General features: G+C 39.9%; 2 protein-coding genes across 12 annotated transcripts in view; both read left to right on the top strand.

Annotated features, from left to right (window-relative positions):
* Positions 1 to 19,461: 19,461 nt before the first annotated feature.
* On the top strand, positions 19,462 to 110,618 carry KDM7A (lysine demethylase 7A). Of its 8 annotated transcripts, XM_062589679.1 has the most exons (23): positions 19,462 to 19,602; positions 45,889 to 45,974; positions 50,903 to 51,020; positions 51,924 to 52,084; positions 53,337 to 53,478; positions 53,760 to 53,946; positions 54,680 to 54,842; positions 59,112 to 59,199; positions 59,938 to 60,044; positions 63,559 to 63,650; positions 68,625 to 68,714; positions 69,620 to 69,829; positions 71,335 to 71,459; positions 72,037 to 72,194; positions 73,986 to 74,083; positions 76,518 to 76,666; positions 76,820 to 77,032; positions 78,663 to 78,744; positions 79,907 to 80,183; positions 80,951 to 81,404; positions 88,152 to 88,195; positions 90,595 to 90,665; positions 95,909 to 96,423. In XM_062589679.1, exons 1-20 carry the CDS (start codon positions 19,487 to 19,489, stop codon positions 81,043 to 81,045), a joined length of 2,757 nt encoding a protein of 918 aa, XP_062445663.1. In that variant the 5' UTR covers positions 19,462 to 19,486; the 3' UTR covers positions 81,046 to 81,404; positions 88,152 to 88,195; positions 90,595 to 90,665; positions 95,909 to 96,423. The 8 variants fall into 8 exon arrangements, with proteins under 8 accessions (XP_062445663.1, XP_062445653.1, XP_062445644.1 ...); XM_062589669.1 differs by lacking the exons at positions 90,595 to 90,665; positions 95,909 to 96,423 and adding an exon at positions 110,566 to 110,618; XM_062589660.1 differs by lacking the exon at positions 90,595 to 90,665.
* A 2,140-nt stretch (positions 110,619 to 112,758) lies between these two features.
* Positions 112,759 to 124,298, top strand: part of LOC134137185 (cystine/glutamate transporter-like) — a 17,298-nt gene continuing 5,758 nt past the window's right edge. For 3 of the 4 annotated variants that reach the window (XM_062569865.1, XM_062569892.1, XM_062569884.1), the window contains exons 1-9: positions 112,759 to 113,213; positions 116,308 to 116,434; positions 117,221 to 117,336; positions 118,121 to 118,246; positions 120,572 to 120,671; positions 120,761 to 120,805; positions 120,982 to 121,105; positions 121,420 to 121,523; positions 123,420 to 123,516. In XM_062569865.1, the coding sequence (XP_062425849.1) occupies positions 113,018 to 113,213; positions 116,308 to 116,434; positions 117,221 to 117,336; positions 118,121 to 118,246; positions 120,572 to 120,671; positions 120,761 to 120,805; positions 120,982 to 121,105; positions 121,420 to 121,523; positions 123,420 to 123,516 (1,035 nt within the window). In that variant the 5' untranslated portion in view covers positions 112,759 to 113,017. Of the gene's footprint in view, positions 113,214 to 115,679; positions 115,726 to 116,307; positions 116,435 to 117,220; positions 117,337 to 118,120; positions 118,247 to 120,571; positions 120,672 to 120,760; positions 120,806 to 120,981; positions 121,106 to 121,419; positions 121,524 to 123,419; positions 123,517 to 124,298 lie in introns of all 4 variants that reach the window. The other variant, XM_062569875.1, reaches the window with a different exon arrangement.

Here is a 124,298-nt window from a genome sequence, read left to right as displayed (position 1 = left end):
CCAGGGCCATCATGAGATCTTACCAACTCTGCCTCCGTTGTTAGATGAATTTATTCATGCTCAGTCAACTTCCTCCTTACCTTTCATAAATTTTCCAAGCAGGTTAAGGGGTGGATTGAGACTCTCATGTGCTTTTAGATACCGCTAAAATGTGTATAAAATGAAATACTCGCATGCCTTTTTGCTTGCTGGCACTTAGCTATCTGTTCAGTAGCACTTCTACATTTCAGAGCCATCTGTGGGCTCAACCCAGTGTTCCTGGTGCCCACTGAGGAGGTAGGTACCTGGTGAGGATGACACCATCACCTGCATCTGATCTAGCTTTTTGTAGCAGGTAAATCTTGGCTGAATGCAGGAACAGTGGCTGAGGCCAAGCCACAGATATCCTGCTGAAAGCAAGGCAGCAACTTGTATCACTCATTGCCTCTGTAGGCAAAATGTCTGCAGGACTTCAAAGACCTGGTAGTTTCAACTGGTTTGGAAATACCAAAAGAAGGACTGGGACTGTGGAAATGTCCATTGGAGACTAGTTTTTTTTGTCTATCACCTCCTGGTCTTGTGTGAACCAGTGAAGGAAACTTCAGGGCTTATCTTTGCACAGGTCTTCTGGCCATTTTCTGTATAGCTGTTCCTGGCCTTCCTTTAAACAGTGGCAGGCCACCTGTGATGCTGCTCGTTTAGCAGTCAGGGGTGGAGAACTTACGCTGATGTCTTCTCCGCAAACCAAAAATTGAGCAGGAAAGGAAAAAGACCAGTTCCTAGCAACAAGCAAGTTTAGCTAGCAATAAAACTGCAATAAAATTATCTGCAGTTGGTAAACAACCCTGCACATCCTGATCCAACACATGTCCTTGGAATATTATAAATTATTTGACTTTTGTGCCTCAAGCTCTTAGTGAAGATGGTAGCCCTCTCTGTGAGGTACTAGATTTGTATGCATGTGTGTGTGAGAATACCTTCCCTAAAGAGGTTAGTGTCCAAATACACAAGACAGATGGGGAGAAAAGAAGGGTTATGGGTCCCATTTCATTGATAGGGAGTAAATCAGTTACAGGACAGATTTTTTTTTAATAATATTTAGAAACATGGTGATGTAAAGAGGTGCCTTCTGGGTTTTCCTGAGGAGCTGGTTGCTGGGAAACTTCTGAGAACTGTCATATGGCCCTCAGTGCATCTCTAAGTGCTTATGTGACCTTGATAATTCAATCCTCAAAACTTGCCCTACTTGAGAAAGTTTCTGACTCCAAAGTAATCTTTTAACCATGACAGATGACTTCATTTCCTATAAGGTGAGATTTTAGATCAGCAATATATTGGATCAGATTTGAGTGTTTCAAACAGATGACTTTGTCAGTGCAACTGGTCAGTACTTTGCTTTTTCTTCCTCTCTTGCAGCTCTGATTTCTGTAATGATGTAACAGCTTGTGAATGTTAATGAATTTATCACTGTTCTTGCTGCTGAGGGGGGGGAGAAGTATTTTTCTTTCTTTACAGGTAGATAGTATGGCATGGAAGAAATTAAGTTTTCTAATAAAGTCACAGAACAAAGCGTTGGCACCATATTAGCATTAACTCAGATCACCAGTGTCCTGCCTCTCCTCCTGCAAAACAGCAAAACCACTGCCATGTTCTTGGGAGCACAGATCTGGCTAAGCTGTAAATCAGTGTTCCCTTCTCCTATCCTGTTCCTAATTCCCACATATGGGATCAGCCCTCTGCTACAGCAAATCACCTGATTTATGGGAGCCATGAACTGCAAAGCAGAAAGAAATAAAAATACTAAACACTTAAATTTTTAAAAGGCCAACAGTGCATTGAAATCTGAGTGATAATTTGCTCATAAAAAAATATTATGCCTCAAATCATAATCTGAGGCTGCAGATGGAGACTGAGATCTGCTATGAGTCACTCCCTGTCAGGCTGTAAAAAGAAGTTAATGTGACAAGAAACATCAGATAGTGGTGGGGATTAAGCTTAGGTATCTTGCTATCTGTCACCTTCCACGCTTGGGAGGTCATGGAGAGAAGTGCTGATGATCCATAGAGAAAATATTGTCCTCTGCTGGAGGGATGGTATGCTCAAGGAGAGATTGGAGGTGAGTGGGAAGAGAGGAGGGAAAAATCCACCAGCAGCAGTCAAACAATTAAGATTTATTGTCCACCTGAAGGTGTCCAAACTGTCGAACTGAAGGCAGTTCCCCTTGGGCTAAGCCAGGGCTTTGACACAATTTAATTGGAATATTGTCAGCTCTCTTTCAGCCTGGCCAAGCCAAACACTTGTAGATGGTGCTTGGACAGCAGTTGCGCTTAATAACCATTGCTGAGTACTGATTGTGCAAGCTGGTCCTTGAATTTCCAGCCCTCAAATGACGCAGCACCTGTACGAGCTGACATGCAATAGGTATGTGCATGGATTACACCTGAAGTGGTGTCAGTGTTTGATTTCCTTGAGTGGTCTGCCAGCTGCCCGGGCAGGGGCTGGTCTGGGCAGATAAAATTCCTTTCTGGTTAAGCTTCCTGCTGCAGATAGTGCTTTTGCCTATTTACCTACTGGGCTCACGCCGACACCTGTCACTCCATGGCTAAAAGCAATGTCCACCCTCCGTTCAGGCAAGGATGTGGTGGTCGGCTCCCTGCCTGGTGACGCAGCTCATCTACACGCAGCCACCTCAGCAGCAGGGACGGCGGCTGCAGCTGACCCTCTTCTGCTCCTCGTGTTCAATAGTGGCGTTATTTCTGTCGTGGGTGATGCACGCCGGAGCGCTCCTTGCAAGGTGTTTGCTCTGTAAGGCGACTGGCACTGGTTACAGCTGGCAGTGCTGCAGGGGATGCCGTTCAGCTACTGCTCCCCTCAGTCTAGGGTTAAAAACAGCACAAATATTTTCAGTAAATAACAGTAGTTAAGCAGCAAATTTCCTGTTCTAACTGCTTTCAGTCACGAGCAAAGGCCAGATATGCTGCTGACATTAGTTTGTTGAATTTCAGTAAGACTTTACCATGTTACCATGTTCAGAGCAGCATTTTCTTGTAAGGGATAAAGGATTTAAGGACGAGGTCAGTGCAGCCATATTTTTTCCTGTCTGATCTTATCCACCTTACCCTATCAAAACCACCTATTAGTCTGTTGCCATCTCAAATTAATCTTGTTATCACATTCTTGGGTTGCAGGGGGGGCAGAAAGGTTGTCAGGAATTACTTTTTTTCTTCTTCTCTTCTGTTCTTTCCTTACACCTTGGAGGGAGGCTTCTAGCTGGGAGGCTGCTGGTGGCTGTCTTGCATCTTGAAGAGTACAAAACTGGGTTCCCTTTTTCAAGTCTTCTCCCTACAAGAAACTTTTTTTTTTTTTTTTTTAATTGCTTCTTTAGATGCACATCCTGAATGTGGTGATGTTGAAGCAGATCAGGGCCATTTACTGAAAGGAGAACTGAAATGAAATTATGATGTCTGAAGTTTTTTGTCTCCTCCATAAATAATCTAAATAAATAGATTTTCCAGGAACTCCTAACTCTGTTCTGCTTCCAGAACTTAGAATGTTTTGTGCAATCTGCTCTTCCAACGCTATTCCAGCTACACCCTCACTGGTGTTGAATTATCACCTGCCTCGGTCTGCCAGCTATCCTCCTCCTAACGTGACCTGCTATGCAGTTTACCTTGTCTGCAAGGGCAGCACACAGCTAATGCACACACCCGTGGCACGCACTGCAACCGCCAGGTCCTTTTCAGCAGGGTGCCTACCCAGTTGGCTTGTTCCCAGCCTACTCTTATGTCTCAGGGGTTATCAGATGTGAAGATTTGCCCCTCTTGCTGGAGAGGTTCTTGTTGGCCCAATACTCAAGTTTCTCGGGGTTGTTCTGGACTAAAGCGCCATCGTTCAGTGTTGATCACTCTCCCCACATTTGCTGCAATCATCTTCTGTCTTCCATGGTTTATTTAAAAGGGTTTTAAATAGTATCCTTTGAGAACTATTAAGTTCAGCCTACCTGTGCCTTAAAAGCTTGCTGGAGATTTCAGTAGACGTGTTAACTGAAGAGGCACAGTGCTGCATTTTAACAAGGACGTTATTAATTAAAATAAGGAGGTGTTAACAACAAATCCAAAGTTTAAGCAACCCGACTGAAAAGGGAATCTGACATATTTAACTTTTCCTGTGAAGCTGCTACTTCAGCAGTTTCCCAGTTGCTGGGCAAGACAGCATCCATGCTCCTAGACCAGGAGACAGTCCTGCCCTCCTCCTTTGGCAAGCTGGAGAGTTTCAGTCTTTATCAACCACAAAGAAGCAAGGGCATGAAACTAGTTTAACTTCCCCTGAGAAAAATTGCCTTTACAATGTAGATTAATCCAGCCAGAAGAGTGTTCCCTTCCCTCAAGCCCTTCACAGTATTAAACGTTGTAGGAGAAATCTCACCTGGATAGAAGGCTTACAGGCTATTTCTTCTTCAGGTAGAACAAGCGTGTTTTTTTTATCTTGGAGAAATCAAAACTTTCAAAGCCTCTCACTGCACCTATTTTTTCCTCAGTGTTTCCTGCAATGTTTAACAGCATCCTCTTTGCCTATTTCCCAGAGACTGAGTTCCTCTTTGTGGTAAAGGTTGCTTCTTCCTTACTCCTAAGCCACTGAGAAGCAAAGGCCTCATTAGTATGTCTCTGTAGGGAAAACAAATTAACGTAATGGACAAAATGCATCATCTCTTCTGGTCAGTGACTGCAGAAGTGGGACTTAGTTCCTTGCTTTGAATTGTATTTCTCCTGTAAATGTGAGAAAGGAGGAGTGCTTGGTCCCACCAGACATGAAGTACAGTTGGAAGTATGGTCAACTTTTAAATGATCTCATTAATAATATACATAACAAATACAGCTCTGAACTTTATTCCCCCAGACCTGTTGTTTGATTAAGAAGCCATTTATATGTCCTTGTAGGTTTGGAAATAGGCATTGATATCATCCTAATGCCCATTAATATCTGATGTTAAGTAGGGCTAAAATAGTGCCCCTTTATGGGTCAAAGTAACCAGTGAAACACATTTGGCTCTTTTGAATGAGCCTGCTTGCAAGCCTGTCGGAAAGCTGTCACTAGCATAGGCCATTTGGCTGATCAGCAGGTAGGTAGGTAGGTAGTTATAATTGCTATGTAACCCCTTCTGGCCATGAAACTCAATCATTGCAGTGGCTGTATGTTGGGACAAGTAGTCCCAGGTCGGGTAGGAATCACCGCATGTGACCCACTCAGCGATTCTTTTGCTTTGATTTTCTTTCTTTCTTGTGTTGTTCTCCCTAGTGATATCTTTCAAATCCTGCTTCTCTCCCAGTTTTGATCAGAGGTTACGCTCTGGTGTTGCTCTTTGCTGTGGTTAGTAAGAGGCCGATGGAGTGCCAGGTCCCACAGGCTCATGACGCAGGCCGGAGGCAATGCTGTCCTAGCACTGTTTTTCTTTATGGTCTCTGTTGTCAGATAGAGAGAGGAGAATAAGAATATAACAGTAGTCTGTCTTGCCTTATGCTAAATGTAATTAACTTGGATGCTTTCAAATTCCTTCTTAAATCTGTTCTTCCGTCTCTGAACTATTCAAACAGTGCACATTACATAGCTGGGCAATTAAAAAGAGTTTCAGAAAAAGTTATGTTCCCCATATTTAATACCTTTCACCTGAGTAACTCTGTCTTACAAAATATTACTAATTAAGTCTCATGATAATCCTGCTAATTGTTCTGTTAAAGCAGTAGGCATTCCTGTTTCGGTAGTTCTGCTGAGATTTATAGTCTCTTGAAAGCTTAGAGCTTGGCATGGTGATATATGCTTGTCGGTGGTTTGGTCTAATAGCTTGTGATTCACTCTTCAGCCACAAAAGAGGTGGCCTTTTTCTCTCCTTTCCCCTTTGCTTATCTTGCAACTCCCCTGCTGCATACACCTGCTGCCTTGAATGAGGTGGGTTTCCGGCCCAACGTGGGGCAGTCCAGGTCTCTGCCTCCCAGGCAGGACTGTCTGTCTGTGCTCTCCCTCCGAAGGAAATGCTCCCCGGGAGGAGTGCTGAGCACAGTAGGCAGACAGTGAATAGAAAATCCACCCTGGGATCTCTGAGTTTCTTTAGAGGGTAGTGTTAACTGGCCCTTTGTGGGCTTAGTGGCCTGCTAAGGGACTGCCTGCAGAGAGAGAGAGAAGCAGGATCCTGGCGTGTGTCCGTCCCATGCGCCTGGGGGAAACGGCCCTGTTGCTCTCATATGAAGTTATGGTGCCTTACTGATGGTGTTACCCACCCCCTGCTTGTCTGGTGGCAAATCAATTAATTTTCCAGCTGACATAGTTTTTTCAACACCTCTCCCTAAATCAGGGCCCCAGAGGCATAACTTAGCTTAGGGCCACTTCCAGCTGCAGGGGAAACACTTAAAACGTACCGTTTGTGAGCTGACAAACCCAATCATCTCCCTGGAAACCAAACCAAACTGCCTTCTAGATGGAGAACTTTCTGCTGAACTGTGACCTGTTTTGAGTGCAAAGCTGTTTTGTGGGAGAAGAGAAGGAGGCATCGCTGTGGCAGCTGTGGAGGCCGGGCAGAGCGTGGTAAAGAAACACAGCATCTTGCAGCCCTGATACACAACTGTGCCAAGAAGTCAGCTGGGCAGATAGGATAGGCGGATGCTTGCTTCAGATGTTGCTCCTGTTTCCAGAAAACCTGTGTGTCAAGTCATGATTAAGACATTGCTCTAGAAGAGTAACTAAATACATGCCAAAGTTTGACCACGTGAGTGTTCGTAAGTTAAAATCCGACCAGAGGGCTTTGTGGGAACTGAAGACAGCCTCAGGAAGGTTTCCCGCTTTTCAGTAGGACGCACCTTATCATACAACATCCCAGTGTTAACCAGCTCCTCTGAGTTCAGGCAGCCCCTCTGCCTCCGCTGCCAGAGCTGCTCTTGCAGTTTCTGTAGCTCAGGGAGGTGTTGAGGACGGGCACTGAGGTGAGGAGCCAGGAGGTCAGCTGCCAACCCTGTGTAGCTCTGGGCAAGCATCATTCCCCTTTGTCTGGCTTTTTATGTACTAAGATGCAGGCTCTTGCTTTATCTAGCCTCACAAAGTCCCATCCCAGTGCCCCTGGGAGTGACTGTACTGCTGCTATCACTGCCAGATGTTACTGGGAAGCTCCTGTTCACTCAGTTCAGTAGAAGCTTTGGTTATAATGCATGGCTATAATGCATAGTTAAAAGCTCTGCTGAAGTTTCACTGTGAAAGGCAAAATGCACATGAAGGAAGTGATGCTGTTTAGGTATCCCAGCTTCTTGTCCTGCCTTCATTTTTTTCTAAGCAGGAATTTTGAAGTTGTTGTTTTTCTGTGTGAAAATTTATTTCTGAGTATAGCTGGTTTGGAGACCTCCTTACTGATAGCTGCGGGAGCTTTTTTGCCACAGTTATTCAGAATTTATTTTAAATATTGCTAATGTAAGGAAAGGAAGAGAAACTAAACTTTGGATAGAACCTTCCTCTTTCACGTGCAACCCTTAGTATCAAAACCTGTTTTTTTCCAGGCAAAAACTGAGAAGTGGCCTCCTCAGCTGTATGTAAGCATCTCGCTTCCTACCAGCCCTGTCCCCGATACGTGCCCTTCAGGATGGCTCCTTTAGCAGCTCCACACAGGAGGTGTGTGCTCAGTTCCTGGTGCACATTCCCACGTGGCTCCTCGGGCCAGGTGCTCTCAGGGATGAAGAGCCCTGTCATGGCAGCAGGAACAGGCGTGTGCTCGGGGCTCCCCCAGGGGTAGCAAAGCCCCTCAAGAGTGAATTTCTCCCTCATGTTTGGATGCTATCCTTCTTTCTTCACATATGTCCGTTGGCTTTCTTGCCCAAAAGAGACCCACCTAGCAGTTATTTTCATGTGTCACCAAGTTGGCTCCTGCTAGCAGTCCCCATGGGGAATGTAAGACAGCCAAAGATGGGCAAGGCAGGGCAGAAGCCTGTGTGAGCCAGTGTGCTGCGTCTGGGTCGCTGCAGTGAGCCCACGGGCAGGGCGTACTGCGGTTCCTCGGCTGATGGCACAGGTCCCACGTCCCAGCGGTGCTATGCCTATGACAGCTGTGCACTGAAAAGTACCTCTCGTCTCTCCGCTGTAACCTGGGCGTGATGGGGTAGCTGTGCTCTCTGCATGTGGGAACTGGCTTTCCTCTTCTTTTATTTTCCCTGGTCCCTCTAAAATGAGCTTACTGTGGCTGGAGAGCTGCCTGGCTCACTGCAGCCGGGGGATGCCCTCTCAGGGTAGCTTGTAATTGCAGCTCTGCCCCAAGACGGGAAATCTGGGTCCAGTTCTGCTACAGCCTTGGCCAAATCACTGGGGGGCGCATGTAATGCTGCAGCCGCAGATGTGACTCGTGCGGGGAGGCTGCAGCCGACGACAGACAAAGCAATGCAGGTTTGGCAGAGGTTTCTGTGCTGGCTTTCTGACCAGGAGCGATGCTGGGGGCGTGCTGGGCTCTTAGCACACACCAGATGCTGTTACCAGATGTGCCTGACTAGCTGGTCCCCAATGTTGTTGCCACCTTGGCAGGGCCAGGGCTGCTCTCCTCAGCAGGAAAAGGCCATCAGTCCTCACTGCGCAAAGTTGCTGCAGGGACAAATTGCTGATGGGAGCCCGATGGGCCCAAGAGTGGGGCTGCTGAGTGTCCTGTAGACACAGATAAACCACCCCCAGGATACACGAGGATGGCTGCCTCGACTCCCAGCTCTGGGACCGGGGCTGAGGTGCCCAGGGATGCGCCCAGGGATGCGCTCGGGAATGTGTTTGGGGATGCACCCAGGGATGAGCCAAGGGGTGTGCTGCGTGGTGCCATGAGCCCACCTTTTCTGCAGGCTGCAAAGAGCGTGAGCCCTTGCACTGAACAGACACCTACAGCTTGGGTGATGGGAGAGGAAGGGCAGCGGACGGAGGCTTTCCGAGCGTGAGGGCTTCCTCTAACAAAGCCGCATCTGTCCTGCTCCCAATATTTCTGTTTGTGCAGTTTGGGCCCGGCGCAGCGGAGAAACACAAAAGGCTCCGAACAATAGGGCAGGAGGGGGCACTCCTCACACCCATGTCGGCAAGTGAGTTGGCTTTGTTCCTGGCGGCTGCCTGCCTCCTTTTCGGGGGGCAGTGGCTGCGGTCCTGCGCCGCCGTCCTTTGTTCCTGCGCTGCCTGACAGGGGTGAGACAGGCAGGTGAGCAGCGCGCGAGGCAGGGGGCTGGCGACGTGCTGCGGCGGATGCATATTAATAGATTTTCCAGCCTGTCACTGGGTGTTTGACTTGATTCATGAGACTCCTCAGCCTTTGGGGCTGCGGATCTGGCGGGGAGAGAGACAGAGGAAGAAGTGCCATTGTCTGCGAGGGCCGGGGCCCGCCACCGCCTCCCCCAGCCGCCGAGGCGCTCTGCACCCCTGCCCCGGGCCCGATCTCCCTTCCTGCCCCGGGGTGTCCGTGTTTCCAGGGCAATGCCGGCGGGGGAGGTTGGGGGGGGGTGGGAGGGAGCCTGCGAATCCCCGCACACCACACGCGCCGCACGTTCCCCGGCAGGCCCGCGTCTTCCCTGCTGCATTATGCTGCGAAGGGCAGCAGCTAGGCGGGAGGCTTTGCAAACATGAGGTCTCAAAGTGCAATAGCAATCGTACTCCAGCCGCAACGGACTGTGTGCAAGCCGTGTTCCTTGCGCAAGTGAAAATGTTTCAACCCTGTGCTTTAGTGGCATGGAGAAATGAAATACAGAAAAGCCTTTAGGTCCTGTATTTTTCCTTTTTTTTTTTTTTTTTTTTTTTTTTTTTTTTTTTTTAATTAATGGCAATTGTAGATCTTACAGTAGATTTTATGATTGGCTGCAATTTTTGAACAAAATAAATACCCAGCTAGCGGACAGAGACTAACCATCCAGAAATCAGCCTCTGTCTTGAGAAACTGATTCTGCTATAGAATTTGATAATGCTTATAAGGAGAGGATGAATATGATAATACCCAGAAAGGAAAACAAACAGTCTGGAGCATACTTCATCATGATGACAAAGCCCCTGATTGTACATGCTGTGGTGCAAATAGGATTGTTTGCATATTCGTCCGACTCTGTCTTCTCTCTTCCCCATCCCCAAACACCAGTGGTGCCCAGGCTCCTCGGGGAGCTGTTTGAGCTGGGGGAACAAATGGGCAGGGGGGAGGGGGAGCCGAAGGAGCACGTGGGAAAAGGGATGAGAGCAGAGTGGGTGCTGCACCCAGGCTTGGAAATGAAAACGAGCTAGCTGTTAGAATAAAGCTTTTGGGGTAGGATTTAGCTGAGTAAGTGCAGAAATTTACAGCTGAGCTAGTCAGACCACTTTGCCCTTATACTCCTAGAGTGCAGCTCATCCCATCATCCTGAAGTAGACAACTAAAACAAATCCAAATTGCATTCCTGAGTGAAGTAAACGTCCTGGGTTAGATCCTTGCACTTAGCTTTCAAGGAATGAAACAGAGCTGAAGGGAAAAAGGAGTATTTATTCCCAGTGGGGAAGCAGAGGAAGGCTGAAATTAAAGCTTTTCTCCAGTGGCAGCACTCTGCAAACGGCAAACCACACCTCCGAGTTTCCTGTGAATCTACGGGAAATGCTGCCCCATTGACAAACAAATCCAGAGACGTCAAAGTATATTTACTCTGCTGCTGAGGTGCTGCTCCCGATCTCCGTGCAGGTGCACGCACAGCCCTCGTCTGTTCCCCAGCCATGCGGAAAATTGGTTTTAAAGCAGAGCTTGTGTACGCCTCTACTCAGCTGAAGCCTGAGAAGCTAAGGTTAGAGTCACCCTCAGATGACTGGCTGCAGGTGAGATGAGTTTCCTGAACGAAATGTTTTACATGGTGACATATCCAGAAGCCTTAGGAAGAGCCTTCTGAGAAAGCTTACTTGTAGGTCTCTCTTTTTTCTTCTTATAATAAGAGTCAGCCTGTTACAGCATTTTGATGCAGCTACTTCTTAGCCTTTTGCTTCATCACACATGACATTCCTGAAGAATAAAGCAAGTGATGAGAAATTTGGTTTAGGAAACTTGCATTTACTTCACTGCTCAATATCTCTTCCTCTGCTGCCCTCAGAGCACATTCTGCCTTCAGTTCTCCTGTAAACTTGTCTCTACTTATTACACTCGGCACATAAAGCACAACCGGGTGTTTTTTGCTCTGATTAAAATCATGCTGTGTAAAAGAAAACACAAATTAGCTATGGCCTTTGGATTCCTGACAAGTTTCCAGGGTTGCTTTCGGCACCACTGAGGTTGTGTAACTCCGTGTTCTGCATGTGGTGACGTCTCCCTCTCCGTCACAGCTGGGGCAGCTGAGGCAGATCCCTGTTCAGCTGTTAATGCTTCAATCAACTTTTATCATTAAGGGAGGAAGAGATGATTTCATCAGCTGAAGTGAATGCACGAACTTGCTGTTTCTTGCTAGGATGAAATGTTTGATATGAGGAGGGGTACAAGGAGGATGATTTTCTTGGTAATTCCTGTCAAAGCTTGGTGTCTGTATAAGTACCACTTGGTCAAGTCTATGATGAGTGACTGCAAACTTAGGGAGTCCCACAGCTCTGGTGCAGGGAAAGCGGATATTTCAGTACAGGACTAACTTAGCGTCTTTGTGAACAGTTGCTTAAGTTTGCCAGTTCTTTTACGTAACGCAGTACAGGATGCTTGCCTACCTCCTGCAAGGATTCAAGAAAGTCTTGTACGATGTTGCATCATTTCAATACTCATAACCTAAGGAGGAGATCTGGGGGTGCAGCTATCGTGTTCAGTTTTCAACAGAAATGCTTAAGTCTCTGCAACTTCCTCCTATGACACGAAACCAAACACTGTCAAGATTCACAAGCGAATGAGTTGAAAGTGACATTGCTGCTTTGAAACCGAGTGTAGGCATGATGTGGGCGAATGTTCCCTGCACTGGGTGTTTTCTAAAGGTCTCTGAAGCATGAGGCATGCCTGAATGACTTGTGTTTTCTTTAAATGATGAGTGGGTGAATCTTGAATCCTTTTTTTTACTTGCTTTTATTTTTGTTAGATGTGTGTGGGCTGACAACATGACTCAGTATTTTCTCGGCAGATGCAAAGATCATATTGCCAATTCTGGATGTATTTCCGGCAGTTTCACACAGAGAACTGGAACGCTTTTTATTTCAGAGCTTTGGTTTTTGGCAGTCTTAAACCTCTTGATGTAAAAATAAATAATAAAAAAATGCTCTTGCAAAATGCACAAAAACACACTGAAAAATGACAGAAGATGGGGAAACCACACCTACCCACACACACTTTCCTGATGATTTATCGGATTATTTTTTTGTTATTCTGAAAATGTCAGTTAATGTCTGATTCCTTTTCTGGTTATTCCTAATCTTGACTGCTGCTAGGTCAACCCTTTGTCTGCTGAGTGTGTCATCCCCACTGTTTGTTTAACCAGTGCTCTCCAGCTGTGCCCTGCCAGGTGAGAGCCGCTGAAATCTGAGGGATGCGAGTTCTCCCCTGCTCCCAGGAGGGAATTAGGCATATATGCGTGTATCTTTACATGTCTCAGTAAATGCAGCCAATACCCAGAAGTGGCAAAGAAGCCCCAGGAAATTTCCCCAGTCCCTACCCTTCTCGTTTCTGGCAACTCCTTTACCCCACTTCTTTATCCCCCCTGGAAAGTTCTCTCTTTTGTATGACATGAAGAGAGTATGCCATGTGCTTTGGGAGATGTGTGAGACTAGACACGGACAGTGGATGTTTTTATTTTGCAACGCTGACTGCTCTTTTCTCCCCATCCCCTCTTCTCTGCAGTTGTGGAGTGGAGTGTTGGAGGTTAGGTCCTGGATAGCAACAGACTGCTTGCTAAGACTAGGGTTATGATTAGTCTTACCCAACCTTATCTCTAATCATAGCCCAAGTCCCAAAGCCACCAATAAATCATTTTTCACTGCTGATACCAGCTCTTAGCACACCACGAGCTTTGCTGAAGCGCGAATGGCTAGAGAGTAAGACTTGTGCTAGAAGGATGTCGTAGGGCCAGAGTTGTCTTTCTTTCCTGGACAATGGGGTCCAAGTACTTCTTCAGAAAGGGTAAAATGAAGGGATTCCTATGCTCAGGTGAGGGGGGAACTAAGTGCTTCTGTGCAGGGGTGCTTGAAGGCCAGGAGCTGGGAGCAGAAACAGCTCCAGTAGGAGCAACGATTTCTTGAACTTTATGGTCACAGGATCTTCAAGTTAAAACTAGGGTTGGGATTTAGACAATCATATGGTAAGGCTGCAGCCTCGTCAACAGATTAGGAAGGAGCCATTAAATGTGTTGGGGGAAAAACGGTAGGGCTTGGGAAAAGTGAAGACTTGAGGGGCTGGGCTCACTGCTCAGTCTTACGGAGTTTAGAAGAATAGGGTGAGGACAGATGTTGGCATGGACTAATCTATGGTTAGTCCTAGAGTGTGCTGGGTCAGCCAGTGTAAGATTTGGGATGGCGAGGGTTGAGGAGCTCTGCAGGATATTTCACAGGGCTTGGGGTGAAACATGAGCTTCTGCTAGCACTGGGAATGGCTTGAAAACAGTTTGGTAAGACCTAGGGTCACTGAACTAGGGTTAGAGTTCATTTCAAGCCTGGGTTAGGGTTTGAGGCAGCATAGCTGAACAGAATGGATGTTTGCTGTGTTTGGCAGGTGTAGGAGGAAGGTTTGATCCTGAGAGGAGTTAATGATCATTGTCTTATGACCAAAGTCAATATTAGAATTGGGCATAGGGTTAAGATTCAGGAAAAGAAGGGATGAGAAGCTAATCAAATAGAGGAACCTGCATACAGCTTTGTACTATGGGAAAGACCAATGTTAAGTGGCAGTGTTGGATTTTGGTCTGATGGGATTCTCAGGAACTCTTAATGATTAAGTTATTAGGGATAGTCTGGGTTAGTTTCACAGAACTGAAAAGATTTTTTTTGTCTACCCAAAAAGACAACAGAGCTGGGATGAGTGCTGATGATAGCATGGGAATATGGCTTCAGGACAGTGTTATGCCATGGTTAAAGATAGGGTTAGGGCATGTTTTTGCACAGTTTTTGCTTGGCTTTTACTGAGGAGCTAGGTATTTTGATGAAATCCACAAGGCCGACAAAACAGGGATGAAGGCAGATGCCTGCTTATGTCAAGTTACTGTTTGGGTGGAGGTGGTTAGTCTCTGATCACTGTAAGTGAAGGTTAGGGTTCAGGAAAGGAGTAGTTGAGGAGCTAGACATGGACCTGTAATCAAACCTCAAGCGGCTGTAGGGAAGGGTCTACTTTGTGCCTTATGTCAGAAAATTGAACTTTGAATAGAGTTAGAGCAAACCTAGAATAGGGCTTTTGCAATCAAGAGTTATAGATGAAAAGGATCACTAATGTGACCTATACCTAGCACCAAGGCCCAAACCCTACTACAATCCTAACTCTATACTGGCCTGTACAACAGTGAGCCATACTGTTGGTCAAGACTAACAGCTAATTATAAGCCATTTGCACAAGCATGCACAAGCATGTATTGCTGTGTTAGATTTAAATAGGACTGTATGATCTTCTTGTCATTCTAGTTCCTCAGTGTCAAGCCCTAAGCCCTATCCCTGACATCTTCTGTAGCCTCCATTCCTCAAACATGACAATGATTCACCCAAAACTTCAGGCCAAGTGCATCCATCATCCTCCAGACCAAATGAAAAGCTTCTTGATCTTGTTTAGCACAACTCTCTTTGAAATCCTGACCTAAAATAACAAGAACCGGTACCAGCCCTCATCCTATCTCTGCAATCCTCATGCTATTCAAGAATAACTGCAGACCTGTAGCCCTTTCCATCCCAAAGACTGATTGCAGCCTTAACCATAAACTATTATCCAACACTTCTCCCAGCATAACCCAAAGCCTTCTGCCTCCCTAGTAGCAGCATTCACACTTGCCCAATGGTCTTTGCAGGTTCCAGAAGGAAGTCAGGCTCATTAGTCCTTGATGTCCTGGTTGCTACCCTAACCCTAACGCCGATGCCAGCTTAATAGACATAATGCTCTCTGTGTACAGGCCTGTCCTTTTGTGTGACAGTCTTTCACTCTTGTCAGCACCAGTCCTCATGACTGCATCTCTAAGGTCTTTGCTGGAGTCCGGGCAGGGGCTGGGGGCAGCCAAGGAGCAATGCTAGGTATTGAGGTTAAAAGTTGTGCTTGTAAATGGCTGTGCTAGTCAGGGCAGGGCAAGACTTGGTGGAGTTTGGGGTAGAATGATTTTGGGGGGCATGGCTAGAAGGATGAATGGTTTACTCAGGCTCTTGAGGGGATGGGTGCAAGCTCTAGTGTAGGGGAAGTGGCAGTGTCCATGCAGAAGTGAGATACCAGGAAAGCACAATATTACAGAAGAGAAACAGCAGGTTAGGGATGATTTAAAAAGCCAGAGAATGGCTGATGGAATCCATGACACCATTCCTTTTATTTTTAAAGAAGCCTCATTGCTCCTACCTGCTTACATATCCCTCCCTCACACTGGTTCTTCATCGTTGTTCCCACCTCTTGTCCTTCTGCCTCCCGGATCTCCTCAGCTGCTTACTCCTATAGAGCTATTTCTTCAGTCTCCCCTGGTCTCACGGTGCTGCTGCCTCTCCTGCTTGGTGGTCAGTAGTCCAGAGGCCAAGCTACAAACCCAGCACTGCTCATTACAAGGTGCTCTGCATCCCACATCTCATGTTGGCATGCCTTGCTGGGTTGCTGCAAATAATGAATGAGTTTCTGAAGTGTTCTTGGGATTGGGCTCTAAAAAAGGTCATATGTGCTTGTTTCATTTATTTATTTATGCTCAAGGTTGATTTCAGTTTTGTTGTAAACAAAAAAAAGTTTAAAGTTCTCAGTTTTGTTTCTAAACTGCATTTGATGAGACTGTAATATGAATGATGTCCCAGTTTCTGGGAAGTATACTTATTAAAAGCAATTTAGTAATTCGCTTACAGTGTGTAGTCTTTTCATTTTCTGAGCTTTTGCTGTGTTAAGTTCAAGTGAAATAACTAGTGTAGTTATACTCAGGAAGAATGCTTAGCAAGAAAAGAGCTGACAGGACAGATCAGGTGAAGATTGAGATGTGGCTGTTTTATCCCACTTTTTTTACAACAGATAAAGTTCCCCACCTGTTTACAGAATGCCAATAGCAGATTTAATCATTTATACCTTGTTCAAATTTAAACATTAACAGTAAAAGGTTGCTGTTTGTGGTAATAAACAGTGTGTTTATTGAACAGTGATCTTTCCTTGGTATGGTTAAGGTTGTAACTTCTTTCTTTCTTTAAAAAATAAGTTTGTTGCAATAATAAAGGCTGGAAAAGGGAAGGTCCCTGCAGAATGCAATCACTCTGCTTCCTCATTCTTCACACTCTTATTTGGCCAATTCTTTTCCACGCCAGCTGAAAACTTCCTCAACAAGTCAAGTAATACTGGACTGATTCTGAACAAAACTAGGTCTCTCCCTGAAATAATTGTTGCACAATCTCACCCCCCATCTCTTATGGGAATACCCAACAGCGTGCTTGACCAAGATGATTAAGAGGTTTGGTGTTTGCAGAGACCTCTTGAAATACAATGTCTGTTTATTTTTATGGCCACTTTGGATAAAGTTACCACTGCAGCTGGTAACTGCAACTTCAGGATAAAACTGACCATGTGACAACCCAGCAAACAGCAGACTACAGAGGAAGAAATTGTTCATTTTCAGACTTCTACATGATTATATATACTGATGTTTTATTGCATGAACACAAATAACAACTTTAACTTAAAGCTGAACAGTTGTCTATAGAAATACCTGCAATCATTTCTGCAAGAGCTTGCAGGCCCTACCATTAATATGCAACTAGCTTGATAAGCTTTTCAATCAGATTAATAAAGGAAAATACATTTATGATGGCAACTTCATAGCTTGATTATATTAATTCTGTGAATTCTGAACCTTCATTTGTTACTTCACTGGTATTTTTACCCCTCTTAAGCTTAATATTAGCTGTTAGAGGAGTAATGTGTCTATGGCTGCATTCTGAGTTGCTGAAATACTGGGACATGTTAGAAGGGAAGAGTAACAAAACAACCTTTAACAACATCCTGAAGGACAGAATTGCATGTACTTTCTAAATGGGCCAACCTTTGGGTCTGAGAATCAGATGTTTCTTGAAGATGTCCTGTACATTCCTTATATTCCTCCACTTCACTGTTCATTCAGTCGCAGAGTCTATGTATTTATTTGTCTTACATTTCTTTGCTGTCCAGTTTGCCACTAAATCTTTAGTGTTGCTGTCTTATGTAAATGTTGACATTAGTTAGCTTCATAGTAACAGCCTGGAAATGAAACATTTACTTCTGAGCCAAACAAATGTACAGTATATGTTTTTTTATGTGGCTACTGGTGGTTAATGACAAATTATCATGCTGTATGCATGGTTAGTCTATCACAGTTACTCTTACAGTAGCATGCACTTGAACATATTTATTGTTTCACTTTTAAATTTGCATAGCTAGTATGGAAGACAAGACTCCCCATTCCCTAATACACCATAATCCATTGGTCTTTGAAGTTCTGCGTGCCAGCAGGAAAACAAAAATATTTTAAATTCTGCTTCTCTATTCTCTATATGATGTATCCGTGTTATTTTTGTGTCCTCCAATAAAGGATGATTACACTGAAGGGAACAGCATGGACATCATACAGAGAGGTTCACAAGAATCAAACCCATTACAAAACCCAATTCAACAGCATGAAAATGCTAGCCCGCCTAGACTTTGTAAAATCTAAAGTGTCTCTGCCTCAAGATCCCTTCAGGGAAAAGTGAATGTTGTATGCCCACTGTAGCTCCATATGGCATTTGTTTTGTGTTCTAGTGATTTAGGACAAACTCTCTCCAAAACATGTAATAAGTAATACTACTTCTTTGACTTTCTGTGACACTTGGTTGACTCTTCTGCTGCTTTTATTGAACCTACTTGAGAAGAAATAAGTTCCTGCCTATGGAGAAGACCGCCTTGATCGGGCAGGCTTGTGCTGGTCCAATGAGCAGCAGATACCGGCAGGACCCCACTGTTGCCACCAGCCGTAGAGATGAGGGCTGAGCTTGCAGCCTAAGACCAGGTGAGGCAGGACAAGGGAAGGCACTCATGCCCTTGGGACACCTGCTCTGGTGAAGCTCTGCCAGCTTCTCAGTGGTCCCAGTCCTACCAGCAGCAGAGGGGTCATGGGGGGGGGAACCCACGCAAATGTTTGCGCCTTCTCCTTCAGCCCTGCTCGCCTTGTCCTTCACCTTCAGGAGCAGGCGCTCCTCACGACAGGCTCATTTCTGTGAGATGTCCTGGTTTTAGAGCCTCCCGAAGGCACTCTGGCTGCCTGGACTGAGCACTACAAACCTTGGCTTCATACTGTCTGACGTAATACACAGAGATTAAACACATTTCCATCTGCTTTTTTTTTTTTTTTTAATCACGCTTATCAGCCCAATCCTCCAACATGAGCCCCTTCCGCCGCGACCTTAGATTTTCGGTGTGGAATTAACACCGCACAACTTGGTTAGCACCGATCCTCCGCTGCGCGAAAGCACCGTTGGCCCTAGCTGCCGAGCAGAGCGGGGTGCCAGGGCCGAACAAGCCAAACCGCGCGGCCAGCCCACTGCCCCGCGCACACCGCCCGCCCGCGACCGTTGCTGCGCGGCCGTTTCACGCCGCCTCCCCCCACACCCCCCCCCCCCCCCCCAAAAAAAAAAAAACAAAAAAAAAAACGGCAGCGGCCGGGCCGGGCCGGGCCGCCCGCGCCTGCGCGGCCCGCGGCGGCCTGACAACAAAGTCGGGGCCTTCGGGCGGCTTCGGCGCTTCTCGGCCACTTCCGCCGCGGCGGTTACATAAGAGGGAGCCGGCGCGCGCCGCGGCCCGCGCTCTTTCTCTTCGTGTCCTCGCGGCACCCTGTCCCTCCCCCTCCCCGCGTGACGCTTCTGGGGAGGGGGCTGGGGGAGCAGGGCGAGCGCGTGCCTCCTCGCGCCCCGCCCTCCGAGGAATGGGGGGGTGGAAGGGGGGGAAGAGGGAGGGAGGGGCCGGCGGCGGCACGTGCGCTCCCCTCCGCGCGCGTCCAATGGGAGCCCGCTGCTCCCCGCCCCCGCTCGGTTCGGGCTGCTCGGAAAGAAGGACGGGGCGGGGCGAGGGGCGCACGCGCAGTGGGCGCGGGCGCCGTGAGGGGCGGGGCGGGGCGGAGCGGAGGGAAAGGGAGGTGGGGGTTCGTCCCCCTCCCGCTGCCTCGGCGGGGGCCGGGTGACGCACGTGCGCGCGCCTCCGCGCGCTGTTGTTCGCTCGCTCCCTCGCCGCCTGCCGGTCCCGCCCTCGCTCGCGGTGGCCGGCGGGCGGGCGGGAGCGCGCGCGGGGCTGGCACGCGCGCTGTTGTTATTGGTGCCGCGGCGGCGGCGGCGGCAGAGGGAGGGGACGGGGGAGGGGAGGGAGCCAGCGAGCGAGCGAGCGGCTCAGTCAGGGAGTTCTTTAAAGATGGCCGGAGCGGCGGCGGCGGCCGCGACTCCCGTGTACTGCGTGTGCCGGGAGCCCTACGACGTGAGCCGCTTCATGATCGAGTGCGACATCTGCAAGGACTGGTTCCACGGCAGGTGGGCGCCGGGGGCGGCCGGGCGGCGCGGCGCGGCGCAGCGGGGGACAAAACCGTCGGGCCGGGCGGCGGCAGTTAACCGTCCCCCCCGGCCGTTACCGGGGGGACAATGGCCGCGCGGCGGCTCGGAGCGGCGCCGGGCGCGGGGGGGGGGGGCTGTCGGCGCCGGCTCCCCCGCGCGGCGGTGGCAGCGGCTGGTGGGGCCGGACCCGCTCCCGGTCCCAGTCCCGGCAGCGCTGCCGATCCTGGACGCACGGGTCGTTGTCCGTGAGCGGGTGACGGGGCCGGGCGAGGAGGGCAGCGCGGTGTGTGTGTGTGCGCGGGGAGGGGGGGGGGTAGGAGGGGGGAGTGGGAAAGACCGGTTACGAAAGAGCAACAGATGTGGGGCTCCCGGGCCCCACAACCGGAAAGTTGAGCCGGTTTCGGGGCGGGGGTGCCCCGTTCCTCCGCGGGGGGCTCCGCTCGAGGAGTGCGCCGGGCTGCCGGGACGGACCCCCTTCCTCCCCCCTCCCCCCCCCCCCCCCCGGTTCCCGGCGGCTCGCCGTGCCGTGTGTTCGGGCCGGGGGGCGGAGAGGGGCCGCTCCGGCCCTCCCCGCTCTTTGACGTTTGTGGCGGCCGCCGCCGACTCGCGTGTGTTTTGTGAGACGAGCGTGTGAATAATAAAGGCCCGGCGGCCGGCTCCTGGCTGCGGGCGGCAGCGGGGGGAGAAGGCGGCGGCGGGGACCACGGGCATTTAAACAAAGGAGCAAGTTGGGGGCTCGGCGGCTCCCCCGGCGCGGCTGCGGGCTCGGCGCTGCCGTGGCCGTTACGCGCGGAGCCCCCGCGCCGCGGTGTTCACCGCGGGGCTGGCGGCGGCTGTAGGAAGTGCGTTTTGATTGACAGCAGGACATTTAAATACCCCCCCCCTCCCGTGTAACAAAAACAGCCTCCCGACGTCGCCGGCCAGGCAGCGGCGTCGCCCCCTGCCGGTGCGGGCCGGGAGGGCGGCGGAGCCGGCCGGGCCGGTGCGGGCCGGACCGGGCCGCCGCCGGGCCCCGAAGTTGTGCGGAGAGCAGGAGGTTTTAACCACCCCCCCCTCCCCCCCCCCGGTGCCGGCGGTCGCTTAACAAAGCGGCGGACTTGGCGTTGTGTGAGCGGCTGTCGCTTCGTAAACAGGCAGCAGCGGGCTGAGCGGATCCGCCTGCTCCTCTTTCATCTCTTGACTCACCCCTCCGAGCTGGCAGCGGCGGGGGCTGCGAGATCTTTGTGTGCTTTCCCATGGCAAAGGGGAAAATGCTGGCTGGAAGCAGGGTTCATTCGAAGGTGTTACTTAACAGTAATCACTGCATGCTGATGCCTCGACGCGGTGCTTCAGGATGAAAGGAACGCTTCCAGCGTTCGGGACGGGGACTTGTGCATTTGCTGAGCTGAAATCTTGCCCTTTGCATAGGGGTTTCCCCCCCAACTCAGAACACAGTATAATAGAAGCTATGAGAAGGACTTTATAAACTGTACAAAATGACAAAACACAATTGTTATACTTCAAAAACCCAAACTGTTCAACTAGGTTATTATTCCCCTTGTCAGTACTGTTGTTGAAGCTAGAAGTGCAGCAGCATTTTTGGATTAGAGTTGCTTGATACAAGTTGACAGAAGTCACTTCTTGCAGTAGAGGTGTAGGTATCGTCAGAAGATCTTTACAGGGTCACAGGTTATCTCTCTTGCAAGTATTTTTCTGTAGGAGACTGTTGGTCTTTCAGTCTGTCTTGGCAATTACTCAGTTTGCATGCAGACATGACTTAAATGCCGGTGTTGCATGCTATTATTACTGGGGTACAATGATCTGATGTCTAAAACTTTTAACAGGGAAGTATTGACCAGTTGATGTGGAGGTGGGGCCACCTCTTTCTAAAGTCTTCATGTACCTAAAGATCAAGAGTGATTCCCATGCTTGTGTACTCTGTCATGCAATTGGTAGAAAAGTTGTGCTAACACTGAACTGCTAGATAATCTGAAACCTGAAGTATGGAAGGAAGTAAGCCAGGAGGAGCTGGCAACAGCCACGTTGCTATGTTGCTCTGGGATTTAGTTGCATGCTCAGCCCTGTCCTGTTATTAAGGGACAGGACTGTGGGAGACTGTTGTCCTCTCTCAGCTGTGGTCTACTCTGGGAGCTCCTTTTCCTTTGGTTTATGAGTTCCTGAAGACACTATTAAGTAGTTTGAGAGGAAGAAAATAAGTAATCTGGGATCATTAAGTTTTTTGTGAACTGCTTAGTATCATACTGCCATGATTTTCCTACCTGTGGGATGGGACTGATATGACACTTACATTCAGAAGCAGAAAACCATGCGTGCCCAAGGCGCTAGCCCTAGTGTGATAGTGCGTACTGTTGGACTATGGACTCTTTGCTCCCTTCCTGTGTGTAGTCAAGAGTGCCTTAGTAATGTGCAGAAGGTAGGACAAAGTCTATTCTCTGCCATATTTTTGCTAGTCCTTCTGAATTCCATAGGATGTTTCTCCTAGGTACTCTTCTTGCATTGTCTGTCTTACAGTGACTGGATTTTGGCTTGCTGTTATCAATATGTTATCAAATATGCATTTTATTGCTTGTGGAAAATATTTGTATAAAAGCAAATATTTTGATGTGCCTTACAAGGTTGAGAACCTACATTCTCATTTTTTTGTTATTCTACGAGTGGGCCTAACACCTGGCCAGTCTTGTGTAGTTACCTTTTGCTGAAGAAAAGAAAATTAAGTGACATGTATTCTGTCTTAGGCTTCATCACTGCTTAAAATGGTTTACAAGACTAGAGAGGCTACAAAAACTTAAACATGACAAACTGTCAAATGTTTGCATTGGGCATATTCATTTATATTTTAAACAATTTCCATATTTTCCTGCTCATTTTATCTTCTCTAAATGAAAATTTCACATTAAGCTGCTTCCCCTTTCTGGTTTCTCTAACATATACTCTAGCTAGAATGCAGAAGAAAAACACCTTTGTTTCTGCTATTTTGAAGTGTTCAGTATTTTCTTAAATTTTTACACCTGTAGTTCTTTACACCTGTGTAAATTCTTGAATTTGACTTCAAATGATTTTATACATATATAATCTCAATCATAGCATGATCTTCACATTCTGTCCCTCTTTCCCTTTACTTCTTGATTGCTACCACAAGTATTAGGTTAACTACATCCTAGCTTCTTTTCTCATGCTTGTTTGTTATCTTCATGTATGTAACTTCATGTACAGAATATCTTCTTTTTTAAAAAACTGAATTTGCAGTCAACTCTGTTCTTAGAATATGTACTTGTGGAGTTTGCAGAAATTCTTTCATCAGCATTTAAGTTTTTGACTATTTTTTTCCTACTTAATTCCAGTACTCAACTGGATTTGTGTTTTGCATAGATGCACAAATAAACTTAAGTGTATAATTCATTTTTTTGTCTGCATGATGTTATGTTTTCTGTAACACTGTAGAGAGAAACTATTGTAGAGTTAACTTTTTTAGGATGCTCACTTTTTAAAACTGAAGCAAAACTACACTGTTTATAGAGGAGCATAGAAAATAAGTCAGAGTTAAAAATGTGGATGCCCCTGTAAGGTTCTGTATTTAACACTTTTTCAGTTGACTTTGTTTATCAGCTAACCTTATACAGTGAACTTCTAGCATGTCTCAATGGAAAATAGAGCAACAAATAGAACAGCAAATGTGTGACTGTCAGTTTTTGTAGTCTTACTCCCAAAACAGCGTTTGCCTTTTAAAATGTGTTAACCTTTTTAATGTCTTTTTTTTTTAATACAAAACCAAGTTTTTGAAATGAAGGAAATTTTTAATCTCAAAAGCCAGTGGGGAGAAGGGAGGAGGAACATCCTTTCTGTTCAAAGTTAATAATTCTTCCTAAAATTTCATGATAATGTCAACTTTCCCCCCTTTTCTCCCTTCCTGTGAAAGGAAAAGAAAGAAAGAAAGAAAACAGCCCATCCATCTCTGCTTAGCTGTAATTGCAGTTACATTTTTGCTATTTTGTGTAAATGAAATCTAAACTGAGAAGTCATAGCCTCTATCTATGTAAAATGCTCTTGTTTACAGAAATCTGTATTTCAATTGAGCAGGATAAAGGATAATAAAGAAATTTGTATGCATTAATCAGTATGTAGTGTACACATATGCATACTTTTGTTGTAGAACAAACCAAATTGCTGAAATTGATAGCTCTCCATGTCAGGTTTGTTTCTTGAATCTGTGTAACCCTCTTGAAAGAGTTAACTTTTTTTTTTCCTGTCCTAGAGTAGTTCATTTATTCTCTCTCTCTGTTTTTAACAGCATTGACGTTACTACCAAATGTTTATTAACTTCATTTGAAAAGATATGTGGCTCACGTACCTTTTGAGGATGATTATTTAAATTGCACTTGCCTTGAGACTTACTATACTTTTCTCAAATGGAAAAATAGATAAACAACAATAAAATTTTAGCTAAGTTAATGTAGAATATAGGTTTTCTGATATTATATAGATGAGTGTGTCATCTTTATAGATGAGAGTGTCTTATCCTTTTTCTTTTCTCTGAAGAAACAGAATTTCTCAACCACTCCTTAATTTGTTCTCAGTTTCAAAATCAGGGCTGACACCTGCACCAAGTATCCTAACCCACTGGTTTGTACTCTGAAGGCAGACTTTCTCCTCCTGGTTAAGTCAAGAGGGCATTATGCTTGCTATAGTGACTACTTTTCCTGAATTTGCTCTTTGTTTTGGCGCTTTATACATGTTCTACATGACTGGCTGTGCCAACCCTTTGCTGCTGAAAGAAACTGTCCCACTCCTGGCTGCATGCTCCTGTAATTTCTCTTTTACTGGTTTAGTGCTTGTCTGGTTGTTTGATGAGTCAACTCTGCTTAGAAAAAGGACTGAAAACATTCTTTTGCCAAGTGTTTTGTTGGGTTATAGAGCTATGCAGCCGCACCGAGTACTAGGATGAACCCCAGACTGTTGACCTGTTGGTCAGGGTTGTGTTGCTGGAAGAGGAACAGATGATGGTGGGAGTCTCTCAATCTTCCTCCTTAGTGCCTCTTTGGGGATCAGTGGCTCACCCTGTTACGTGAAACTTCTTTTGCATCTCTGTCACCAGTTGCAATTCTGCCTTGAATCTGATATGCTAGAGTTAGACCTAGCTGCTCTTCTGTTGGGGTCAATAGCAAGTAAGGCATGTTCAGTGCTGCTGCAGTATTGCAACTCCTGAACACCGTCTGTCTGTAGAGGAGGTTGAAGCTCCTGAGTCTTCCTTAAAAGGGCTTAGAGGACAAGGCAGGTAATGTTTGTGTCAGGAAACATGGAGGGTGCAAAGACATGGTTATAAATGCCTTTTGGTGCAGGCCTTCTGTTTACAGAAAATAAACTCCTTGTAATTATAAAGCAAACTTAAATGTGTTCAGGAGCCTAAAATTGAATCAACAAATTGTTGTCTCGTCAGTAGAGCTTTGATCGTGGTACCAGGGGCTCTTGAAACAGCTTTCTGGCTTTTATGATATATAAACCTTAGATTCTTCCTAAGGAAACTGAGTGTATGTTAGGGAAATATTTTAGATGGGGGAAGGGAAGAGTAAATTTGTTAACCTTATTTTCTTTGATTTAGTCTCGTTTTCTCGGAGGTAAGACAAAGGCCTCATCTTCAGTCCAATAAGCTGTATTTCCTCTGCCAGAGAGTTAAGTGATTTCCAGGGACTTCAGCTCTTCTAACAGTACAAAAGCTGAAATGTTTCAGTTAAAGTGAGAAGAATCTGTAGTAATAATAAAGATGCTAGACTAGCACTTGTGTAATTGGATATCTGTTTCAAATCCTTTTATATTCTTCATTTGAGTAAGCCATTTTTTCCTCTCAGTTCTCATCTGTGAAGTGGGAAGATATTAATATATATTAAAGTAGATGTATTGTACTGCAATAAGCACTATAGAATAGTAAGCATTTAGGCTCCTTTAATTTTTGAAATTGTACAGTAACATGTGGAATTATATGCCTGAGTTTGGTTTTTTTCTTTCCAGTGTTCTTGCAAAGCTGGCTGCTTTGAAAAATGTATGCATTTGAAAGTTAACACTTTTTTTTTTCTTTAGATCTCTATGTTGGTGTAGCTTGTATTTAGTGTTTTTGAATAAAACAGTAGATATTTTAAATTATGCATTCTGGCATAATAATTAGCACAAGAAAAATGTAAAGTGTCACCTGATAAAGATCTGTAAGAGAACTGAGATGCATAATTGAACTTTCTTAATTATAACCTTGACGAGATTCTAGTGAGCTTCTGAACATTTGTTACAACACTAATAGTTCTAATTTCTAAAGTACAGATTAATTATTGCCTATTACATGTTACTTAAAGATGCAAGGATTCAGAATTGGTGCTTTAAACACTACTTTTAATATTCTGTAATGTTGTAGTTTCTCTGTATCAATCTTACTGCTATTACTGGTTTCTCTTTTTTTCAGCCATTCTTGATCATGTAATTGATCATGTGAATGAAGACACTAAGTGTTCAAATGTGTAGTTTACCTGGCTAATAGTGATTTTTCTTTTTTTATTAGCCAGTAGAAAAAATTAGTGAATTTATATTCCAAGATGTCATCTGTTAGTGCTTATATAACACACTGCGTTTGCTTTCTTTTTCCTTTCTTTAATGTATGCTTAATCTGACTAAAAAATAGAATGTTGGTTTAAAAGGCTCTGTGACTGCTTTGTTTTATATCTACAAACTACAGAAGTAAGGGAAGTCTGGGTAGGATGCTGCTTGGTAAACTGGTTTTTACATATGCTGTGCACTCCAGCACCTAAAAGATGTGAAATAAATTCCATTTTCTTTAAACTTACCTTGGTCTGTTGATTGTTTATTATGCTGAGTTCTCTTAGGGCAACACAATGACAGTAAAATGGATTAAGCCTTACAGTAGAATATCGTTTTGTTAACTGCCAGTGGGCAAAATCACATTAATTTTGTTTTCAATCTTCATTTGTTGTTTTTAGCTTTTTGTGAATGGTTATCATACTCATTAGCCATTTTCATATGCTCAGTTCAGTTTTCTGTTCACTTTTATGTCATCTTTCCAAAGCAAAGATCAAGTAATACAATGTTTTGATTCTGTTTTACATGGCAGTTTGCACAAAGTAAAATACCATTCTCTCAAAACATTTCTGATCAATCTGAAAAGATTTTCACAGGTAGAATGTATATGCTTTAAAAACAGAAAAATATTTAAGTTTTACAAGTTGTCTCATTGCTGAAATATGAGAATTCAATAAACAACATTGCCAGTGCTTTACTGGTAACATAGGAGAGAGATCTTAGTAAAATATGTAGCTTTTAAAATAGCTAGTCTATTTCTGATTTGTCAGTCCTTTCTAATATACTGTAACATTAGCTCACCAATGCATAGAAATAACAGTCTTGTGGAGTACGAATAGTCTTCAGATGTCTGCTCTATGGTGGTAATGGGGATTTATGTGGTTAGTTATGTCCTTTCAGGTCAATTCTGCTCTTGAATGGAATTAATATTTAATACTATTTTCTCCATTACTTCAGCATTAACTAAAAAAGACTTTAAAATTGGTCTTTCTTTTTGAAAATGTTGAGTTCATTGCTGCTTAGGCAGGCATAAATGTTGATATTTTCCACAAAAGCAAGAAAGCTTTCCTAAAATTCTCTCACCTCATTCTGTCTTAAAAGCCAACTGGAAGGATTATAACTGTTCTAAATTTTTAATACATTGTGGTATGAAATCTATTTATTTTCAATGTCAGCTGAGAGTTTCAAACGTAGCTGGCCTGGCAAATTCATTTCATTTAATTATGTTTGTTTCATTTACATTAATGCTTTATTCACTTAAAGGCTCTTAAAGCAATATTCAGGAAAGTGAGTGCAAGGAAAGGTGATAGTTTGAAAGATTAAATCTTTGATTTCGAGGACATAGGAATGATGTGATGTATATCGTTCTTGCCAGTTACCAGGCAATATTTGCTGAATGAACTGGCACCTTCCTTTTGGGATTTTGATGTTCTAGGGCCTATAAACAAACACCAAATTGGGTAATTGAAAAACAACCAAAGAAATTGCTATGTCTAATTACCCAATAATGTTTGTAAAACTTCCGGTTGGCTTGCCCCAGGAGTAGATTTCTAGTTTAGTTCCAATAACAAAGATGTTCAGATCTCTTCACTAGAGGATTTCATCATGCTGTTGACTTGCAAAACCCAGTGTCAAGAGCAAGCGGAAGTGAAAGATGGTGCTGCAGAACTTATGTACAGCTTTCAGCTATACTAATCAACAGATCTGTGAACAGTGGAGTGTAGTACATGGGCTCTAGAAATAGTGTCAGAAGCAGGGTAGCCACACTGATGTAACATTGTGCCCAGGCAAATGTTCCCAGGCCACCTCTCATGATGATATTTTCCCTTTCTATTTCATGATGGTGTGCTGCGTTGACATGCCACAGCATCAAGGCCAGGTATGCTGTCCTAGGCATTTGTTGGTGCTATATTGCTTACAGTAAGATGTGACTAAAACTGTATTACCACAAATAGTGTGTATGTGTAGTTTGTTACATCTCAAGTTCAGTTCTCACTGCAGTATTTGTCTGCACTGACAACACATCAACAGGATGCAAATGTGAGCAGCACTTGCTGCCTCTGATGATATGCTGTCCTATGTGAGTAGCTAGGACCTATCGGAACATCATTTTGAATCTTTTAGCATTGTGGTAAAACGTGCTGCTCTGATATATTCTAAGGAATGTAGGAGAAATTTGAATGTTGTTTTTATTCTTACTAAGAAAGAATTAGGCAACTGTTTATATTGAGTGGTTTTCATATGTGTCCTCGCTACAAAGTGAGTGTCTTAGCTGAGTAGAAAGCAGTGCCTTAGCTGTAGCTTACACTTCCAGCGTGGTTAACTGGAAGTGGCTTCAAGCATTGTGGCTTGAAGCATCATGAAGTTCTGATAAGAAAGAGTTAGGTATGAACTAGAGTGAATAGTGGCATCTAAGTAGATTAGAATTTTTCTGAAATGAAGACATAGCGTTTGGAAAAGTACTTAAGAGTTATCTCATGCTGTTACAGCTTATTAGCAAGTCTAAATTCTAATTTTGTCGTTGGTGTCTCCACCAGTGTCGAAAAATGAAAAAAGTATTGTGCATGCCATTTGCTGGCCTTTATTTGAGTGCGGCAATAACTTTATTGGCTGATCAAAAAAACCTCTAAAACCCTCTATAGAAGAATGAAACTTTTTATTTCTAGTTTATTCTGATACTGGATACTGAATAAACTTACTACTATGAGAGACTGAAGTCTTGTGTATTGATGAAAGAAAGTATCACTACTCTTGGTGACAATGCTTGACTTCTTAGTCTCCAGTGATACTACCCACTGGTCAGAAAGGTAGATACATGCCTTGTATACAGGTGCTCTTTCCACAAAAACTGTTTTTTTTTTTTTCATGAAGAGCTAGATCTAAGCTAACTCCACAATCTTGTTTATTGCATGTTAGTACTCTTGTGCCATCTCTTCTCTAGCCTGTGAACATCAGTGGATGTATCTGACTTGATTAGCTGTGAAGTTTGAGTCCTGCTGAATGTAAAGTAAATCTTTAGCTTTTGTAGGCTAGCAGTGTATCTAATTCCATTTTGTCTTTGATGCTGCACACAGTCTTAAACAGTGATGTATGTGGGGTAAGGAGGCAGAATTATGAAAAAGTAGTAAAAATTGGGGAAATAAAGTTTTAGCCTTTTGATGTGTTTGGATGATCAGTGAAGTGATTCTGAACAAACATCTTTTTTGTCTGGACTAAAATCATGTGGAATAGGTGCATTGTATTTGTACTATGTATCTTAAGAGTGAATTGTAATGAGTTTCTTGCTAGTCTCTGCAGATGTATGATGAGAAAAGAAGTGGACAGATCCCTGCAGTACTTGATGTCCATTCCCAGTACAAACTACATGGAAAATTCCCACAGTCACTTGCAGATTATATAGTAGCTTGAAGCAGGGAAGCCTGCATCTGCAGTCTTTTATGCCATGCCAGTACAGCATTAGTAAAATACAATGTGTGTTTTATAACACATGATATTAGTAACTTTTTTTGAATACTTCATTTTCTGCGGTATTTTTCTAATGACTGATTGGGAACTTGGAGACAGAAGTAAGAGGCTAAATAGGCAAGTGTATTTTATATTGTGGATTGCTGGTTAATGCAGCCTATTAAAATTCTATTTGTTTACTGATGATGCCAATCTGAAAAGGTTGGACTCTCTCCATTGTGAATATATGCCTCACTCTGAGCCTCTAGGAAATTCGGCAACTTTCTAGGATGTTTGTGCAACATGGTACTTTGGATTAAGGTTTTTATTGAGGAAACTTTCTCTATTTTATAGGCCTGCCAAATGTTGTGTCTACCTTAGTAAAAACACATATTTGGAGGAACTGTAAATCTTTAAATGATGATTGTTGACAATTCTTACTGATTATATGCTAGAAAGCTAGGAGTAAAATAAATGCTTCCTTTTCAGAACTGTATTCCAGACACAAGGAAACCAGTATTGGAACAGGTGTTCAGGTGAAAAATCAGACCTGAGACTAGGAATTTTTTTCTGTTTTCATCGGGTATCTACAAAGGGAGTAAGCAACATAGAGGAAGAGGAAACAGTTTTACAAGTGAAGAGCTGGATGGAGAGAAGATAGTGTGATCTGGAGACAATGCAGAAGGAAATGGATAGTAGAGTGAAGGATACTTGGAGAATGTTAACTTTCACTACAAGAGTTTGAAGTTTTGAATTTGAATTTTGCTGTCCATAAAAAGAGGCTCTCTGCTAAAATGTCTGTGCCATGAACAATCACTCTCAGTCAAGTGTGGAAGATTCATCTTCTAAAGTAGCTAGAAGGCTTGTTGATGCTGATACAGATCCACGATTCATACTTAATTTGATGGAAACCGGTTTATAGTGTGCAGAAAATAACTCATACATTATATGAGTTATACTCATACAATAACTCTACATTAATTTAAAAATGTAGCTTTCTATAAAAATATATATTTTTCTCTAAATGGAATCTAACTTGAATCAATTCATCATGTCCAATTTTAATTCTTTTTTTTCTGTTTCTAAATATACAATTTTAGTATACAACTTGGTCTTGTGTGTACAGTGTGAATTGCTAAAAGTAAAAACTTCTTTTTTGTGCTTTTTTTGAAAGTTAACTCTAGATATGTTTAAATTGATATAGTACTAATTATATTGTTGTAAGGTTGGGGAATTGTCAGTTTTCAAATAGCTTGATTTATTTTTTCTAAGCATTTTTAATTGTATCTGGCTTCATAGCCTGTGCTGTGTAATACAAACTGATAAATAAACTTTTCTTCCATAATTGAAGTGTAAGATAATGGCTTAGTATTTTGCATTCAGTGAATCAATGAACTCATTAAAGGCTCTTTAGAAATCATTGACCTCTAAAGCTGTATCTAGGAGACACTCGTGGCAGAGGCTTGAGTTTGTTCTCATGTGAAGCATTTACCAGTTTTTGCTGATTTTGGAGAAGCCTTTCTGGAGCTGTTTGATTATATTAGTAGAAGAATTAGAGAAAAAGGAAAACATTACTGCTACCTTCAAACCAGAAAAGTGACAGCAGTTAGGTGTTACTTTTACTTCAAAAGGTAGGCCATCTATGAGTCAGTTTTAGACAAATATAAAACACTTCTTACTAGGTCTGGGAATCGTTAAAGAAATGGATGGTTTTGCCCTATTTTGTTTTTAAAGCAGGTGTGTTCATAGTCAGGGATGGATTCTCCTACTCCTGTCAAGCAATATTAAATAAGAAGGTAAATAAAAAGTGTTAGTATATCTTAGCACCTGCAAAAGTTTGTGCTGTAAGATATGTTTGTTATATGTGTTTATTCACAAATTATACTTGGTTATGTTGCATTCTGTCTGGCCCCGTAATTCTTGGGATCTTTTCTATAGCGTAGAAGACTAAGTGAGGAAGGTGAAGAATGACTTTGCCTAAAAAATAGCCTGGAGATTAGCATTCTCTTGGGACCAACAAGTTTGAGCCTTGCAACCGGAGTGAGTGCTGCTGCCATGTCACTTGAAAAACAAAACAACCTCTCCCCTCCCCACTCCAGGATAAAGCTCCGTTATTTGGTGCCTGATCCTGTGAATATGTGGCAGCTGTGCTTGCCTGTTAGCTTAGATGCCAGGGAATTTGGGTGACTGGCTGAGTGTGCCAGGGAAGTAGAGTAGATGGTATGTTTGGAATTTTTAGGGTCATACAGTGAGGTGCTAGGTAAGCTAGGTACCTCTGTGGTCAGATGCCCTTCAAATAGTTCAGATTTAATTACAGATTTGATTTGAGTTTAGATTCTGAATTTAGGTTGTCTTTAAGGGCCTACATCCCGTATTTGGTTTTTGCCCTAATACCCTTGTATAGACATATCCTTTTCCTCTGTTCTTGCGATATACCCCTCTTCCATTAAGGATTTGAAAGTATTCCTGTTTATGCCAAGGCTAAATCCCATTGTACATGGTATTTTAACTAGCCCAGTTAGTAACAACTGATGCAGAGCAAAAGACCTCTGGTAGTCTTTTATTTGGTTTAAACCAGATTTACATCAGTGTAGTGATAGACCAAGTTAAACCAGAAAAGTTTGGTTTAATGAACGTTTTGATCTAAATGATGCAGTTCTCTCATGTAGACAGAGCCTAAGGCCTGTAATAGGGTATACTTCCATTCTTGAATCATAAAGACGCAATTTCCGTAATTTATATCAACGTTCTCATTTAATCACTGCTTGTAATACTGACACCCAAAATAAAATATTTGGATGTATTGCTCTTCAGCAGATTTTGTCTTCTCTCGTAAAAACATATAGGCAAAATTCGAGCTGTTTCTGCTTGTTATCCTGAAGAATTAATTCTGTATTTTTACAATAACTGAACTGCAGTGTCTCATAATTTTTCTATAAACAGGAACTGTAAGTGTCTGTACTCATTTTCTGGGGATCTTTTGCAGCAGATCTTTTGCTTTCTTACTTCATTTTCCTGTTTACTTTCTTGTTCTAATGTTATCTGTATTTTGCCTGTAATGAAGAAAAAGAAGACTTTTTAAGAACCATACATACATATGCTAGTGATACATAATTAAAAATCTTATCTTCTCGTCCTAAAAGAAATGGAATTGAGTTGCACAGACTATGCATCAAAGATTACCTTTCAAAGTAATTGTGTATAAAATACAGAATAAAATAAATACAAATCTGTTTGCAAAATAATTTGCTCTCTCTAGGTGACTTCAGCTAGTTCACTATATAACAAAGCTGGTCTCAATATCCTGTACCTGAACCATTTAGAGCTTTAGATTAAAAACAACTTACTAAATTGTATCCAGAGTAAAATTAATTGATGAAGATACAGTTAAAACTTAGTGCTGATATAACTCAACCCCCAAACACTTTTCATGTATACACATACCTACTTAGGTTTGTTCTGCACTGTTTGAAATATCTATGTGGTCTGAAAAAACTATACTTCACTAATTCCATCTGAAGAGGATTGAGCAGTTAGAATACTCTAGATAGAATAATGTGCAAAAATAACTTCTCTGAGTTTTGTGGACTAAAGGGATGGATGCACTTTTGGCCAGTGTGCCTCTCTAGACCTCTGCGGACAGCTCAGAATCCAATAAAGATCTCTGAATTATGGGCCATCTCCAGGTCACTGAAGGAGTTTATTCCACTTACTGTTCTGCCAGCCAGTCAGTGTAACGTCTGAAATTTAAACTCATTATCTGTATCTGAGACAGTTTCCCTCTATCATAGCTTAAATAGAGGTTAATGTAATAAACGACTCCATCTGTGTTTGAAATGAGGATGGTGAGCTGGAGATGATGAGCCAATTTGCTCTCTGATTTCTTCAGAAATGGAGCAACTCTGTCTACTTGCTATTGACTACAAGTGTATTGGCTTTATGGAAGTAAGATATTTAAAAATAAGGTATTTTGTAGCTATTGGAACCATGATCTGTTCTTTTATATGATGGTTAGAAGGATGCAGAAATTACTCTGCTCACAAAAATGCTTAGGAGACAATTTCTTAGTAATGTTTGAAAAAGATTGTAGTCTGGAGGGGGAAATTACACAGTTGAGAATCAGAGGATTTTTTTTAAAAAAAGTCAAAGGCATTTTTAATGAGTTGGATTTTGAAGGGAATAGAAGATTTGTACAAGCAGATTTTTTTTTTTACTCAGTAATTTTTTTTTAATATCTGATTTCCAGTACAGCTACACAAATTCTAAATGCTGAATAAAAATTATGAGAGTGTTAAGGCTGCTGAATAGGAGGCTTAGGAGGTCTTTAAAACCAATCTGATTTAGAAATTTCCAAACCAGTTAGGTGAAATATTCCATTCAGTTTCAGGAGCAGGTTAAAGGAGGCTGAATCCAAGCATGATGTTGCTGCTTTCTGAATAAATAGCAGAACAGTGATATAATAACTCAGGGATAAAGGATTTGCAGTAATGGAATCTTAAAATGTTGCTAATAGTGGTTTCTGGTGCTAGAATATGGGGACAAAAAAGGTATTGTCTTCAAATTCTTAGTTGGAAGCTATGTTCTCTGGTTATGCTTGTCATCTTTTCTCATTGAAGGGATATAACAATAAAAAAAAAATCTTTAGCTTCCTAATCAATTCCCTCAGGCTAAGAAAACAGTGAGTTGTGCCACCTGTTCACCTCCAAAACTTTTGTTATCACAGTGCTTGAGAACAAGATGATCTGATCCTGTCTACTGACTGTATTGCTTTGAATGTTGAAAGATTTACAGGCTCTGCATTGCACAAAATAACAAAGTACAGATAGTACTTACCATGCATCATGATCTTTCTAAACAGCTCGTCTTTATTAGGCAACCTGAATAACCTGCTAGTACTCTGGAGGAGGCTGCAATGCAGGCTGTTCACTGATGAGGAGCAGTCAATGCTTCTAACTGTTGAGGGAGAAATAGAACAGCTGAAGATACTTCAAAAAATTCCCAAATGAATCAAAGACTGCTTTTAATGTACAGTATGGATCACTGAAAAGAGTTGGTTGGGCTAACATCTAATATTAGAGATGTCTGTAACTTCAGAGTATGATATTAAATGGTTTTTGTAAGATTTGAGTGTAGGCAGTTCTAGAATTCAAGAACCACTGTGAATGAGTTTTCAGAACCATTTTTGTCTTTTTTAAAAAATTTTGTTTATTTTGTTACTATTTTCTACTCAATCTCTTAAAAAAAGAAAAAAGTCTGAGTGACTGTTCTCCAACAGGCTGCCATCAAGTAGTAGTTCTTTTATTGAGATGGGGTAGATACCTTCACACTTCAGGATGGTCATCATACTTCTCTCAAACTAGGTGGTAGGAATCAGGCTGAAAATTTGTCCTTTTGATCTTTTTTCTGCATTATGGAAAGCCATATTTGTCATTTGGCTTTCAAGTTGTCTGGGTCATATGTTTAATTTTTGATCTGTTGCTCAGTTACTGCGGTTCTTTAGTGAGTTACTGAAAAGATTATTTTGTAGGCAAATGACTTATTGCTAGTAGCATAAAATCGTAACTGTGCTTGGCGCTTGCCTCAGTTACTCTTGTTGCTGGAATTTCATATAGCTAGTCTCAAGGAAATGATAAAACTAAATGTTCCATCAGGAGAAGGAAATAGTATACCTAAGGATGGTCAGACTAAGGCCATCTTGTATGCTCTACTATCCAAAAAAGCTTGGTTTACTTAAGGCATCTAATACCAATAAGTGCATCTCTTGGTCTGTAGCATCGTTTTCTATATTGTGTAGAGTAGATGATTAAATTCTAGACAGTTTTTCAGATGTGAGGAAGGATGTTCCCTGCAATCTGATTGTGCAAGCTACCGGCAATTTATGCTGTCAAAAGTACTGTTAAGTCGGAGTAGCAGATCAGTGAATAAGGAAGGTGAAGTTATACAGTAAGCATGACCTTGCCTAGTGGCTTTCCATTACTGAAGAGAGCAGCCTCGCTTCTTGTTTCTTCCGCTTCAGGTTTTCTGGTTCCACTCCCTCAGAAGAGTTGTCTGACTGTAAACTAATTCAAGAAACAGGCAGAAAAATGGTTAAGTTGCTTTGTGTCAGATAAGCAAAGCAGGTTACCTTGTAACTAGGCCAGTACCAGGGCTATGTAGGGAGCGGGCAGGGGCAATGCTTGGCTAGAAGCTGCGTTGGAAGAGAATGAGTAACCTGCCTCTTCCAGTGGCTTCAAGCTGTTAGATCAATGCAAGCTATATTGTGTCATTTCTTCCTAACGTGTATTTGTAGTTTTGGGCTGAGCCTTGGTTTCTCTTCAAAAGCTGTTGGTGTGATTCAGTTAATTCCTCTCTTCTTTCCTCCTCTTCCAAGGCCCTCTCTCTTTGAAACAGATACCTAATAGGAGTGTTGTGCATACATTGCTGTTAGAAGCTTTGCAGTATAACTAGAACTGAAATTCATGTTGGCTGTGGTCCAGCGAATTGGGACTCCGGTGTTCCTAGAATTATATCCAGTGTTTCATAAATATACATAGAATAATAATTAGTGAGAATCTGTGTACAAGTTGGTGCAGAGGAAGATTAAGGCAAATAAGCTAGGAGTGTGAAAGTTAAGGCAAAGGTGTGCAGACAACTTATAGCATCCCTCTCCCCCGCCCCCACTTAAATTCAGTTGGGAGTGCTTTTATTCAGGGAAGGGGATGGCCTTCGTTTGCTGTACTATGGTTGTCATGGCTGATTTATTCCTGAATAAGTGTACCTGTATGTAGGTTTAATGAATCTATGTACTGGCTTCCCCTTTCCATCTTCCTGTTATCTATGTATGTAATAGCCTTGCTACCTGATAGGAAAACTAAGCATTTACAAACTTTATACTATAACCAGAACTAAAATTCTGGTTGTCTATGGAACTGGGATTGCATTATTGCTAGAATTGCTTCATAGCCAATGTTAATCCTTTTTCCTGCATCTGTTGTGGGAAGGAGAATGGCTGTCATTGACTTTAACATGCTAAGAGCAGTTACAGCTCTGCCAAGATGCTGTGCCTAACGTAAGACTGGGGTTATTGTTTCTCCTTCTCTGGTGTGGCTGGCCACGCTGGGGGAAAATGTGAATGGAGGAAGATGGAGGTCTGAACTGCTGCAGAGAATCTTTGAGTTCCTGAGCAGGGTGCTTTGCTCATGCGTGAAAGGTTGCACTGATTACTTGTTTTGAAGTGCTAAAGAAATTTCCTTTAGGTCACATTGATACAGGTTTTTTTTCTTTGCTTCCTATAAACCATATGGCATGATTTCCTTGCTGGTATCATCCTGGTTTATCTCATGTAATCATTTTCACACTGAAATAAGGCCTCAAATAGCACTGCTGCTTTTTAAATTCTGTTTCTCTCTGCTCTGTGACGTGTTTATTTCTGAGGTCTTCTGTGGTTTACTTAAATATTATTTTTCTGAGCAACTTACTTTGCTAAATTCTACACAAAATGGTGTAGGCCCCTTCTGACCTTAATTTCTGTAAAATAATGATTTAGAAAGGACAATGACAAAAATTGTTAATGTTCTTTTAAAATAACTTATAGAGATGCAGAAGAGTAGAAATCCTAGTTTTTATCGGAGGGAGAGAGAAATTGGGTATGCACTTAAGGGGTGATACTAAGTGGAAGGAATACATTAGAAGTACTTTGGTGATGTTAACTCTGCCCCTGTCTTGAAATCGTTATTAGCAAAAGCAGTTGTCTCATAAAACTGCTACATGTAATCTATGATGGCCAATTCTGTTATAAATTAAGCATGACTCTGTCTCTTCTTGACACTCTTATATGGTACTGAAAAGTTTGTTTGCCTTCAGTGTGTGTTCTTTGCATGTTAAACTGTGGATTTCCTGAGCGTGTACGTTTTTTGACTGCTGTTTGAACGGTCATTTTATTTTTTGCTTAAGTTCCTAATAGTTACATAAATTCATTATATATAGATAAAATCAGCTATGTTTTTTTTAACAAACACAGATGCTTAGAAATATAATTGTGCTTATTATACCAAATATTTACTTCTCAATGTATTTATGTAATACGTATAGTCCTGTCTCTCATCTCTCTATTTTAGCAGTTTCAGTAAATTGAAGAAATTCTACTAATAAACCCAATCTTGGAAAAAGCATATGTCCAATCTCAAAAAAATGTATCAATTCATTTTCTGATTACATTAGGATTATAGTATGGAAGAATTAATGTACAAATAATGATTTCAGTTCTCTTTTTGTGAGGTTTTAGGTACCATGATGATTATATTGAATACATGGCTGTATCTGTAAGTGTAGTTAGAAGGTTTTGTTCATCTGTAACTGAAGCTATATTATGTAACTTGATAGCTTTGATCCATTGCTCATTACTCTCCTATTAGGTTTCTATTTCAGAATGCATTCTCTGTAGTGGAGCTTTCTTTGACAGGATATCGCATACTGATTTTATTTATTTTAGCCTCTGTGCTTTGGGTGAATGAAAAGCTCTGTTACTTGAGGGAGACACTATTAGTACTGATTTTCTTTCTCACTGAAAGAATGAGCTTGAGCATTGGCATTAAAAACATCTTTGCAAAGGTAGCGCTAGTATAACTTTTAACTATCATCTACTTGAAATTTTGATTCTGGAGATCTAGAAAGTCTGAGCTTTAGAAGACCCTTTGGAAAGCAAAATAGAGCAAATCTTATAGGATCATGCAAATTTTAATAAGTTAGTATATTTTGAAATATTTTGAGGTTCTATGGATTATTTTTCTGCCTTTGAGGACTTGATTTTTGGATTGTGTGTGTGAATATGTACTAAAACTATGTATACTGTTGGGCCCACATGCATACGTTCTATACAAATCTAACAATGTAATTCTTTACTGGAGAAAATAGGTAATATTGTGAGAGGGAATATTTGTTAGAGATAACCATTACTCTGTTTTTGTTTCTTTTTAAAGTGCATTTATGCAATCTGTTTGAATTCTGTTTTTAGGAATACCTTCTTTAGAAATGTTTTTATTTTGAAAAGTAAATAAATATGGAGAAAACACAAGCTCAAATGTTTACAGAAAAAATACCCAATAAAGAATTTATTTTAACATGTAGCAGTATGCTTCTATAGTCTATAAAAGTTTCTCACTTTTTAAATTATCTCATCACCAAAGTAAATCACTGGATATTGTCATGGGAGTCCTCCCATGATAAGCGGCATAACAATTCTGGAATGGTAAAGATAATAGTAATTTTAAGCTTACAGTGATTTACTTTGGTGATGAGATAATTTAAAAAGTGAGAAACTTTTATAGACTATAAGAGGTGGCTAATGGTTCCTTCCAGTTCCCCATGTTGAATTGTTTGGTCAGTTTTTATTACTGGATGTCAATGCATGCATTTTAAAAAGGAAGAATCCTGTATGTTTGCCTAGCTGGCACTTGAGGTCCAAGTTGGTAAGACTGACCACATTTATTTTAGGTTTTAGACTCTCCTTTGAGTAACTCTATTTTTCAAGCTGCTATTGCTCTACAAAAGTCTGAGAGTAGTATTGTCACTCTATGATTTTATCTTTATTCCTAACCAACTAGTTAGGAATAGTCCCTGAAGAAGTGACTATTGTGACTTCTGACTTCGGAAATGCGTGAGGGCTGTCTGATCAGTTCTGACAGTGACATCTTTAGTACTTCCTTTGTTTTATCCTGCAAATATTTCTTGCTTGGCATCATTTTGACACTTACAAAGAATAGGCTTGAATTAATGACTTAACAAAATTCCTTAAAATCTTCCAAGTTGACTCCTTACCCCATCCTCTTGCTAGGTAAAGATGCTTTTATTTGCATCCTTCTTTCTAGGGATGGAGTAGGAGGAGCTGCTCTTTGTGGATCTTGCAATATTGCTGATTGATTCTGACGATAAAGATTATAGTACTTTGAGTTTTGTTGGCATGCCCAAAAGATACAAAACTGGAAGTAGCAACTACAGACCTTGCTCCTTGTTGTAGGTGAACTGAAAGGTTTGCTAAACACCTTGCCTACTTCTCACAAAGTTATTTGCACAGTGTATTAACAGTATGTTATCATCAACTGTGATGATTTGAAATTTAATAATAAGGTCTGATGAGAAAAGGTACCTGTCAATCCTTTACCTGTAAATATGTGTATTGTCAGCACAGGATTTCTAAATTGAGATCTCTTTCCCATTGTTTAGCAACCATTTTTAGAAAAACAAAATAGCGTACAGATGAAATAAAACAGAATCTTTTCAGATAACATGTTTTGAAATAGCATTTAGTTTTATATTTGATAAACAATTGGATATTATTGTGACTCGCAGCTTTTGGTATGTATGGGGTTTTTTGGCTTTATTTGTTTTAAAGAATCTCTTAAGGTTTCCAAGGCCTATCTAAAAAAGTGAGTTGCATGATGGCTAATTTTTTTTGCTTTGGATTAGTTTGCTGAACTGTCTTGTCATGTGGTCTCCCAATTGCTAAATCTGATAGAAAACCAATGGAAGTCTATCCATGGCCAGACAGTTGGAGGAGAGAGGGCTGGACCTTTCTTTTCAGCAGCAACCTATAGCTACACTAAGTTTAATGTTATGTGAAACTGTACCTTGAGGTAGTTCCATCAATTTTGGGGCAATTAAGTCTTTCCTCTCTACTTTGCTACCTTAAACTTGCATATTGTCTTCCTCATCCATGTTAAGACACAGTAGAGACTCACTGCCATGTATCTTCTCAGCAATTTTATGGAAAACTGGAAATTGAAAAAGAATTTTGGTATCTATCTGTTCTGTCAGAAAATGAACCAAGTTAACAGGAAAAGTCTCTGTAGCCCTAGGAATAGTGTAGACCTCAGTGTACTTAGTAACAGGGAACATACTTCTAATATCTCTAGAATTTCTCTGTGTTCCAGGATTTTTGTTAATCTTTTCCTACTGGATGCCGTGAGATGCGTACATTTTCCTCCATTTGACAGATAAAGCCTGCAGTGTGCCAGATAAAGCCTGCAGGCATGACAGGAAATGGTTGAGAGTGCTGATACAGTGGTGGGGTTGGAGAGGCAGAGAAAGAAGAGTAGAGAAGGAAAAAGAAAATTACCTCACAATATTTAGGGAGAATATAGGGAGAGCTTGAAAAATATAATTCTTTGTAATTTTAAAGCTTGGGTAAAATGTAATATATTCTTCTGAATTACACTTGCTAGCAAGAACCATGAACTTGTGCTTTTTCTGCACAGTGGCACAAGTTAGAGGTTCGGGTCACACTGAAAAACCTAAAGATCTCTGGGCCTGAACTTATTGTGTCCTAAGAAGAAAGTAAGAAAGACACTTGAATCAGGATTTTTTGGCTCAATTTTGAGCCATAAATAAGCTCTTGAAGAAGCAGTAGATGTTCTCATTGTGGCCTATCACATATCCTCTTCTGCTGGGTAAAGTTTATAGACACAAAGTATCATGCCAGTGTTGAGGGATGCAGAAGCTACTGTGGGGAAACAGAAGTTCAGTTATGTAGAAGCAGGAGTCTGTTAGATTGTGTTCCACTTGCAGCTGGAAGATGTGGAGAAAGTGTTTATGGTATTGAAGTAGCAGGAGAAAGGAACGGAAGGCAGAACCAAGAAGAATGGCATCCTGTGTAGAACTCAGCTTCTCAACAAATTTATTCGTATTTTTCACTGTTAGCATGATCCGTCCATTTTCTGCAATCAAGAATTATTTTTATCCCTCAATTTTCAAAAACTTAACTTTCAGTATGTCTAGTATACAAGGAAATAGCTTAGAAATTTCTTGGTAGGAATATTTGGCCAATATGAGATAATCTGGCCCATTTGTGTTTTCAGTTGTGACAATTAATTTGGGGGAAAAGGGAATCCAAACTTTACCCATATCTTAACAACTGTTAACTGATGTAATGCTATGTGTAATCATTGCCTTTTATGTTTGTATTTTTGTATAACCGTAGAGTATATTTACTGTTGCCATGTCCCTGTATGGACATTTTAAAAATAAAAGTCCAAATCAAGAGCGCTTCAAATTTCTTCTTAAATTGAGGATTCTTTCAATTAGACCAGCAGAGAGAGTTAAACAACCTCTACAATGTTGTGGACCTACTTGCTAACATCAGAAGTAGGGAAGGGAATAGCAAGAACTGTTTGAGAGCAAGCTGGTAATAGATTTTGAAGGCGCAGCAGAGTATTTTGTGACTGGCCTGCATCCAGTGCTTAATCCAACAACATTGTGCTGCTGTAGAAGAAAAGAGGTGCCAGATGCCTTGTGGGGGTTACTATATACTGCTGCATAATCTTCAGGGATAATACTTCCTCTCAAGTTTTGGGTGTTTGGGAAACCCATTCTAGCAGACATTCCAGCATAATTGTGAAATAATTGCTAAACCTGTCATACTGAATTATCTGTGCACAAGATAACTGATTTCTAAATGAATAGCAATGCTACAGTAGGGAGCAGGGTCTGTAGGATTTTTTTTTTCCCTACAGAAAAAGCCTTCTTTTTTCTTTGTATAAGAACAGAGTCCATTGGTATCTCTCAGATATGTTAAACATGCCTCTTCTGGTTGTTTTTGATTCAACCTGCTCCTTTTACATAGATCAAAATTGAATAATCCTATGAAAAGTTCAGACTGAAACAAAAATACTCACCTTCTGATCAAACTTCATAGAATCATAGAATCAGTAAGGTTGGAAGGGACCTCTGGAGATCATCTAGTCCAACCTCCCCGCTCAGCAGGGTCACCTAGAGCATGTTAGACAGGGTTGCATCCAGGCGGGCCTTGAAGATCTCCAGAGAAGGAGACTCCACAACCTCTCTGGGCAACCTGTTCCAGTGCTCCATCACTCTCACAGGGAAGAAATCTGGAGAATCTGGAGAACTGATTCCTCCAAGTTGCAGTGACTTAATCACTTGCTGCAGTAGGTGTGTTCATGTGTACAAATATCTTAGCACCTCGCAGTTCTTCTACTGCCTCTTGCTGACCTTGCCTTGATGCTGGTGACCTTAGGGAAGTTACAGACATCTTTCCCAGTTGTAAGTGGACAAATGTTCTTAAGACTTCAGAGGAAGGTATTTTGCAGGAGCTGTGCAGGAAACTTTTTTTTTTTTTTTTTTTTTTTTTTTTAATCTAGTAAAGAGTTTGAAATCTTCATGAAATCTTGAAATAAGAAATTTTATTTTTGGTTTAATACTGAAAAGAAGACTTGGACCACTCAGACTGATTTTTGTGGATTTTTTTTTTTTAATAAAATTTTCTAGCTTGCTACTGCTTTAGAACCATTTTCATTAAAACTGGACCCGTTCAGACCTTCTACCTTCATGATCGGAATTAGAGACATATATTCTGGCATAGTCTCCTACTGTGTATTTATTTATTTATTTATTTATTTTTATTCTGTAATACTGTAAACTTCTTACCATTCCGGAAGATTAGTCTGCTGTTTCCCTTTAGGAGAGGAGTAATCAGAAACTAGGTAATATATACTGAAGACATTTCAATCAAAATGGATGGAGAGGTGAAGAGTAATCATGAAACTTCATTCAGAAGAACATCCACTGGATTGGGAATGTTACTATGTGCAAATATTTTAACACTTTCCAGGCTCTCCGTGACCTCTTAATGATTCTACTTTGATGCTTGAGGTCCAAAGTTACAGTTAGCACGATTACTGTCATGTTCATCTGTTTACACTGTGGAAGGGGTCTTAGGAAAATAACTTGCAACGGCACTGCGTGTGATTGATACTCGTTGTGGCATCCTTCACAGTGCTGCTTCTTGCAAGTGCTCGAACGCCATTTGCCCTTCACATCAGTCGGGTATCTGCTGCTCGATCCACTTGCTGCATCTTCCAGTTAGTGTTTTGCCTTTCCAGTTAGTTCAGAGTTTCGAGCGTAAACGGTAGATTGCAGATGTTTGCTTTCTTCACTGAATGGCCATTCCAGCTATTCTAATACAGTGCTGTTTCTGTACACAAAGCCCCAGTACTTTCATTAAAGACTATGAGGTTAATCAAGTTAGGGAGAGTGTTTAATACTTAACAGAACGTTGTTTTTTTTTTATCTTCAGGCTATCTGTAATGTCTTATAACAGACAATAAGTTAGCATGCATAAAGAGAATACGATAAAGAGTTAATTTTTGAAGCCAGAAGGTCCTATTGCTGTATTTGATATGAAGTTCTTACTGTTAGCAAGGTAATGCATGATCTGATTGGGATGATAATGAATGTGTTAGATGCAAAAGGAAAAAGCAGTAAAGGAAGCAAGTGGAATTTCCACTTAGAGCACTCTGTTTCGTTGAACAAATGTACCAGTTTGAGCAAGACATCATCTGACATAAGTAGCTTTAGCTGTTCAAAAATTAGAAATTTAACTAAAATATTTGGATTCCTAAAGATAGATGTATATCTTGGTATGTGCGCGCATGTGTATATATATACATGCACACATATAGATGCATATGCACATAAATATTTTTATATATATATTTGTGTGTGTATATATATGCCTTCTGGTTTGAGGCTTTTAGAGTGTTAACATTTAAACATTTAGAATTATGAGTCACTCTTCTATAAAAAGAGAACACCAGCAAGAAGAAATAGGACATGCATTTTTAAAGAGCACTTCTGTCTTCATTTCTGTTTAGATGTCAGCTGAATTCGCATGTGATAACAATTCTAGTAGGTAGAGTCTTAAAAACAAATATTGAAAGAATTGTGATGAACTGCATTTGGCAGCAGTGCTTTGTATTTAGACTATAATAGCAAGTATGTAAAAACCTATATGCTTTCTAAACTTGGCATTGTAAACGGGGGGGAAGTAGAAGAACCAGATGAATGTTTACAGAGGATTCAGGATAGTGTACTTGTTACCAATAGTTACATGAGAGATGCTTTTTGGTTTCATATTTGACTTGCTCATTGGTACAGTTTGAATGTAAAACTGTTCAGTATATTGTTTTGGCAGTAAGTATTGCCATTTACTAGAGCACGTCAGTGGCTTTGACACTAGGCTGCTGGGGAAAAGACTTTGTAGCTCAGTTGTTTCAAAGCTTCAGTGTTTGTGCTGTCATTACACTTTTGATATGAAAGCATTACTTGACTGGATCAGTGTTTAGGTTCACACATTATTAGAATGCATTAAACAGAAACACATAATTGTGGTGCAAATATTCAATGCTGTTGTCTTGTTTTCCTATCACAGAAGTGAACAATTTTATAAGCTTTAATGAACCTCTGAGAAGAACTAGAATGTCTATCAGCAATTCAGCACTGTTTTTTTCCTGAAAACTTTGTTCAAAACATAGCTTCTCCAATTAAACTCTAGTGTTTCAATTCTTAAAAAATGTTCTTTTTGTTAGGCAGACTTCTCCAGACATTTTTTTGAACAAACCTTTCTATCACTCTACAGTTTGGTACTGTTGTGTCAGGAAAGGAAGTCACTTGGAAGTCACTGTGACTAACTTCAACTTTTGGCCTTAACATTGTGTTATTCAGATATGCAGCACTTCAGATGTTTTGAAATGACTATTATAAAGATGTTCCACTTAAATCCCACTTTGACAGCTTTATCTGGAAAAAATATGCACCAGGAAAAGATTAAATCTCTCAAATGTTCTTTGAAATATTGGTTACTATTTTAAAACAAAAACAGCTCTCCTGAAGAGTGATTTGTGTGATTGCTTATGTAGCTTATATAGTTACTACTAGTACAGCAAAGATTGCAAGGGGAAAATAAAAGCATTATTTATCTTGAGGTAGAAGTCAGATGTGTACTTTTTACAATATGTAAAAGAAAACATGCATGAGGGGAGAACAGAAGTTTTGTGGTGTCTCCTACCGATTGCCAGCACTTAGACATCAGACATTCTAATTTTTTTCATCTTTGCTTTTATGAAGGGAATTGTTTGAATTGTTTTATGTGCTCCATTTCCTCTAATTGAGATCAAAGCTATTTTGGGAGGTATGGAATGAAGTTATATACTGTGGACTCATTTTTAGAGGAATTTGATTCTTGTTTCCTTTTATAAAAGCTTGTAAATGGCATTATTTGTTCAATGGTAAGCAAATTATTATTCAAAAATTAAGTGATAACCCAGTAGTTGAGTTGGAAGATAATTTGGAATCTGGCTACAGTTTTGCCTGTGTAGACTAAGCAAGTTCAGTAAAGACTTAAGATTTAGTTATTCTTTAGCTTAAAAAGTAAAGCTTGCACTTGTTGTCATTAATGTTTTGAAAATATTATTCCAGCTGTGTTGGGGTAGAGGAGCACCATGCTGTTGACATTGATCTATACCATTGTCCCAACTGTGCAATCCTTCATGGACCTTCTCTAAGTAAGTATGGGATATTCAAATTTTATTTTACACTTACAGTCTGTTTTTGCTCATATACAATTGAGAAATGTTCAAGATGGATTTGATTATTTCGCAGGTACTCATTCTGTGTGACTAACTTTCAGCTTTTTCCTTGATCTAGAGGTGCAGATAAAATCAAATACAAACCACAGCTGCAGATCAGAGAAATTAAAATGCATAGAGCTTGAAGAAAGCAATCTGGTCTTGATTGAGAAAGAATAAAAATTAGGGACTTCTCACTCCCACCCCCCAAAAAAAAGAAGTCTAGTGTTGGCAGTGATGCTTTATCCTCCTACATATACAACATGCTAGAAAAATAATAATGATAAACATTGATGGCTCTCAAAGACTGCATATTTTAATCTTGAACATTATAAAACCTAGGAAGGCCCAAAGAACTTTAAGAAAATGTAAGAGTTAGCTAATTACCTTTCTTGATGAGTATATGCCAAAAAGTCCAGTGAAAGCTGATGTTTCTTTCATTTATGTCCTTGTAACTTATCCAACTCTAGATTCTAGGTTTCTGATCTGTAAATGTATTTCCATTAAGTTTCTTACGCAGTCTTATGAGTTGCCAGAAGACTCTATCAAATGCAGTGGCAAGAGAGACACCCTTCTTCAGTTCTCCTTTTAGTAGGTACATTTGCTATAGAGAGGTGGAATGGAAGGATGGTAACATTGCACTTCTTGGGGAAAAAAATTAACATTTTTTGTCTTTTCGTAACTACTGAAAGGGCACTACTTTATCCAACTTCTAGAATTCCCCCATGACTTCTGTACTCGAAAGGAGACAAGGTAAAGATTCATTTCACCGATCTAACAATGAATTAAGTTTCTAAGTTCAAATCTGAAAAATGTCTTATGCTCCAGGCAACGAGTCGTGGTCTTTTTTTTTTTTTTTTTTTCCTTCTTCCTGGAAGATAAAATAATGATTTATTAGTCATCAGTGACTAAGATCTAGAGTCTTTTCAAAACTGAACTTACCTTACCATTTAAAAATAATATGTTTAAAAAATTCCATCACTGGTTAGTCTTGTGGATTGTGAATGAAGTAATAAAGTATCCCTTATTGGTGTAATATCTTGTATAATATATATATTGTATAATATGTAGGTTATAATTAATACCTTCAAAATTTGCAGCCTTCAGGTTAGGAGCTAAAAGGTAGGATAAATGGTGTTTTACATGCTTGTAGTTTTAGGATTCTGATTGTCTTCATCAGTTAAAAATCTACATGTGATTCTGTAAATCAGAATACAAATATCAGCTACTTCTTTTTCCACTTCTCTGATTGTTCTTTCTGTGAAATAGGAGGTTAGGGCAATGAGTGGAAAGGGAACACATAGGACTTTCAGAATACTAAGAAAAAGACCTTGTAAATCTAAAACTTATTTTTGTCTGCTTGATGTGGCAGAACTGGTATACTTCACCATCCTCGTGATGCCTGTTAATAGCCTTCCTTCTATGAAGAAGCTTTTAGCTTTAGCAGCTTGACAGTGAGATAAGTGTAATTTTTGTACTGGAAGTCTTTTTGAAGACAAGAATCTGTGGTAAAAATTATCCTTATTGCTTCATGTTGCCTCAGATGAGTAGATCATTTAGATTTAGTAGAAGCTTCAGATGTACCACATATCAGCTCAAGCAGAGGTGATGTATTGAAGTATGTCTTCATCTAGACTTTTATTAGTTTTTCTCAGGTATTCTGTCAGAATTGGCTCTATCATAGTTTGCAGTTAGGGCATCTACTTTCTTAAATGTTGAGATAGACTGATAAGGTGTCAGGTCTTCAAATACTGCAGCAATGCTCCAGAGTGCTTCAGTCTCATAAAATTATGTATATAGATACAGAGAGTGTTTTTTATTTACCACATCGTATCTTTTCTTCTAATGGAGTTTTGAAAGAAACCAATTCATCTGTGTTGCACTTAAGAGGGCAAGTGTATCTGTGATTTCTGCAAACATTTGTGTGTATAATCCCATCTAATCAAACAAGATAGTACAAAGTGGTTTTCTGAAGACATATAAGAAAGATAAATTTCATACTACCAGATAGATAGTTACTTTTCAGCATCCTACAATTTAACAAAGGAAGAGTTCCAATATTTAAAAGAAAACTGCTAGTAAAGATCAAATTAAGTAATAGCAATGTTATCCAACATATTTTTTGTATTTCAGCAAAAGCTAAATCATACTCTTGTGCTGGAAGAGCAGTAGTTTTGCAAGACTTTTATTAAGCAACTGTGTAAGATACCAAATAAGTAATCCCGAGAATCTTAAAAAAGAGTTTTTTTAAAAAAATCATGGTACATTTTGGAGTTCTCTTGGCTTATTCACTTTTTAGTCTTCATATTATATTTCGTTACTTTCAGAGTTATCTCAGTGACTCTTAGGGGTAAAGATGTGCTCTATTTACGTGAAGGCTGTGTGTCTCGTGTTACCACTTGACTCCAGAATCTTAAGAAAGCGCAAAGTATGGTAAATGTTACTAGGGCTGTGGTTGTAGAGTATTACTTCTTTTTTGTCTTTTTTTTTTTTTTTTTACCTTCTCAAATTCTGTTACTAACCTCTCACCACCACTGTTTTTTCTTTTTTGACTGGCAATAATGCCTGTGCTTGATATGAGCTGACAGTATATTGAGATGTTGTACCAAACTTAAGAACAGGTATTCTGTCATTTACTTCCTGTTCACTGTAATATTTTGGTCTTCCCATGCTAACACTGCTCCTGCATTTTTAGTTGCTGGATATCATTTGAAAGACCTCTTACAAGACTCAGGGCCTCATTGTACAGGTACATAGGTTTTGAACCTCATTTAAAGTTTAGCACCCGACATCTGATGCAAACAGACCAGTAGGTGTGCAAAGGCAGGGGATAATATTTGCCTAAGCTAAGAACAGTTACTGACCCAGTGCTTTGAATGTATTTTAAAAATAGCTTTTAGCTTGCTTTTCATCAAAGTTTCTAGCTCACTCTTTTCCTTTTACTAACTCTCTTGTAATTCTGTAGTGTACTTTTGGTGTGTGTATTTTGGATGTTGTCAAAGTGGATTGTGCCTCAGTTTTCAAGAAGAGTGAGTGTAAAAGCTTTCCTTCCACTAGTTTTGAGTGTGTATGTGTGGGTGTTTTTTTTTTTGTTGTTGTTGTGTCTATTTCAATTTACACAGAAATTTGTTTTTAATTTGAGCACAAAGATCCATTCAGTTACATTCTTTCTTGCAACTGTTACTGTAATGGCTTAAGGGATTGTAAAAGCTATGGAAAACAATTTAAAGAGGTACATAAGTGGAAAATAGTTTTCATTACTGTTCTTTAATGTTTTCTTGTTTATGGAAGTATGATGTACCTTAGCATGTGCTAAGTAGAGAAAAAGACTTTTTCTAACTTCTAGTCTTTAAATGTTGTAAAGACAAGTTTTAAAAAGTTAGTTTTGTGCGGTAAAATCTCTTAAACAGCTGTATCATCTTACAATTTTAATGAGCTGTTACAGCAGCAGTGAATTTATGGAAAAACTGCCTTGTTGCAAATTAGTATTAGTCACTAGTTTCTTTTATTAATACTTATGATAGAGAAAATCGCTTTTAAAACTTAATAAAACTTGGCTTCATTATTTATGAAGTTTTACTATTATTTGGGTAGTCGGCTCATTAAACTGGCTCTTCAACACTGATTTCCCTGTTAGCAAATAGCTGTAAATGTCAGTTTATTCTTCTAAATGTCTTCCAAAGGGTACCATTTGCCACTTACATAGGCAATAGCTTATCACTAGGAATATTATCTGTTATTTATAGTGACTGTAAGATTTCAATTATTCCTATATAAGCAACTGCTGTTTCTGGGGAAGCAGCAGTGAAGCTATTTCTTTTTTCTTTTTCTTTTTTTTTTTTCTTTCTTTCTTTCTTTTTTTTTTTTAAACCATAGCTTCATGTTATTGGTAGTGGTGTTTTCAGTATTGCCAGCAATTGTTTGAGTTTGGGTGCATCATGAACAACAAGTAACAATAGCTTTCCTCTCTTTCTTGTATCCTCAGCAGATGTAATTTCTGCTTAATACTAGTTGTTAAATCACAGAGCTAGCCTCAGTAAATCTTGTTGGAGCAGACTTTTAATAGCAAGTCTATTAAATGTAATAGAGCAGAGTCTGGCTTAGTTTTTATTTCTGGGAATAACTGAAACATGACATAAAAATTACTATATGCTTATTATGTTTAATTTCTTTGTGTGGTAAATGGTACACTAGTAAGTTAGCAGAAGGGTAGCAAGTTGAGCACCATTAGAGGTTCTTTCCCAGCTGATGGGATAGCAGTCCTTTTTGCTGAGGCACCTGCTGGGAATGTAACTGGCATTTTCAGCCTCCTGAATGTTTCAGGACAAGAGACACAGGTCTGTTTGTACAGACAGGAGGTGCTACCAAAACAGATGAATGATCAAACTTTTAATTAGAATGTCTAGTTTTTCATTGGCCCTGTAAGTCAAGGGAGATGTTAAAAATTTGGTTTAGCTAATATTGTGCTATCAGTATCAAATTCCCCAAATTGTAATAGAACATTAGTTTATCCTTTGTTCTTCGTTAACGTTTTGTGAAAGTGCCTAGAATTGGGACATTATGTTTGCATGTGTGTATTATACTTGCATAATAAAGATGGTACCTGCCTGAAATAGTTTACCTGCAGAAATGTTATGGGGACATAAACAGTGGATAAAACACAAGTTTATTCGGAACAGAATAAGCTATAGAAGTGCAAAGGATTGCTGCCTGGGCTGCTGAAGATTTCATTTGCTGCAGATAAGTAGAAGGTCACCTGCATAAAGAATAACTTTCGTGGATCTTAGTGATGTGGTTCGCTGATGGAATGACTGCTAATCTGAGCCATCCGATTTAACTAATGTAAAGCCTTCTAAAATACCTAGTGAAGAAGAGGAGGAATTGGCACAGACATGACTACACGGAGTTGGATGATGGTTCCAAACCGGTCCAGGCTGGAACACGAACCTTTGTTAAACAGCTGCGGGCTCGCTCTTTCCCAAGGTACAGAAGCTCACTTAGACATTTCGGTGAAAAAACAGAGAAACTCTTTGGGATGAGTGTGTCTAAGAAGAGCTGGCTTCAACATTTCTCTGCTTCAGAAAATAAAAATCTAGGATGTCTTCCTCTTCCTTTAGAATTTTCTTGTCCTTCTCCCCTACCCTTGGGCACTCCCTGTTTCAGAAGGATACGTTTGCCTTTTTCATGCCACAACTTCCCCTGATCAGTTTTGCACTGAGACATGTTGTCCGTCAGCATTGCTGCAGGGTTGGTGGTTGGAGTTTTTTTGTTTGGGGAATGTGGAGGAGTTCTTTTGGAATGCCTTAACTTAGAGCATTGTCTATTCCTCTTGACCAAGAAAGGAGAGACTGGGAAATAACTCCTCAGTTTCCCTCCAGATAACATAGAATATTGACATGAATTGGTAGTCTGTCCATTTTCACGGACTTTAGAGGTCAGTGGATAGACTTGACTGCAACAGAAATGTTTTTATCCCAGGTGGTGTGTGGTTGGCTTTCTTACTGAAACGTAATGACTTATAACCCCTTCAAGGATTTTTGTTGTTGTTATCAAAAATGTATATTAATGTTTTCTCTAAGAATTCCTTTTCCCCATCTTCTTAAGCTATTGCCTTCAATCGTATAGAACCACTGTGAGTTCCCACGTTATACATGTCAATATATGTTTTCTTAATTATTTAAAATACATTGTTATTGTCTTCTAGTTGAATTGTCCAGTCTAATAACACTGGGTCCATTTTTTTTTTTGGATTCAGATGCATCCATCTCCCCATCCACCCCCTCAAAAACAAACAAACAAAAAATCTCCCAAAAGGTAATGTAATTATTCTTCAGTAATGCTTAGGGGAGAGTTTTTTGCTAACACTTTGTTATTTCTTTCCACCAGTGCTGATGAAGTCATTTTGAAAATGCATGGCAGCCAGTTGACACAAAGATATTTGGAGAAGCATGGGTTTGATGTTCCAATTATGGTTCCTAAATTAGATGGTCTGGGGCTCAGACTTCCGCCGCCAACTTTCTCCGTTTTAGATGTGGAACGCTATGTAGGTAAGGGTCACTGTAGAGTATGTGCAAATGATTTTCTGTCTACAAAGTAAAATAAATATTTGTACAATTATAAGAGCATCAAGTGTGCTAAATATATATTCTGAATTGAATGCTTCTTACCAGAATACTGACAAAGAGTAAAATTAGACTGATTTTGTTTGTGGTAGGTTTGTGACAGGAGTACACCCTTATTTTACAGTTTTCCCACATGTTAATTATGTCACCAGCTGAATGAGGAACACTGATGTGTTTGTTCTGCTACATATTGTAGATCAATAAATTACAATGATTTTCAAGATTGTTCTCTCTGTGTGAATTGTGTGAATCACTCTTAGGATCAGTAAAGGTTGATCATTGGTCCAGATATTTTAAAATGTTCTAGGCTCTGTAAATTGGCACTGCTTAATGAAATTCTTTTTCTGGAAAGTTTCCCACCTCAGCCTTCTTTCACAGGAGAAATAGAGCTTCTCCAGGATCATTTCTTGCTTGTCAGATCTGCAGACAGCCTGTAATCAGTTTAACCTCATGTGAGTGTGCAGCACAGAGATCAAGACTGAGCCAATTGCATCATGAGATTTCCAGTAATGACTGTATACTACAGTTTAGAAGTCTATTTGTATATGGCCTTGTCTATGTTCCTGTGATAACCTAATATAATGAAATGTGCTAAAAGCAGGACATGTGTCCATCAGCATTTTACGATGGCAACAGAACAAAGAAAATGTGTAGTAGATGGAATGTTGTTACCATTATGATGATGATAAACAAGCTAATTCCTGTGTATGATGGCATTCTGCATCAAAGTGTGATCATCATTTTGATATTTCTGAAATGTTAAAACCTATCAATTATGGCACAAGTTTAGGGCAGATTATTAAGAATTACAACCTGTGAGACATAGGATTCATTATTTGTAAAGAATTCTCAGTGGTCTTTGTGTTAAATATTCAAGTGCTTTGACGATGATTATGAGCAAGATGATTGTTAGTTAGTTTAGATTATTAGTTAATTTATTAGTTCTGGTTAACCACTGAAAAAAGGACATACTCCTAAACTTTTTTTTCAGTTCTGTCCTTGGCTGACTGTAGGAGTTAAAATTAGACCTAATAAGAATGATTTATATTTATCTCTGTTTCAAGAGAACGATGTTGATTATAATGGAGTTTTTGCTGAGAAATGGATTAGTAAATGCTGGAAAAAAGTTAAATTTCCCTTAAAAATGGCTGCTTATCTGTCATCCTATTTTTCACAGGTGGTGACAAAGTGATAGATGTAATAGATGTAGCAAGACAAGCAGACAGTAAAATGAAGCTCCATAATTATATTAAATATTTCACAAATCCTGACCGACCAAAAGTATTGAATGTGATCAGCCTGGAATTCTCAGATACAAAGTGAGTGTTGACTTTAATTTCTGCAAAATAGAAAGTTGTTTTTGCTAAGGTGAATGGTATGTTTTAGGAGTATAATATCTGTAGTAAGAAATATAGGAAGCTGCATATTTTGTTGAGTCAGCTACTGCGTTGTAATACAGGTTTAAAAACAATTTTATGAATTTATAAGCAATAACAGTGTATGAAACAAACATTTTAAGTACACCTTTTTAAAGCAACAACTTTATCTTTGTTTTATTTATTTCATCTCTTTATCAATTTATTTATTTATTTATTTTTAGGATGTCTGAATTGGTGGAAGTACCAGATATTGCCAGAAAGCTTTCATGGGTGGAAAACTATTGGCCAGATGATTCTGTCTTCCCTAAGCCTTTTGTTCAGAAGTATTGTTTGATGGGTGTCCAGGACAGCTATACAGATTTTCATATTGATTTTGGAGGAACATCAGTTTGGTACCATGTTCTCTGGGTATGAAAGTTTCTTGATTTCTTTTTTCTTTTATTTTTTTTTCTTTCTTGAGTTTACAAAGCCAATTTCATCAGTGTGCATCTTTCTGCTGTGAGAAGAATGGCATTCAGAGATTCTTACTATTTTGAATGAAATATTACACTTCAGGAGATGAAAATTAATAACTGATTGTTGATGCTGTACTTTTGTGCTCTTATTTTAACATGCCTTTGGTGCCTTCTACACTGTAATTGGTGAACTGATCATTATAATAGCCTGATAGGTGGGATGGTGAGGTTTTAGTATGAGAAAATTAATGCAATGAAAATCAATGACATGTTCAACTTTTTATTCTTATGAATGTCATAAACAGCATAAGAGTTAAAGTAGTTTTCCTTTATGTTTCCTCATTTTGGCATGTTTGCATGTATCTACAAATTCTTTATTGAACCTCGAATTTTTCAACCTTCATTGAAAAGTGATGAGGTGGTTTAGTTTTTGTTTTCCTTTTTTAATCACACACACACACACACACACACACAAACACACACACACAGGTTAGAGTGTAACATTGACTAAGTTTTCGATGGATGACAATTGTGAAATACTGTTATGTTAATGGTTAGGAAATCCCAAAGTTTCCTTGGAAACTTTGTGGAAATACTGAACATTGGCATTTAGACCAATCTATTGCTTTTGTTACTATGCATCCAATAGGAGGTTAATTGATTTGTTTGATATTTTTGATTAATAGGGTGAGAAGATATTCTATTTGATCAAGCCTACTGATGAAAATTTGGCTCTGTATGAGTCTTGGAGTTCATCTGTAACCCAGAGTGAAGTATATTTTGGGGACAAGGTTGACAAATGTTACAAATGTGTTGTGAAGCAAGGACACACTTTATTTGTTCCAACAGGTAAGATTTACCAATGTTCATAGGATTTGGGTGTTTCTATTTAATCCCTAGGAGTTAAGGGTGTCCTAAAAGGGCACATTACATTCAGAATTTTAGAATAGGCTAAAAATTGATATGAGAGAGACCAAATTAAATATTTATACTTGAAAACAAATAATTAGCTCTTTAAAATTGCTGACAGTAATTACAGTTCTTGGGGAAAGGAGTGGGGTTTGTTACATGGACATAAGACAGTAAATAGAAGCTTAAGCTGGTTATCAAGAAGAAGCAGTTCCAATTCATAAAGTTCACACTCTTCACCTTTTGGTATATATCTAGACTGAATTCATCTCTTAATTTTATAATACAGTTTCTTTTATTTTTACTGTTTGAGAATCTTGTGAGAGCTATTAGACAAAATTATTGCAGCTTCTAGCCTAATAAATAATACACATAGATAATAGCACTACATACTGTTTTTATTTTGTAGGCTAGAAGATACAAATTAGAAAAACGTTTTGCATTTTTGTTTTCTGGCATCATACAAAAATTAGTCCATACCACAACTCTGTCAACTGGAAATGTAATCTGTGTTGGAGGCTATGGAGACTCCATAGGCTGAGTTTTAAAAGAATTAGATGAAATTGCAAGTTTGCCAAAACAATAGTGTCCCTAAATAAATTTGAAGAATTTATAATTAAATTCCTATATGTTATTTCCTTCTGTTAACAATAAAATGATTTTTGTAGATGCAGAGTTTCTGAAGCTGCTGTACTGAACTTATGAACTCTACAGCTTCCTTAAAAAAAAAAAAGATGCTGAGGGAGAGAGTCTTTTCTAATTTCTTAAAAAAAAACAAAAAAACAAACAAAAACCCAAGAAAACAACCCCCTCACCCTTCACCTGATAGCATCTGATCAATGATATCACCTCAAGATCATAGGTTGACTGTGCTAGTGAAGTGATTGATTTAAAAGGATAGTTGTAATAACAGTTTTTAAGAAAAGAGAAACACCAAGACCATATAAACTTCTTTCCTATGCTCCTCTTAAAGAAACCCCATAAACCTGGAAATCTTTAATGGATCAAACAATACTTTGGCAATAGAGAAAAGGCCAGTCAGTTTCCTGTATTTTCGTGTATCTAGCCTATTCATAAAGGTACTCTCCTAAGTATTGGATAGTACAGGCTGCTATCTTCCTTTTTTGGGGAAAGGAAGCTTTAAGTACACAAAGTAAAATGATGCATGATCCTGTTTGAAACCTAGCTGTGAAGATTCCTTACTCTGTCCTGGACTTTCTGGACAGTCCACTGCATTTCTGTAGTAGCTCAGTTCTCTACCTGTGAAGTTTACTATTCTAATTCATGACTTTACTGTAAGAAATACTTATTCTGGACAAATACTACATTGTAAAGAGCTGTATTTGTACTTAACATTCTAGAACCCCCAGAACTCTTTAAAACATATGTTTTTGATGAGGCATGACAGTCCTTTTCCATTTATCTAAGTGTAAGGTCCTAAACTATGAAGAAAGAGGGCAAAATATACTCATAGAATGAGGAACTTGAAACAGTTACTGCTTCCCAAATAATCAGCTGATAATTGAAGATGAGTATCATTATTTATATGTATGAGTTGGAGTATGTCGTAAGAACCAGTAAAATATACCAGCTCTTAAAGACAGATGTTTAAGAAATGGGAAATTTTGTAAGACTGATTAAAGGATTTTTAAAAGTACATTCTCAAATGAAAAATATTTCTGTCATTCCTGCTGGCCCTGGTACTACAGGATTTCATAATTGTTATATGGTCTCTGAAATATGTTCAGACAACTCTTGTAGTTTAAAATTAATCTTGCATGTAGATGAACAACAGCTATTGATAGGCTCTGGAGAATCATGCAAGTATGATTCAAGATATCAGTCTTAATGATCAAATTGTTGTGTTAAAAATGTTTTATGTGGTCTACACCAAATTCTCTCTGTTGCATAGATTTTTTTCTAAAGTACATCATAAAAATAGCAACTAGGAATACAAAAAAAAAATGGCATCCCTTAGTTGATACTGCTGTGCCAGAAAAAAACACTTGATGTTGATGAAACCGCAACAAATTTTTTGTTGATTTAGCCAGTATCTTGGGAGATGCATGTATGACAGGCTGAAGTACACCTTCTCCTTGAATAGTCAGAGATATTCATCTATTGTGATGACGTGAAGAGTGGAAAGCTGAAACCGTATTAACAAATGCATCCTCTTATATGAGGCAATCTTCACTTTTCAAAGAACAGTACTAAAACCAAACAATTTATAATGGTACTAAAAAAAAAAACTCCTTGAATTCCATATGCCACTGTGTAATTCAGTTTTTCATATACCATTCTGAGACTTAAGTCCTTCATAGGCTATTTATGAACCATAGAGTACTATGGAACCTTTTCCGAGTTCATTTTAAAGGCAGCTGGATCAAATCCAGTGATTGTCATTTGGGGACCAGATCTCCACGTCCCAGCTACTGGCTCAACCACAAGGGTGCTGGGCAAGAGCAAAATTCAGCACGTATAGAAGACTGAGCAAACTCACGTTGTCTCTGTGAAGAATTTTACTGTTGCCTTCCACAGAAGGACTTTGAATACACAAAGTCACTATGATGTTATTATATATCAAATAAAATTAACATCCTTACCTTTACTGGCAAAGATGTGAATGATGTCAACCAAGGACAGGAGGGCTCTTCTAGAGAGGAATCTCACTATCCTCATGAGGCTAGAAGTGAGCCCAAGGTCAGTGAGCAGTCCCTCATTGCCTTTATACCACTTTCCGTGGGTGCTGATTGGGAAACCTAGGAACTCCACCTCTCCAGCTTTTGTCATGTTCTTCATTAGCTCTTCTAGATGTTGATTTTTTTGGATTTTTTCTGCCACCATGTCACTCAGTGGTGTTGTCCCACTCTCACAGTGCACAGTAACGTCTACTACTTTCACCCGAGGTCCCTTTACTGTTACCAAGTCTGGGTTAGAGCTCATTGGTGTTATTCCTGAAGTGGGGCTCAACTATTACCTCCCACTCAAGTCTCTTGACCTCCTCAGCCAGCAATCCACATAAGATGTTATTTTTTCAAATCTGGGCCTCCTGGACTGCGGGGCAGTAGCTGGTCATAAGAGAACAAGTTTCCCAGGTGGCAGAACAATGTCTGCAACTCTTTAATACCCCTTCTCCCAGTCTGCAGGAGTTGCTACTTAGTTGCTATAATTGCTAGGTTTCAGGTCCTTCTATCTGTGGTACTATGCCAACTGGAACTGGTTGTTCTTAGCTGAATTTAGGGTATGGTTTTGATGGTTATTAGAAATCTATAGTTGCTTGTGATTTGGGCTGAACTTGCATCAAGCTGAAGTCTTTCTGTATTTATGTATGTTGCCTATGCTTGATCAAACTGAAGTAATCAGCGAATGTATGGTCAACTGGTTTTTCATCAAAAAATAATCTGTATACATGTAAAATTAGAAGAAAATCTTGGAAGAGGAACTGCATGTGTGTAGATTTATGCAGTGCAGTTTATTTGTGTTAAATCTACATAGTATAAATTATAAATCCAACCATTCTGAATTAGGAAGCTGATACCATACGCTCTTTTATGTACCTATTTGAAATTCTCCAGTTGTAATCAGCCAGATTGATAGCATAATGTTGGCCATGCAGTTACCATATTGAATTGTGGAGTTTAAGAGGACAGTGTTTCAATTATGTGACAAATTAATATAATCAGAGTGCCTAGTCTGGGTTTTAAATTGGTCATAACTTCACTGGAAATAGAATGGCTATATTTAGAATACTTACTGAAAGTACTTCTGAATTCTTATTTGAGAAACTTAAATAGTGCTAAATGACTCTTTTATATGTTGTGCAAACAATTTAGTTACTGTAAGCAACACGTAAGTATTGAAAGGAATATAATTTTTTACTCATTTTTACTATGTTGTCCTTTCCTGAGTTACTTGTTTTTCTTGATTGGAGGGAAAACTTCAGGAAATATTTTGCTTGAAAAATCAGTGTTTTTTTTTTCTTTTTTTTTTTCCAAGTTAAAAATGTCTCAAAGATCTTTATCTGCTTTAACTGCTTTAGAAAACTGCAGTTGCACTAGATTTCAGAAACATTTTCTAATCTTCATTTTGTTAAAACTGAGATTGTTGGCTCCTGGTGTAGAATACAAATTTGTATTTGCTCTTTTGTTTCCAGGTACAAAATCTTGTTATGCGTGCATATATATTAAGTTTCAGAATTTATTGTTTCAGGCTGGATTCATGCTGTGCTCACATCTCAGGATTGTATGGCTTTTGGAGGAAACTTTTTGCACAACCTCAACATTGGCATGCAGCTCAGGTTAATCTCAGCTTTCACTATGTCTTTTCCTCCATAAATAGGATATTCTTTCAATAGATACTTTTCTTCATGCTCTTAGTGGGCCAAATGGATACAGGCTCTGGAAACAGGCAACAGTGGCATTTTTAGTTAGACTGTGTCAAGCACATACTATTATTTTACTTCTGCAAAGTTTATTTCAAAAACAAAATGAAGGGTACTCATAAATTTAACTAAATCAAAACAAAGCAAAGAAAACAAAACAAAACAAAAGTCTTTGGAGTTTAGTATAAGTGAGTAAACCAAAACTGAGCAAGCCCAGGTGTGCAAAACTGAGTTGAAAAGAGCATCCTTGAGTCAGCATTGCTCTAAGGGCAGCTGTATTACTTTTTGTCTAAGATGTGGAGCTGTCTTCTAAACATATTGTTTTTATTTATTACAGTGGAATCCTGATAAAATTCCATCTGTTAAAAGATCACACATTGGGTTTGTGTCCTAGTTTTATGAAGTCCAACTTTATTCTTAGAAGTGCAGCAGTCAAACTTGATAAGGTCAGAGCCTGGATGAGACCAGAGTTCAATCTTGTCCAAATGTGGTCTTGTTGGGATTTAATTACGTGGTATTGAATTGTTTTGTTTATCATGGCCATGCTTATTTTACTTTATTTTGAACATTGTATCAATTTCAATAATTATGTAGTTGAATTATGAATAAGATTATTGGAAATATTCATGTAATACAATGTTTCTATTTATTCAGGTGTTATGAAATGGAGAAGAGGCTAAAAACCCCGGATCTTTTCAAATTTCCTTTCTTTGAAGCCATCTGTTGGTTTGTGGCCAAAAATTTACTGGAAACTTTGAAAGGTAATTCTTACCTTGTTTTCAGAGATACTTGTGTATGTGCTTTTTTTTTTTTTTTTTTCTTCTCCCCTTCTCCCATTGACAATGTCATAAAGAAAAGTTTATTATTAATTTGTGAACAGAAGAAAGTTTCTAAGGTGGAAAACCAAATTTTAGTTCCTTTTTCTGAAGTCACATTATTTCTTAACCAGATCAGCTGATTTTAGTACATGCTGCTGTGTTACAGTTCTAGATCCAGCAGTTCTTGTTCTTTAGTAAATAAGCTTTCTGAAAATAACTTTGGGGATTAAAAGGCTTATAGTGGAACCAGAGCTGTGCAAAAGTGATGTGCATGTGTGATGTGCATAACTAACATTTGGTAGCACACTAGTGGGAACTTCGAATATTTTATTTTATTTTATTTTATTTTTTTACTATTTCTGCATCTGTACTGATGGTGTATCTGGTCATATTCTAGATTATCAAGACAGAATATCTAAGATCCTGGCACAGTGCAGTTATGCTTCCAGGCAAACAAGATTAATTTCCTGTTACTTGAAAAGGCCTTGTTAAGCCAGATTTGAAGTTGTTATTTCACGGGCATCCATCTTTTGGTCAGGCTTCTCCCGCATCTTTTAAGGTCTTTGAGTACCCTTAGCCTTTCTGTCCTCATCAAACAACTCCCTTTGGATGATCCCACTGATTTATGTCTGAGTTTCTTCTTGGTGGCTTCCCAGTTCAGTGTGGAGATTTCCTTGCTCTTCAGCAATTTTCTTTGACCTTTTCAGTCAAACGACCAATTGCCTTGCCTTTTCTTGTCAAGGGAACCACATCTATGAGGGCCTTTGGAGGAAAGATGGATCAATTCCTTTATTGCTGTTAGCAGCATTAAATCAGTATTTCTCAGTATGCATCTCCACCGCTGCTTTGCCTTGACAGTTTCCAAATGTTTCCAAACTTCCTCATGTAGTCTTCCAATTCCTGTATCTGTACCTGTGCATAGTAGAGCCTGTGAGATTGTTCTTCTCTGACTTCACCTTCTTTTCCTCAAGTATCTTACCCTCTACCTGCTCTGATTACTCTTATTAATAAAAGTCACATTACAAATGATATATTTGAAAAGAGAGAAGTCAGTCTTCAGAGGAGGCTGGTGACTTCTGCTTCTACTTTGAAAGAGATCAGAGAATCATAGAATTGGTAAGGTTGGAAGGGACCTCTGGAGATCACCTAGTCCAGCCTCCCCGCTCAGCAGGGTCACCTAGAGCATGTTAGACAGGGTTGCCTCCAGGTGGGCCTTGAAGATCTCCAGAGAAGGAGACTCCACAACCTCTCTGGGCAACCTGTTCCAGTGCTCCGTCACTCTCTCAGTGAAGAAATTCCCCCTCATGTTCAGGTGGAACTTCCTGTGCTTCCATTTCTGCCCATTGCTTGTTGTCCTGTCACCTGGGACAACTGAAAAGAGTTTGTCCCTGTCCCCTTGACACCCTCCCTTCGGGTACTTGTACACATTGCTAAGATCCCCCCTCAGTCTTCTCTTCCCCAGGCTGAAGAGGCCCAGCTCTCGCAGCCGTTCCTCATAGGGCAGGAGCTCCAGCCCTCTGATCTTATTCTCAGGTAACCTTTTTCCAGTGTGAAGATAATTAGCGATCAAAATGATCTATTCTACTTTCGGCAAGTTGAGGCATTGAACAACTCTGTTCCTTAAAACAGCATTTAAAGCTTCTATGTTCTGTATGAGCAGTGGGATTTAGGTTTCTAAGTAATCTAACTAACTACACTGCCAAGTTTTTTTCTGCTTTTATTACATGGATCCTGTGCTTGAGTAAGTGTAGACCAGAAGACCATAAATCAGTGTTTTGTTTCTTAGGGGAGGCATATGAAGCATTTCTTGGGTTATTTTTGATTTATGACTTAGTAGATGTTTTGCTGCAGAACACAGTTTACAATCTGTAAACCCAGTATTAAAAGTCAAAATTGAAGCTTCTACAGGTAGAGTGATGATTTTGTTGGGCTTCAAGCTTTGGCATCAAGACTCCTGTGGATAAGGTGTTTACTAGTCTGAATCCTGTGTTTTATAAATAAGAGATTATTATCAGTTTAGTTGTGAGAGATAATGGTGACAACCAACTTGTAATACTTTCAGCAAGTGGTTGCTAGCAGTAATTTATGTGAAATTCAGATCAGTAAGCAAAATTAGTGTGTTGTATCTTTGGTTTTTTTTGTTCTTTTTTTTTAAAATGAAATGATACCATAGGGTTCTAACTTCTTGATTTGGGCTTTTCATTGGCAAGAAGTGCTTGTGGCAATATTAGGAGTGTTGTGGCGTTTGCCTAAATGGTGTTTTTCCATAATTTTGGGGACTTCAAAACAGGTGTTTATTCATGTCTACAAAGTACACGTTATTTGTGTTACACTTATGTGATGTAGTCTTTTGAATTACATTAAAAAAAAAAAATCAGTCTGTGGTGTTGCACTGTATTCTCAAAATTTTACCAACGGAGTCAGCAAGTGGGCAGAAAGGCTTCTGCTGCAACTCAAAGGCCCTTTTGTTCCTTCTTGCACCTTTTGAGAAGTAGGGACCGTCTTGGAGGGAAGAACAGCTGTTTAGCACCAGAAATATCTTTTCCTGCAAGTGAACTAATATACTGTCCATCAGAATAGAGAATTACATGTGTATTCTTTCAGGGGAATAAAAAGAGCCAAATAGTTCTAGGACTGATCTATTCCATATTGACAAATTGAAGTGCTTGTCAGGAGACTGGGAAGAGGCTGAAATTTGCTTTTGACACTCTCTAGAGAATTTGTTTCTTCTCTTTTCCATAATAATGAAAAGAGAAAATTGAAGAGGAACTGCAACTACTTGGGAGCGCAAGGTTCCCTAAGAAAGAGAGGAGTTTCCTTAGCAGAGTGTTTTTTTTTTTTTTTTTTTTTTTCTTTTTCTTTCTTTTTCCCTACTTTTGTTTTGGAGGGGAAAACTATGTAAGCTGCATGAGGGAGAGCTGTGATATTTGGAGGGGTGACAGAAAATGTTCAGGAAGTGTAAGTGTGCTAGTATGAAACATTTATGTATGGGAATAGGCAGTATGAATTCTAATGTAGAGACACAGCTCATCTCGCATCACTCGTCCTCTTTGACTAAAATATTTCTGAATGAAACAAAGGTGATTGTTCCTTCAAATATGTTCTCTCTTGTTCTGCTTTGTAAATGTATTTTATTTATTTTACTTGTTTTTATCTGTTTTATTCTAACTGTACTATATCACTAATTTGCATAGTAGGAAGCTAAACTCTCAAGATTTTATAAAAGATTATTTTAAGTTTTTTTTTTTTTTTTTTTTTTTTTTTTTTTTTTTTTGATGGGGTATGCATATGGATATAGGATACAATGTTAATTTACTTGTACAATTTTTCCTTTTTTTTTCCAGGTGGCTGCATAATGGCAACTTTATTGCCTAAATGGTAGATATTGTTGCTCTACAGCTACTGTTGCTCTTACCATTACATTGTATTTCTAAATTGGTATCTGTATCTTTTTTAGAACTGAGAGAAGATGGTTTTCAGCCTCCAAGTTACTTAGTGCAAGGAGTGAAGGCTTTACTTACTGCTTTAAAATTATGGATGAAAAAAGAAGTAAGTATAAGTGATTTTGTTCATTAATTCAATGACTTCTGTTTTGTTTTAGAAGTAAATTTAAGATTATTTTCATCTGTTAATACTGGAATATTCAGTGAAGGTTATGTGCTGTTGATCTGGAGAAGAATCATCATGATGGTTTTATATTGCATGATTCTAATTAAGTTTTTAGACCAATTAACAAGATTTGGTATTTTAACTGATAGAAATAGAATCTTGCTTTACCTCAACATGTGGGAATCATAGAATTGGTAAGGTTGGAAGGGACCTCTGGAGATCACCTAGTCCAGCCTCCCCGCTCAGCAGGGTCACCTAGAGCATGTTAGACAGGGTTGCCTCCAGGTGGGCCTTGAAGATCTCCAGAGAAGGAGACTCCACAACCTCTCTGGGCAACCTGTTCCAGTGCTCCGTCACTCTCTCCATGAAGAAATTCCCCCTCACGTTCAGGTGGAACTTCCTGTGCTTCCATTTCTGCCCATTGCCTGTTGTCCTGTCACCCAGGACAACTGAAAAGAGTTTGTCCCTGTCCCCTTGACACCCTCCCTTCGGGTACTTGTACACATTGCTAAGATCCCCCCTCAGTCTTCTCTTCCCCAGGCTGAAGAGGCCCAGCTCTCGCAGCCGTTCCTCATAGGGCAGGTGTTCGAGCCCTCTGATCATCCTCGTAGCCCTGTGCTGGACTCTCTCCAGTAGCTCCATGTCTCTCTTGTACTGGGGAGCCCAGAACTGGACACAGTACTCGAGATGAGGCCTCCCCAGGGCTGAGTAGAGGGGCAGGATCACCTCCCTCGACCTGCTGGCAACACTCTTCCGAGGATACCATTGGCCTTCTTGGCCACAAGGACACATTGCTGGCTCATAGTCAGTTTGTCATCTACCAGCACTCCGAGGTCCTTCTCTGCAGAGCTGCTCTCCAGCAGGTCAGCCCCCAGCTTGTACTGGTCCCCCATTTATTTTTCCCTAGGTGCAGGACTCTGCACTTGCCCTTGTTGAACCTCATGAGGTGATGGGTATACTAGTGAGTAAATCAGTTCCTTCCTTTTTTCCCTTTTCTCTTTTGCCTGCCTAACAAATCAGCTCTGTTTATACAGTCAATTAATCGTTGTCTGAAGCAACGAGGACATGCAATGGCCTGATATATAGGATTTTCTGTTAATGTCAGTGCTTTAAGGACCACAGTTCAGGTAACTCTGTGTCACTGAAGAGTCAGTTTAGATCCACAGAAGGCTAGTAACTTCATCTGGATGTTGGCCTTGCTGAACATTGGCTGACTCTTATAAAATCATTAGTGTGTTGTCTACTCTGGGTTTTCTGGTGCTGTGCTCTCCAGGAAAGCTTATTTGTTTTGGCACAGCACTGGGCCTGGCCTGGTTCCATGTGTTCTCTCATGTGCTGGAGCCTGAGCTAATAAGCCCTCTTGAAACCTGTGCTTCTGGGAAGTGCCATTCAGAGACAGAGTCAGGATGGTTCTGACTGAGCGTATTAATTCCAGTTTGTTGCTGCCATACTGACTCAAATTGGATTTTGGAGAGTTTTTTGTGTTTCTGCCCACAAATTCTGCTTGTAGGAGAACTTATATCACAGCAGGCTATCATACTCACACAATGCTGCAGCTCATGTAGTAAGCTTCCTGGATCTTGGATCATGGCGTACAAATGGAGAGGTGGTTACTCTGTGTGGAATTGGCTTGGGTCCAGCCTGCAAGGAATTACTGTTCCCAGGTGAACCTTTGCTTGCCCTTTGTAAAACTTGCGAGGTTGTTCTCTGTGTCTTGAGGATGTCCACGCTGTTCTGGACCAAAGCTAGCTATCTACAGGATGCTGTGCTTAAGCATCAAACCACATGTGAATCCAAGCTATCTCTGCATACATGGCATGAATAGTCAATAGACCAAGTAATCTGACTGCTGATAATTGGGATCAAATGTGACCTGTATAAATCCTTACTTTTAACTGAAGTTACATTGGAATTCCTCTTTTTTGAATAGATTGCCCTAGTATCTGTGTACTGTCTAGTAGTTCATTAAGTAGTTTGATTAATACTTTGTCTAGAATGTGATGTGTTTCCTACTTGTCTGCGGAAAAAAAATAATCAGAGATTCTGCTTTCTGAGTACTTATTAATGAGACTAATGAGTATTCTCAAACCATTCCCAAACTGAGTACTGACACTTGAATTGTGAGGAAATTGCACTGTATCTGTCAACTATTCAGAATGTTCTCTGCTGTTCACCAAATATTATGTTTCATAGCTTGTATTCATCTTTTCCAGCTACTGCTTCATAAGGGAGCTGATATTTTCTTTGCAGTAGGCCATGTGAGTGAAAGGGTTGCAGTTGTATACAGTAAGAGCTTTGTACTTTGCTGTGTGATCTGCTTCTGCTGGGTATTTTGGACAGAAATTTCTGATTCTGAAAAAAAATGACAAATGAATATACCACAAATGAGAAGCCTACTTGTGAAGTTTCACATTCCTATCATGTAGTACATACTTTCAAGACATATGTGAATCATTTTAGTGAATTGCTTTAACTGCTTGCTGGAGAATTTTTATCTTGTTTTCAGCAAGACAGCAGTGTCTTCATTTCTACAGTGTTTAAAAACTGCCAGGAGTTACAAGAGGCTGAGAATAGGGAAGATCAGTGCTACTACAATTATTCTAGTTTTTATGTCTTGAGTTGAATTCAATTTGTGCAAGGTTTTTATTGGTATGCGTGCCCTCTGATTACTTTGGTGCAGATCACTTGGCTGCGGGTTAGTTGATACATACAGTCAAGATGACGATGTATCCAGACTTCTGAGCTCTTAGGTTTAGCTCTGGCTTCCTTCCATCTTGTATAAGCAACAGATTTCAGATTCTGTTTTCTAGATGTTTGGCCCATGTACCAATGGGACTATTTTTGGCAACTATTATGTGTTTTGTTTTGTTTGTTTGTTTGTTTTAAAAGAAAGAAAGAAACTTTGCAAGGAGGGGAAAGGTGTTTGATTTTTTTTTTCTTTTTTCTTTTTTTTTTTTTTTGTTTGGTGTTTTTATGTATCAGTATACTTAATTACGATGCTAGTTTCCAAAGATAAATGTATTCATTTGCCTTCTAGAAAAGTTCCTTTTTCTATCTGTATCTGTTGATTTAAGGTAGGATTCTTGTTTCATAAAACTTGTGGGATTTTTGGCTAGAGTATCATCTGCGCTATATGAAAAGAACTTTTTTTAAAAAAACTGTAGACTTGCATTATATGGGACATGTGACCAGTGTTTTTGAGTGCTCATTTTCCTTGGTTTTAGTTTTATGTCATCTTGGCTTCTCAGGGCAGGATCTGTGTTCCCTCTTTTGAAGATTTACCAGATATCATGGATTTGTCTGTATATATGAAAGACGACGCAGATACTTTAAGGGATGCATGTATTGTAGGGCCCTCCATTTTCAACATTTAGAAAACATTTTCTTGATGTTCTCAAGTGAATCATAGTTTTTCCCATTATTCTCTTTATCTGCTATTTTACGACTGACATATTTCAAACATTTTACTGCTACTATTTTCAGTACAAGAGAACTGCTGAGTCCCCAAAGCTGCTTGCTGCTCCTCCAAGAGGCAGTATGCAGGGGCAACTCAAACAGATTATTTAATAGTGATTATTAGCATTTTTCAGAAATGTCATCTCTAGATACTCATATTTCATGGCCATCCTTTCCCTCTGTCAAACTGCTTGTTTATATATAAATTTAAATTTGTTGGTGTATCAAAATTGCATGGATAGATTTTTTTTCACAATTACTCTGCCACAGATTAGTCAGGAAAGCTTTGGTATAAACAGATGCCTTTTATATTGGCAAAAAAGTCAGATTACCGGTATAACTTACTTTGCTTATAAGAATTATTGTAAATGATACAGGCAAAATAATTTATTTCTTCTGATCTAAACTGTATTTGCATTAGGAAGGTGTGTCTGTGTTTTGAAACCAGAAAAACTTTCCAGTCATGATTTTGGGGGATCACATCAGTGTCACTTCACCTTGAAGTCCTCATGGACAGGAAAGCTTTGGGGAGAGTGAAGATATAAAAAGGACTGGGTGGTCCTAAGATGACCAGTAACTTACTGGAAAAAATATGCAGTTTAGTGCTACAGGCACTACTTTCCCAAGTGTAAATGTGGAGAATTGGTGCATTCAGGAAGTGGACAATGATAAATAATAGCAGCCAATTCAATCTCTCCTGTAGAATTAATGACGCTGAAATGAATATACTATGATTGTATGTCTGGGGTTTTTTGGAGAGAGCTTTAGTTTTAATGACTGAGAGGAAGCTAGGTTCAATGAAATGCACTTTACAGTATCATATTACTTCTAGCAATAATTCTGTGGCTGAACCTCATTTTTGAAATATAGGTAGTTGAAACTTTTATACAGCATTTGTGAGATAATTTTCCATTTAGAAAAGTCAATTAAGGGGATACCAGAATTTACGTCAGTCATTTTGATCTATATGTGAGTGTTGTTTTGTCTGTTCAGTTTTAGCTAAATATCTCTTGGGACAGATTTAAACTATATATACGATTTTTTTCTTTTCTTTTTTCTTTTTTTTTCTACTAGAACTAACTTTAGAGCTTTTGAACCCACTCAGATTGCTAATAAATTTACAAAAATTAATTTGTGCCCTGATACTGTTTCACAGGATTAATGTGAATATACTCCATTATGGCTTCCTGGGTTTTTCATAGTGAATGATGTTGAATCACTTTCTCCAGCCTTTTACCAGATTTTAAGTATTCTAAAAAGGTTATTTAAAAAGTGAAATATATGAGGTAGCTGGCTAGAAATTCATCTATTGGTTACTCATTATTGCTTTTGATTTGATCTGTAGATTAGATTTTTGCCTTAGTGATTTTTTTTTCCTGTGGTTTCATTTATTTCATACTATCTTTGCTTTTATCTGAAAAATGAATCAAGTGTCTTTTCTTCACCCTATGTATGCAGCTTGTAACAGAACATGCCTTTGAAATTCCAGACAACATTAGACCTGGGCATCTTATAAAAGAGCTTTCAAAAGTGATTCGCTCTGTAGAGGTAAGAACAGAGGTAACCCTACTTAAACTTTGCAGAAGAAAAATCTTTGAATCAGAGAGTTCCATAATAATTTTCCTTTTGATTCACCATGTTCACCTTTTTATTTAATACTAATTTTCTAATAGAAAGTTGTAGAGGAAAACTGTTGAGAGTGCCATTTTACCAGTATTTCAGTTGAAGAAAAGGCGTAGCAAGGGTTTTCCTTTTTCTTTTTCTTTTCTTTTTTTTTTTTTTTTTTCCCCCTTGGCCGTTTTTTTCTTTCTTTAAGTGTTTCTTTGAAAAAGATCTTCAATGGTGAGTGATTTATAGGTCAGTATTTTTAAAATTTTCTCATTTAAAACTGCTTAAAATAATTGATGGAAATATGTTTTTGTTAAAAAGTGCTCTCTGTATTGCGTTCTCCTATTCCCTTCTCTGTGAGCTTTGGTCTAATTAATCTCTTGTACTCTTTCTTAGGTATTGTCTGTATTTGTTGTGTAGTCAGTGGATTTTTTTTTCTTCTTCCTACAGTATTTTGATTCTTTATTCCTTAATGAATACTAATTATTAAAAAATTGCCAGATTAAAATGTGAAGAGAGTAGTGCTGAAAAATAAAGAGAATACTGATCTGTTGAGTATTGTATATGTATACCCTGCTCTGCATTCAGGAATTAAACCATAAATGTTAGTGGTAGGTTTTGGTATTAAACACTACTATTATGGGAGAATTTAAAAACCTCAAATGAGAAAGAGGAGCTGTAGAACTAAATCTTGTACATATCCATAGGAATTACATGTTACTTCTCTAAAAGATCTAAGATCTTACTTACATAGTTTTCATTCAATTAGATGAATAGGAAGCATTACTTAAGTATTTGAACTTGTCTGGGTGAGACTACTCTGAAATATATATTTTCAATTAAAGGAGGAAAACAGCAAACCAGTTAAAACTCAGGGAATTCTTGGTGTATGTCCAGCTTCACGGTCAACACATGAAAGTACCTCCCCTCACCATTCCAGACGAAGGGTGAGGAAACTCCGAGACCATGCTACTAAAACTCCTTCTAATCTGGACATCCTGGAACTCCACACAAGGGAGGTCCTGAAAAGACTGGAGATGTCACCATGGGAGGAGGCAAGTACTACATTTCATGGAAGAAAACCATAAAAACAGAGCAGATAAATTTCTAATCTCTATTGGAAGGGAACAACTGTTAAGGTGCATTAAAATATGGGCTGCAACTGTTTGTCATATGAGACATAGGTAGATTTGTCTTCAGTTTCTCGCTTTTGAGTTTACGTGATAGGAATTTCTCCCTTTGTTCCTTGGTAATTTTTCGGGGAGGTTAACTGAACCTTTTGGTTCTGAAAGTCCCCTGAATCCATCACCTACTGCAAGTATAATTTCTCAGTTAGGACTACCTTAGCTATCAAGTGCTACTTTGAGTCAATTCTGTGCAGGAGAGGGAGCTTGCAAAGCACTGATTTTTTTCAGCTTTGAGCCAGACAACTTTTCTGTGTGCTTCTAGGCAGCTGTTTCTTACAGTTCAGTTACTGTAATTTGATTAACTTATCTTTCCCTTCGTGCTTCTAGTGCTTCTATGAGTGTGATTCCCTACCAGTAAGCTTAAGGCTACCCTTGTCCCTGGTTTGAGGCTGGAACTTGGTAGTTATCCTACAATGATATCATGGAGTAAATGAGTGAAATGTACTCTACTAAAAAGTTCTTTTTCTCAGATTTGGTGGGCGTATTGCAAAAAAAAAACCACAACAAAAGTAGGAGAAAGAGTAAGAGAATAGGAATTATTAATGGTTTTCTAAATGAAATGGTGAAAAATGCAGAGTATATTTAGTTGGGAGAGGATGGACTGTTTTATATATAGAAATGCTGATTTGGATCTTCCTGTTTATATTCATAAGACATGAACAAAAGCCGTTCAGTTATTCCCAAAGAGAAGAAGCTGAACTTAAATTTTACCACAAGTAATTAACCTGGAATTCACTGCTACAAGTTGTTTTTAAAATAAAGCATTTAGCCATATTAATGATTGTCATTTGACATAGAAACCCATTGTTTGTGATCAGCATATATTTTTATTTATTTATTTATTTATTATTTTACATATTCCTGGTTGGGCCCATAAGCTTATCACTAATTATTTCAGAATTTAAGCCAAACATAAATTGCTTTGAGCTAAGAAATTTCTGCTTATGGCAGGTTAGTTTCCATTACAAACATTTTGCTGAGTCGGTTCTGGAATACTAATTCCAGGGACCAGATATCGAACTTTAAATTTGCTATACTTATCATCCCAGTGATGCTTTTAACTTGCCTTGCTCTATTGGTATTTATTTCTTTTCAGTACGGTGATAATTCTCCAAAGGCTATCCGGAAGGAATATTACAGAGCTATTTTAGTTGACTTATAGATATTTAAAGAATCTATAGATGATTCAGAGAAGCAGAAGGTGCAGTCTACTCTTTCTTGCATCCAAACATGTCTTGTTTGGCCAGTTTTTGGCTTCAGCTGATTATCAGAAAGATAACCATCCTGGAGCTGAGTTTCAGGTTTTGTGGCATGCAGAAAGCAAATATTGAATTTGTACACATGAATAAGCAACACTGCTTTTACTTCTTTAGGATACAGCAAACTCGAAACTGAACGGGAGATTTAACAAGCCTTTTCAGCCATCTTCTACAGTACCTGAATGGCGAACGAAAGACAATGATCTTCGCCTTCTGCTGTCAAATGGAAGAATAATTAGGTACAAAATGCTGATTGTGGATCATTTGCTCCTAGTCATTATGGACGTGCACACTCTATAATATAATAAAACTGTAATAAATCTATAATAAAACTGTATAATAACACTTCTTTTCTGTTTGTGAAGCTCTCAGTTCCCTTTTACCAATAAGATTCACGTGAGGAATATAGCAGTGGGTTGTGTCTTGTGTCTGCTGTCCCCTAGTGGAGCTACAGTTAGGGAGTGGGAAGGAGGAGATAGATGCATTGTATGTTCCTTTCTCATGGCATTTCATTCAGTTGCTTAATTGGGGTTTTTCTGAAGGGAATGCTTCATACTAGAAATGGTTGCTTTTGAATCCATCTATTTATTAGAATGATTCTCAGTTAGAAACTCTTAATATCAACATACCATCTTTATAGGAGTGATAGTTATACAGAAAGTAAAACAGGGAAGGTGCAATTGTGAGCAGTGATAAGTGTGAGAGAGAGTTACTGTTTTGTCTCCAGAATGTTGCAAATAACAAAGGAAAAGAAAATGTTTGCTTCAGGTTTGTAAGAACAAAATGCTAACATGCTTGATTGTTCTTCTGAGATAGAGATGAGAGACGGCCGTTTACAGATCGAAGTCTTTACACAGCAGATAGTGAAGATGAAGATGACAGGACAAGGTCGAAAAAGACGACTGTTAAGATAGAAGACCAGACCTCAGGATTTGAAAGAGATGGGAATGCAGATGCCCAGAAACCACTGAACAGTAAGCTTGCTCTTGAATTCTGTCAGTTCAGCATTTTGATGGTCTAGAAGAGGATCTAGCTAGTGTGAAGTCTGACTAAAATTTTGCTGAAGTATGAAGAGGATAAACTAACAGATCAGAGAAATAATATTACAAGTTACAATAATACACTTGTCAGTTTGTTTACTGAAGATGCTAATGACTGCTTAGAGCAGAAAATTAAAACTTACCTTTTACATAAATTCCATCTTGAATACTGTTCCAAATAGTTCCATCTAGTAATTTCAGTGCCCAGAATAATTCCATATAAGCAAACAAGTGTAACTTAGCATAAATAAAGCTGCTCACACATATTTTCAACCTTTGCAGTAATCTAGGAAAGAAGCTACATTAGCCCAGAATCTGTGAAACACTTCAATCCCTCATTCCAATACTTTATATTTAAATCCTACATGACTAGGAGATGATCTTTTCTGGTCTTTCCACAGCCTCAAGTCTTTCTGCCAAATGTGAGCTGATTACACATTGTATTAGTAACATACCAATACTGGATGCCTGTTTTCAGTGCCTACTTTTAAGAGTGCTACCTGTGTGCACTGACAAACTGGTTCTTCAGATAGCTTATTCAGCTCCATGTTTAATTATAAAAGTCATTTATCCTTTCACATTAGAGCTCACAAGGACTCGAAGGATACGTATTAGGAAACTGAGGTCAACATATATAAGATAACAAGAGTCCTCTTGAGATTTACAGTTCCTTTGGTTTGTTGCACATCTGTAACAACATTAATGAGTCTGTTGTCAGTCTGGGTAAAATATTTAATTATTTTCCTTAACAAAGCAATTTGTAGTCCCTTTTGACTGTGCTTCCAAAGGTCACAGAGGACAGTATTTTAAAAAATCAGCATGGGAAATGGGTCCCTCTTGCATAGTCATGAACCAACAAGACAAATGGCTTGTTGAGTGAAGGCTAGGCACCCACTATGAGGTGTCTGTCTACTTCAAAAATTAAATCAAATTTTACACTTGAAGATGCAGTCATACGGAGAAACAATAGATTACTTTCAGAATTGTTGTGCTTGTTTGATGTTGTATGAAGTTGAGTGTTGAATGTAAATGTAACAAATATATTTAGAGCTAGAAGTGAATGTTGAAATTATTCTTCCAGAAATTGAACACTCAAGGTTTCACTAACCTTTGTAATTGAATAGTGAGAGTCCTTCTCAATTCTTTATTATAAGTCACTTAAACTTGGCTATGTTACTTGCCTTAACTTGAAGGTTTAAACAGAGGGAGAAAATTTTCTTCTGTAGAGGATTCTGTAAAGAACTACAGATGTGCCTTACATTGTTCTTGCTAGGATTTAGGCCAAGAGGCAATGTCTGTAGAGAAATGCCTTGAAATAGGTGAGTTCAAGCTCAGTAGAACTTTGCATGTCATGCCATGACTCTAGTCCTGAGTAGTGACCTAGTGTTAGGAGAGAGACAAAGATCAAGCATTCTACTCAGATTTTGATAGAGTAAGATACTTGGAATGGATGGGGGGAAGATGATCTAAGGTAATTTTTGGAATTCAAAGTAGCTTAGTCTGATCCTGCAGACAGATTTCTTTTCCTCTGCCTTCGTCCAGTGAGCCACTTTGGAAGTAAACTGGTGAACAGTAGACAACTTACTAGTTTTGAGCAAATTTGACTTGTAGCCAAATCACTGCATTTTTTTTATGCAAGCTGTTAAAAATTAAATATATTTATTATTCTTTGCTTGCAAAATAAATATTAACTATTACATGAATAATTTCTTTTTCTCTCCTCAGTGTTCTTTGAAAGTGTGAAATCAGAACTCAGGAATGGATCCTCAGAGTACTCTGATATTTCTGATTCAGAAGAATCTGAGCCTGATTGCACTACACAGGTAAGGCTAGAAAAAGTCACAAAAGCTAATGAAGTAGAAATTAAATACTATTTTACTGACTGAATTCAAATTTACCTGGTCAAAATTTGTGTTAAAATAACAATAACAAAATATTTAATTCTTGTACAAGTTGCTACCTTAAATTGTCACAAATTAACACTTCTCATCATTTATTTTAGTGTTGAGAAAATTGGCAAGATATGCCCTGTTAGGCAAGTGTTATGATTTTGTTTGTCATTAAGATGTGGTTGGCAAAGGATGAGCCCTGCTCTGGAGCATACAAAGGCTGAAAAAAATTAGGTCCTAGTTGCTTTGTTTATTTCTTCCATAAATAAATCTCATCAATAAAATTAAGAGTATTTGCCGTACAACTACACTTTAGAGCATAGTGAAATGGAAACAATCTCAATGGCCATTAATTTTTTTTTTTAAAAAACTTTAAGTGGCTAGACCATATCCAGGTATCTGAATTTACTTAAATAGTGACCCTAAGTGTGAGGATCTAGATCTTAATGTTTTCTTTACAAGTGAAGACAATATGAATGCTTGTGTGCACATGTGCATGCATGCATGAACACACACACACACACACACATGCACATATTTACACACATATATCTTAATACAAGCTTTAGTAATTAGAAATGTGTGTGTATACACACACACACACACACACACACACACATATTTATATATGAAAATACTTTATAAATTTTCTCCCTTGCAAAATTATGCTCTGACCTACTACTTTCAATTTTAGTTGGAGAGCAGTTAGATGCAGGTAGAGGAGAGTAACTAAAAATTCTGTTGTGTGCTGCTGAAAAGCTAATGCCTTCGTCTCTCTTTTGTTTTCAGCCCATTATAAGATTATCTATATTTACAATAAGTCTCTAAATTCCCACTTTTGTTGTGGGAGTCAAGATGTATCCTTAATATTTGTTGTCTCCCATCATTACTGTATTTAAATATTGGAGTAACTGAGAGGAAACTCCTTAACGTGGCTTCTTCTGATTTCCTAAACTGAGTTGTCAGCAACTTTGGCTCAGCATTTGTTGTTGTTTGTTTGTTTTTTTAGAAACAGAATCAATAGTTATTCGACAAGAATGTTTTTCTTCTTATAAGAGTATATAACCAATATTGAATCATTTTGATGTTCAGTGAAATGTTTTGTATAAATGCCATTGATTTTCTTAGTTCCTTCTGTGTTCTACTTTGTAGTTACTAATAGCATCTGATAGAATCATTTTTCTGCAAGCTTAAATCTGTTTTTTGTAAGTATATATCCAGAAAGTATATATCCAGAATGAAGAATTTCACTAGCATCCATCAATCTTTTTTATGTTTTTGTATCTTGCTGAAGATGATCTTAAAAAAATATGAGCTTTCCTACTAACATTCAGTTGTCTTTATAATATACTTGCTCATTTGCTCATTTGCGCAACTTTCCAGGTATCAAAGATGAACTTTGAAAATAAACTTCACCTGCAAGTGATACTCTTATATGTAAATGTTTCTCAGTGATCTGAAACACTGACGTACATTGCACCTATGTTTTGACGATGGGAATGGTGGTGGCAGTATTTTAGGATTATGACTCTCCCATGTTCTCATTTCCCACTTTTAATGTTTTTGTTGAATATCATGTTGAATTTATAACTTGAAGAAATTTATGTTCTTTCTGTACTTGAAAACAGAAAATTAGAGGGAATTACTGAGATGAACATATCTATTGTAGCCCATGCTTCACCGGAAGGCAAGTTGAGCCAGATGTGGTTGTTCCACGTTTGAGGAACTCCTCTCCTACAAACTGTAATCTCAAGGGCAGCAGAAAAGCTCTTCCATTCGTGAAATGAGGGCTTTGCCACTTTAAGAGAGGCAACAGCTGCTGTGTCACTGTCCCTGCTGTTTTGGACTTACCTGAGAGTTTCTGTCACTCATAACTTCAATCAATAGCATCTCTCTTATCTTGCATTTGTGAGAGCAGAAACCAGAAGCTATCACCTGAGAGTAGGATATGTCGTCTTATCTGTAATAGCTATCAATTCTGGGCTGCTGCTTGGAGCCCTACTTCCATATTTTTTCTCCAGTTTGAGCACAGTTGATAAGCAGAATTCATATTCTCATTAAGGAGAATAAAATGATTTGTGTGTGTAACTTAAAATGTGCAGTGTTTTCTGTAATAAAATAGTGGAGGTGGTCGTGCAGGTGCTGTCCATATTGCTGAAGCATACACTTCTCTAAATCAGTGTCACAAGATTTGTATATATAGAATTTCTATTCCTGTATTCAAATTAATTGCATTCTGAATACTATATATATATATATGAAAGTTGGACTTAAAATTTTAGGATTTCTTCTATAGCTTGAATTAAAGTAGCACTCCTATTTTAGGAGCCAAGATGAGCATTTTATTTACTCTTTGCTCTTGTTCCAGCAGAAGGATTCCTCCACAGAGGAGTCAGAAAGCTCAGGTGATGAAGAGAAACAGGAAGTAACATCAAATTTCAAAGAGAAATCCAAGGTTACGAGAGACCTTTGTCAAACTACCCAGAAGCCATCTAGAAATGAAACTCCCAGTAAAAAGTAAGGATATTGGGGGAGTTTGTTTATAAATTGATGTTAGACCTTTCCCCCAAAACATATGTATGGTTCTGCTTTATATGAATGTAAAAATAATTCCTTTGGAGAAATTTTGGATTCTACTTTGAACTGCTTAACACTCTGATATCTTTCTAGGGAATGTCCTACCTCGACAAGTACAGAAGAAGAAGCTATTCAGGGCATGCTTTCTATGGCAGGATTGCACTATACTACATGTTTACCAGGTCACACACAAAGCACAGACTGCACAGATAGAAGACTCTCTCTTCAGGAACACAGAAGCTACCCCAAAAGTAGGCATAAAGACAGGCAGCCATCTCAGAGCCACAAAACAGTAGAATGTGGTAGGTACCTGAATTAATTACACTGCTGTTCTCTGTTGTTGGACAAACTATTCAGAATAAGTAGTTAAAGTTAGGTTTTCACATTTGCAGTCAAGTTTTGAAGTAAATAAGACCAACTGTTTAAAAGTTTTTTTTTTTGTTTTGTTTTGTTTTGGGGCTTTCTTTGCTACAAAAAAATAAATGTAACTTCGGAAAAAAGGGACAAATTTAGCTTGAGAGGTCATCAAGAGCGGTCTCTTAAATATTGCCATTTAAATGTTTTGTGGCATCTTTACAATAGGTTTCAAAGTTATGGCTAGGTTAGAAGTGTAATCTCCTTCAAAAAAGAAGGTTCACAGACTACACAGTTGTAGTTTTTATCGCATGGTTGTTTTAGAAGTTGGTTACATATGAAAAGCCATCAAGCAGGTTTCTATTTCTTGTGTCTTTGGAAGGCACACTTGGCTTTATTTCTGAAATTCCACTATGAATGCAGTCCAGTAAATTGGCGCTTCCATTGGAAGAGCAGGTTGGTAGGTCTATGTCTCACTGGTGTAGCAAACAAAGAGAACTCAAGTCTTGAAGAGGAAAATTCAGAGGTGTTTTTTTTGATCGGGGCATATTGATGTCTGTAGAAAACAGATTCTGTTAAATGCATTTTGGGAATTACAGACAGCGGAACATTGCCACTAATTTCCTCAAGGGGATCAAAATCACTTTGGAACAGAGAGAAAAAGAGTCAGTATGTTTGAAAATTCTTTGTATGAGAATGGAACAAAAGAGAATTATGGCTTGGTTGATGCGCAATAAAATAGATCCTGACCAGGAGATAGAGCATTAATTCAAACAAATAATATGTTGATTTCTTGCGTAAGTAGGTAACAGGAAAGCCTAATGTGACTTCAGGAACTGTATTCAGAAAACCGAAGTTGTATGTCTTTAAAAAACAAACTCGAAAACCAACAACAAGCCCTTGCAGACACATAGTGCCTTTCCATTTTTATAACTTTCTGAAAAAAGTAATAACCAGGATTCTATGTCAAACTCCATGAGTGAAAAAGACGAAGCTCGGTGCTTCATAGCTTAGCAGTATTTTACAAGACTTCTCAGTCCTTAAAAGTTTGAAATCAATTGATGTCCTGGGATACTTTTAAGTTTTACCAGTTAACTATATTTTAAATTTGTTTTCAGTGCAAACAGTTTTATGGTAAGCTTGTCAGTGTAGAGTCATATCTGTTTTCTGTACCTGAATAGCACATCAGCATTTAGAAAGAAAACAGTCAGTAGTAACTGTAAAATAAAGACAATCTCCATCTTTGCATGAACTCCTAATGATACAAAAACATGGTAGAAAAACTGGAAAAGGTAGCAAAGAAGGTAAGCTCTCTTCCATATCATTTCTTTCAAATTTCTCTGATCTTTTTATGGATGTATATATATCTTCAGTTGTGATTATATTGTGATTTTTTTCCCCCACTGTAATCTGTAGAACCAAACAGATCTTAAAAACTTTTATTCAGAGTTGAGGAAATATTTTTCCACTGTATTTTCCTTTTTTTTGGCCTTAATTTTAAGGTTATTCAAAGGTATAATTAACTGATATATTCATAATCCTGATTTCAAAACTTAAGCTTGTTGAACTACTTTTTAGGTAGGTCTGTGAGGGAAGAGGAAAGAGACCTGGGGACTTCAGCATGGGCTAGACAGCTGAATGAATCTTCCAGGATTACCCCTCAGGTAAAGAAGTGATATTTTAAACACATTTTTATAGAGAAAAAGAAAGATCATGAAGATGTAAGCACAGAAAATAAATAGAATGAGCAGGTCTTTTCAGACTAGCACGTAAATTCATACAAGCCAGAAGCTCATCTTACATTCACTTACAGTAGGTAATACCGGTGCTAGTAACTGAAAACTGTATTTCTCTTCTGCTCCTGTCCTTCGTTTTCTCTTCTGCTCCTGCCAAACTCACTTCTGTTGTAGTGCCTAGCATAGAGATGCTCAAGACAATATCTTGAAGAAAAAAAAAATGTAAAAAGAGTGAATTTACATTCAGTCTAACTGTGCTGTTCGTTCATTATTATTCTCAACCAGAGCATCAGGAAGAGCAGAACTTTTTGGTAGTATTTATAGTAAAGATACCTGCCTAGGAAAGTAACACTGCCAAACTTGTATAGCTTTTCAACAGCCTGCCAGTAGGAATATTTTTGCTTTCTGAAGTATAGGTGGAATCCAGCAAAGAATATATAAATGAAAGGTTATTTATCTTCCTCCCTAAACTTTGTGATGTTTTCTGATAAGTGTCTCTAATGTTGTGCATGGTAGAAATTTTAGGAACAATTCAAGTTGCAAAATACCAGTGCTATCTAGCTGTATTTTAATTGCATGCTTTATAGATTTTTCTCTAGGAACACTGAACTGCATGATATTCTTTACAGTTTATAATTCTCAATTTGAATTTGTTCTCTCATCAGCTGAATATTCAAAACAAATTGCCTGTTTATATAGTCAATGGTTATGATATAGCTATTATAGTAGTCAGTTAAATCAAGAGCAATTGCATTTGTTTTGATCACTGCAAACTAATTATGCATATTAGCGTACTGAGTTTCTGTACTTTCTGATTTTAATCTATTTCATGGTCCTTAAGTGTTTATGGAAAAAGTTGTACAGGGGTATTATGTTGTGCTATCTTATTTTAAGATACTATTTTAAGATGCTACTAAGATACTATACTAGCAGAAATGGTGGCATGGTAAAGCAGATGGACACTATTGGAAATATATATATATATGTTTGTTTTGAAAATACAGTAGTATAATTAGAAAAATGACAGTAAAATTTTACCCAGAAGCTCTTAACTTTCACTTTTTTTCCCCCCTTCTCATTTCTATTCCAGGATACAAGTAAAACACAAAAATATGTCAAGAAAGAGAGTATGTCAGAAGCTGGTCATAAGATTCAGGAAAACAGGAATATAGTCTACAACAGTGGCTTGAGTTTTCAGCATGGCAAGTATACTCGAGACTCCAATCTCGTTCAAGGAGAATGCCGGCTGAGTGATGGCAGTCTTAGTCCTGACAGGCCATATGGTGAAACATCCTTGTCTGTACCGCTTCATCCAACCAAGAGGCCAGCATCAAATCCACCCCCTATCAGCAACCAGGCGACAAAAGGTAATGTTCATTTTGATGTTCATTTCTGTTGCCCTCTTGCCAGGAAAGGAGGGAAGCAGGGGGAAGACTAAGAAAAGGAGCTTATAAACATCAAAAATACCCGTTAGATGCAGAAACTGCAGAAAGAACAGACTTGGACCTTGAGGAAAATATAAAGTAGACTTCCTGAAGACACTCAAGGTTTTGGCATGGAATGTGTACAGGAAGGAATAAAAGAGCTAACTGGGTGCAAGCCCAATAGAAACCTTCATAGTTACCGTTGCATCTCTGCAGATATATCTGTTATACGTTATAAAAATGACGAAAACGGACAGAACCACAACTGTATTCTGAAACACTGATCTAGATCAGATTTGTTCCTCTAAATTCAGATTTTAAAGCTGTGACACTGCAAAAATTTTCTGATTACTGTACTATTTGGTTTTGTACTCATATAGCTTATAGGAATAATTTATTTGAGTAAAATTCAGAGTGCTCTGTTTAGGTTCTCCCTCACCCCACCTCCTGCCCTTCCCCAGACTAGAAAACTTGGAAATAATATGATCTCTTTATCTATGATAATGCTGACCAGAGTTTAGGAAGAACAATCCTTGCTTTTCCTAGAATTCCAATTCACTGATTGTTTGCTCTAAAATTGACAAATGAAGAGCATTTCCTGAAAGTGACTGAAGGAAAGTTTTGCTTGCTTCACATTGACCGAACTGGGTATCGTCTTTGTTTCTATAACGACAAAATTCTGTTCTGAGGTACTTGATTTCATTTTTCAGGCAAACGTCCAAAGAAAGGAATGGCAACCGCTAAACAGCGCCTTGGGAAGATCTTGAAGCTGAACCGAAATGGCCATGCACGCTTCTTTGTTTAATGTAGCTGCTACTTCTACTACTGCGGTCTTTCCTACACAGACCAGTATTGAGGTCAACAGAGCCTGGAGCTGCTGTTAATCCTCTGCTTGAAGCAGACTTGCATGTACCATATAAAACACTGCCTGATGAACAAAAAAAAAAAAAAAAAAAAAAAAAAAAAAAAAAAAAAAAAAAAAAAGAAAAAGAAAAAAAAATACCCAATGCTGCATTTTCACTGTGCCACACCTGCTCAGCAATAACCATATGGGAACGGGGAAATCTTCAGAGAGACATGGACTGAGAAAGTCTCTCATCAGGGCTTGAATATCATTTGTTGCTGGTAGTGTCCGACCTAATTCATGAGGGGAAGATGATGAAGGTGGTTTATCAATAATTTATTTCTGATAGATTTTGACAACTTTTAAATTCATTTTAAAAAACCTATTTATTTTGAAGACTTTTTTTGTGGAGGTTATTAATTTAGATTTAAAAATGTGAAAGTTTTTAATTGTTTTGATAATGTATGTTTGGTGCAGTGGAGAGCCACATTAATGGTGATTAGTCTGGACTCCTAATTTGATATTCAGGTTATAGTCTTAAATAGGGATGAGATGCATTATTAATTATTTTTAAATTAAGGCATATGGAATCTTATTTTTTCCTGCTCTTTATAAGCTATTGGCTGGGCTTCTGTTGACTTGTAAGGTTCATATTCTCTGCCAGCTTGTTTATTTTTTGACCTATCCTCTTTTATACAGATTTATTTATTTGATGAATTAGAAGAGACTCTCCTAAAGACAGAATAATCTTCTTATGTCAGTCCAGTAGCTAGCTTGTTTTAAACTGCACCCCTTCCCTTCAAATAGGAGATTATACTTTTACTCCAGGTATGATGTTTGATCTAGCCGTGATGGTTTTCTCCTGTTTTTTCTTTCTTTTTTTTTTTTTTTTTTTCCCTTTTTTTAAATAGGCTCCCTGAAATTGTATTTATACAGATTATTTAAATGCTGGTACAAAGGAGGGAATCTTCATATATCTTATTGGAGGAATGGGGAGATGAGTTAAGATGCATATTTCTTCAGAATAATTATCCTGAAATAACTCTTTAACTCCTTAAGATAGACATTGCAGTCTTAAGATTTGGCATATTACTTAATGTAGCATGGAAAGAGCATTAAAATATTATTATTGTACTTTAAATACATTTTACTGAGGAGTCAGGAAGGCAGGAGAATGTGTGTTGCTTTCAAAGCTGGATGTGACAGCCAATTAAAAGTCTTAAATGGTGCATATATAAGCGTTAAGTAGCTTGCTGGTATCAGAATGATCATTTGTGTCAGACTTCACACAGAGCTGATAGCAAATGCCAATTCTGAATTATTGTAAATAACTTTGATTTAAAATTTGTATTTTTCTGTAATATAAAATTAAATATTTAACTTTGGGGGAATGGGAGTGAAGGTGGAAATGGGAATAGTTTTACTTGATTCTGGAAAAAGGGCATTTTGCAGGGTCCAGCCAAAATGAAAACATTTAATATGCTAGTGTTTTTTTTTTTTTTTTTTTTTTTTTTTAATGCTTGCTAAGAGTAAAATTACTCAGGCTTAGCTATCCATTTCATTGAATTGTTTTGAATTTAAATACCTGTTTTTCCTTCCTCCATATTCTATACTGGAGTTTTCTCTTAGTGTAGTTTAAAAACAAATTCAGTTTGGCTTTCCAGAATATGGTGCAAAGTTATTTTTATCTAGACTAGATTATGAATGCCTTTAGAAATTTATAGAGAAAGTTCTGATGTCAGGTGTTTTTCATTACTGCAGAGTCAAAACTGTTCAGCACTATGCTATCTTGTTTCTAAATTGAGAAATAATCAAAATGCAATGGAACTGCAAATAAGTCAGGTAACTTTCATGGCTTAACTTCCTCCAGAGCTTGAAAATGGTATCTTAGAGTATTCTTTGCAGTCCTGCTTTTACATTTTGTTGACTTGACTTTACAGGAGTGTGTGTGTGATTTTTTTTTTCTTGTCTAATTATGGTTTCACAAAACTAGGACCCCCCTAGTTGGCAGTGGAGATAAGATTACTATATAGCAGAAGATAAGCTAACAGTTTCTATACAGATTCTGAAAGTGGCTATAACTACTTGCTTTTTCTCAGGTGCTATATTTGCCAGTTGGAAATAGTCAAGAGAGAATATTTAAACTGTCTTCTCATATGTATTATCAATATAATTTAAAATTATATGCCCTTATAAATATTCTCTTTGTTTATACTTGAGCAAATTGGTTCATACCTGTCAAGCTTTGAAAACCGTTCTAGCTTTAGCATATAGAGCCATACTGCTTTCTTCTTGCTGGCTGTTTAAGTTTTAAATGAAGAAAATTCCTGGTTAGGGCAGCAAGCAAAATCAGAGGGGGATGAAGAAAGAGCTCTCCTTAAAGGCAGATTTTTGAGGACACTAATCTGAAGTAGAAGTATATGCCAGAATAGAATCTGGAGTAAGGAATTTTGAAATATGAATTATACCTTCTTGCTGTCTATGTGACATATAAAGGTCTCTCTTCTGACAATCTTCATTATTTATCTGTATCTTACTGTTGGAACACAGACTTGGCTGGACCCATATATATTATTTTATCTTTTTTTCTTTCTTTCTTTTACTTTCTTTCTCCTTTTTTTTCAAAGTGGCTCTCCACTGTCGTGAGTTTACGTTATAGTCTCTTCATAGGCTGTCAAGAGGCAGAGGTCCATTACCATTTTCTCCAGATACCTGTGCTTCCACCAGAAGTCTGCTTTTAAAACATTGATGTTCCACCTCAAAAAAGGTTATTTGAAAGAATTTGACATGATAAGCTAGTATTAAAAAAAAAAGAAAAAAAAGAAAAAAAAAAGAAAGAAAAAAGAAAAAAAAAGAAAAGTCTCCTGGTAGCTATGGAGAGGATATGGTGACCTCACTTGATCTGTGTACTTGTATGTAAGAATATTTTTATTGTGTTCTAGATGAAAACACTACTGCACCGATCTTTTTGTAGATGGACTGAACTTTGTGTTGTAGTAGTGGAGAGAGAAAGCCCTATATGTATTTTTTTTTCTTGATGTCACATTTTAGGGATGGAAAAGGGTTATGAGGGAGGGAATAGGGAACACTGAATGGACAACCCAGAGAATTAAGCCTGCTACGGTAACTCATTTTCAAGGAGAATATTTTCAAAAAAATCAACCTGGATTTGACATAAAACTTTAACTTTTTTTTTTTTTTGTTGACAGACAGACAGAACAATAGGAAATGGAGTAGTTAGGAGTTTTACCATTCTCTAAGTTCTCAAGTTAAAAAAAAAAAAAAAAAAAAAAAAAAAAAAAAAAAAAAAAAAGAAAATGAAAAGACCACCTAGATACTCTATCAAAGATTCTTCCAGCAACTTTCCCTTTTCTCCTCCTAGTATACTTGCTAATAAACCCTGGCTACAGGGTAGCCTTTAATGACCTCTGAGGTAGATTACCTATGCAATCTATAATACTCTACATGAATCCATTCTTAAAAACAATTTTGAAAGGGTTAGATGTTTAGAGTTACAACTGTTACTTTCTGATCACATAGAGGTTTGGGGGGTTTTGTTTCTTCTTTTTTGGGGGAGGGAGTAGTTGAAATTCTTGTGTTACCTTTAATGGAGATAAGAGAGCACAGTGTCATGATCACCTTTTAGAGAACTTCAGCTTTCCCTAGGCTTTGCTGTGTGGCATAAGCTATCCTCATTCACAAGACCATGATGTTGTAAATGTTGAAACTTTTTGCGAGAGTTCAGAGTCAGTGCTGAAATGCATCTTGCTAACCCCTGTTTGGTAATCGTGGAGACTAAGAAGAGCTGAAGCCAGAATGAACTGGTACTATAACTGGTGCCCTCTTTAGGCTCCGCATGTCCATGTCTCCCTTTATCGCCCCAGCCCAGATCTAGTGTCTTTTCAGAGCTCATTCACGTAATACTTCCAGACCATTAAAAGCTGTTTGTGGCTGCTGGGATTGAATGAGCCCAGAGCTGCTCTGTTTTACAGAAGAAGTATAAATGGAACCAAGGGCCTTACTGTTTGTGGTTAAACAAGATTAAAAGCTGCAACATCCATTTTTCCAGGAAAAAGAAAAAAGAAAAAAAAAGGAAAAAACCCAAATAATCCAACTTTTGAGAACAAATGAGTGATAAATCATGCAGTGGATAGGAAATATAAGTAGCACTGATAAGGAAATGCATGTTCTTCACATACTGCATTTCTTTTTGGAAAAAGACTTTTTTCTACTTTAATATAAATTAAGCCATAAGAGTTTCATGTTGTGGGAAGGGAATGAAAGGGATCACTTTAAGAGATTATATTGATATGTATTGTCACTTCTGCTGGGAAATGTCTATTGCTGCCAATTCCTTGGCATATCTTTCTTTAAAAAAAAAAAACAAAACATGAAATTTGAAAAAGAGGATAGTTCTTGGCTATATTTGCTAGTTTTGTAGTAATGTTTTGCTGGCCTGTTTGTCTTTTCCTCTCCTTTTTCTACTTGCATAGTCTAATTTCTATCTTTCTTTCTAATGTCTCTGAAAATATTAGCTTGTATGCTCAATAGGGGTCGGTGTATGTGTGTCTTCCTTTTTAAAGAAACGCACTACTGTGTTAAGTATTTGGCTGGGAAATGGGATGCTGCAGCTTTAAGAGCATTTTTTCAATTCATAACAGTATTTCCCATCCTCTTTTGCCTGCAGGCAGGGAAAGTGTATGTACAGTATTTATTTTGTTTCAATTTTACTTTAAATTTGTAAGTTTCTATGAGTAGTTCACATTGATTATTCTAGGGGAGGACAAGTGGCTTTGTTTAAATTTGTATTTGATATTCATAGTTTCCACTTTCTGTACTTTAAAATACTGAAATTAAAATATTGTATTGCTTATGTTTTGATTTTAGCACTCTAAAGTGTTTAATTTTTTCAGACTTCTCATTTGCTTCAGTGTAAATACAGAAAGTTGTATAGAATGTCTTAAGGAGAAAAATGCTTTCCTAGTTCTGATTTCTGTGCCCTTTATTCATTGCTTTTTTTTAAGATGACTTGTTGGAGAAATGTGAGAAGGAATATTCTCATATTCTTTTTATTGCTCAAAGTGCAAATTTCATTTCAATCCAAGTATATTACAAGCAACTAAGTGCATTTTGTGAAGATGTATATATTCTTTTTGAATCCTAATATATAAGGGGAGATGGGGATGTTCTGTGGTTTGTCATATTAGACGTCTAGAGAAATAGATATAAACTGTAAGTAGAGTGTCAAATGTTTTTTTTGTGTTCTTCTTGCTCTTGGTTTTTGTTCAGATTTGCCTCATGCTTCTTCTGACTGACTCATTTCTCAGTTCTTTTTTCCTTAAGTAGTGTGCTGTTCCCAGTAGAAGAGATTTCTTTTGCGTCCTTTTGCTCATTTTGTCTTGCTTGCTTTTATCCTGGGTGGCTTCTCTGCTGGTTTCTCCCACAGCATGTCAGCTTCTGTTCTACAGTCTTCAGTGCTCCCTGTTTTGACTCCATATGACAGTGCAGTATTTCTGAGTGGATGCTCTCCTTGGGGGTAATTGAAGCATTACTGTGTTGTGTTCAGACTTAGTGTAATGCATTTTCTTCTCTGGCAAATAGTGTGCAATGCTACTGAGCTTCAGCGCTACATGTGGACAGATGCTTAGGTTCCAGTGATGGCTGTTTTATGAGAGCCTTGGAGAAATGATGCGGCAATGGAATTGGAAGAACCAGGTGACAGAAGGTGTCTGATTTGAGCATCCTAGCAGCTGCTCAAGTTTTCTTCTTGGGCTGCTCTGAGTTTACAAAGAACTTACTATCAACTATAGTGTTCAGGAGATCTTCTCACAGACCAGGACTCAATTGTGCTAGATGCTTTACAGACACAGAACAAGAATGCTGTCCTTGTCAAACTGTATGCTGCTCAAGTGTAAGATTGAAATAGTTTTAAAAATAACAACAAACTAGTGAGTTCTGTGGCCTAAGGTGTAAAGCATAGTAGTCTTTTAAATTTGATAATAGAAACTTCTGTGCTTTTTCGAAACAGTTTTAGTTTGAGTGGAATAAGAAATCATGGGGAAAAAAATCATAATTTAAGTACAGAAGATAAAGATTAAATATTTTAATGTACATAAATGAGCTCCTGATTGTATTTTGATGTGCCTTTTACAGTTTTTGAATTCATGTGTTAAAACCCATTTTAAATTTGGTTAGCCAGAGATGTGCCAAAGATATGAAGGAACTGTTAGTCTCTCAGAGCAATCACATAAGCATTTATTGCTGTAATTGGTCAAAAACAATGCTGCAACCTAGGCATTTTCATCGGATAGAATGCTTTGAATTTCTCACAATGAACTCACTGTTCATAGTAATGTTTTGAACTTAAAAGTGGTGGACCTATATAAAAACCCATATATTTGCTGTATGTCCTTTAGCCTTTACCAGTTATACTCCAGAGCCTTTCCCTATGACCACTGTATGTGGAGTAGGATGGTACACTGGAAAATCTGTGATAAAGATCTGAAAGTGCTACTTTAAATGCTATTGGATAACCTTCAGCACCTGGATCAGCATTTCTGTATTTTGTGTAATACTGAGTGTCTTTGATTTTCTATTTGGGGAGGATGGTAAAATACCCAAATTGTTCTTTCCTAATGGACAGATGAATTTTGAGGATTTCAAGGCTACTAAATATGCAAAATAGCTGTAAATCTGTAGTCAAGGAATGAGCAAGGTACCCTTCCCAGTATCAGAAGGTTGAAGTGTTTTATTTTTTTATTTTATTTTAAATCAGAAGTTTTCACTGCATTTGACATTGAGTCTCCTCAGTAGAGTGCCTACAGCCTTGGCTTTGTGTACATTTAGTGAAAGTCAACTCTTTCGCTAAAGACTTTGCCATCACCTGCTCAAGTTATGAAGCTATTGTGTTAGCTAATTAGTTTACACATTCAATCAGATCTTTTTTGTTGCTGTTTATCTATAACTTTGGGGTGCTCATGGAAACCAGGCTAGTAGGATGAATATGGGAAAGTGAATCATGCTCAGTGTTGGTTTCTGTAGAAACTTTTTTTTTTTTCTTTTTATAGAAGTGTTTTTCCTGGGAGGCCCTGAATTTATGCTTTTATTACTGGTAAGTAATGTCAGCTGTCTCAAGCCAAAAGTTAATGAGGACTAAAATGGAAAAGCTAGAATGATATTGTTACCTGCTTTGATACTAGCAGACATTTTAACCACATTTGTTTTTACATCAGCCAACAACTAAAATATTCGCCTGCAGTAGAACTGGCTGGTGGTAAGACAATGAGTGAAATCTTTCATTGCCAGAGCTCATAATATTCCACCCTGCAGCAGATTCATAAGTCTATTTAACTTTGTCTAAACTGAGGTCTGATTTCTTTGAAGCCAATTTTATTCAGTCTTTAGAATAAGTACTGCAAACCTGAAGAATTGTATTTGGCTTAGTAGATCTATTTGTCTGTACTGTTCCTACTGTATTTACTTTGGTCTTGGAAAAAATATTCTTCTTTGGAACGTACAAGTCAACTAAAAGTACCGTATACAAAGAGTCTGTTTGTTTGTGATGCTTTGCCTGGAAGTTATTTCTAATAAGAAATAAGTTTTATTTGCTGCAATGAATGCACATGAAGTTCCCGCCCATGGTGAAAGAACACAGATTTATCTGTAAGAAATGTTTGCCATACTCTTTGGTAAGTCATGAAGATACAACTTAGCTTTTTGTTCTGGTAAACCAAAACCCAATAAAACTTTCGTGCCTGCTACTCTAGTGTCCTAAGGTAAGTTCTTTGCTAAGCAAATGTGCTTTAACTAGAGAGCTAGCATTCATTTGAAAAACATACTAAATCATGAGCTTCATTCTTAAATTGTTGATTATTAGTTAATAGTTAAATTAGTTAATTAGTTAAGTTAGTTAAAATTTGCACATTTTTATGACAGATCCCTGAACAGATCAGTTACAGGTCTGCTGAGTCAGGATTTTGCTGTGCCCGACAATTTGCTGCTGTTGTTTTAAATTTTGTCATGAGAATTGTTGACCAGAGCCCTTTCCATGTGGTTAACGTGCTTCTCCTCGAGAGGCAGCCCACTCCTGTGTTCCCAGAGGGCTGTAGTTGTTGCGAAAGGAGAGCGTTCAAAGAGCCTATTTACCATTTAAACTGAATGCCCTAAAAGAGATGTTAGAAAGAACTGGATGGCTCAGATGAGGTTGAGCATTGCAAGCAGTCTGTTCGCTTCTGGGTCTGTTCATATTCAGCCCAGGTCTTTGGTGGGGGAGTCTTAGCTGTGTTGTGGGCTACTGTGAAATGAGTTGATCATATTTCAAAGACTGGTGGACAGATGTGCCTGTCATAAAACTAAGTGCCACAAGTGATGCTAAATTGTCACAGTCTTAGGAGGGAGACCAAGCATTAAATGGGACGTGGCATCTGGATGGTTTCTTTCTCCCGAGGCTTTTTCAGCAGCTCAGAGAGGGGACATTAGTGAGATGCCTTGGGATAAAACAAGAATGTTGTTTAATGTACCTCTTCTGTGGCTAAATAAAGTCATTTTAGGCATTAGTCCTGTTAATCTGTTCTCAATGTTAAGTGAATTTCCCTTGAAGAGGGAGTTCAATTTATACAGAAAGCAGAAAGAAAAGAGAGCTATGTTTTGTATCCCATAGTTACCCTGACCTGAGTGAGGTTTATAGGAGAAGTGATATGTATTAGATCAGATTAGATCCACTTAGAGAGTGGAGAATAAATGTAATTTTCAGCATGCTTGGTACAGGTGTAAGTCATTTCCTTCCTCCACAAACCATACCTTGCTCGTGTCTTCAGTGTGCAGCACTGCTATTACAAGTTGGTAGCTATCGACTATTTTCAGTAATGTCATTGTTGCTGTTAATAACTGACTTTCTTTGAAGTATATTTTAAATAGCATTTTCTGTAGTATTTCTGAGGAGAAAAAGTATAGATTGGATAGACTGAATGCCTAATATCTCTAATGTCTAGGAGGAGTCAGGAATAAGGTGGAATTTCCTGAGATTAATGTGCTTGGTAAATTAAAAAAAAAAAAAACAAAAACAAAACAGCTTCAGAGAGAGGACCATTGACAAGATTAGAGAACTGAGGAAGTCAGAAATGTTTTAGTAGATCACAGAATCTATCTGTGTATTTCTTACAGTAGTCAAATTTTCTTCAGTTATGGCTGGTTCAATACCAATTAAGTATGTATATATTTTTTGTCTTCTGCCCCATGTTTTCCCTTGCTTCCAATTTCCAGGGATTTTAAGCAGAATGTAGAATTTCAGTTACAAAGTTCCCACAGTATTACCATTTTTACCACAACTATGATGAAAGGAATCTCTTCACTAGTCCTTTTACTATTTATCACATTTAATTGACAGCAAAATAGTGCTGTTGTATTTTTTAAAAATAGTATATTTAAATTCTTTTCCACTTTGTTGGGACATTCAGAGTTTTCTAAAACATATTTTTATGCACTGATGCTAACTCACACTGCATTTTACAGTTCATGGTTTGAAGAAAAAACTGAATATTGTTCTGTGGCAGACTTGTAAATCACTGGAAAAGACTCTAAAGGTGGGCAACAATACAAAATTGAAATCTTTGCTTTGTTAAATGTTCTGTGGAGCCTGTACCTCCAGCCATTAGTTGAAGCATTAAAACACGGATTATGATACAACTCAGAGATCTTGACAATACTGTGTGGCTGCTCACATCAAAAGTACATAGTGGTAGAAAACGGAAGGGAAATTGTACATACGTGGTAATTTTTGTTTAATTAGCTATGGAATCTTAGGTTTTTATCATGGTAGACATTAAACAAACACAATTACAGTAGATTTTCATGGAGTTACAGTGAATGGGCTTAATACCTAAAATGTTTAGTCAGACTATCAAGTGATAGAAATGGCTGCAAGTAATAGGGCCAAAACAGGATGGACTTACAGCTAGAAGCAATAATTTTTTTTTTTTTTTTTTTTTTTTTTTTTAACAGAAGACTTATGTTAGATTTGCATGCTCTGGTTGAAACTTTTTCCATCTATAATTCTACCCTTAATTCTTATCTAGTTCCTATAAGCTGATGACCCTGTATACACATAATACACTTATTTAACGAGATCTAATTTTATGCCTCAGTGATACCTCTTTAGCACTGTTCTTTTAAGGTCCTTCAGGTCTTTCTCCCCCCCCTTTCTTTCTTTCTTTCCCCCCCCCCCCCATTTCTTTTTTCTTTTTGATCCCCAGGTAGACTTCCCATGATTCAGAACTCTCAGTTCTGCTCTGGGAAATACAGTTGCATTAGATGCTTCCCAGTCCCACCTAGGATGGGAATGAGGCAGTGTGATCCTCCCTGCTGCCTAGGAGTTGCTTTCTCTGATCGGGAATTCATTTAACTGAATTGTGCTACTATATCCTAACACTTTGTTTTGCTAATGTGATTGAGGGCCTCTGGGGCGCACTGGTAAGGGAGGGAGCAGGAAGGGGTCAGAGCAAATGGCCAGTCAGCAGAGCAAAGTCGCTCTTTAGGAGACAGAAGCAGCAATCTGCAAACATTACTGAGGCGCCTGGAAAAGGCAGTAAGGATTTCTCCTGTTTTGACTCGGAGGTGTGTGTGCTCCCGTGGGGCTGCTCTTTTTGCCTGTTTCCTTTTGTATGCAAACCCTGGCAGGCTTGTGCGGTGAGGAGTGTGGAAGTCACGGGATCCCTGAAAGATAGACATCTCTGCTTTTCTCTGTGTCTGGGGAGGCAGTAGCTGGACTTAAGACCTGAACAGAGGCTACAGTTTTCGTGGAGGAAGGCTCTCATCCAAGCTGTGGCTTCATGCCCTGGAAAACTGAAGGAAGTTGTGCACTGGGGGCTGCCTCCAGGAGGAGGGAGAGGTCCTTTTGTGCTTTCCCAGATCAGTGGCCTCCCAGTTCGTTGCACAGATGCCCAGTTTGAAGAGGTTAAGCATGTTAACTGTGTTTAATAGGGTGGAAAATAATGTGGAGGTAGCGAAGCTGATGTTAGAACCATGTAGGGCTGTCACCTTTCTTATAAATGCAAACTGCAGCCTTACCTTGATCTTGAGCATTCTGAAGGATTAATTAAATCTCCCTTTCCCAAACCAGTCTTTCACTATGCTACTGGTATAACACGAGGCAAACATCTCCATTTTGCAAATTTGGAAAAGCTTTTTTTCTGAATTATTGTCTTTTTTTGCTATATTTCATCCCTTGATTTTTACTTTGTAGGAGATTGAGTGGAGTGGGGTTTTCTCCAGTGTTTCAGTCATCTAGTAATGTAGCGGCTTAGCTTGCAAAGCCAGGTTACCACTGCAGCACTGATTTACCAGTGTTTGAATCACTATAGTAACGTGACCGGAGGAGGTTGAACAGATACATTTCTTTTTCTATAAAAGGTAGGAAATGAAGGCTTGGGCAGGTGAACAACTTCATGTTGAATTTGAACAAATCCTTCTTTCTTCCTTCTCTTGATTAGGTGGCCTTTTTGAAGCAAGTATTCAAGATCTCTGGATCCCTTTACTTGAATATTTTTATATATGCCAGGAAAACTGGACTGGATCTAGGTTCTGGCCAGTTTTGTAAAGATTTTGAATTAGAGGATATTTAGTGATTTGAATCCATTTCAACACTTTGGCATGTTCAGTCTTGTATTTTGTGGCAAGCAAGATTGGTGCAAGTTAAAAAGCATGAGTGTGAAGAATCTTCATGGATGATTTCTATAGATTTTTAATTCTTGCCACTGAAGTCTACAAAATTGTATTGGACGTTTTAGAAAAACGTGTGTATATACATATATATATGTGTATGTATATTTATATGTACACACACGTATGTATGTGTGTGTGTCTATATATACATATATATTTACATATTTTTTCCACTGAACAGTTTGGCTATGTTTTCAATATTGCTACATTTACTATACAAGTACAGTGGTCCTTCTCACTAATGTTATTCTTATATGTAAACTAGGACATCTCTGGTCTTCCATGTCTACATTTTTCAAAGTCTCCAAACCTTTGAGGCCATTTTTTTATGCTACTATTCCTAGCTGGATTTCCTATCTCCTCAAATGGTGTTGATATCTTAACAGCTCCAATTAACAATGTAGTGTTAGCCCAAGGGTTACTGTCTTATGAAAAGCTGATAAAATTCAACAGCCCATCGAGCTCTTAAATCAGCACCTTCAAGATCATCCTCAATAGCTGAGAAATTTAAAAGGCATTAAGTACAAGAGTAAACTTTAGAAAAAGATGCTTTTCTGTCTTGCAGGCATTATAGCAAGGGGCTTACAGAAGATTGTTTTCAAAACTGGGACTTGCATCCCCTAGCACGTAAGGTATCTTACAGGTGTGTAGGGAAAAAAAAAAAAAGTGTGCATGTGTGTTTTTGTGTTACAACTAATTTAACCCATGCTTTTTGCAAAAGAAGTGGGGATTGTCCTCTGAGGCAAATACTGTATACACTAGAACAGAGTCTGACACAGAGTCAGGCTGTACCTCTGATCTCTCATATAATCCACTTCTCTTTTTGTGTAATGGTACCTGAACAATTTCGTTTTTGGAAACCTTAGTGTCTTCCATCTGTGCTTACTGTGCTGAGTAAGAGACAGTGATTACATATTGGCAGCAACGGAAATAAGGAAGGGATGCTGAGGATATTGCAAAAACCCCACATCCTCTAATAGATCATAGATCAGCTATGGAATGATTTGGTGCGAAGTCACTGGAAGGATTTTCTGGACAAAATGTTTCTAAAATTAGCCTTTTCTATGCAAGTTGTATGTTTAGTAGATCTGATGAGATGCTTTGGCTATGTACTGAATGTGGGCTGCATTAATAACAGCTTCTAGTCCACCCTCAAGATAGTTCTTTACGCCCTGTTCTGAAGAAAGTGATTTTATGTCAGTCAAGTTTCTGACAGCAAGGCTCTGCGCAGAGGCAGATCTGACAACAGGTTTTGGTTTCTGCTACCTGGATAGAAAAGTGTGTATTAAACACACCAATTTCAAGTTATAAACAGATTCCAAGATACTCTGGATTTCTATATGCTAAAGGCCATCCTGAAGGGAGTGGAGACCATTGCTAGTGGCTGGCTAAAAATTATGATTTGGGTCAGTCGGTATTATGTTCTTTTCTACCTTTTGCACCATTTACTTGTTTGTCTTTTATAAACATTTTTGGACAGCAGCTGTTGGATAATAGATGCTTGTGCAGAGCCTAACAGACTTGGCTTGGTTAAAGCCTTCAGCCTGGATAAGTTATGCGTTACATTTCTTTTATTTATTTATTTATTTATTTTACCTTTCTGTAATATTTTTATCCACACAATTTGAGTAGAATAGAGTTTGCCATTCTCAGTCTCTGAAAATAGTGAGGAAAACTCTCTTCCTTATTTCCCTCATCCTGCCCTCCAGACTCAGTATGGAGAAGGCAGTCTTCACCAGAGGTAAAATATTTGGAAAGGATGCATTTCTTTGGCTGCAGGTCATTCAGAAGAGGGGAGTCTGCTGTTCTTGCCTTGAAGCTTCAGACAAAAATTCTTCTTTTCTGTTAGGAAGAAATAGAATGACAAGGGAAAAAGTTGTTTCTGTCTTACAAATATATGCAACTGAAATGCTAGATTTCAAGTGGAACTCCTGATTTGGTGGGAAATTCATGTGAGGAAAAAGGATGTGCATATTCTTTTTAGCCATATCTGCAAATATCAAAGAATGAAAGCTTTTACTTCACTCGCAGAATATATATGGCTTATTTTATTTTGCATTTTAAATCTGTTTCTTGAGTATAGAAGAGGAGAAAAGCATTGTCCAGAAGCTGCGTTTATTACTGAGCGACCGGTAAAGCTAATACAATATTAATCACCAGCAGGAGGAGCTCATGATACAGCATGCAATGTTAACTTTCTGCCTTGAAAGTTGTAGGAAATGCAAGAAAGAATGAACTTCAAGTCAAAGCAGCATGGAGGCAGTCATCTCTGTAGAGCTTTGAATGCTGGCACCTGACATACGAATGCGTGAAATAAAGCTACATCTGCAAAAGGCAAAGCCACCCAAAACAAAGGGCACATGGGACAATTTGCTGTGATCCCCATGCTCTGGCAGATTAGAGAGGGTGGTGATACATCATGCTCTGAACAGCCTTGTTTATACAGGGGATCACAGTCTCAAACTTTGCTTCTGAAACCTCTGTGCTCCCCTGGTAAAAAGAAGCCATGAGTGGGATAAGGGCCAGTAGGCAACCTGAAGTGGGGCATGTTCAGGTGATATGGTGCTTTTAAAAATATTGTTAAAGCTTTTACAGGGCTATCAGTAACTCCACTGGCTGTTGCGAATGTTCTCAGCTATCCTTTGACTGCAGAAAAAGATTGTAAGTCAAAGACTAGTAGTTTTTTTATTATTATTATTATTGTGGAAGAGATGTTTCAGTTCGCAAAGGACAGACCTTGTAGCTGCTAAGTTTCCCCTGTTCAGGACAAAGCCACCAGCACTGAAATTGCTGAGGAAAGGATTTTGAAAACTTTCTGCAAAACTCCAGGATGAATGAGAAGAATCCACTGTCTGTCACATCTGTTCTGCTCTACATCTATTTTGGTACTTGTTGAAAAATCTAGTATTTGACATCACCTCAAGACTAACCAGTTCCCGTTTCACTGAGGCGATAGACTACGATCTGTAACCGAGTGACTGTGGGCACCTTTCTTCTTGCTAAAATTAATTAATGCTAACCAGACAGAGTCCTTTTATCATGACCATGTTCTTATCAGACCATCTCCTTTTTATATTCCTTCCTTCCCCACCCGTTGTGGAAGCAGACATCCTGCCCAAGGCATCAGGATCTACAATCTGCCGCTGCTTCTATGGAGCCTCTGGATCTTTGCCAATAGCCCCTTGAGATGGTCCCAGATGTGACTGCTTTTTCTGTGCTACCCTGAAAATATCCGGTAAACACAAAGGGCTGCACTCACCACAGTTACCGCTTCGGAGGCCAGCACTTCCTCTGCTGTCAGGACTGCACAGTGGGAAAGGTTAGTCACGATGTACCCCAGAGTAACCACAACTCAAATGGCAGAGTTGCAATCAAAGGAATATTGCTATAATAGAAGAAAGCCGATCCTTTTTTTGTACCTCTCAGCTGTTCCCATGAACCCAGGAAGATGTGTATGGGATGTCTTTGTCACAGGGTTTTTCTGTTGGAAGATGCACCTACGTGCTGTGTGGAAAGAGATTAGGTTTTGATACTTTTCATTGGGGAAAAATTAGAAACTGTTTTATTTATATGTCAAAGTAACTTGGACTTAAGGAATTGGCTGTTTATTCTGTTTAAAATAAAACTAAAATGCTTTGACTGACTTAAACCATAACACTTTTGATGTTATGATATAGGAGGTTGGGGAAGAGAGGAGGAAAGTGGGAATATCAACTCATAGCACTTTTTGTGATTTGAGTTGTTGTCGCCCTACTTCAGTAAGGAAATCTGATTTGAGAATTTTTAGTTGTTCTGTCTATCAGAAACAAAACATTTTAGTCCTCACTATTACTGTAATTAGTTCAATATGCCCATGAAGAATTGCAGAGTGAAGGTACAGCAAACACATCTTGTTGCAGGGTTTCCTTGTGTTGTCTTGCTGTAACCCTTCCACCCTTTTTACTCTTTTTGTTTTTGTTTTTTTTCCTCCCCTTGTGGTTAGATCTACTTCGCAGCTTCTCTGCCTTGATGCATGCTGCATAATTGCCAGAGTTCCCATGGGCTGAGCGTTGTTATCTCCTCTGTCTTCGTAAGCATTTCTGCATGCAGTAAAATATTCAGAAGAGTTTTAGCCAGCTCATCAATTTTTAGGTTTCTGTTCATTGGAGGAAATGAGGTGAGAATCCAGTGCCATTTCACATGTGAGGCTTTACTTCAGTGTCACAATAAAGAAAAACTTAAAATGTTTCTTCATTGGGATCCATTTTGTATTCTCTCTGCCACTAAAATGAAAAGATTGGAGAAAAGTGAAAAGGAAAGAGGATGAGTCCCCATGAAATCCCCGCAGACCATGCCTCAGCCACTCTGGAAAGCCATGTCTTGTTGAGTTGGGCTGATGAATTGTTACCCTTGAGGGACTGCATTGCTGCTTTAACTTAGGGAAAACTTGTGCCCTGCAACTTGTTTTCCTAACAGATATTAATCTGAGAAAACTGATGTTACGCTTGCCTTTTGGGATTTGCAATGTCTTCTAGAACAAATTAGATAGAGAACCTGAAGTGAATACAGCTTTTCAGGACTGCAACTGGCACTAGGTTATTCCTTGCCAGGTCTCCTCACCAGTCTGCAGACAAATCCACCCAGCTTTTTGAGATCCAGCTCTTGGCTGCCCTCAGGACCATGCAGTGATTTGTGTGTCCTGTCAGGGGCAAGTGGATGAGGCCTTTGTGTTTATTTCCAGAAATTAAGAAGTGTATTCCTATAGCATCTTTTCTGTTTGGTAGCAACTTTTTATAGCAGTGTTAAAGAACCACCTTTTGGAAAAATTAACTCTCAGGGATTTGCATGACAATTCTATTGCCTAAGCACAAGCTTAGGCTTTTCATTTGTTTATTTTAGGTAAACTGAGACAGGTGCTTCTTGGAAGCATCTCTTCATATGGGGCAGGAACACTGCTTCAACAAAGCATGAGGGTTGATATTCGGTCCTTCTTATACAAGATTCCTAAAGCAAAATATCTTAGTCACTAGTGATCTGAGATCCATTTTAAGTGGCATCTTCTGCATTATTTTGTTGTTATTCAGAAATATCCTGACCTTGCAGACATTCAAGAAGGCTTTTCTTAACAGAATACACAGTGTCAGCACTGGCGAGAAACGTATCACTCTCTGTAAGCAAATGTCTTGAAACAAAAGGCCAGAGGTGGCTTGTCAAGAGTCAGTGAACTTGAGTCCAAAGAATGCTGGAAACTTTAGTAGGAGAGGAATATACAAGAACTATATCTGACAGTCCCTGAAACAGTGGAGCTATAATACCTCAATGAGTATGCAGCCAAGAAGGACATAAGTGTAATCATGCCCTTTGCAACCAGAGCAGTAACAGAAAAACAGTTTATAACAACTCCATATGGGTTGAGTTTTTTAATGTCAGAGGAAGACTATGCCTAGCCTGATGTTCTGGATAACATGCTGCGGAATGCCATTAGGTGAGCTCCATAGCCCTCCCCTTTCCTACCATGCTGGCCTACAGCATATCTCCTAAGCAATTGTCCCATCTTGATTTGAAGTCATTTATTGCTGAACATCTCCTGTGTCATCTGGCCGTCTGTCTGATAGCTCATGGCTCTCACTGGTATGGAACTGGTGTGAGGTGTTGACTTTGATCTATACCCCTTGTAACCCTGGATCTGTGTGACTGTAAATGGGTGTAGGTATTGACTGGTGCAAATCCAGATTGAGAAAGGAAACAAGCTAGTTACAGCAATTTTCCATGTAAGTGAGAAGTCATATAATATTGACAACTTTGACTAATTAAAAAATAAGGGGGACAAAAATAAGGATATCTATTGGTTAACTGCTTTACAGAAACTTCTTTCCAGCAACAGAGGGAATAGTTCTAGAAACAAGTGTACATATAAGAAGTGGTGTATTTCAGCATTATGTCATGGAAAAATATATATTTATATAAATGCATATTTTTATAATAAAAATATATATTACAAAAAGGCAGCTGGAGCACCTGGTCTTCAGACTTCCAGTTCCAGGCAGGTGCTCTCCCACTGGTGGTGGTCTGGTCCATGTTTCGGTGTGATACTGTTTGTCATGTTTTCAAAGGAAAAGTAAACTGCAGTGATGGCTGTGGCGGAGAGCCAGGTTTGTGGACAGGTAGGTGAGAGTCCTTTCTCGCTGGTGGGAGGAGTGGGCTGTGAAGGGCTGACCCTATCGCCTGACGAATTTCTCCTCAGCCGTGATCCACTTGTTGGCTCGACTTCATGGAGATCCTGGCTCTGGGCTTGCTGTGGACTGCCCTAGGTGTAGCAGGAAATCTGTCAAAATCCGGCAGGCTCCGAGCAAGCCAAGCTTTTGCTCTGCGTAGACAGGTATCTTGCTGTAACCAAATACTGCGTGGGGTGCTTTGTGTCTCTGCTGTCTTCCTCCTCCCAAATGGTGGAAAGGAGGAGGTATCCCAGGAAAATTTAGAGGTGACTTGCATCTTCGTAGATTTAAAATGCATGTGGACTGTCATGATTGCTGTGCAAGCAGAGCTATTGATTATATTGAATCTCCCTTTCTTCCTTTGTTTTGGAGAATTTAGTACTAAAAGCAAGTACTATTAGTCCAATAATCTGGAAAAGAATAGTCTCTTTATACCCTAGGAAGGGAAAAGCAAACAAACAACAGCTTGGCTCCTTTGTTTTCTTTCCTGTTTAAATAAACATGGTCTAAGGAGCCACTGCTAGGGCATATATGTGTGTGTGTGTATACATACATATACATATATATATATATACACACACATATATATATATATATACATATATATATATATATATATATATTATCCCTACTACCCATTTATTCCTGAGTACTTCTGCCAAGACTTTCAATGAGGAAATCAAGCAGCATGTGGGCAGGAGCCCCTGCCCCGTCTTGAATACGCTTCCCCCACACAACAACAAAGGAGAGAAGTGCTATTGCCCGGTGTCATGGAAGAAATGATGTGCTGACTGTGGAGCAGGAACTCCTGCCTGGATCTCCAGGTCCCATGTTTGACAACCTGACCATTGACAGTTCTTATATCATTTCTAGAAATAGCTCGGGATCAACACCATCAGCCTATATTTGCTTAATGAGATGTAGGGAACAGAGCGAAAGCTAGAAGTGAGGGAGTTTTGCAGGAATCCCTTGGCATTGCCAGAATGCTGGTTCTGGTGGCTGATAGTGATGTTCCAGCTCTGGTGCAGTCATACCCCAAAATATCCTGAGCTGTTTTCTGCAGCCCTTGTGGATTGAAACCACTTAGTTGGAGTCTTCCTGCCTGACAGAGGAGCTACGGTCTTAATACCCCAAAGCCCCTTGCAGCAAGACGTTGTTTTGCTAGATGTCCTCAGCCATCTGTTAACTAGGCAACTTGGGAGCCCTGGGTGTCCAAGGCACGGCCTGTGGCAGGAGCCTGCCGTCGCCGTGGCTTCGCGTCCCAAGCAGAGCATCCTGCCTGCCCAACAGGCCTGTGCAGTTCGGAGTGCCGTGGTTCAGAGGGCACCAGGAAAGCGAAGCCCTCCCTGTGTCCCACCTGCCTTCTCCACGTGCCCCCTCTGCTCCGGCTTGGAGGCGCTGCTGCTGCAGGGCACAACAGATGGCTAGAGGGGGTCTCCGGTGTCCGCTTCCCGGCAGCCTCTGACCTGGCACGCCGGCAGCCGTGCATGGGGCAGGGTTAACAAGCTGAGCGCTCCGTTTGTCGCCCCTTTGAGTAGGGGTCCGAGAGCATCAGCTGGTGCTGCCCGGGGTCAGGCGCAGGAGTGGGGTGACCTCAGCCTGCGCTGCCAGGCCTGATGTGCTGTGCCAGACCCGTCTGCTTCACCAGCAGCTCCTGCCACCAAAAAGAGGTGGAGAGAGGTCATGTATCAAACGGATTTCTGGGTAGCACGGGGTCTCTTTTGTTGGAAAATGCAATTGAATTTGCAGATCACAAAGGAAATGCCTTCTGTCTCATTACTGAGCTGCAATCTGTTCCTGGTGTCCTGCTGCTCTCTCCCTCCTGCTATATTCCTCACCAGGGATTTACTGCTCCTTTTTAATCTGATGTTCTACTCTCTCATTCTCCCATCTTTGCTCCTTTCATTTCCCTTTTCAGAGCTACTGCTCTTACTTTTCTCTCTTATCCTTGCCAGCTGGAGAGAGATACTTCCACTTCACAATAAATGAAAATATAGCCACAAGGCTGACAGGTCTCTCTCTTTTTCACAGTGCTCTTGCAGCTAGGTATTAAAAAAAAAATCAATCAATCAAAAGTTATCTTGGTGAGATGATGACAAATTAAGTCCATAGCCTTAGAAAAGCAGGTGAGGGTTCCAGGTTTTTCAGGAAATATCAGAATGGGGGGAGTTACAGCTATGCTTGTCCTGAGATCTGTGTAAGACAACTCATGTTCAAGCAAAACAAGGAGAGAGAGTGTACATATTTGTATTACAGTAGCGCACAGAGACTTGGCCAAGGTCCGCGCTTTCTCCATGCCTGACAAGTTCTTTGCTGCGGGTTCTTCAGAGCAAGCAGCTGAAGGAAAATGGCCTTGGCTACTTGTTTTTCAGAGAAAGCTGAAAATGGAGCCCCAATTTGTCACATCTTTAATGACAAGGGTATCTTTTCCTCGCAGGTAGAAGCAGTCTGAGAGGAAGGACAGAGACATACCTAATTTGAAAAGCTCCCAGAAAAGCTTGACAATTACATATTTTGGGACATATGCCCTTATACTAATAATCTGAATATTTATGCCCAAGAAGGCCAATGACATGGTATGGCAGGGACATACTGTTTGTGCTAAAGTGCAAATTCTACAACGCTGCTTTGTACTCCGATGTCTTTGGCATGTGCTGTACAACAAGTCCTTTCTCCCTCAGACAGCGATGTGTTTCCTGTGGTTTGTTCTCAGATTCCTATTTTTCAGCTTTTCCTGTCAAGAGGATACAGACCTTCGGTGATGCCATCAGCCTGAAGTGAGCGAGTTGCCCTTGCGGGTCCGCTCAGCCCCCAGCTTGTTAATGTTTATTATGGAGCGTCGGATGCGTGTGCCAGGCATCGTGCAGCTGCAGGGCTCAGAGCCAGCTGTGAGGTCTTGACACGCACCGCAGGATTCCTGATTCAGCAGCAAAATCCCCAAGCTGCCTTCAGCCTCCTGGAAAAACCATCTGCAGCCATCCCGCTTGGGGGAGGAACATCGAGTGCTGGCTGCGTCGGCCAGCTCGCCACGTGTACCGCGGAGCGTACTACCGATGGGACGCCTCCCAGGGGACGGGGCAGCCTGCAAAGCTGCTGGATGAATGTCTGTCTTAAGACTCCCGGGCTCCTCTCTGCTTAAGGTCACAAACAAAGTGTAAAGGTTTCTCTTGCTCTTGCTCCTGCCTTGCTTGCCCTGAAGGCCTGACCCAAAGCCCACTGAAATCTGTGGAAAGACATGGATTTTCATGGATCTTGGCACTGAGGTTGTTGTTCACTTCTGCTCTGTAAGTTGTAGATATGCGATGTCCTGCTAGTACCCTTTCTCGTTAGATTTCTTAGGATAAAACAAACCCAAAATAGAGGAGGAAAAAAGAGAAGAACAAAATCAGCCTTTTCTCTCATCTAAAACAGCAGGAGTTGGCTGGGAAGGGATAAGCTGGAATTACAGGAATTGCCTGAACCCCGTATCCTGTCTGCCTAGTGCTCAGTGGCCACAAAGGCATCTAAAATAAAACCAGTTGAATGCGTCTGAAGTAATCTCATATGACAGTTTTCTACTATTTTCTCTCTGTTGATATGCAGGGTATGCCACCTTCTCTTTCTGGAGATGCTTTACAGAAGTGAGAGGCTAGATGCATTTTTGTGTGTTCAAGCAGCTGAGGTGCACGCACGGCCCATTTGTGTGGCATGGAGTGAAATGCGTTCTTTGGTCTGGAGTGGAAAAATTCTCCCAGCTTTTTGACCCAAACTTATGTTAGAAAGCCTGGGGGAAGTTGAGTCCTTGAAAAGAAGGAGAGGGCAGTTGCTTGACAACCTTGACGATGTCAGGTGAATCCAGTGAGCAGGGCTTACTGTCACCTTCCCTTTCTTTTGTCCCATGGCTTCTCAAGGACTCATCAGTAAAGGTGAAGGCAGGTTAGCTGCTAGGGGAGTTGTGCCTGGAAAGGAAATTGCTGGATGTGTTTTGCACCTTGTATTGGCTGTGGCAAGGTCTGGGGATGAGCTGAGCATCACCACTGGTTGATCGCAGCCAGTCTTAGTGGCCCAAAGGTCCAATTCTGAACAGGTTTGAGGAGTATTTCTAACATCCAGTTAAATCATTCTGGCTGGGCTTGTTTCAGTCTCAAGTTTTGATAAGTGCCAAATCCCAAACCGTGGCTAGAGGCCTTATGTCCCTTAAAACCCATCTTTGCATGATAGGGGATACCTATGGGGCTCACTGTGACAAGGAGTGAAGGCTTGGCTGTGCAGTCACTCCTTTTGGAAGTAATACCACTTTCTGGAAGCAGCTCCTCAGCTGGTGCCGATCACACTCATTCCAGTGGCATGTGGAGACTGTTACATGCTTACATCAATCACAGCATGCCAGTTTATTTCTTTTTAGTTAGCTTAGACATTTTGCAACTTCTTCACAATTCATTGCTGATATTTTTCATAATTATGTTTGAGCAGCTGCCTCAGTCTGGAATTCATACAGATGTCCTCAATTTTGCAATGTTCTCACTCATGCAGGAGAACATTTAAAAGATATTTACTATACTGAGAAGATCTTGCAAGCCAGCCAGCATTGCTGATAGTGCCATAGTCCTTGCCAGAGAAATAATCTTCCTCAAGTAAACAGCCTCCTCTTCTCATCTCTCTTGGGTGAACGGTAGTGTCCCTGCAAAGCCCTTTCTCCTTGTCTCTACATGTCAAATCTTGCTGTTACAGAGCAGCCTTGTATAGGGCAGCTCTGCTTTGAGCATCTGTTTTTTTTTTTTTTTTTTTTTTTTTTAAAAAAAAAAAAAGAAAGGCTGAGACCTCCTCTTCAGTTGTCCTTGCAGGCCTTCCCTGCCCTGAGGCTCAGCAGGCTGCTGTATGCTGTAGGAAAGCCCTGGCTTGCCTCTCAGGAAGTGGGAGCAGATGCTCCTATACCCTGCATGTAGGAGCAGAACTAGAGGGGAGAGGGCCTGGGGATGGAGATGAGCAGAGGTTGGATTTCTTGTTGGGTGCTCAGCAAATACCTCAGCACTGACCCCTGATGCCCTCCCTGCTAGCCTGACTTAAAGGGGACTGTGCCCATCTAGTTCTGCTCTCGCCTGAGCTTCTTCCTGTAGGGTCACTGTTACTGCTTTAGGGAGCCAAAATGAAATTTGAAGAGGCAAAGTTTTTGTGACTTGGCAATCAATGCCTTTCTGAGGAGCCTTTGTGCTGAAGGATCTGTGTAGAGAGCAAAGGGGCTAGTGATATTCTGGTCGATAATGATCTAAGGCATCCATTAGAAGAGATGAATCCAGTTCTTTCTCATTCAGGATGGTGACTCCTTGGTATTGCCTATGAAAAACTCAAATCTTGATGCATCCCCTGGCTACAGCCTAGTCTTCCAATGGAAGGTCATCCCTTCCTTTCTCTCCAAATATACTTAAGCTATGTCTATGCTGAGCCACAATGATAAGGAAAGAAAACATGTGGCTTTTAAGTGCCTGGCCTTAGAGGCTTGCTGGGCTGACCTGGCCTGGTGCTCAGGGCTGTGCACAAAGGAAATGTTCTTCTAAGACTCCCCACAGCTCTCAGATCTGTCTCTCAAGCAGGAGATGCAGTGACCTCTATTTCAACATGAATAATTGTAATTGTAGTTACTGCCCCTCCAGTGATGCAGGTCTTTATTAAACCTGACTAGGGACTGTAACCTCTACTGGCTGCAAGTCCTCCCAGCTGCTGGCATGCTGAGTGAAGTGCTGTTTGCATTTCCTTCTATTCATGCTAAAGTTACCTGCCATGAATGATGCAATCATGCTGACAAGCAGAGATCATAAAGAAGTTCAAAGTCTAGGATGGGGGAAAAAAACCCAAACCCCTCAAACGCAAAATAGAGTTTCCAAGACAGAAACTTGTTGGGGTGGGGGCTGGACAAAACAGCAGAGAAGTGGGCTAGGAAAAGGGCAATGCCCATTTCCCTGCCCCAGGGACAGGCTGCCAAGGTAGAACCTCAGAGTTGGGGGCAATATCCACTCATCACCTTTCACTTGCCTGTAGCTAGCTGGGTTTAAGCCCTCCCAATGCACAGCTGTGTTGAATCCACTGACTTCAAGGAAACCTGAAATTGAGAAATGAGTCTCTGGTGGCTGGATGGGAATGGCAAGGAGCACTGTGAAAGACAAGGTGAGTTTAACTCTGCAGGAAGATGTGAGGCTGAGATCCTGAGGGTCTCTGGAGCAGCAGGTGATTTAATAGTGGGCAACAGCCATAAGTTGTGGCTTGAATTGTTCAGATTGGACATTGGAAAAAAAAATCTCTACTGGGAAGATGGTGCAACACCAGAGAGGTCAGGAAATCTCTGTCTTTGGAGGTTTCCAAGACTTGTCTAGATAAAGCCATTGCCAAACTGATTTAGTGTTTGCCATAGTCCTACTGCCGTGGGAGATGGGACTAGCGGCATCTAAAGGTCCCTTCCAGCCAACACTTCTGTGACTGTCCCTACTTTAAAATTCAATAAACATGGCCTTATATTGACTTAACCTTCCCAGTAAGCATGCTGGTCAGGTTTTGTTGACACATTTGTTCCTAGAATCTTTTTCTCGCTAAGTACTAGTGAAAATGGGAGGTGGCCTATATGCCACCTATATGCTACATATGTATGTAGCATATACATATATATATACATACATATGTAGCTATATGCCTATATGCTACAAAGACAAGTGAGACTAGTTTTTAGTTACTTTTTTGCTTCTGTCCATTAGGCTCTGGTAAAATGGGCACAGGCACCATACTTGCCTCTGCAATGACATAGTACTGAATACCGCCCCGTAGCAAGCCCTTTTGATGCAACTATTAGGATTTTTTTTTCCCCCGCCCTGGGTAAAGACTCCTCTTTGGGATCATGAGCCTAATGGCTCTTCAGCCTCTATTCTTTGTATGTCTTTATGCTTCAGTTACTGCTGCCAGCAAAAAGAGACCACAACTAGTAAAGGCTTAGGGGAATCCAGTGCTGAATGTTCATCCCTCACCTTTTCTAAATCATGAGATTTTCTGTTTCACTGTAGGCACAAAACAGGACCCTTTAGAGACTTCTTCCATATGATAGGTTCGCACTCTGCCCAGGTTGCTCTAAGTCACCCTTTTCCCCCCCCCGACAATTTTCACCCTTAGCCACCCACCCCCCCAGTGTCCCACCAAGATGCTTGTCCCACAGCTGCCAGTAGAGACCTTCACCGTGCCATCCATATCCAGTTGGGCTAGAAAGATCCTGTTCGTGCTTGCAGGGATGAGCATAAATCACATTCCCCTTCTGGCCAGGGGCTTTTTAGCTTTTTACGAGGTGCTTCTCTCTGTTACCCGGGGCTGGCTGTCAGAAACTCCGAATGTGTGTCCCTGTGTTGTCTCATGTGGGATGAGACAGTGCTTCTGGCCAGAGAAAACCCTCCTTGCCTCTCTTCCCTTCATTAGAGATATAGCAAATGGTGAGCAATTAATCTGAAACTTGGCAGAGTAAAATATAAATCCCAATAGCCTTCAAGATTCTGAATAAGAGCCAGAAAGGGTTAACAAAGAAACATATTCCCTCCATCATATTTGTATTTTTGGCTTATATTTTAATAAATGAGTAACAGCTGAACTGTTACTCGTTTACTAATAAATGAGTAACAGCCAAAAGGAGAGCCCCCCCCCCGAAGTATGTTCAAGGCAGAGTATGGACTACACGTGAGTTAAGTTCTGTAGTGGGTGGTTTAATGCAAACACATTGCAGATTAAGTATGAATTAGGCAGCTGCGTAGAAGGTGGTCAGCAAACAAGAGTGAGTGGCTAATGTAGGTGAGAAGGGTTGCTTTTTTAAAAAAATAGTTAAATTTTCTTTTGAATTCCCTTAAGGCAAGGAGAGAAGGAACAAAACCAGGCACTGTGGTTGAGTCTTAGAGGAGCAGGAGGCCTGAGGTGATAAATCACCAGCGTTTCAATGAGATTAAAGGGCAACCTGGTGTAGTATATGAGGCAATCTGGAAAGAGGCCTTTTATTATTACACTCAGCTCTGGAAGAATTCAGTTTCAGATGGTTAAAGTCAGGGTAGACCAGGAACCTCCTCTGGAGGCCCACCATGCAGCAACAGTGTAGCATAGCAGAAACAGGAGGTGCTCCTTTGCACTGAGAAGTTGTTTCCACCTAGTGAAAACTGTGTCTGTAACTGGATAGAATAGTTTACATTGGCAGAGAATTTCCTCGTTGCAAGGAAAGATGGTGGTGAGTGTGACAATTTGAGTGCCCTTGGGCACTGCTTCACTTAGGAAATGTGTCCTGTTCTTGTAGGACAGTTCAAGGAAGATTTGGGATCAGTTTGCTGCTGGAAAGCAAATGCTCCAGCAGTTCTGGAGGCTGATGCTGTTGGCCTAACACTGATGGGAATATTGGCCTTGGTAATCGCCCCCGCTGTAACAGCTCCAAAGATTGACAGCTTCAGAACTAGCTGGTAGTTCAGCATCTGCTACACTGAGATTGGGACACGTATTCCCCAGGAAGTGGGCTGAAGTTGTTAATTTGTTTCTAATGAATCACCAAGCAGTGGCTAGGAAGCAGTATTTTTCACAGCTTTCAGCCAGGGGAAGAGGTTAAAACAAAGACCTAGTCCAAGGAGAAATTTCTCCTGCAAGAGCTGATGATCAGCTCAAGCTGATGGGCTTTAGCACTGCTCATCTCCACATTAAAGGCAGAAACCCTTCAGCTCGTAGTATTGACATAGTGAAACAAATCACTTGGAGCATGGGGATTGCTGCTCTATTACAGGATTTCTTGATTTGAAAGAGTTAAAAAGGATTTTGGTTTGTGGAAGTTTTGGCTGTACTTTGCTACAACATTAGACTTCTCAGTTGGGTCTCTTCTACTAGAAACATTTAATTTATTTTTGTTTGTGTTCTGTCTTATGCAGCTAAGAAAACAGTTTCAAACAGGACAAATTGTCTTGTTCCAGGGAGGAGGTCTGATCTGAAGAGTGAAAACAGCTTGCTGCTTGGAGGATCATCCACAAAAGAACAAGGCTTTAAGGACAGTTCCCTACACTGTGCCCCACGAGATATTAGAGAGCCAAGACCTTAGCCTAAGGAAATTCTACTCTCCTACATAGTTTCCATGCAAAGTGGTTTTCTTCCCAGGACTTAGGATCCCCAGTGCCTGGTCCTCTGGGTGCTGCTCCCTTGTGTTCTTGCGGAACGAGGGGCAAGGGAGCAGCCCCTGGGGTGTTTGGTTCTCCTGTTTGTAAGAAGAGGAATTGTAGTAGTTTATTTCACGGGGATGCTAGTGAGTCTTTCTGGTATTTTTTAACAGCCCGTGCTATAGAGTTAGGTCTATTTTAATCAGATGTGCTTGTCTCCCATATTTATGTTTTGCTTATGTCACTGGCAACACAAAAAGAAGAAATGCTCATAAAAGAGCCAATGTTTCTGCAGATCATTAATGGAAAATGAGTTCTGGCTGCATGTAAGTGTGAATGTGTTGTGGAAATTGAATTAAGATTTAGAAAAGTGACATGATATCGTATGATCTGTACATCTTGTGAAGAAAGAATTGACGCTACTAATCTCAAAATATCACCTACTTGCAATGGCTGCTGTGGCAGCCTGGTTTAATGAAGAATTTTAAACATGTAGGATAAAAATTCAGGTTGCAAGGCTCTCTAAAAACAACAGGAGTTTTGCTGTTTAGAAAACAGACTTAGTTCAGTTCAATTTCTAGCCAAAGATCAGAAGTGTGGAGTCAACATTGTTTTACGCTCTCAATTAAAAGGTCGTCATGTCATCGTGAGGTCCAGACTCACCACATTCATCTGTCTGTTTCCCAGAAAATGTTGGTCTTGGCCAAGGGACAGTTAGAAATGCCTAAATGTGATGATAAAGGTGATCACTGTGACCCAAGCCAAGAACTGTTTTGCTGTCCTCACTTAGATTATTTTTATTAAGAAAGAAATGTGAGGAAATTGCAATCTTTTCCTAGACAAGTAACAAGAATAAATTGGGAAAGTCTGCAGAAAGAGGAGCCATTGAAAGTTATTCTTATATTTATGCTTAAGGTGATCACCCTGGATTTATTGCTAACGTCTCAGGCTGCAAGCTTGAATTTGATTTATTAACTACTGTCCTTTTGGGTTTCTCATCCAGGGCTGTTAACCAACTGCAGAAAGCTGAATAGAAGAGAGCTGCATGTTTTGTCTTTTTAGCCTGTTTCTTGTGTTCATTATAGTTTATAAACAAGTATCTCTCAGGTCTTCTAAATAGATTTTCTGATCGAGTTCTCAGCACAGAGCACCACCAGACTCATTAAAGCTTATTTATTCTACTTTCATGCATGAATAAAAAAGCTCCTATTCACTGCTGACTTTATTTAGTTAGAGCCTATGTCTTGTGGTGAACATTGAATTGGAATGACATTTTTTGGCACAGAAAAAAAAAAAAAAAGTGGGACTGTGGAGAACAGTTTGCCTGCATCTTTTATAATAAGAAAAGGAAAGGGTTAACCTGTTCTTGGCTGTATCATATTGATGAGACCCATACAAAGAAAATACAGCTGTAAACAGTTAGAAATATTTTCTAGTAGCTATTTTTTTTAGTAAATCATTGAAGTAGGACTCTGGAGATATGATTTGTTTCCCAGGGATGCCACCCACTTCCTCCGTGATATTAGGAAGGTCATTAGTTGCGCTGGGTCTCAGTTTCCCAGATGTAAATGATACTTTCTTCCTCCTCTGCTTTTTGCCTACTTAAATTGATAGCTTTTCAGGCAAGTAACATCTCCTGCTCTGCTTGTGTGCCGATCACAGTGAGTTCTGCTATCAGCTGGGTTCTCTAGACACCATTGCAAATAACAAACATGAGCTTCCCTTTATGCTTGTTTGTCGTCTTCATCTCCATCTGTGCTACAGTGCCTGCGAGGTAGGATGAGCGGCTGAAAGAAAATCAGTAGAAATGAAAAACAAGCAAGTAAAAAAAAAAAAAAAAGAAAGAAAAAGAAAAACAGCAGGTGTGAAAAATTGTGAAGTGGCTTTGCTTTGCTCCAGTCCTGCTGGCTCGTGATCTCCTGCAAAGGTACTGCATTTTGGAAGGAGAAGGATTTGAGCCTGTGTTTTGAGTCAAAGGGTGAACAAAACTCGGCTTTGTGTGCTTCCTTTGTGCTAAGCACATTGTGAATATTCTTAAGCATTGCCACAAGGATTAACAACGCCGCATTTTAATGTGCCTTGTGCTGAAGTTTAACTAGACAGCAGCACAAGCAGGAATGGTCTCTCCAGGCGGTGCTCTCTACTAGGTGTTTCTTTGAAGTGCTATTCAATAGCTTTCTTTTACTTTTTATTTATTTATTTATTTTATTTATTTATTTATTTTACTCTCTCCCTCAACAGTTTCTGGAGCAAATCCTGATAAGTTTCATGTTTCTAATATTCACTGTGCTGGGGTACTTTATCTCCAAGTGTTTTTGTATGGCAATAGTATGAAAGAGCATGTGGACAAAAGCATGGAGTTTGGTATTTACTTTGGATCATTAACCTGGTCTATAAATTTGGTTTGATCTTTCTTCCTCCCCCTCCCCTTTTCTGTGTCATTTCAGAGCCCATGAAGAGAAGCTGTCTTTTGCTGCTTCGGGAGTCCGGCAAGAAACGGGAGTCTGATGGATTATAAATACACATGCTCTGTTTAAAAGCCAGCCAAACAGATAAGTGCACTTTTAATTTTCTAGCAATAGTATTGTAGACATATTAATGCACAAAACATCTCTTTCCATTTTCATTTCAATTCTGCGAACCTCTAGTGTTTTACCATCGCTAACGGATGTTCTGTGATTCTCCTTTCCACTGGGAAATACCAGATGATCAGTATTTCACGTGAATTAATTAGCAGCCGAGGGGAATTGTTATTGAGAGCTCAGGAGGCTCCCTGGGGTCTCTCTCTACCCCTCCAGAGTTGCTGTCTCCAGCGATGCTTTGGGACTCCAGATAGCGACAGAGGATCAGGTCTCAAGTATTGCACTGGGCTGATGTGACCCATCAAAGCCAGAGGCATCCACTGCGACTTGTTAGAGGTTTAACAACCAAAGCTGGCTCATTTGGTTGAGAAGATGCTTGTGATGGCTTGGAAAGGTCTCAGAGAAACCAGCTAACGTTGCTGGAAGGAGAGAGGGCTTTATGCATATGCTATTCATATTTGTGTGGAGAAAGGATAAATTCTATTTTTTTCTACTGCTTTCCAAGAAGGGAAAACAACCAGGGGTGTAGGAGGCAAACTGTTAGTCTGAGTTTAGACAGGGCATCTGCCTAAACTCATAGGCATAGCAAAGTGGTATCGTGGGTGAACCCTAAGAGGAAGCGTTCTGTCAAAGCTAAGAACACATTTGTATATTTAGATGGTAAAAATACAAGTTATCGAGAAAATAATTGGCTTCTTAGATGTGCTTCCTTATGTGACCATTACTTGCTTTTGAGCACACCACTACAATTATTAAATAATGTAAGGGATCCAGAATATAGGGTTCTCATGTGCAGTGTAACTTTACAATAGTGTGCTATCAAGGGATTGGGGCAAATGTTTATGATACCTACAATTTACAGCATTAGCATAATGAAAAAAGCACTCAATTTGAACTGCAAATTCATTTTTATAAGTATTACTCCACTAAAATTTAAGTGATATCTTACAAAGAGAACCATAATAAAATAGAGAAAAAGTGACAAACATCATCTTTCAAGCAGAGCACGTGGGCGTTGGAGAGAGATGTGTGGCTGCAGGAGGACAGGACCCAAATTACTGAATCCAGACCAATTTTATTTGCTCTAATAGGGCTAATTAGCACTGTAAAATGTCTACGTTTACCTTGCTGTTAGAATAACTACAGACTTGTAATAGCAAAATTACAGCGTATTAACTGGTATGGATTTGTCTTGTGTACCCAAGCTGGAGAGCTTTTTGGTAAAAGTACCAGGCTAGAATTGAGGGCAACCTGAGTCCACTTCTGTCACAAATTTCTGTAACCTTAAGCATGGACTCTAACCTCTGTCTCTTGTTTTTTTCTGTCAGTAAATGGAGCTCATAATACCGCCCTTCCTTGCAGGGAAGGGACATTGAGTAATGTGGAGAACGAGAGTTAAGATTATGAAGCAGAAGATTACCGCATCATGAGAGAACTAGCTCCAGCTCAATTTATGTGATCCCTAGAGCATCTATACGTCCCTCTCCACTAACATAAGCTCTTTACTCTTGCTGTTGCTATTGAGAAAGGGTTTGTAATAATAGAAGAAATATCTCTGGTATCAGGGATTGTCCTTTGCATGGTAAACAATATTTATTCTTGGCTCTTTACTCTCCTGATGGCAAAAGGGCCTGAGAATATACTAATAAACGCTGATGAAGTTAAGCTCTAGTGAGAAAACTGTAATCAGGGTGTGTCTATTCACCAAGGATGGATAAGAAATAAGAGCAGCTTAAATCATTGGTATACCCCAAATAACAGAGCTCTTAAAAAAGAGGAAAAGAAAAAAGAGGGAGAGAGAGTGACAAAGTCATGTTGAAGTCTGAGATTCTCAAGGTCTTGATTCTTAGGTTTGCAGCTTGAACTCCTAGAGGCTGTTCCCTGCTAGGTCACCAATATCAATGTTCACCCAAGTTAGAGCCCCCCTAAATTAACCCTAACCTGGTCAGTTCCAGTCTGAGCTGCAAACGTATCTTTGGGTGTCAAACCTGCATTTAGAGATCGTGTCCTGAAGTTTGGCACGTAACTGGTAATGCTCTGTGTTCCTTGCCAGGAGAAGGGGAAAAAGGTAGCAGTCCTTCTGAGGAGCTGTGCCAATGTTTGTTTAAACGCAACTGTATTTTGTTTGCTCTGTGTATCCAATGGCTGAGGAGAATAGATTCGGCAGATCTTGACAGGTTTCTGTGAAAAATCTTTTGGAGAAAAAGAAAGACCCCCCACATCCCTACCTCTTCCCTCTTGTTACAGGTGAGCCTTGTGGGCACTTTGGAGACCTTGGCTTCTGACTGTGTGAGCTTCCCCTGGGATTAGAAGAGCCATGGGGAAAGACAAGAAGGAAGAGGAGGCTGTATTTCTGAGGAAAAAGATTACCTTGCTGAGGGCTTTCTCGCTTCTTATCGGCAGCATGGTTGGCAGCGGCATCTTTGTCTCCCCTAAAGGAGTACTGAAAAACTCTGGCAGTGTGGGCTTCTCCCTGACTGTCTGGTTTGCCTGTGGGCTTCTCTCCATGTTTGGTGAGTGGTGAGCTTTTGTCAGCCTTTGCTTAAGCTCCTGGGAGAGGAGGGGAGCCAGCAGATTTTTATGTATGAGAAGCTGGGAGCAGAACAGACCAAAAATTCCTTCTTCCTAATGCAACAGAAACAAAGATTCAAGAAACCGTTGGGGCCATACAAGCCTAAGGGTTTCATTCAGATGATTCCCTTATGGTTTCTGATAAAATCCCAGCGCTCGTGATCTATGAATTTGAAATTACATGCAAATCTGGAGCAAGAAGGGTTAAAATGACTGCAGATCTAGATAGCACGATCTGCTGGGAGAGTCAGGAAAAAATATGGGAATTGACTCTTTATCATGTGGAAGTGCACATGGAGTGGAGACTGGAGCACGTAAACGGTACCTGCTAGAACGAAGGTACCCACAGTGCGAGAAGGACGAGAAATAACGGTCTTAAAATGCCGTAAGGGAAACCCTTCGTGTCAGTAAGGACAGCGAAGCATGACAGCAGATTGCTGCAGGAGCTGCGGAGCCTGTAGCAGTAAGAGGTAGGCGGATATCTGTCAGAAATGGTTTGGATATACCCAAACGTGTCCTGGAGCGAGGAGACTGAGTAGATGAATTTTTTGACACCCTCAGTCCTGCTTTCTCTGCATTACATTTTGCTCCATTTTGTGGCAAATACCATTCAATAACTTTTTTTTTTTCTCTCACTGGAAGGGTGGACTTTGTGATTGTAGTTTCAGTTCCAGTTCTTCTGAAATAACGTAGCTCTTAAAATTGCCATTAATACAACATATGTCTTTCAGTTTCTATTTTACCTTAATTGTGTGAAAGCGCTTTCTCAGAAATGCTCTAGAGATGCTGAATAGCAGAACTACGGGATCTCTCGAAACTTAGGGGAGAAATACGAGTTTATTTCCACGGATGACTTTTAAAGTCCTTCCTCCTTCATAACTTCAAAAAAAAAAAAAAAAAAAAAGAATAGAATAAATAAATAAAGAAAATAAAGGAGATATAAATAAAGGAGATATAGTCCATGAAAAAACACCTTGGTATTATTACTTGTGCATGCAGAAATCAGGACGTTCAGTTGTTAATCTGGCGGAAACTGTAGTTCTTCCTCTCAGCATATACATACCAGTATTTCATATTTTTGGCATATGCTCGTAAATGTAGGCCTCATTTACTGTACATGTGGGATGCAGCCTATGTGTGGTTGGTTGGAGCATGATGCTTTTCGCCTAAGGGAAAAAACATAGAACATGAGCACAGTGTTTCTTTTAGCTGAGGAGAGCCATAAATGATAAAGCATGTGCTGGTCGTAGAGCCAAGCCTCCGCACTTGGAAAGGTTTCTCTCTCCATTACATCCTTGATAGCGCCTTCTGGCAGGGCCTTGGGAGTCTCTTTGTCAAGTTATTGTATTTTGTAACTGAATTTGTTGATTTGTCCTTCCCTTTTATCAGCTTGAAAACCTTCCCCGATCATTTTTCTGACACTTTTTGTGCAGTGTTTTAAAAAGGACTTTCTTTTTTTAATGTTTTTTTCCTTAAAATGTCATATTTATACAAGTCCCATAGCCTCATTCAGCAACACATTTAAATGCATGCATGAATCATGTAAAAATACCCACAGCAGTAAATGGGAGGAGGTATCTGCCTATGTTAAAGGCTTCAAATGGAAGTTCAGGATAAATTTACAGACGGAGAGGCTAGAAAATGGGAGTCCTCACCATTAGCATTACCTGAATATGGCACGAGCGCCACAGGACCTGAAGGAATGGCTGTATTGCTGCCTGGCTTGTCTGCTGCCTCCTCCGCTGCCTGTCCTGCCCTGATTAGGGCTGTGTCCAGCTCTACGTGCTTCCTGCACTTTCTTCTTTGTGCCACCTCTGAGCTGAGGACAGGCAGGAGAAGCTCAGCCGAGAGGCTGCACCTGACCCAGAGGAGGCAGGACATCACATCCAGACCTCAAATGGTGCAGCACGGTATGGTCTCACCGTTGGGAACTGCACCCGAACAGTGCTCAGCTCCACTGCAAGGGACCTGATGTGCAAGGAAGTGGAGTACCTAACGTGTAGTGAAGAGTTTTATGATTTCTTTTAGTGAAAAAAGGATGTTTAATATAGCAAGGGGATCTGATGTAGGCAAGGTTTAAAATTCATACTTAGATGTGTTCAAATGGCATAACCAATTGCTGAACAGAGGAAAACAGATGGGAACTTTTTTTGGCACTGGTGGAAGTATAACGGTTTCTATCAACTTGTCTGAACATTTTAAGCTTCCTTCTCAAATGTGCCTCTTCTAGGATTTCTCATTCTGCCTAGATGTAGAGGCAGGGAGGTGTTGAAGATCTGTTGTTAAGACAGGAGTGGGCGGTTCTCAAATCTGTTGTCACACTTGTGTGTGAGGAAGTGAGCACGTGAGAGGAGAAATACTGAGAAGTTTCTTATACTCCATGGTATTTTTTTTTTTTTTTTTTTTAGGTGGCAATTCTTTTCTCTCAGAGGTCTCTCCAGGTCTTTTGTCCAGGTATCTTTAAATCAAGGAAGAGATTTATCCTAAGGCACAAGATAAGGACACAGGAACATGTACCATGATCAGAAACATAATTGAAATGATCAGTTGAATCATGATCTGAAACATGATTGAAATGATCAGTTGAATCACTGTCTGTCAGCTGAGCTGCTATAAATGACTTTGAAGGCACTGTTATCATAATTTACTTATGAGGACAAGTGAAAGAACCTAAGCCTCTAAGGGTCCTGTAAAGAAAGTCTTTTGTAATTCAGTGCAAACCTTTTTTCACATAATTTTTCTGATAAATTTCTGTGTGATATCATACAAAAGTTATATCATTAATCAGAAAATACAGAATTTATTTCCTTCTGTCAGAAAAATAAACTTACTTTGAAATATTGTAACATAAAAATAGGGAAGAAAAGTTGTTTTACTTCATAAAACAAAAAACAAATCCCCAAACCCACTTTTTCTCTATTTACTACTCATCTTAAACAAATTGAAAATAGAAAATTTAAATTTTCAATCCTTGAAAAGTTCTACAGAAATCCACAGAATGGTTTACTTGATTCATTTCTACCTAAACTTTTTCAGGTGCCTTGAGTTATGCAGAGCTTGGAACAAGAATCACCAAGTCTGGAGGACACTATATCTACATATTGGAGACATTAGGGCCTCTGCCAAGTTTCTTATTTCTGTGGGCAGAGTTTTTTGCTATCAGGTAAGACCTTTTGTTTGTTGGTTTGCCTTTTGCCAGTTGCTGTGAAGACTTCAAAAAAAGTTATGGTGCCAGGTAACAACCTAGGTATTTTTTTAGAGGAAAAAGTAAAAACTGAAATGAATTACTTTTAAAGGTTTTCAGTGGTGAAAGGAAGAGGACAACATGAGTCAATTCCTACGTGTGTTCAATGTAATCTGTGTTTGAAAAATATCTCTCTTGTGCCTTGACAGCTGATATTCTCTAAGGGCTGTGGTATTTTTCAGTGACTGAGAATAGATGCCAATTTTATTTCAGATCCTCTGTTTTTATGGTTATACTTTCTTAGATTTTCCCGTGCAGAAAACTTTCTGGCTTAGCCTTGAGATAAATAATATTTTAGAAAACTGTAAATGACTTTCATGTATGTAAGTATGTATTTATTTATTTATTTACCTGAAAGAAGATGAAAGTCCTCCCCTCACAGTAACCTGCATCCTTCATGTCAGTTGAGATGAAACAGGACATGTGAACCACACTGTATTGCTCAGTATGACTAATATCACCTTTTGCTTTTGATTTCAAGTTTAGAATTAAGCTTTTTACAGCATGTGATTCTAAACTATTTACTGAAAAAAGCTGCAAAGGAAACTATACCTGAATGCATCATCCCTGCAGGAGAGCAGGATTCAGTTGAGTGGAGAATCTTTCCTCCGGGTTTCCTGAGTTTTGGGCTGTGTTTTTTAACGTAGGCTGGTCTGGCCATCTGCAGACCACCGTGTGACTCTGTGAATTGGTTCCTCTTGCCAGGCCTGCCAACAGTGCTGTGGTTTCTTTGGCGTTCGGACGTTACATGCTGGAGCCTTTTTTTGCCCCTTGTACAGCTCCTCTCCCTGCTGTGAAGCTTGTGTCTCTCCTGGGATACTGTAAGTACAAACTTGAATGCTGGAGGCCAGTCTCAGAGCCTTTCTACCTCAGACCAGAGGTGTTGACCAGGCGTTATCTTCTGGGAGCACTGCAGGGCCAGGACCCCATGTTATCTCCCCCATCACCCAAAGTTTCCTGATTCAAGGCACTGGTATTTGTGAAGAAGGGGGAGGATGGACCCTAGTCATTCAGCCCTGTGGCCACCAACCAAGTGGCAGGGAGCAAGATGAGGATGAGGTTAGAGAGTGTCATGGCCTGCCTATACCAGTGGCTCAACACTGATTCCCAATAGGAGGGTGTCGAGGCAAAGGGGGAAGATCTGAGGAGACCGTGCCAAGCGTGGAATTAGAAAGAATGCATGCATAACGGTGCAAACTCCACCTGGTCTGAGGGCATAAGATTCAAGCTTTTGGACTCCTTGCCTGGTTCATCCAGCATGTGAAGCTGTCCTGTCTTGCTCGGGGCAGGGGTGTGCCGCCACAGGGGCTGCTGCAAAATGATGCTGCTGAGATGTCCCGGCAAACTGATACATTTCTCCCAGACAGGTGTGGATCACCCAACAGGAACCAGGCTCCTGGTCACTCTTAAGAGTGAATCTGAACTTCTTCAAATGTTATATGCTGGGCCATAACTTTAATCTTTTCTAACATCTGTTGTTCAGAACATCTTTCCTGTAAAGTCACAGCCTTCTCCCTCATCTCCCTAGAGCAGAGATTGTTATTGTGCTTCTTCCTGTGTGTACTAAACTCAGGCACGGCTGTAGTAATGTGGTCTCCTCTCCAGACACTGTCCTCACGCTGAATTCTTGGAGTGTCACCTGGAGTGCCCGGGTGCAGACGGCCCTCTCCATCATCAAACTCCTTGCTCTTGCCCTCATCATCGTACCAGGGATGATGCTTCTGGCCCAAGGTACGTGTGCTCGCTGTGGCTGAAGCAGGGAGGGTTCTCATTCACGAGATAGCTGTGTGGGGTAGCGTTTATCCATTTGTAGCAGGGTAGCTTTACTGTCCCTAGTGACATGTGGTACCACGTTTGCTGGCAGGAGCCTTTTCTGCCCGCATACTGGATGTGGCCAAGCTCGAGTCTGAAACCTGAGCAGCTGTCATTGAGCTGTGTTATTGCACTAAGGCTAATGTACCCACCTGGGCGGTGCTTTCTTCAAAACGATTCTAGGAAAAGTGAATCTCTTCTCTCACTGCAGGAGGCTGTGTGGGTCTACCCAGAGTAATATAGGTGCATTCCTCTGGGGACAGACTTCCTTTGGTATAAGACTAGCCTGTTTTCAGTTTGGCTTTAAATCCTTTCCAACAAACACGAATTAGATGGATATCTGGGGCATGTGACAGCATCTCATGGTGACCTGACCCAGTCACAGATATGCAATGAGTTACCAACCATCAGCTAAGCACCTCTATTCATTCTGTAGCTTAAGCTTATGCATCTTACCTCTAAATGGAGATAGACAGTAACTTAGTAAACTTATAACTGACTCATGACTGATTGAACGCTAGCATTCAGAGGGAAAAAAACCTACCAGTGGTATCTTCTGGGAGTGATACGCAGAATATTGGCTTTAATCTAAGCCTTATTTTATATAAAGCTCACGGCATTCAGACTCAAGGGATGAAGCCTGCTCTGTCTTCATGCTATTACCTTTCTCTACAGAGGACACAACAAAGGCACTAGGCTGAACATTTATGTTTCTTTCTGATGTCTGAAGCTAGTTTCTTTGAGCATGCAAAAATCCCCCCCAGGCTAGCAACACATCTGAACTGAAGGACTGCCCTGCAGCTAGAAATCCTGAGCTGTTACTGTCAGGAATGCCTTCGAATGACAATCTGGAGCCCTGGCACACTCCTCTGATGAGGAGAATAAGTGGTGGTGACATCTGGAGAGAGAATTCACTCTGAGACCCCAATATGACAGGCTGTATTTCATCTGACTCATGGGGGATTGTAAATCACTCATTAATACACTGTAGACAATAAATTATTTTTATGTACCATCACTTATCGGCAATCATTCTAGGTTATAAAAAGCCTGCCCCAGTAGGCTCACTTCCATTTTTGTATTTAGTTTTCTTCAAATCCATTTTCCTTCTGACTTCCTTTTTTTTAATCAAAATTTGCTTTGTTCCTCTTTCTCATTCTACTTTCATTGGTTATGCTCTTGTCTTTTCCTCTGCCATTACTTCTTCTTTGGCTTCAAACCTGGATGCCTAAGTCTTATCTAAGAGCTCCTTACAGAGGCACCTCAGTAGAAGTACCTAATTTTCTCCATGTGTTCTGTGCCATTTCATCCCTTTCCTGGTGAAGCCTAACTACATGAGCTCCACATCTTTTACTTCTAAAGAAGCCTTGAATGAGAACCCGTTAGTTGCTTTGCCCTCCCTTTCCTAAGTTTTTGGATTTTGATAAAATGTGGCTTATATCCAAAATAGTGACTTTGATTTTTATTGAATAAGCATGGCTTTATAAAACCAACAATTTCCCTTCTACTTCTCAGTGCTATCCCAGGTTTATTTCTGATCATTTTTTTGAAAATTGGAGGATTTGGTAAAATGGGATCTTTATCTGATCCCCATCTTTCCACCCGTCAGCTCTTCAGTTTCTCCTGCTGCCAAGCAGTGCAGTGATGGTTGGAAGAGGCAGTGAGGAAGCATACTTTCCTGGAGCAGTGGCCCAGGGTGGCTGTTCCCACTCCTTGCGCTCCCTCCTCCACCTTTTGGTTCCCATGCTCTGCATAGCATGAGGCCGGGGTCAGTGCTCCTGCAGAAGAATCAGGAGGTGGCACAGCAAGGGTCGAATTAGCTGCCTCGTTGGCTGCACAACATCAAAAAAGAGCATGCATCCAGCTGCTTGTGTGTGTGTGAACCCAGTGAATTAATTTTGGGCCCAAACAAAGAAGAGGACAACTTAGGTCACCTTGTCTCCATGATCTCCTGTTTCCACAGCAGACACTGTCTGAAAAAGAGTCAGCCACCACCAATGCCTTTTCTGAGATTTCTCCCATGGCTGGATGGGAGACAGATTTATTCTGTCACTGTTTATGAAGTAAACATATCAGCAAAGCACTGCAATTTAAAGCAATGAAATGAATTCGAATAGCTAACTACAAAGAAGTCACAAACATTTTTCCCAGGGTTAGACAAGAGGTATAAGGGAGGCTAAGCCATGAGAAATAAGTCTGTTCCTAGTTTCCCTGCTCTATATCCTTTGTTTCTCTCTTGTGTAGGCCACACTGAAAACTTCCAGGATGCTTTTGACAGACAATCATTGGTTTTGGATAAGCTGCCCTTGGCTTTTTATGCAGGGATGTTTGCATATTCAGGCTGGTAGGTGAGATCAGAAGGCTCTTTAGGGGCAGCAGACTGGTGTTTGAGACAAGCTTCAAACTCTCTCCCTATCTTCCTCTACCATGCAGGTTTCAGACTAGCTTTGTGCGTGAAGAATTGATCAGACCTGAGAGGTAAGGCCAGGAGAAGCACGTGGGTCTTGTTTTACAAGCCTCTGAGGTACCCTAGCTTTCCAAATACTTGCAAATAGTAGAGGAGGAAAAATGTGAGTTCGTCTAACCAAGGTCAGCTCTATAGCACTATGATGAATAACAGAGATAATTGTTTGTTATCTCTCTCTCTTTTGTAGAAATATCCCACTGGCTGTGATTGTGTCCGTGATCACTGTAATTGTGGGGTATATGCTCACCAACGTTTCCTATTACACAGTTCTAGGGACGCAAGATGTTCTGGCTTCTCCAGCTGTTGCTGTGGTAAGTTGTTGCCCTAGTTGTTGTCTTTCTTCAGTTTGATCAACTTGTACTGAAAGGGTGGTCAGGGCAAGTATTTAGGAAATGGTTTTCCTAATACAATGACCTTCTGCTTTGTCAATTCTCTGGATGATTGGACAACAGTAACTTCTTCTAATCTTGCCTAAAAGATAATTAAAAAGAACCTGGAAATGGCAGTAGAAAAGGCAAGATTTATATTTTGTTCCTTCAATGGCGGTTTATTCAGTTACGTCTCTTGAATCTGGTGTCATAAGAGATTATCACGCGTTTCTGAAGTAAGTTTGCTCTTCCTGCAGAGTTTCGTGCAGCGAACCTTCAAAAGCCTTATCTCAGTGGTCCCTGTCCTTGTTGCACTGTCCTGCTTTGGAACAATGAATGGGGGAATCTTCACATTTTCGAGGTCAGGTTCCTAAGAGTTTATTACTCTTTTTGCCTACTGAATCAGAGGGGAAAGAATCAGTAACCTGTGTAACTGGCTATCCTCTTGATGGCATTTTAGTCCCTCTTGGGGAAAAATAAGGCCTTTAACTCTCAAGAGGTAAACTACAGAACAATCTCTGTTGGCTATCTAATCGCTGTTGGCTATCTATCGTTTCCTCTTCTGACTAGGTCTAGGCATTGTTGTCTAGGGATGGTTATAAACTGGTTATAAAACAAGGTTTTTATCTGCCTCACATCCCCTACAGTTTAAATCCAAGTGAAACGTCAGTGTTTCTGATGAACTAGAAGCTTTGTTGACCTTGGCAGTCGCTCAGTAAAATTCAGTTCGTTTTTGTTAGGTCAACTCAGCTGCTCTGCTCCAAGGCAGAGAATCCTTCTGTTTTGAGGATCTCTGGCCAAAGGCAAACTCTCCCTTGAGAACTTTGTTTTGAGTTCAGTGAAATGCTACCAGGACCAAGCTATTCCTAAAGCAATAGTCTAGGCTCAACAAATCATACTATATCAATAATGATCACTTTATTCCATGGAAAAATATCTTGCCAGCTCTACTAGCTTCTAAGCTGCATGTCCTTATGGGAGTCTTGAAATTGGAGAGGGGCAGAGTTCATGCACAAGGGAGCATCTCTCTGGTCCGGAAGAGCTGAGCAAACTCTCTTGAGCCAGTTCTGTTTCATGGTTTTGATTGTGAAAGGGCATATCAGTTGATATGAAAAGGATGCTTCCTACTGCAAGAGCTAATGATTTATTTGATCCACTGCCCTCAAGTTCAGTATTAAATACGGTGTGGAGAATCCTTCACTTTAGCTCCTCTGGGTTGTGACTGTCTTTGGACAACACAGATTTATCCCTATCATCCTTCTCTCCCTTGTCCTGGCATCATTAACATAGTCACTGCAGAAAGGTCATATAGAGGGTGATAGGGCCTCCCTGGCTGCCAGCCAGGCACACCCCTGCAAAACCACAGAGGCTGCAACAAAAACGGTTTTACGCTCATGCCCCAGCTGCTTTGGGCTCTGCTCCAGTACAGCTGATGCTGTGGCATGATATGTTTGTGAAGATTAAATTCATGAAATTGAATGCAGTGCTTTCCCCCTAAAATGTCCTTTCATGATTCAAAGGAGGGATGGAGGCAAGGAGCTCTCTGCTGCCATTTTGTAGCTGGGCCTGTGTGTAGCTGGCTTCTCTGGAGCGTACTAAACTCTACTTTCTAACTGCCAGCCAGAGGCCTGAAAATCCACTGTTAACTTGAGAAAATTGCTTTTAATTAATTTATTTAAAAAAGATATATATATATGTGTATATATATATATATATATATATGTATACTCCTGGTCTGCAGCTGCTGCTGTGATAGGGTCTACCAGGGCCTCCTTTGCGTTAAGCCCAGTCCTTGTTGTCATGGACATCAAAAGTGACAATCCCTTTATAAACTCACCAGCCTCTCTTATAATGACTTGAGATTTGTGACTCCTTTACTGCCTACTGGAAAAGTTAATCTGTTCTCTGATGGCAAGAAACTTTCTTGCTTCTGTTTCTAGGCTGAATTCATTCATGGTCACTTTGGTCTCTGCTAGTGGTCCACTCAAGTGGATGCTGCCAGTGGTGCCACTACTGGGCACTCTGCTGCACATAACTGGTCAGGGGAGAACTCTGGGAATGAAACTTGTTTTTCTTTGTTTGTGAGTTGTTGTTGTTGTTTTTTCCAAATTTCCCTCTGTCTAAGGACAGAACTGTGACCTTAGAGGTCTATGATGGTGATGGTTGTGAGGTATGGTGGTCTTAGATCAGACTAGCAACTACATTTTATAGTATGAATGTGGGATGCTGGAGCTCAGGACTCCCTGTCTCTCTCTAGGACTCTTTTTGTGGCTTCAAGAGAAGGACAGTGGCCTCCTCTATTCTCTATGATCCATATTCGAAGGCATACACCTCTTCCTGCTGTCATGTTAATGGTAAGAAGGTCTGGCTGTTTGACTTGCTCTGTTCTTGTAGTGTTGGCTTTCTAGCAGTCTTTTTGTCTGGCCCTTTGCAAAGCCTGGAGAAGCCAATGAGCTTTAAAGGAAGTTGAGATGCTGCCTCAGCCTCTGAAAAATAAAGCAGGTGGCTGCAAACTGCGAAGTTCACCTGTGCCAGGAGTGGTATCTGAATCCACTACTTCAGATTCCCTAGCTCATTGCCTTGAACGCATTCTTTAAAAGTGTCGTTCCTATCATCTGCCACGGTTGCTGCTTGATATTGTCCTATGAAAACACCTCTTCTAGGCTTCAGCTATTTGGGAAAGTGAAATTCCAAAGTGCAGTAGAAACACAAGGAATGAGCATTTTGTGGAGATGCTCTCAGTTTTGGTTGTGTTTTTCTGCTGGCAATGGTTCAGCTCCATCCACGGTGCTGCAGTACTTCTGCAGCTTAGCTGACCTGCTGAAACTTAGCAGATATTTTTGTACGTAGCCTTTCACATTCTCTTTGTTTACAGCTGCAGATTTTGAAAGAAATTATAATGCGCTTCATGTGGCATTTCACTACTTCTGTATCCCAAAGTCCCAGGGCTGCCTGACTACTGCTGACTGGCAGCATAAGCTTTTGGATCACACATGGTTTAATTGCCATACTTAGGAGGTAGACCCCCAAAGATGCTGTTGATCTCCATTGCTTGTTTCTGTAGTACATCATAATTGTGTGTTTAGGCTTTTAACCACAAGCCTTCAGTCTGTGACTGTGTTTTGTAAAGCATACT

This window comes from Rhea pennata, chromosome 1 (genome assembly GCF_028389875.1).
Source record: "Rhea pennata isolate bPtePen1 chromosome 1, bPtePen1.pri, whole genome shotgun sequence".
NCBI lineage: Eukaryota > Metazoa > Chordata > Aves > Rheiformes > Rheidae > Rhea > Rhea pennata.
Note: the sequence above shows the minus strand (reverse complement) of the source record. Positions and strands in the feature narration are given on the sequence as shown.

What these genes read in the sequence shown, in the direction of transcription:
- KDM7A (XM_062589669.1), top strand. Translation starts at nt 19,487, where the DNA reads ATGGCCGGAGCGGCGGCGGCGGCCGCGACTCCCGTGTACTGCGTGTGC. An exon ending in TTTGGTACCATGTTCTCTGG is followed by an intron (nt 53,947 to 54,679) that starts GTATGAAAGTTT and finishes TTTGATTAATAG; the next exon opens with GGTGAGAAGATATTCTATTT. An exon ending in AATGAAACTCCCAGTAAAAA is followed by an intron (nt 76,667 to 76,819) that starts GTAAGGATATTG and finishes ATATCTTTCTAG; the next exon opens with GGAATGTCCTACCTCGACAA.